We start from the raw sequence: 115176 nt of genomic DNA, 5'->3' as shown, positions 1-115176 counted from the left end.
ATATTACAACTTATTATTCCTCATTCCCCTTGTGTCAACCTAAGTTATGTCAGTTTGGTCAGAGTGGAGGGAAAGGAATCCACGACAATGTGAGCAGATTAAGGTAAAGTGTGGCATCAAGTTGATTTCGACTCCTGGAGCCCACAGAGCCCTGTGGTTTTCTTTGGTAGAATACAGGAGGGGGTTACCATTGCCATCTCCAGCACAGTCTGAGATGATGCCTTCAGCATCTTCCTATATCGCTACTGCCCGATATAGTAGCAGTGGGGAATCAAAGTGGCAACCTTCTGCTTGTTAGTCAAGCATTTCCCCACTGCCCCACTTAAGGTGTGTAATTATTACTACTACTATTATTATTTACATACTGCTTTTCAACAAAAACAAGTTCTTAAAGAGGTTTATATAGAGAAAGAATAAGAAAGAGAAGATGGTTCCCTAATTATTCTATTTCTCTGCAAATTGTTTTGAGAACTTTTTTTTTAATTGAAAATTGGCATATAAATAATAGTAACAGTAAAAGTAGTAGTAGTCTGCTCACTGTTGTAGATCTTCCCTTTATTCATGTCAGGCTTATTTATCATAATGTCCGCCTCAAAGATCCATGTCCCATTTATCTATGATAAATGGCTTCTGGGATTTTTGCAGCCTTCCCCCATAGCAACATTTAATATGATGAAATATAAGTACTCACCCCCCCCCAACCAAACAAACCCACCACCCCACAAAAAAAGCAGCAAATAGAGGGTTGTTAAAAATAAATAAATACAGGGGATGGTTAAAAAACCAGATCTACTCTTTCATTCTGATCTTCAGGGTAAAATATGTTGGTTGTTTGTGAACTGAATTAAATTATTAAGTAGTAACTTGGCACTCCACCACACAGAGAAAATGGTCAGTCAACTGATTCACAGCAGCTGCAATTCTATGTACACTTTCCTGGAAGTAATTCATCGAACACAAGAGGGGACCAGAGGCGTATCTAGGGAAAATAGCACCTAGGGCAAGCACTGAAATTGCGCCCCTTGTCCAAACATCCAACACCCATCTTTCAGATAATTATGAAAATACATTTTATTGTTGCTATTCTTTCTCCTCCTACAACACTTGTACACCCAAAATGCCATTCGAGATATGAGCTTGTAGTCTTCTGCACCCTAACTTGGGAGCAAGTTCCATTAGTGGCTGGCATGTTCTGTAGTATAATGTGGGCAGTTCTGAGTTGCTCACAAAACTGCAGGCTCCTAAGGCACACAAATACTTAAAGTTGTGTGCCTGCACTCCAAGAACACTACTTTGATTTTTTTCCAATCTAAGTAGCACTCCTGGTGTGTGTTTGCACTTTTGTGTAAAAGTGCAAGACCACTAGCTGTTCTTTAAGAGGCCACAACAGTGTGGGCAGCGTACAGAGGCATATCTAGGGAAAATAGCGCCTAGGGCAAGCACTGAAATTGCACCCCTTGTCCAAACATCCAACACCCATCTTTCAGATAACTTTACCATAATATCAGCTGAAAAATACAAGTCAAGCTCATTAATCTTTTAGTTTTTCAAAAACAATTTAGAAAACTACAAATTTCGGTATGCTGGGGCTCATGAAATACCCAAATACTATGTGGAGGTATACTTGGAAAATTAATGTCTAATTCTCTATTATGCATTGTAGCATCACTATTACATAAGTTTTTAAAAGAAATGGAGAATTTGACTTTTCCTTATTTACTCAGAAAATAATTATAAGATATGCAGAGTAAACTGTGTCACTGCTTGGAATATATTCTAGTATTTCAAAAAGACCGTTAAAATAAGAGAAAGAGAGCAAGAAACTCCCAATAGGCCTTAATACTAAGGCTAATTAATACTAATTTCACACTGATTGAAAGACAAATTCACCATTAATAGCCATATTATTAAGACATCACATTTAACTCACTTATAACAAGAAGCAAAGAGCAAATGAATACAATCCTAGCTCATAAGCTTCAGCTCATTATTCACAAGTCCTGATTCTCTGTACATAGTGCCAAACTGAATATATGTACAGTGACTTATATTAATTTTTTTTAAAAAAAAATACCTGTAGCCCCTAAAGGCTGTGGGGTGGGTCTGCAAAGGTTCCTGCTCCCCTTGCTGGCCTCTAGGGCTTTGCAGGGACCATTTGAGCATGTGTGGTGGCCATTTATATATATATGGCCGCTGAAAACAAAATGGCTGCCACACATGCTCAAATGGCCTCTGCGAGGCCTGGCATGGGGGCCTCACAGAGGCCATTTGAGCATGCACAGTGGCCATTTTGTTTTCAGTGGCCATTTTTTTTTTAAATTAATTTTTAAAAATGGCGCCCTCCCTTCAAGTGGCAACCGGGGCACGTGCCCTACCTGCCCTACCCCTAGATACGCCCCTGGAGGGGACTGAAGACACGACCAAGAGGTTCACGCAGATGAGACAGTAAATCTCTTCTGGAAAAGTTTGTATGGTTATGTGCAAAAAGACAAGAGTATCTCTTCTAAACAGCAATGGGACAAATTGTGGAAATGGACGTAGGTCGTAAACCCCCAATTACCTGATGTGCCTTGAAATCCCCCACCCCCGAGTTACAGTACTACGTGCATATACTTCATAACCTTGTGGGTTTCCAAATCCTTGTGTGTAAATCTTTGTAGATATATCATGTACAAACAACCACTTTGTATATAATTGTGCTTTGGCAACGTACTGTATGCTTTGGTAGTTTGTTGGTTCAATAAAAAAATCTTGTCCTATAAAAAATAAAAATCTTGTCCTATGGGAACAAGCAGTCCCAGATAACACACACAGTCGCCACACAGACTCTCTCCGAGTCAAGAGCACCACACTTTTCTTGTTCGAGTCTAAACTAGAGCACACTCCGTTTCACTTGGGGACTACAGTTCCCAACATGCAATGGTGCAAGGAAGACAGAAGACTTTCGAGACCGCTGTATTAGCTGGGAGTTCGAGTCCTCAGCCGGCCCGTCGTCTCTTGTGCTATGTTGATGATCCTGGTAGAGTCTGCTCTAGGGTCATTTTCCCTTCCGGTTTTCCCCGAGCACAATGGTTCCCTCCTCCTCGCTACCAGTTTGGTGCCGTCACTGCTCCGCACGCGCCGCCTTCTGGCGGCGCGTGACAAATTCCCGCTGGTCCGCGTGAGGGGGGCGGGGAAACTCGCGTCTAGCGAGCTGTCAAAATGACGCGAGAAGGAGGCGGGCAGACAGACAGGCAGGAGCTCCATATGGTAGTGTCTTAGGTGCCTTGGCTCGTGCCCGCTTTCGCGCGCTCACCTGTCTCCGGGCTGACGTGCGGGTGCTAGAAGGAGACGGCTCCAGTACCCTCGTGCCCGCGCCGGGGTTGGCTCTGATTGCAGTGCGCCTGGGGGTGGTGGTGGTGGTGTGGAGTGAGTCAGGGCCTTACAGGGGAGAGGAAGTGGAGCGGGGGAGGGCCACGCACGCGCCCCGAGTGGAGGGGAGGACACATCCGCGTCCCCCCGCCCCCCTTGAGGAAACGAAGAGGAAGAGGAGGCCGCCGTGCTGCCGCTGCTCGTCCTGGGTCCGCTTCCCCTTCCTTCCTGACCGGAGCGCCCTCCCCCTGCCCGCCCTTCTCCCGGACTGAGCGAACGTGTGAGCAGTGATGGCGGCCGCCGGGGCTCTACCCAAGCACGAGCAGATCTTGGTGCTCGATCCGCCCACCGACCTCAAATTCAAAGGTACCAGAGGCAGAACAGCGCCAGAGAAGCCGGGGGAGGGGGCGGCTAGGAAGCGGGGGCGGAGGGAGGCGTCCAGGCCTCGTCCTCCCCAACCCCTGCATGGGGCGGGGGAAGAGAGAAGGGGGGAGGCAATCAGTGGAGGCCTCTCCTTGGGCGCGGGCCGGCGCTCTCGCACTCATTCACCGGGTCTGGCCCTGTCTCTTCTCCTCCCCCTTCTCCAGAGCTTGGGGTGGGAGGCTCCAGTCGGGGGAACGGGACGAGGCGTCGCCGTCGCCATCTTGCTCTCTTCGCTTCTCTGGCTCTTTCTCACGCCACTCCGCACTCCTCCCCCCCCCCCCCGCCGGCCCCCTCTTCCTGGTCGGTGTGCTGGAAGAAGCTGCGCCGGCATCGCTTCCCTGGCGTGTTTTCTCGGGTTGCTCCTCTCGCCCAACTCGACGCTCACAAAGCCGGTGATCGCGGCCGATGAGCGAGAGAAGGAACCGCTTTGGGGTCTCTGTCTGCAGAGGCGGCCTCGGTTTTTCTTTTTCCCCTTCAGCCAGGCCCCGTGTCTTCAGCCAGGCCCCGTGGCGAAAACATGCCTCTTCTCCCTGCCTCCGGCCAGCTACGGAGCTGCCACACGGTTGGCATTAGAGGCAGAAGAGGGGCTACCGGCGCCCGCCTTGTCTCTGAGTGGCAGAGGCCCCAACTGCAGATGACCGTGTCTTGGCATGATTTTTGGGTGGGTGGGTGGGAGGGAGAAAATATAGAAACTACCCTGATCCCCTATTCTTAGTTTAGGCCTCTGCACTTTCTAGACTAATTCATCCTCTTGGTTCAGTTTTGTACCTATATATCTTGAGCTCGGCTGTACTTGTAGTTGAGTTGAGTGGTGGTATCTTGCACCAACCCCCTTTGGTTCATTTTAGGAGCTCGGTTAAGGGCGTTTTCCATAGCAGAGACATGACAGTTTAATTTTGAATGACCCGGTATTATGAGTTAACAGCTCCAAGGGCTGTTTTGGAAGATCATTAAGGTTTAAGAATGGTGTGCCACCTTTCTGTGCTTTGCTGCTTGAGTGCTGATTGTATCCTTATTTGAAATAGGTCTCTTATACAACATGCTGTCATGTATTTCTGACATAATGTTGGAGTAGTAGTGCTAGGCTGGAATTTTAATGTCTTTCAGAAAACAGCCACAAAAAGTCTGGAAGGGTAACTTGTCAAATGAAAACAAACATTCCAGCTAGTTGGAGAATTGCACCTTATTCCTCATCAACTCTAGCTTCAATCCATGGCATCCCTATCTAGGTTTCAGATACCCACTTTGAAAAGAAACACACTTTACTTTTAATCAGAACATGAGAATTAGGTGTAAGGTGGGCTATAAATTGTTGCAACTAGAAATACTGTTACCCACTTTGAGCTTTTGGTATAGGGTGAACAGTTAAATGAATAATATTTCAAAGGTGATTTTAGTGTGAAGTTCTAAAATAAATCCTCTTAAGTTATTAGGGGAGCAATTTATTACAGTCTTCTAGTACTAATTTTAAATGTGTTGTCCCTCTGCATGTTGCTCAAAGAATTAAGTTCTTAATTCAGATAGCATTTCAAAAGTGTGTCTATAATTTTATATTTCAAATAGTGAAATGCTTCAAGCTCATTTTACGCTCTACATTCACAAACCAGTTTTTTTAAAAAAAGAAGTTGCTCAGAATTGTCACTGGTTTTGTTGGAACTTCCAGACAGACTGTTCAAGGAGCAAGTTGTAAAACTACAGTGCAAGAACTTAGGCATAACTGTTGAAGTGATCTGTTTGTTTTTTGAACCTGAGTTCTTTTGAAGAGTGAAGGTCAAAACAGTCATCTTTCTATATGTTATGGAATTATCTTGGAAACAATTTGTAAGCTCATTAAAAAAACTTGTGTGAAGTCCACCCCTTTGCCTTCATTGCTGAAAAAATAGTTCTGGGTGACATACAGACTGATCCTAAATGTGTTTAATTGGAAGTAAGTCCAGTGCAGCCTTATGCATATTTACTTGGAAGTAAGTCACATTGTGTCCTGTGGGGTTTATTCCCTAGTTAGGGTTATAAATACTCAAAACATTCTTGCAACTAATTCTGTAGTTGAATCAAATTTTAGTGAGAGCTTAATTGTGCTGGAAAAAAGGACAGTCCTAGGGACGTTCTGCCAAAGTCATTTCCCAGTAGTATTTTGCATCTTTTACCAAAAATGAAGCAGCAGTCATGTGTCTTTATAATATAAACCATGTCAGAATCTTGCGTTAATGTACTGCAATGATTACATTACTGTTCAAAATAGATTATATTACAGCTCACTGTTTGTGCAGTATAGATGAGTCACATCATTGAGTTTGTATGTGACAGGTATAGAAGTATGATGAGGTAGTAAACTTGAGGAGAGTATTTTAAACAAGTTTAGAACTAATATTTTATATTAAAGCTGAAGTTGGGGAGTTAAGACACATTGCTCTGGAGCTGTGGCTTAAATAGCTTACTGCATTGCCCTAAGATACTTTATGATGTTTTTTTTTAAAAAGTTTCTCTTAAATCTAGTGGTGGTATATGAAAAACAACCATGAGTAGCATTCACAGTGGTGCTCACAGAGGAACTTCTTGTGGTTGTGGTGCTCTGCAAATTTGTGCTAGTACTAGTGGAAGAGGAACCACCTGAATGCATGTTGCATACGGAATTCCTCACATGTATACAGGGTTGTGCAAGGGGTTGCATAACAGGTTGTGTGAGGGTGTGCTAGTGCAAGAACTATTTTGGATCGGAGATTAATTTCTTTGCAGACCTAGGATGAAAGGGTTTACAGTAGTTTACAGATTAGTCTGAATGCTACCCATTGAGAGAGATCCAGTTACAACATAAGCAGCTGCATTTGCTTATGTTAAAATCAATGGAACTGATGCGATTGAACAATATCCATTTTCCAATATTTCTCATTAAATTTTTTTCAGGTAGCAGGGCTAAAAGAAACCAGAGATGTAAGATTGAGAACTTCTGCAGAAAAATGTCCAAAATGGAACATTCTCTCATACTTCATGTTTCTGTGGGAAAAATCCATTTTTAAATGTATTTCCCTATAAATTTTTGAATATACTTCAGTATAACAATTGAACCACAAGAAGTGGTTTACCACAAGAAGTGGTTTAATCCCACTTTTCCCAATGTAGTCAAACATTTTAGTTCAGGTACTTTGTGCTACTTGAAAAACTTTTTGAGATACAGCTTGGGAAATTAATGTGGTGAGGTTTTCTTACTACATACAGATATAGGCCAAATGACATGCCAAATCACTATTTCTTTAGAACATCTGAAAAAAATGTGGATTTTTAAAAGCAAGTTTATGCAAATGAGAAAAATATGCATGGGGAAACTTTCTGGAAAATTTTCCAGAAAAAGTCCCATTCAAAATTTGCTGGGAAACCCATGTCTCTGGAAGAAACCTCAGTTTGATAATTCTGGAAAATTACTGCCATTACTGTGATTTAATAGATAACATCTCATTGTAACACACTGTACTAGTCCTTGACCATTTAAGGCTAATAAATAGCCATTTTGTATTACTAGTTTACGCTTAAGTTAACAATAGTCCTGTTGAAGATCAACATTTTTTTCCTGAGTTAGCCCCATTTAAACTTTGGTTCAAAACACTTGTCTTTATATGTGTCTTCAGCATTGACAGCCCCACAATGAAGGCATAAGATCATGTGTTGTGATACTGGGCTGGCACAGCAAGTTGTTTGCTGCATCCTAATCTTTTATTGGCTACTAATGCAAGAGGAACTAAAAATTGGCTTCTTATGCCTGAAGAACTTAGAACTACTTGCTACATATTATGTGGGATACTGGTGGACAGTGTTAAATGTCTTGTTCATTACTTCGCTGCTGGTATTGCTAATGATATATACTACTGCAAATTGAGACGGTTGCACTTAAGATTAAAAATAGCTCACTATTAAACTTATCCCTCTGCTTTTAATATCAGTTGCCAAAATTGGGCAATGGTCATGTAGGCAGGGTTGGGTAATTTTAAATATGAATCTGTCATACGTTAGTACTGTATATCTTTAACTTAGTGTATATTCTCTGATTGAGATTAAGGCTCTGGAGGAAAATGTGAGCACACTTTAATAAAATGAATACAGTGTAAAGACTGCTCTTCTTGCATCACAATTCCATACACACTGGTTCTTGATTTGATTTTCAGATAAAAGTGTAGGGACAAAAATGCAGCTTGGTGGATATATGCTTCTGCATATTGTGGAGAAAATAGATCTCCATGCATGTAATATGAGAAACGGCCCTAAAATATCAATTAGACATTTGACACAGTTTTTTTGGAAGTCCATTAAGCAGTTCAAGTTGAGCAAGACTGTAAATCAGCTTCCTGTGTGCAAACACTCCTACATTACCATGTTGTGAAACATTACTGTTACAATACATTGTGCAGGCAACAGAACTGTGGGGCAGAAAAAGATCATGATGGTATGATCCACTCCCCTTTCCTATGATATATTGATTTCTCTAGCTATCTCTGCCTAACAAAGCCATTAAATGACATTTGGCTTTAATTCTTTCAATATGTATTTAATAATCCAAATTGCCTATGGTGACTGACAGCCAAACTAATTCTGTGCTGGCATTACAGGGGCAATTTTTCCTTATCTCCTCTGTAGCCCACTATACCTCCTGAAAATATGTTATGCCACTTCCATGGACTTGTTTTTGGGAGATACATTGGGAAGGGGAGACTACCAGAACACACACACACACACACTCTCTCTCTCTCTCTCTCTCTCTCTCTCTCTCTCTCTCTCTCTCTCTCTCTCTCTCTCACACACACACACACACACACACACACACACACACACACACACACACACACACCCCACCTCTAGTGCCAGCACAGCATTAGTCTGGATGTCAGCCAGCATTTCCAGAAATGATTGCTTAAGTCTTACCACAGTATTCTGCATGAAATAATTTTGTAACAATCTTCTGGTTTCCAATATGGTCTTTGCCCATGCTTACTCTTTGCAATAAAGCAGGGGTTGTTATGTCTCCAAGTAGCTCTCCAGGCCGTTGGGTCTTGCCTTGCCCTACCCTTCACTTCCAGGCAATACTGCAAATCTGATTGGCTGACTCAGTGGGGGCATAGCCATGCTGCTTTTTAAATCTCTCTCTTTGAGTGATGAGGATTGTGTTTTATGTGTGTTCTCATTCATTTCTCTCTAGTTTATTGTACCACAAAGCTCCATTTTTCCATTTTTGTCCTGCAGCAAAATTCTCATGGAATTCATGGGTTTAATGTTAAAAGAGATTTTAGTGTACATTTATGTCTCCCCAAGATACTATTCAGTGACTTGCTGCCTCCCCAAGCCACTATTTTGTGCTGGTGGCACCCCCCCAAAGAGCAGGGGGCGGGGATAGCTCCCAGAAACCTTCGAACTCCTGGATAAATGCTAGAAAGTTCTAATGGGAAAGGTAGTATCGTATTTATCTGAAGAGAAGGTGACTCTGAATTTAGGATGATATCTTAAACAACAACAACAGGTAAAATGTATTTTCCCCAAAGGAAGAGGACTGTGAATTTAAGATGAACTCTCAATTTCTAACATGAAAGAATTTGGTGGTGGTGGGGAAACTAGTCTTGGATTCAGGTAAAGATGGTATTGAAGTACACCAGCACAGTTGTAAAGGTAAAGTGTGTCTTCAAGTCGATTTCAACTCCTGGTGCCCACAGAACTCTGTGGTTTTCTTTTGGTAGAATACATGAGGGGTTTACCATTGCCATCTCCCGTGCAGTATGAGATCATGCCCTTTAGCATCTTCCTATATTGCTGATGCCCGATATAGTAGCAGTGAGGATTCAAAGTGGCAACCTTCTGTTTGTTAGTCAAGCATTTCCTCACTGCACCACTTAAGGTGTACGGAAACTTAATTACTTTGAAGAGTGCCTTTCTAGACCTGAATTAGCCCTTCACAATACACCTTAAGTGGCGCAGTGGAGAAATGCTTGACAAACAAGCAGAAGGTTGCCGGTTTGAATCCCCGCTCGTACTATATCGGGCAGCAGCAATATAGGAAGATGCTGAAAGGCATCATCTCACACTGTGTGGGAGGAGGCAATGGTACCCCCCCCTCCATGTTCTTCCCAAGAAAACCACAGGGCTCTGTGGGCTCCAGGAGTCGAAATCGACTTGATGGCACATTTTACCTTAATATTACTCTATTGTATGTAGCTGTGAACCACAAATACTGGCCAATATCCCGATTAACACTGTGCCTATGAACAACCATTTTCTGTTGTGCAAGGAGAGATGGGTAACTTTGAGCGATTGCACCCCCAACCCCCACTTCCTTCTGCAACTGCCTGGGTGGTTGTTGTTGTTTTTTGCTGAAAACCAATCGACTTGACGGCACATTTTACCTTTATATTACTCTATTGTATGTAGCTGTGAACCAGAAATACTGGCCAACATCCAGATTAACATTGTGCCTATGAACAACCATTTTCTGTTGTGCGAGGAGAGATGGGTAACTTTGAGCAATCGCACCCCCAACCCCCACTTCCTTCTGCAACTGCCTGGGTGGGTTTTTTTTTTTTGGGGGGGTTTTTTTTTTTGCTGAAAACCATTCCTTGCTCAACAGAAAACCCTGGTGTGTTGATTAAAGGGTATTCTAGATCAGCGCTGCACAACTTCAGCCTCCAGCTATCATTGGACTAAAATGCCCATCATCCCCAGCCATAGAGGCCAATAGTCAGGGATGATGGGAGTTGTAGTCAGACAGCTGAAGCTATGCAGCCCTGATCTAGATGCTGGCTACTATGTTCAGAAAACTTTGGGTGGTGAATAGCAGTTGTTGCTCCAGCCTAGGAAGCTGCCATATACTGAGTCAGACCATAGGTCCATCTAGTTCAGTATTGTCTACCCAGACTGGCAGTGGCTTCTCCAAGGTTGCAGGCATGAATCTTTCTCTTGGAGATGTCTGGGAGGGAACTTGGAACCTTCTGCTCTTCCCAGAGCGGCTCCCTCCCCTAAGGGGAATATCTTACAGTGCTCACACATCAAGTCTCTTATTCATATGCAACCAGGGCAGACCCTCCTTAACTAAGGGGACAAGTCATGCCTGCAAGTCTGCTACCACAAGACCAGCTCTTCTCTTGCAGATTTTTTGCAATGGCATTACCCTGTCCATCTGATTGTAGTTTAATATTTACAGTGTTGATTAGATTTTGCGGATAAAATCTCTCACATTCGAGCCGACCTGGACTCCATAGTCATGGCAGGGTCAACTGCAGAGGTGTCCAGTATCTCCTCTGGTTTAATTAGAATATATCAGTTTCAATTTGTAACTCTTGAGAATGTGGACAAACCCCTTGGAGGTGTTCGGCCTACCACTTGTCCTTTGGATCCATGCCCCATGTGGCTTATAACATCTAGCAGGGAGGTCGTTAGAGGTGGCCTAGTTGACATCATAAATGCCTCACTGAGGCAGGATGCCTCCAAGTTTGAGGGAGGCAATTGTGAGACATTTGCTTAAGAAGCCTGCCCTAGAGCTCTCAGTGATTGGTAATTATAGGCCAGTCTCCATCCTGGGTGGTGGCTGATCAACTCCAGACAGTTCTGGATGATATTATCTAGATCCATTTCAAACTGGATTTAGAGCAGGCTATGGGGTGGAGACAGCATTGGTTGGCCTGGTGGATGATCTCTACGAAGGAATGGACAGAGGGATTGTAAATCTGTTGGTTCTCTTGTGGCTTTCAGTACTATCAACCATGGTATCATCCTGGATTGCTTGGGGGATTTAGGAACTGGTGGCGCTGCTTTGCAGTGGTTCTGTTCTCTCTCTGGTAGATTCCAGATGGTGTCGCTCGGAGATACTTGCGCTCTGAAACAAGAGCTGTTGTATGGTATCCCTCAGGGTTCCATCCTATCCCTGATGCTTTTTAACATCTACATGAAACTGCTGGGTGGGATCATCAGGAGATTTGGAGCAGGATGCAAAATACAAAGTGCTGGTGATTACTTTTAAAGCCCTAAACGGCTTAGGTCCAGATTACCTGGGAGAGCGCCGCCTTCTGCATTATACCTAGCTGCAGCAGTTGACCAGGCTGTTCCTCACTGCCATGGCTGCTCATTCCCCTCAGGCTGCTGAAAGGCCCGGGCCTGTCCCTCACCCTTTTTTCTCTCTCTCTCCTCCATCCACTCTTCCCCCTCCCCCTTTTTTCTTTCTCTCCTTTCCTGAGTTAACAGATTTTGTTCATCGTGTATCTCATCTAATTCGCACAGTATCAGCCTCCTTCTCCTGAAGGGTCTATTTATTTATATCTTATTTATATATTATTTCTCTGTGTAAACCACCCTGAGCCATTGTAGTATAGAAATTGAAATAATAATAATAATAATAATAATAATAATAATAATAATAATAATAATTTCCTCACTCACAACCTCTCTTTTCGCAGTCCCCTGCCTACTATCCTTTATGTATGTATGTGCATATATATATTCTTCTCTCCTCTACAATCAAACACATCTTCCAACCAGTAACAGTTGCATTCCAACTGACATTAACCATCACAAGTTCCTCCCCGCTATCTGCATATGGAATCCCCATTGCCTCACCACAGTGTTTCTGCTTTGTTACCTACGATTAATAAAGCACTGTGTGTGTGGGGCTTGCCACATACATCCTTAGCTCTGTCTCTGTCTTCTCTCTGTCTTCTCTGTGTGTGTGTGTGTGTCTGTCTGTCTGTCTGTCTGTCTTTCCTTTCTTGAGTTAACAGATCGTGTTCATCTTGTTTCCTCATCTAATTTACACAACGGCAGCCTCCTCCTGAAGGGGCTCTTTCCTCCCTCACGACCCTTTTCTTCACAGACCCCTGCCCACTATCCTTTTTATATTTATAGATTTCTCTCCTCTACAATCAAGAACATCTTCTGACTGGTAACAGTTGCATTCCAACTGACCTTAACCATCACAGGCTCCTCCTCCCTATATGCATATGAAATCCTCATTGCCCAATCACCATGGTGCTTCTGCTCTCACAGGCTCCTCCTCCCTATCTGCTGCACTGCCCAATCAGGTGCTTTTGCTCACGAATTCGTGAGAGCTGCCATGCACGGGATTAGCCACGTGTGCAGGGATTCTCAATGTTGGGTCTCCAGATGTTATTGGACTTCAACTCCCATAATCCCTAGGCAAAGGCCACTGGGCCTGGGGATTATGGGAGTTGAAGTCCAATAACATCTGGGGACCCAACGTTGAGAATCCCTGCCTTAGAAAATTAAATATATAGAGGATATACTAGCTGATCCCGCACAGAGCATCTGTGTGCTAGGACTTTGTTGCTCTTCTTGCTCCTTGCCACAGCCCCTGCTTTATTGCTCACTGTCAGCCACCCACTCCCTCTTGTCCCCTCCCTGTCAGTCGCTCGCCTCCCTTCCCTATCTGCATATGGACTCTCCACTGCCCAATCACCACAGTGCTTCTTCTGTGTTATCTCCAATTGGTAAAGCACTGTGTGGGTGGGGCTTGCACATACAACCTTAGCATATTATATTTATATAATATATTATATATATAATTCAATGAAATTGATTCCGGACAGGTCATGTAGTGTTAATATTTGTCACATAAAAGTGACTGGGTAATTAAGGTTAGGTCATATTTTTCAAATTACAAACATGTTGGGCTGCTACAGTAAAAGTACTTGTACTGTGGTACTTAGGTTGCACTTACCATGGTAAATATTTACTCAAAGGTGCCACAATAGAGCAGAGTTTATGGTGAACAGTGTGTTCTGATCTTCAGTACTGCTGCTGAAGATGATCACCATTATACCATGTTGTTGAATCGGATCTTGATAATGGGATCAGTATATAAACATCCATGGCACACACAGGCAAAAGAGCAACTTGTAGCCCTTCATCAAGAGACCGTTATATTTAGAAGCGTACAGCCTTACAACAAAGAGCATAAACTCCACTGTGGGTTCCCCTGATGAAGGGGTACTTTGGGCCCAAACTTAAGATTATTTTTAAAAATCTGCTTCTCCATCCTGTTGTGCTGTACTTCATAAGCTTTCTCCCCACACCACCACATTGGACAGTCTCAGTGATAATGGACCTAGTTGAGAAAAGCTGAACATATTTACTGCAAATGTTAGTAGGTGTGCAAGAACAAAGGAAGGATAACAGTGCTTTTGCTAAGTGCTGCCATGCCCTGCCCCACCGCCTGCTATTTTTAGAGTAATATTTGAAGCACATGCGCAGTAGCTTGAACACTCTGGATGATTGAGTTTATCTCAGTAATTGAGATACTTGTGTTATAATTATTCTTAATGTATTTTTTTAAAGCCTAGCTGTTGAAATTGAAGAAAGAATCTAGAAAACGTAGATTTTCTCCAAATTTTGCCATTGCAGTGGGATGTAGCCCCTATGGCTGAGAAGGTACCATCCCATATACTCACGAAACATGTCTCAGAAGATGGTGCAAAGTCTCCTTGGTAGATCTCAGAGTGGGGTAGAGAATGCAAGAGTTTAAGTAGCTGGACCCAAATGATTTAGGGCTTTAATGTTGATAACCAACACTTTAAATTGGGCTCAGTTCAGGTACTGGGAACTACTTTAGATCAACCTACACAAAATTACATACTCTAAACATCAGCCTGGCAGTAGCATTATGTACCAACTGAAGTTTTCAAAAACCTTTCAGAAGTGCTCCCATGTAGAGTAGTTTTTATCAGGATGTAGCCAGATCATGTGTGGTGATGTCAAGGGCTAACTGCAGGGTGCAGGTGATGTACCCCCCAAAGCTAATAGTGACATTGTTGGTAGATATTGGGAATGAAGTTGGAGAGCAAGACTAGGAGAGAAACATGAGAAGCTCAGTCTTAAACATAGAGGCTATTCTCACGATGGGGGAAATCTGGGCTAGAGTTGCTAGCTGCCAAAGTAGCCCTCCCATTAAATGAGGTTAGCAGAGCGAGTGCTCCGCTAACCCAGTTTCCCCACTCATGAGTCACCCAGTGACCTGCGAGGAGACCCCTGCCCGGAGGCTAAAACAAGCCTCCTGATTTCGGGGGTCTTCCCAGGATGCCCCGTGTACCATCCTGGGACTTCCGGGGGCTGGGCGGCCCCTGATCCCTGCAGCCCCTACCGGCTCTGTGACGGAGCCGGTAGTCATGTGGGTGGCTGATCTGGCTGCCCAGCAACAAGTGACTGCTCGTCTGTGGGGGGAGCCCGGTAGGGCTCTTCACACTGCTCGTGTGGAGAGCCTCATATTGAGCTTAAGCTGGCTATAAGATATCCAGGTACAAGTATTGGGTAGCTGAAGATGTGGTACTGGGGAAAGATCTTGGAAAGAGTGAACTGTTGAAAATGATCAGCACATAGGTATTCCTGAAAACCATAAGCTTTGATGCCACCCCAAGACATGTGCAGAGAGAGAATGGAAGCTAAGAACATGACCCAAGTACTCCTCTGGAGAGGAGAACAGTGCTGTTCCCATCAGTGGATATGCTGAATTAATGAATGACAGGCAGGAGGAGAACCAGCTGAGAGGAGAGTACTAGAGATCTAAGACGTAGAGAAGAGATTCAGCTGTATAAAGGCAAGAGAAAGGTCAAGAAGAGAACTTCTCAATTGAACAGTTGTCTTTTTGGTTCTGTTAAATAAGTTTATTACTTTAGTTGGTTTTAGGAAGAGTAATCTTGTTTCCATTTACGGTTTCCTTCTTTTCAACTTTCATTGTTAGAGTTGGGAGCCAAAACCAGTTGGATTGTTCAGAATACAAAGCCATTTTGTTAACATCTTGTAGAACTGTAGGAATAATTTGAGCACAGTAATCTGTAAAGATGCTGCTTGAATAATCATGGCTCAATAAATGTCATTTGAATTTGCCATGCAGCTCTCTAGAAAAAGTTATAAATTTTATGCACTTCAGTTGCACAATTCAGAAGGACATGTACAGTATTTATCATTTGCATTAGAATAGTAAATTTTAAGCCACGTTGGCTGTATGTGCATGTATGCATGCAATGTTCTCTCTAATTTTTTTCTTCCGTGTGCAGAATGAATTTTGTTCTTGGCAGCAGTATTGAGGCAGTGTACATGCACATGCATTCAGAGTGGGGCCTTCCTGATTAAACCTGAGCGGGATCTAAAATAGAGCAGACATTTTAAAATGTGTGAACGTGCACACACCTTAGAGAGAACACTGTATGCATGTCCACAGTATTGCTGGCTCTGCTTGTTTGGCACTGTAGCACTGAACCAGATATACAAGGTATGTCCTTGGGAAAGGCAGGTTATTGTTGATGACACTTGCACTAACTGCAGGAAGTTAGTTATACAGCCAACACTGATCATCACCACAGCTGTCCCTAGTTCCTGTGCACTGGGCGGCTGAGTGACTAGGCCTGAAGGAAGCCCCTGGCATCTGTAAACTGTCGGGCTGTGTGTGCTGCAAATGATTGTGTACACTAGTAAAGTGTGCTGTTCAGTTGGTTTTGGCTCCTGGCGACCACAGAGCCCTGTGGTTGTCTTTGGTAGAATACAGGAGGGCTTTACCATTAACTCCTCCTGCACAGTATGCCTTTCAGCATCTTCCTATATTGCTCCTGCCTGATCCAGGTGTTTTCCATAGTCTGGGAAACATACCAGCAGCAACATCTGGCTTGATAATCAAGTCATTTTCACGCCGTTATTACATATGGAAAAACCTGGAGTCACAGCCCAATCAGTCTATATTGTTCTTTTACTAGGATTTTTTCTATCAGACTTGCTTAAAAAAAATAAAGTGCATAGGATTGTCGTCTCAGTTTCTTGCATTGTAACGTAGATCTGGAAATCTTGAGACTTGAAGAAAATAAAACCTTCTGACCTTTTAGAGTATATTGCTAAAAAATTCTTTAAGGTTAGAAAATAACAAAACATGCTAGATAAGATTATAACGAGCTTGTAGCTGAACAAAAATGCCACTTTCCTACCTCTGCTTTAAATTTACCTATTTATAATTTCAGAACTTAGGCTGAATAGCATGTGTGATGTGACATTTCCGTTCTTTTTTAGAGAGATGAGAAGAAAAATTGTACAGCAGTGCCCTTAATATTAAAAGTGCAGACACTGAATAAGTTTCCTAGCGAGCCTGGTGAAGATGACTGTCCTGGGGCAGAATCAAGTTAACAAGCGGCTCCCTGGAGAGGCATCCAGATCAAGGGCCTCACTGACAATTAGGCTTGCTTTGGAGAGATTAAGAAAAAAGTCTCTTGGCTAGTCTTTGTATTGACATGGTCTCTTAGCTAAATTGTTGACGATTCTAAATAATGTAGATGTATGCATAATTGCCTTATGGTTTATAATTTGTATATTAAAGATTGTCACATCAAGATAATTATCCTCACTCTTGCATTTTGATAGTCATTTATAATATGACTTTGAAATTTGATTGTAGTTGGTGTTGCTAATTTTGCATCAAGGGGGAAAAATCTGTCAGACTACTTTTTTGTTTTCTGATTTATACCAGTCATTTTCCCTTTGGGAGTGGAGGTTTTTCCTCATGGGATTAGTTTGGATATATATATATATATATATATATATATATATATATATATATATATAAATAAATATATAAATATATATATAAATATAAATATATATAATATAAAAATATTTGTCGTATTCATATACCCTTGGAAATTCAGTGGTAATCCTTTTAATTGCTTTATAGGTTTGTAGTTGGACAACACTGGTCAGTCATTATATGCATAACCAGTTCAGCTAGTGTTGTGGACAGTGATGTTTGGCTGTATAAATACTCGGGGTAGCTGCAGACTTTGAGACTCCATCATTCCCAACTTTGTCTTAACATCCAGCCTGAAGAAAGGTTTTGGAGAAATTAAGACCTTGCTCATTATTTTGTGATATTCTAGTTGGTCTGAATAGTCTTGCTTTGGATTCCCCCCCCCCCCCCCCCCGCCGGCTAGCTCATTGCTGATTAACATTGGTGGTGGCTATGCTCGGGCAACAAAATATTTATGCTGGCAGAATAGTATTGGCTCCTATTGTTCTAGGGTACACATCTTCAGAACTGGTTACCAGATGTCTGGTTTTCCTAGATATTGGCTTTGATAAATACAGGGAATCCTTCATCTTTGTATTCAGTGGATACCTGTTCGTTCTTCTTGCTTTATTATGTAATGCTTAGTAACATGTAGTAAATTAAAAACAGAGAATTCCTGGGTTAGTTTAGCTAATTGTCTAAACATAATGTATTTCCATCGTTAATTACAGACTTACCTTTAAAATTAAAGAGCCCCATGACTGTGCAAAAAATTAGAAAACTTTCTGTGCTAGAAACTGCTCTTATATAAGAACAGCCCTGCTGGATCAGGCCTAAGGCCCATCTAGTCCAGCATCCTGTTTCACACAGTGGCCCACCAGATGACACTGGGAGCCTACAGGCAGGAGTTGAGGGCATGCCCTCTCTCTTGCTGTTACTCCCATGCAACTGGTATTCAGAGGCATGCCTCTGAGGCTGGAGGTAGCCTATAGCCTTCAGACTAGTAGCCATTGATAGACCTCTCCTCCATGAAGTTATTCAAGCCCCTCTTAAAACCATCCAGGTTGTTGGCTGTCACCACATCTTGTGGCAGAGAATTCCGCAAGTTGATTATGTGTTGTGTGAAAAATTATTTCCGTTTGTTGGTCTTAAATTTCCTGACAATTTCATGGGATTACCCCTGGTTAGAATGTAATGCTGAAGAAATATTTCCTTGTTCCTATGCTGGTTAAAGACTGAAATAGACTATGCTATGTTTTCCTTGTTCCTGGGCTATTTGTCAATTTTACTGTACTGCCAAGAGTTTAAGAGTTTTTAGAGATTTTTATTCTTCTCTGTCTGCACACTGTTTATAATTTTAGAAACTTCTAAAGCATTTCCTCTTAGTCCTCCTTTTAAAAACTAAAATGTATTTAGTTATACTACTTTTTAGGTCTAGTTTCATGTACTTTCTCTCTTTGATCATTTCCATAACTAGGTGCTCAGTAGTATCTTCCTTGAGAGGGAGTGATTGTAGCTGCACAGAATTCTCTGATTCACCATAGATCTGTATACAGATATACATGCTTTTCCTTTAGCAGAATGATCACAAAATGATGGCAACTCTACAGAAATGTGGCCATAGCAGGCTGCATTTCTTCCCAGCTGGTTTTGCCCCATCTTACGTACCCTTGGCTGCTGCTTCCTTCTGCTTTGTCTCTCTGGACCCCTCTCTACTACTTCATCTGCACCATACCTCTTTCCTTCTCTTTGCTGTTATTCCTTAGTAGTCTCTCTGAGTGGCCATGTTGGTGAAATGCCCACCAAATTGTGGGAATGTGTATGGAAATTTGACCCTAGAAATTCATGGTCCTTGCCTAATGAGCAGAATCTTTTTTTGTTGACAGGCATGCAAGTAAGTTTGAGATGAAAACAGGGTTTGGTGTAATGGCTTCTAATATTGGCACAGCTTAGTTTACCTTGCCCCTGGAGCAGGTCTTACCCTGCATAGTTCCTTGGGGAAAGGGCATTTGGTAAGTTGTCTTCCAGATTAACGCCTGCTAACTGAGCCAAAGAGAGACCTTTTAAAGTGGCTGTAAACTGCCTAGAGACTTTGGTAGTGGGCGGTATACACATTTATTAAATGTGAATAAATATATTCTCTTATTAGCAGAGGGAGAGCAACTGTCCCTGTCCAAGCCCAGCACAGCATCTCTCCAGTACTGTTACTGGTGTTTGCCTTGTGTTCCTTTTTAGATGGTGGTGAGCCCTTCCCTGTGGACAGGGAAGCATCTTATTTATTTTTCTATGTAAAGCACTTTGAGAATTTGGGTTGAAAGTTATATATAAGTAGTAGCAGGTTAAAGGTTACAAGTTCCCCAGACATGTTTTTTCCTTTCCCCTTCCTTTCAGATGGTTTCTTTCTGTCTGTGTTGGCAAACTAGTTCAGGGGAAGAAGGTAGACAGAGTAGTAGCAGTGTGAGACAATATTATAGAAGATTCTTTTCTAATTATCTCTAACAGTTAGTTTGCCTTTTCCATTGCTGCAGCCTATATGCCTGGCTCCAAAATCTTTTCTGCCTAGTTCTGTCTGTTTGTTCCAGACTGACTTGTATATCAATATAAAGAGAGAATTTTTCTTCTCCTTCTCATGTGTCATTTTGGACTTGAATTGAATCTCATTCTACTGCCCGTTGATCCAGTGGATAAGAGCTTTTTTAAACTATTGCTTCTTTCCTTGTTTTCTGTGCTGCGTGAAACATCTGAGTAGACCTGGTTTCTCAGGCAGTGGGGGAAAGAGTTGGGCAACACAGGTACAGAAAACGCATTGAGGCAGGGACTTGCTAGTAAGCTTTTCTGAAGAGTAGAATACTATGAGAAGGGTGGAGAAGAGGATAGTTAGCTGTTGACCATCTTCCACTGCTTGACAGTTTGTACTGGTGCAACCACTAGTTTACTTCGAAGGATACTTTTGAAGAAAATATACCTAAAAATAGAACTTTTTAAACTTTCAGGTCCTTTCACAGATGTAGTCACTACAAATCTTAAACTACGAAATCCATCAGACAGAAAAGTATGTTTCAAAGTGAAGACTACAGCACCTCGCCGATACTGCGTGAGGCCAAACAGTGGAATTATTGACCCAGGATCATCTGTAACTGTATCAGGTAACAATGTTAGGCAGTCTGGTTAGTTTGTTCCTCTTAATATTGACTCTTTACTTGCAGAAGGTGGAACATTTTCAGGAGGAGGATCACTATTAAAAGTTATCTCAAATTCTTTGAACACACTGTTTAGATGCAGTGAAAAGGCTGATTTCCTCATCCTACCTTCATGTTTTATGATGCCTGTACCCTTTTACTGCTGAGTTCAGTAAAAAAAATATTATCATTAAATGAAACTTTTAAGTTTTGCAAAATAAGAAAGGTTTCTAGGATCGCGGACTTTTCTAAGGAAAACCTCAAGCTTACTTTTCACCACTTGTTCTCCTGAAACTTTAACATTTTAAAGATTTGTCCTATGTAATAACCATGGTGTCAGTCATGTATGATACCTGAGCTATTTTTGGAAGGGCGTTATATAAATCAATCAAATAAGTAACATAAATAAATAATAAATATGGTGTTGGCTAAACCACAGAGTGATTATGCTAACATTTGCTTCTTGACATAGGGAAAGAGAGGCAATTAAATCTTGGTCAGTGAAAAATATATAGCTTAAGTATACATCTGTTACAGCTGTTGGTCTTTTGATTTTTAGATTGAGTGAGTTTGTGTGTTTAGAGATAAGATATGTTTGCAGTCCAGCACCATTGAATTATAAAACCTTGCAGTTAAGGTGGAGTAGATCTGTTTGCATTCTGCCATTATAAAGCATGAACATTCTTTTTCTTATACAACCAATGTCTTCGCTGTATCAGTAAGAAATTTGACACTGGTAATCTATTTGTTTAGGGGTATAAGCGTAATATGTTTCAGAAAAATTGAATACAAATTATTCTGTTATGAAAATCCCTTATGGAGTTTCAAAAGTAGGAGGTTATAGAATTGCTGTGTTAGTCAGTGAGTGAAATGTCAAATTATGCATTTCTCGATAGTGAAGGCAGAATGGATGGGGAAAGTGTTGGCACTAACTTGAGTGTACGTCTCAAGTTAAAAATGTCTGCAATATCACTGTTGTATGAAGGTGACGGCAGCAAAATTTTTTGATGGGTATGTTAAATTTGCATTATGCTGTAACTGACGTTTTGGAGATGGATGCACAGCTTGCTATGGTTCTGAACTGGTCCAAAGCCACCACCCTCTCTCTAGCTCCAGTGTCTTCCAAAACCTCAGCTGCGACATGGGATTGGGGAATTTACCCTCCTGCGCTGTAGTGGGCTAACTTGAGGTTTTATGTGCACTTTTAGTCTTTGCTATGCACAGGGTAGGTTTTTGACCTCTACTCCTACCCCATGTTGTAGCCAAGGCATAGGGCTGGATCAAATCCATACTGAAGCAAACTACAGGTGAGAGTGATTAAACCCCGCTCTCTTCTTTGTTGTAGCATACTGGCTGGTGGCTAAATGTGCCATTAACTGTGCAATGCATCCAGTGCTGAAATTTCTGCTTGAGTGCTGAGGAGCTCAACTCCCCCTTCCCATACTGTAGAGCAGGCCTGCTCAACTTAGGCCCCCCAGGTGTGTTTGAACTACAACTCCCATAATCCTCAGTCAACTCCCATAATCCTCAATACCCAGGGATTATGGGAATTGTAGGCCAACATCTGCAGGAGGGCCGAAGTTGAGCAGCCCTGCTGTAGAGGCTTGCTTCAGGGCTAAATTGGATCGCGCCCAATAGAAGACATTCAGGAATTTGAAGCTGTCACTAGGCCAGTCAGATACGCACTTGCTTGCCTGTTTGTTTTGTTTGTGTATGGGAGTGACAGGTTTTTGGGTTTTTTGTCTGTGTATTGAGGGTATGAGAGTGCTCGTTGCAGTGGGTACATGTTTTCTGGAGGTCTTAATTGCTTGACCATATAATGCATATTGTAGCTTCAGTTGCAGTCTCTATATTGGTCCACTTCATGCTTAGTGTATGTTTTGGCTTGTTGATTGCTAACTGATTATCCTTGGGACTGCAGACTCTCAGCCTCATGTTTCCAGTCTATAATATTGGGAAATGTTTCCAAGAATGTCCTTTGATACTTACATACGTGGACAAATTTGTTGGTACCCTTACATTCCATTGAAAAAGTGTTTTATGCCTCCTGAAAAGCGATTAAATGAAAAGCAATTGTCCCATGTATACCTGCATGCCTTTGATACGTCATCGAGTAAAGCAAAGCAAGTGTGAAAAGAGATAAAGTATTGCTTATTGTACAAAGATACTCTAAAGTGGCCTGGGCACATTTGTTGGTACCCTTAGAAAAGATCATAAATAATTGGATTAGAATGATTTTTCAAATTAGCTGTTTTCTTTAATTAGTATCACACATCTCCAGTCGTGCAATCAGTCATTCAGCCTATTGAAATGTGTCCCACAATGAACATGGACCAGAGAAAGCAAAGGAGAGAGTTGTCTGAGGAGATCAGAAAGAAAATGATAGACAAGCATGTTAAAGGCAAAGGCTATAAGACCATCTCCGAGCAGTTTGATGTTCCTGTGACAACAGTTGCAAATATGATTAAGATGTTCAAGGTCCATGGAACTGTAGCCAACCTCCCTGGATGCGGCCGCAAGAGGAAAACTGACCCCAGAATGGGCAGAAGGATAGTGAGAATGGTAGACTAAAAGCCAAGGACAACTTCCAAAGAGATACAAGCTGAACTCCAAGGTCAAGGTCCATCAGTGTCTGATCGCACCATCCATCAGTTTTGAGTGACAGTGGGATCAATGGACGAATACCCAGGAGGACTCCACTGTTGAAATAAAAACATAAAAAATCAGACTGGAATTTGTTAAAATGCTTATTGACAAGCCACAATGCTTCTGGGACAATGTCTTTTGGACAGATGAGATAAAACTGGAGATTTTTGGCAAGTCACATCAGCTCTATGTCCACAGATGAAAAAAATGAAGCTTTCAAAGAAAACAACACCATACCTACTGTGAAACATGGAGGAGGCTCAGTTATGTTTTGGGGCTGCTTTGCTGCATCTGGCACGGGGTGCCTTGAGTGTGTGCAGGGAACAATGAAATCTCAAGACTATTAAGACATTTTGGAGCGAACTGTACTGCCCAGTGTCAGAAAGCTCTGTCTCAGTCGCAAGTCATGGATCCTCCAACTGGATAATGACCCAAAACACATAGCTAAAAGCACCCAAGAATGGCTAAGGACAAAAAAATTGGACTATTCTGGTGGCCTTTTATGAGCCCTGATTTGATTCCTATCAAACATCTATGGAAAGAACTGAAACATGCAGTCTGGAGAAGGCACCCTTCAAACCTGATACATCTGGAGCAGTTTGCTCAGGAAGAGTGGGCCAAACTACCTTTTGACAGGTGCAGAAGTCTCATTGAGAGCTACAGAAATCACTTGTTTACAGTGACTGCCTCTAAAGGTTGTGCAACAAAATATTAGGTTAAGGGTCCCATCATTTTTGTCCATGCCATTTTCATTTGTGTTATTATTTGAAATATTCTGTTGCATCAAAACTCTAAAGCAAAGTCTGATTTTTGTTAAATGCAGAATAAACTATGATGGGTGCCAATTACGTTTGTCAGTTTCAAGTGATTTCAGAGACAATTGTGGGTTCTTCTTTTTTCATGGAGGGGTACCAACACGTTTGTCCATGTGTGTAAGTCTTCCCTATATTGTGCATATGTTTGTGTAGTATGCAGCTAGGCTCGCCTGAGCTTGAGTTATGTACTCTATGCATTGTGAATCTTGTGACACAGTTGTAGTCTGGATTGTTATGTTGATCAAGAGATTTAAGGATGGTGTTGCCTGGTGGCAAAGGGCTTGCAAGCATATGCAAGTGCTGTACACATGAACAGAATGTTTTTTGCATATGTAACAAGTCAATAGGAAAGCTACATCTACTGAATGTCTGGGACATTTACTATACTTGTTCTGTGATGGTGAATGATTGACTTTTCTTGAAGTGTCAAACCAAAATTTAACTATGTATTAAGTGATTTGGAAAGCTGTACCTGTTAAATTTTGACCCAGGTTTCAGCCCACTATTGTGAGGGGGGAAATGGGGCTAAATTATAAATCATATATGTAAATGTTGATGCAAACTGATTGCCTTCTGTATATCTATATGGAGTGTTCATATCTTGTGCGATCTGCTGGAGACAGTCACAACCAGAGCTCAAACAGAACAAGCAGCATCCTGAATAGTGAGCTTCCAGTCCCTCCTCTAACACAGTAGCACTGCTTTGTTCTGCTTAGGAATGGCAGCAGCAGTCAGCCAGTCCACTGGACTAATTGCATTGCTGTTTCCAAGACTTAGAACAAAACCAAGCCTACTTGCACCCAACTACTGTATATTGCAAAGATTTCAGCAAGACTGACTTGCTCCCTCTTGCTGATGGATGACCATATGCTTCATGTTTTGAGGTGGGCTTTCTCCTGCAAGGGTTCTCTTCTTCTCTGCGCTGTTATAGTGAAACTTGATCATCTTTTTGCCTTGTCTAGGCATCTTTCGGAATGGTAACAGCAGGATGGACCTGTAACAAATTATGCCCACAATTTTCAGATGTTTCCATCTTCTCTCTGCAGCTGTTTAATTGTGTTTAAGTGAAAACTTGATGTTCATAGGAAAAAAAAGTTTAAATACATCTTCATAACTCATGTTCTGTCTGTTATGCAGTAATGTTGCAGCCTTTTGACTATGATCCAAATGAGAAGAGCAAACACAAGTTTATGGTACAGACAATCTTTGCCCCACCAAATATTACAGATATGGAGGCTGTGGTAAGTAAACTACTATTGTAAATTTCAGGTTTCAGTAGATGACCAAGGTGAATTTTTACTATAGCTCTTTGAAACAAGGCTCCATAAGCTTATTCTACATTGTCGTCTGTGAGGGCTTGGCCATGGCTGGCCCTCAGTCTAACCATTCCGCTGCCACCAAAAAGACCTCTAAACCTATGTGACTGCTTAGGCTTACAGTCATTAAACCCTCTGTCATTGAAAAACAAGACCAAAACTTAGTAATGTGGTAAAAAGGGCCGGCAGGTGGGACTAAATGACTGACAGAGACTCCAGGAAATATAGTACAAACAAGAACAGGTTTACTTAGGATAAAAAGGTTTCAGAAATGCAAAAACAGTACAAGAACAGTAGATGAAAGATGGGCTGTAACACTCTCCCTTTTATTCAGTATCAAAGGGATACATTGTCCAATCAAGCAGTTTCTTCCTTCAGGCAGCCAGAACCTTCTGTCTCTGCCTGGAGTCAACCATTGGCAACCAATAGCAATACTTTATAACTTTCCCTCCAAAACTCTGCAGCTGACAATATTTTTACCTCTGACAAAACTGTAAGAGGTTCTTGCATTTAACTCTTGCAGAGCCTGGAGTGGACAAAGAACAAGGCAAGTAAAAAACAGAAATTACAACCCATAAAACAAAGTGGGGAGGGGATAATTCCTTTATAATAATATCCAAGGCTTTTCAGGAACTCTGTCTTCCTTCTCCTCTCATACTACTTTGACAGTACAGGAAGGAGGGGTAATGTTGGAATGCTAAAGAGGGTGAGGTAAAGTAATGGAGACCCTGTCTGGAAAATCTCCAAAAGTTCTTTCCAATTAGGAACTGCATACAGGATATGGACTGGTTTCTTCAGTGAAGAAAACACCCATTCCTTTGTGTCATCAGGAATCAGTACACTACTGCTTGCCTATCCTGAATCGGATCTGTTTGTATTGACCTAGTCATTAATTCACTTCAGACTAACAAAAGGGACAAAGACTGCCATGTTCAATAGGCCCAGAAGCAAAAGTCATTGATGAGTATAAGTGTATAGAGATGAGCAGTAACATTCACAGCTACTGTCTGTAAATCCAAGTGACTGACAGTTGAAAACTTGGAGAAGCAGGAACATGTTCTCAAAGGTTTAAGTAATTTGTTGGGCATTTCACTATTATGGCCATAGGGGTCACAGCTGAAGAGGACTGAAGGGAAGGAAGAAGGTAAAGTAAGTGTGCAGATATGGTAGAGGACCCAAGGTGGGAAAGGATGGATGTGGGAGGAATCAGGACCCAAGGAAAAAGTTGGGACTGGCATGCTACCCTCTCAGCTACAGCTCCCCTCACTGGCCACATTTCCATAAACATTTTCACTATCTGGTGAGGATATCACTTGTGAATAAAGCTTTAAGCATAAATAACACGGACATGAGGATTGGTTTTTGTTGCCCTGTCTCTGAAGTGGAACTATTAGGAGTAAGAAAGTTCTTGGAGTTCTAGTTTCAGACTTTTTGGAAACTGCTCTTCTTCAAATAAGAAAAGGAGATGGCTATACAAAGGCAAGAAGTAGTATCCAGCCAAGAGTGGCCTTAGGTTTTGCTTTTAAATCCTATAAGTAGTGTGGTAAAGTGCTGCATATCTTGTTCTCTCAATTGTTGTATCACTATTACCCTTGCCCCAATGTGATGTATGGAAGACAGGGAACCTCAACCATTTGTGGTGTCTTGTCTTGCTAGTTCCGTTTTGTGACCTGTAGTTGATTTTAACTTTTGAGTTTCTAATTGTAGAAATTAAAATAAAGTCCCTCTTTATTAGAACATGTCTAGAATAAAATGGCCATCTTCATCTTTGTTCTGTTAACTTTAATTTTATTATATTTGGTATCTACCAAAACAATCCTGTGTGGGAGGTTAGACAGAAACAGTGATGTGCCTGAGGCCTTGATGAAATTCATTACCTTCATAAAATGGCATTACCTAGACTTCCACTTCAAAACCAGACATCCTTCCTATTATTCTACTTCTTAACCTGTTTATAAGTCAAGGTGTGCAAATTTTTTTATGAATTTGAAGATAATGAAAGTAAAGCAGTTACATGTTAATGTATTTTCATTGTTATAGTGGAAGGAAGCAAAACCTGATGAATTAATGGACTCCAAACTGAGATGTGTATTTGAAATGCCTAATGAAAATGATAAGCTGGTAAGTTTAAAAGAAAAACAAATAAAAATCATTACACTGTATCCGGATCGTTTAAGCTTAAAATTTGTTACTTAACGTTTTTGTTATCTGAAGCATTTATGTAATTCTTTTCAGTAAGCTTAAATTTCTATCTACATCCCTGCAGTACAGACGTGAGAAATTGGTGAAGTCAATAAGCTGGTTTCATGTCACTTAAAAGAATTGGGTGTGCTGAATGAGCACATCCAAGCTCTGGAAAAACTATGTGAACATGGCTCTAACCATTTGTTCTATGTTGTGTTTAATTGTTTGGCCTCTTACTGTTTTATTCTTTGTATCTTAATAATTGTATAGGGTGCTTTTGCTCATAAGGCGGGGAATATATAAAGGGGGATATAAATATTGGCTGTCATCCAGACTTGAGTTGCATGCACCAAAAATGCTGCATGCATGCAACAAGAGAAGAGTGATTTTTGATTATTGCCGTTTTCTCTCTGGAGCCCATTGTGCCTCCTGAAAATATGTCCTACAGGGCTCTAAACCTCAGGAACATATTATCAGGAACCACAATGAGGAAAGGGAGAACCGTGAAAATAGCCCCCCCCCCCCCCCCGTTGTGAGCATGCAGCATTTTTGGTGCGTGCAGTGTAAATCTGGATGTCAGCTATTGTACTGGTAGTTGAGGTGTGTGGAAATCTCTATAGCCTTAGTTGTACAGTGTCACACAGACTTTATACATTTAATGCAGAACCTGCTAAAGCTGCCTTCTCATGAGTCTGAGCTTTTAAAATGTGCAGTGGTTTTGCCTTTCCCTAGAGGGCTGATCCAGAAATCTTAGATTCCTTCTAGTGGAGTGAAAGGGGTGTCTGTACTTTTCCAGCAGCTCTGGGGACTGCAGGGAGGAGGGTGGGAAGAAGAAAATGGCTTTTGCTAACTCCTTGTTCTGCACATACTGCTGTGGATGCTATCCAATAGAAACAAATTTTAAATAGCAGCAAAGCTGAACAGCAAGGAGACAAAGCATCAGAATGATAAACCCATGATTCAGGGGTGATACAATCAAATCACACTGCAGACCCACTTGAACACAAGTATCTAGGAGGAAAGGGGCTTGACGGGCCTTTTGAGGGAGTATGATGGTAATACATGCTAAAGAGACAAAACCAGAAATAAACAGAACATCATATGAAGTGACTATATTTTCTTTCCAGTCTTATATGTATAACTAGCATTTGGGAAGCTGAAAAGGAGCTTGTGTACCAAAAAAAAGTGCTAAGCTACTTAAATAAAAAGACCACAGTCATGGTCCGCCCAATACATATTATTAGCAGAAACACTCACAGTTCTGTGGGTACTATGGCTTTGCAATAAGAGAGCCTTAAAAGATCCCTCTTTGCCCAGTTGACAAAGATTACATAATGTGTGTAAAAGCCCTTGTAGTAAATAGCTCCATTTTATTACTGAATACATGTAGTAGGTATGCCAGCTATGGAATACTGTAGCGGATTTAACACAGCCTTTGTCTCAAAGCAAGCTCACGGGAGGGAAAGAAAAATGCTGAATCATCCTCTCTCTTGCCTTCACCCACAAGGGCTGTTCCTTTAAGATTAAACTGTCCCTTTAGTAGCTCAATCGCTGCCACCATGCCCACTTTTTAACAGAGTTTAATCCCACCACCCCTGGTATGGGCAAAACTCCAGGGAATTCTCCTTCTCTTTACTATTGGAAATGTCCACAAAAACCTCCACGTGCAAGCCTACACGTGATAAGAAAACTTGGTAGAGTTATTGAGCAATCAAACTGAGATGTGTGTTGCACCAGAGACAACAAACTGTTCCCTGGCTAAACCCTTCCCCAAAGCCCAAGCCCTGGCTTCCTTCCTGAACTCACCAAATCTATGGTAGAGACTTCAGGCCCTTGCAGTCCTCCTTGCTGCAGCCAACAACCTGTTTGTTGCAAGCACATCCTGGCTCCAAGCAAGCTCCATCCTGGCTTCTCTTCCTGCCGCATGGCCCTCAAGGTCCCGCCCACTGTTTGCTGAGTGGCTGATCCCTAGAAGTCACTCCTGTCAGTCAGGACAGGGTTAACTCCCGGTTAACTCTTTAGGGGAAGGAGAGGCCGTTCACTACAATTAGTAGCCTACTACATTTATTAAGCTTGTCTTAGTCCCTTAGTTCTGAACAAATTGCCAGTTCTAGCATAACTTAATACTTTCATTGCCTGTGTAGCAAAATTCTTTAAAAGATTGCAGCACAGTTTTCATAGGATTTCACATTTACCATGTCAGGTTAGTGCATCAAAATACAGCCTTGACATGGTAAAAATTAAATCTGACCACGAGAGAGTGTATTTGTGCCCAAAAGATGTGGTTTTACCATGTCAAAAATTAATGTGTTGATTTGAGCCGAAGTTCATGATAATTGACTCTTTTCAGGCCTTGCCTTTAGGCTGGGATCCCAAGAACCGTGAGCATAGCTAGAACTTGACTCATTTTTGTGGCCGATGTTCTGCTGCGAGACACAGGTCGCTTCTGAAATTTGAACAGAAGTTTGTTTTCTCAGCAGTGGGAAATACTGTAGCAAAACCCATACCTGTTGCATATGTGCCCCCCCCCATAGCTTACACAATAAAATTGTGTCCTATGCCAGCTTCCTTTTTACCTGTTCCTGTGCCGTGTAAGCAGGTGCTTGACTTGTTTGTCATTACACTTACATTTTTCTGAGTAGCAGACTGGGTTTGCAGAACCTAATCCTCTAGCCATTGGTGTAGTCATTCCCCTAAGTCTTGTAGTGGGAGCTCTTCTGTGCAGAGTGCATGTCCCACCTGCCACCTCAGATTTTACTTCCATCAGGATCCATGTACATAACTGCAGTCAGTGGCATTCATGGGGTACCTACAAAATATAGCCAGAAGATTGACAGGATGGAGCCTGTCACTGAGATCAAACTCAAGATGAAACAGTTTTTTTTGGGGGGGGGGGGTTTGAGCGAGCTGACCCTTCAGGCCTCTCAGTAGTTCATTAAATCAGTTGTAGTTAGCTAAGAACACAGAAACAATTGGCATATATTAGAAGAGAGAACATAATAGCTCAAGTATGTCTTAAGTTGATTAGAATAGTTGCTGTCTTTTTTTAGGGCCTCTTTTTTACTCTGTTGTATAAACTGCCCACACTTAAAAAAAAGAAAGATTTAAACTGTCACTAGAATTTAGATGAGTGACAAAGATAGGCAGTGAAAGGCATGAGCTTCTAGGTGGCAGCGAGGTTCATTCAGCCACTAGAAGCTATGGGAGGAAGCAAAAAGCTGAAGCCCTGGCAACTGGATGTTCAGCTCAAGGTGTTCTTGTCTGGTTTCTCATGTGACAGCAAACTGCAGTTTGGCACTATGAAAACGAGCGTGATCAAGCAGGTTGTGTAACTGTTTGCTGCACTGAGCAGGGGATTGGACTGAAAACTTCCAAGGTCCTAGTGACTCTAAATTCTTTTTTCTAGGTTGTGGTCTGCTGCATACCAGGAAGTAACTAAGTACTCTAAGTAAGGGGTAGGGGAGAAGGAAGTGCTGAAGCCCAAGGCTCTTTTCAGCCCTGTTTTCATAGTATCAGAACGTGGTTTGGTGTTGTATCTGAATTGAGATCAAGACTCCTTGGACCTAGCATCCAATTGCCAGGGACGTTTTAAGCTTCTGAATCTGGGCCTCTTTGTCTTACAAACTGTTTCAGTGATCTGTACCTCTGTAGTTTCACATCTTTGCACAAAACCATGAAAAAGCTAAAACTTGCTTTTCTTTAGCCACCACCTCCCGAATTAAACCAAATGTTGCATCTGATTCAGCTTTGTATGTGTCAAATGTTTGGCATTTGCAAGTCTGTAAACTTAGCCATTTCTGAACCTACCTAGCTCTCCTTTTTCATGCTCAAATCCCTGTCTCTTCCCATTCTGACAGCTAACCATAGTTCAAAATTACATCTGCACTGATTATGCTAACCACAGTTGGTAAGCTTGGCTAGAGAGCAAAGGATCATGCAAGCCGCCCTATTATTCATTCGCCAACCATGGTTAGGAGTTCAAGAATGTGATGTCTGCATTGAATGACTATATCCATTTTAAATATTTTTCAGGATTTTCATCTTGGAAACTAGCACTTTTAAAATCAAGTTGTAGTAAAATTGAATCATGTTGAATACTCTCGTTGATTAAGGAAAATTAGGTTTTTGAAACTATGTTTAATGTTTGCAGAATGACATAGATGCAAGCAAATCTGCTCCAATACTGAATACAGCTAAACAGGATGGTCCAATGCCAAAACCACATAGTGTTTCACTTAATGACACTGAAACAAGGAAGCTAGTGGAAGAATGCAAAAGACTTCAGGCAGATGTGTTGAAAATTTCAGAGGAAAATAGACATCTGAGAGTAAGTTCCATATAATTTAGATGAGTTCTTGATCAATAAAGTTGGACTCTTGATGATAGAAGAGTTAATGAAATGCATTTTTAAAAACTAAGCTGTATGTATGTATTTATTTATTTACTTGCTTACCCTAATTATACATTTTCCTCAAGAAAAAAGAATTACTGGATTTAGCAAATTCATAGTAAATTTTCCTATCGGTATATGTTTAATTCTATAACTTTCTGTGGGGAAAAAATCCTATAGACTTTGTTTAAATCGAGCATAATTTGGTTTAAGCCTTAGTGAACTTTCCTAACTGGCAGCCCTCTTTGAACTATTAGCACATATCTGGATGCCAGACATACTGGTTGATATCCAGACTAGCACTGCAGTGGTGTGACAAGACTTTAACACTGTGTGTTAAAGGGGTGGGGTGATTTTCAACAATCTCCTCTTTTTTTCTGAAGTCCACTGTGTCTCCCAAAAGTATGACACTGAGAAAATATAATTATACAGTGTAAAGTTGTGGTGTACATAACTAAAGGTTTTAGGTTGTTCTCCTAGGTCGTTCTCCTCACCTTCAAGGTCTCTGGGGTGTTTGCTAATGGTGGGGACCTTGTGGTTTTTCTATCCCTGCCCATAACCTCCACTTCTTCAGTTCTACCATTTTTAGCTGACTGAAAGCCTCCTGCTGCCTTAAATGACTTCACCCATTTTTCTCTTTGCTCCATACATGTGGAATACTTTCCTGAAACATGTATAAGGTGCCACTTCTTCCTCTCGCTTATATCACATGACCTGTGATTTCAACTGTAACCAAATTATTATACTCACCCATTGTTTCCTTCCTACTGTCTGTCTGTCTGTCTGCCTGTCCATCCTTCCATTATAGGTTGGCTGGAATGTTTTTATTCTTCAAAGAGACTGGGGGATACACTGCAGCATCTTGTTGTAGGAACCATTGATTGCATTCATAGTTAGGGATGTGCACAAAATGCAATTCAGCATCTGAAGCGCAGCACATCCCTTTAAAATGGAGGGCTTACACGGTCCCTCTAACATGGAGGAAAGCAGTTCCATACCTGCTCCTCTGCCGCTCGCTGCCACTTGCTTAATCGCGCCACTCCGCCCCCCAGCTATTGTGCACCGGCAGTGCACAATATTCAGATAATATTCAGATGCCGAATCGCAATTTGAGCACATCCCTAGTCATGGTGCTGTATAAAATTTTGTTGCAAACTACCATGTGTTAATTAATATTGCTACCTGTTAGTGTATTAGAGTGCTGGACTGGGACCGGGGAGACCCAAGTTCAAATCCCCATTCAGTCATGATACTCGCTGGGTGACTCTGGGCCAGTCACTTAACTCTCAGCCTAACCTACTTCACAGGGTTGTTGTGAGGAGAAACTTAAGTATGTAGTACACCGCTCTGGGCTCCTTGGAGGAAGAGTGGGATATAAAATATAAAAAAACAAAACAACAACTAAAAACTAAAATTGGTCTCTTTCTTGATAGATCTACCCAAGAAGCAATTCTGTATAATTTGATAAATAATCATAGTCCATTACTTTGGACTTGATTGTCTTGAGTTCACTTTCTTGCCACTATACAGAGCCATGCAAATATTGCGATTGCCAAAAGCCTAGAAAGCCTTGTGCTCCATTGTATGTGTTAATTTGTAATCCTGAAGCTGGATCTAGCAGTGGTGATTCCAGGAAAATCACCATGCCCAGCTGAACTTTAAAAAACTTGGGCCTCTGGTTTGTAACTTTTGTAAGTACAGACTATGATAGATAACTTTGGTGTGTAAGGAAAGATTATTTTCATTTTTAGGAGGAATAAGATCTTACGGCATTTTATATGCACATACATTATATTGTAAATAGTGTGAGTGGAAGGAAGCTCATGAAAGCTTTCCTAGCCTCTCCTTGGAACAGAAGTTCCCTTCCCCACCACAAAATCCATTCATGAAGGTTGGGAAATTCTTTGATGGAGAGCTGAAGTGGGGAGGGGAGAGTGACAAAATTGCACCCCTTTGCGTAAACAGAGGTCTTTCTATGCATGCAAGAACCATTTAGAGAGAGAGTGTGTGTGTATGTGTGTGTGTGTACACATACACATGCTGCTTCTCTTAAAAATTGCCACCCTTTAAAGCCAAAAGGTTACCAGAGGTACAAAGAACTTTGTATGATATTACTTAAACATGCTTCTTTTCTGCTCTGCTTAAATTCAGATCTGATATCTTTTTTTGAAAAACCCTCTATTGATGAATTTCTTAAATGTGTTTTCAGGAAGAAGGCCTGAGGCTGAGAAAGGTGGCACACTCGGATAAATCTGGATCATCAGGCTTGGCCCTTCGAGATAATGTCTCCAATCCTCTTCCCTCACTTCTTGTTGTAATTGCAGCCATTTTCATTGGATTCTTTTTAGGGAAATTCATCTTGTAGAGAGGGAGAAAGAAAGAAGCATGCAGAACGCAGCTTCCTTTTTGTTTTTCCTTGGCCAGAAAAAGTGTATTGACCTACCACTTCATGGGTAGTATGGCCCAAGTGACCATTTTTGTGTACAGCATCATACAGGCTTTGCCTCTAATGATCTTGCACGGTTAAACATCACAATAAAACAGACAAACTGTTCGGCTGCTGGACAAAATTGTATATTAATTCATCACTAGCAGGTGTCAGTTGCACATCCAGTCCTTTATGAAAAGTCATTAGAAAAGAATTGTTCTTTCTTCTGTGGTTTTAATAAGAGCTCAAAAATTGTTCAAAGTCTTGTAAATGTTGTTTTAATAATCCTTTTAAAATTTTAATCTGTTGCTCTTGCCTCTTGGAAAATGATTATTAGAATGCTAATCCCACTTGTTCAGGAATATGAAGAGACATTCTGTGGGGAAGTTGTTCCTCTTGGAGTGTAAATTTTCTCCCTTACCTTACTTTGCTAATATCATGGCAGAACTTCTTATCCCTTGTGAGGCGGTTGTTGAAAAAGTATTTCATCCTTAACAGCCCTGTCCCATGGTATTTAACATACAAAAGAAATAAAATTGTTAACAGACTTTCTCCTTGGTAGTTTGTTTCTGTGGACTGTACTTTTAGAAAGGTTTTCTAACCAATTTTATACATAACCTGCTTCTTGCGACAGATGAATATTGTTCAGTTCACTAGCCATAGTGGCTTGGACTGGTGCCAGTGACATTTTGGAAGAAAAGTAGTGGTTTCCATATCTTTTAACAGTAGCAATGATTTCTGGCTTTTTAGCCAGACAAAAACAAAAGGCCAGAATTTGATTTGTTTGGGGACATGGGATTAATTATAAGAAGCAGATATTTTACATTTGTCTTAAAATATTGCTTGGCTTTGCAAGTATTGAGTAGGCAACTTTGTGTTGTATCACTGATGTTCCCTTATCTTTCTGGGGTCCCCAGTATTTCCTTTAATGATTAATAGTCTGTTGTTCAAATATTCCCCAGAACTACGTTTTGGGTAACAATTCCAAATCAAACAATTCCTACTTTTATGATATAGAAAATTTGATATTGGCTGAGCAACTTTGATAATTTGATTTTTGTGAGAGGAAAATAAAGCTTCATCCCACACATGTCTTGGCACAGTTGCCCATTAGCTATGCATACTTTCTGTGTTCTCGAAAATTCATTTTATTGAGTCTGAACTGTTTCTCTGCACTTGTGGCTTGTTTCATTTTTGGTCTTTGTCATTAAGTAGCTATTTTTTGAAAGCACAATAAGCTGTTTTTAATTGTTATCCATCCTAGAGAATTATTTTAAAACTGACATTTTGAAAGGCTTAATCCTGTAAGCGAAATTTTGTATATTCTTGGATATGGTGCAGCTAAGCGTGTTAGATCTTATGTAGCTGAGAAATGTTCTAGCAAAAATATCCATCATCTTGGTTGCCTTTGATTTCTAGTGCTTTTTAAATGGAAGCTGTACTTGCATCATGTATTGTCACAGCTCTTTCTATGGTAAACTTTTTTTTAAAACAAAAACCCTCTTGCAGTTTGCAAAGAAGACAATGAACAAACCACTGCTTGATGTTTCACTTAAAAGCATGCAAATACAGACATTTCCTTTTGTGTGTGTTCTGGAATCTGCATTCAAGTCTTCTCCTGCCCTAGCAACTGGAAGAAGTATGCTCACGTCTGGTTCTCACTTCATCAATTCTAAAACTAATAAGACTTTTCATACTGTGGTGCGTAATGGTACGTCAGAAGAAATCATAAATCTGCTCCTTAAAGGAAGTTGATCACTGCAAGATTACAGGGTGGGGGGGAGACTAACTTACAGGCTGTAACTTCTCTAGATAAATTTGAATATTTCTATGTGGAACAGGAAAACCCAAGATATGTTTACTGTTGAACTAGTGTTTACAGATGTTTTTAGTAATGATTACACATTTTAGGGATAGAGAACAAAGTAATCTATCAAAGCCAGACTGAACTTGGATGTACGGTATCGGGAAGTATCCCGTTGCGGGAATGATCTCATGCCACACACATAATTAATTACTAAAGTCTTCAGTCTATCATAAGTAGAGAACAAGTAATTAATAAGGTTATGAGGGTCTGTTTGGGCCATTTAGTGGTTATAAATTTTAAAGGTAAATATCAAGTGAGTCAAAGTGCATTTGGGCATCATAACCAGTATACATACAGTGAGGTGCTCCTGCTTATATGGATGCGCTTCTGGTTTCTAATAATCCCTTCACAACTGTATATAAAATGTAATGCTAAACTATTTTGCTCTCAGGAGTGATTTTGGATGATATCAACTGTATTCAGTGACATTATGTAATATGGATTAAATTGTCTGTTCCTGAAATGGTTGGAACTTTGCCTGTTTGCTTATGTACATAAATGTGAGGATAGTCTGTCCTGGATGAAAGCCATACGTCCCCCACCATTAGATTTCCTGTGTATTGTGAATTATTTGCTCCTGCAGCCTGGATGGCACAACCCTTGCATACAGAGTTCATAATATGTTTTAGTAGCTATATGTTACTTATAGAGAACACTGTTGAGTTCAAATTTATATAGGATGTCTAAGAGAACTTGCTTAAGGAACACGGATCAAAATAAAACATACTTCATTCTGTTGCCCAGTCTAAAACAACTCCATATTAACCAACTTCAAGCTCTGTTTTAATCTGTTTCAAAGTAGGAAGTCTCTGATCAGAGATTAAAACAAGTTCTCAGGTGGGTATCTCAGTGTACATACCTTTGCTGTTCAGAGCTACAAAAGGTCTGAACTTGCTGGTACACTAGGTGGCAGCCTAATACCATAAGTGGGTAAAAATAAATGCTCCTGAAAGTTAGTGACACGAAAGCTTTTAAAAACACAGTTGACAATGGTTGTGTCGCACATGGTAATTATGATAAAGTGTCAGTGTTGCTGCTTATAATGACTAAGTGGTCATAATCACATCAGCCATTAGCAATCAGGCTATTAAATCGTTCAATAGCTGAAGCAAATACATCCTGGTTTGTGGAGGTTTCCTGTGTATGCAGGGATTAAATAGTTCCCACATGTAGATCGTCTTGATTCCTTAGAAATCTCCTTTCAGAGTGTGTCGTCTTCAGTCAAGTCAGTCAGAGCTTTATTTCAGTCTTTGACCAACATGAGGCAGAAGCAATAACGTCGATACTATAAAATTAACATTAGAAGCAAGAAATTTCTTCTGTACCAAGGAACTGTGGAAACTAACTATAGAGTAAGTGGATATAAAAACTATAAACTTATAAAATTGCTGTAAGACTAAAATCTGGGGTTCTATTAAAATTGTTAAAAGCTTAGGGCAATAACTAAATTATAAAAGTAATAACGATAAACTATGTTGTCTAAAAAATTAAAAATCTAAAGCAGTAAAAGCTATATAAGGCTGAGTAACAGTATAAGGAGATCTATGAAAGGCTATGAAGTTAATTAAAATTAGGGTTGAAATTAAAGATAAGCTTTCTTTGTTGTCAGCCATGCTGATAAGGCTGCTGCAGGTGGTTTGAGGGAGAGCATAGGGAATAACCTATTCTTGTTCAGCAGCATTCCTGTAGGGTGAATTGACAGGCTCTCAACTTGCCTGTAGTTTTTGACTCTAGACTTGTGCAGCCTCTGTGATTCATCATGTGTATTTATAAACTAAAGGAGTGAAGGAAGTTCCTCGCTGGCTTTCCAAGGATATCCTAGTATACATTCCCTTGCTGTGCACAGCTTCAAACATTTTGGAATGGTACACTAGGTGGCAGCCCAACACTGAAATGAGTGTTTCTAAAAACAGGCATTCCTGCCAGAACAGGTAACTTCGATTTTGGAATCCAGTGATTCCGTACTTAGTCCACCTACAGATAACTATTTGGTACTACTAGTGCCACATAAAATACTTCTCTTTCATAGCTGTGAGTGTGCAAGATCAGAAATTAATGTCAGCCAGTAATATGTAAGGTGGCCTGATGGGGAATATGTTCATGTTTTAAGTTTCAGACCAGGCTGCAGTGTGAAGATTTTGTTTGCCCTGCTATTGATGTTTACCTGTCCATTTAAAAAAAGAAAGAAAGAAAAATGGGTTTGTACTTGGGAGTACCGAAGTTCTCTCAGGTAGTGTTACATATGTATTGTCTTATGAGCAACTTAATGGGTAGTGTGAAAAACCCGGTCATGAATTTGGTTTTGTGGAAGCAATGTTAGACTGTGGAGCCAATCGGTTAATGAAAGTAAGGAGGAAGGGAACATGACAGCAAAGGTGGAGAGGGTAGTGTTCTGGAGAGGATGCTAACTGCCTGTTTTTTCTACCCCATGGTGATTCCCTACATGTGTTGCTGCTTTTCTGTCCTGCGCTCTGTTGGCATCAGCTTTCCATTGTTATTACAACCACTTCTATAGCTCCATCAAAGTAAGTGACACTTTACCAAGTACAAAGCCAAGATGACACATTGCTGCCCTGAGGAGATGATAGTCTACATTTCACTAGTTGGGGAGATGGGAAAGAGGAAAGGACAGGTGGGCACCAATGCATTGGCACACATTTTGGTTTGAGGGAACCCAAGCTTTGTCTGCAATGGCCCTTACTGTCACCTTAATGCCCTGCTTTGCCCTCTTGCTGTTTGCTGTTAATGAAGCTTGTAAAAATGCAAGCATTGCAGTAAGAATAAATTAAGCTAATTGGGAAATACTTGCTTAAATATGCCCAATTCTCACATTTATTAAATAGCACAACTCATGTGAGTGTGTATGTGGTTTAACTATGTGCATTTCAAAGCTTTTGAAACTAACAAACTGCCATTTTATTTTCAGATAGTTGCTAACACAGATTTTGAACAAGGCCATAGATTAGTAAAAAGGCTATATTCTGTCATTGGCCCATGTATTCTTAGGCCCTTTGGTCATAGTTGCTGTGATTTCAGTGCAGTGGGTTCTTCATAGTTTGAAGCTGAGCCCTGTGGTTACTGGGGGAGGTCAATGTAATTATACTGAAAAAATTGTAAGTAATCTTACATAATTCTGTTATCCCAGGTTTTAACTTCTTTTGACTAGTTCTACATTACATCAGAGACCATCCCTGTGTTTAGAGCCTGCAAATACACATCTCCTATATCCCCTTTCCCACATTTCGGTTCAAATGCCAGGCATTCTTGGTGGCTGCCTCACAATGGAGACTGAGCATTTTCTAGACATGTTGCAAGATTATTTTGTTGTTGGCAATGCCTTGCAGTAGTCATAGTAGCTGGTGCAAAGCGGGTATTTCTGCTTTGTTTTGTTAGAATTGGTCTGTTTTCTTAAGTAGTTTTTTTTAAAATGCTGCAACCCACCTTGAGCTTTGGGGAAATCCTATAATCGTTCAAATTTTTAAAAAGCTGTGCAGTACCCAATTTGGAAACAAAAGCATTAAAGACTTCTCCAGCTCAAAAACTTGTACAAAATTATGTAACTTTCATGCTTGGTATTGGAGCCCAGCATAAACCAATACTGCACTGCACTGAAAAATGCTCTTTTTAATGTCGACATACTCAAAAAACATAATATTAGATTGGGTCAGACAGTCGGCATGATCAGCTTGTATTTCTGTTGTGCCCTCTTGGGGAACAGGTTTAAATGAAATAAACGAATACAGGGATCCCTACATAGCATTCAGAGGCCATATTAGAGGGGTCATTATTAAAGCTTGCTACCCACGGAATTGTGTTCATATTATAAAATAGCGACATTACTTAATCACTTCACACAACCAGGCTCCCATATGATAAACATGATTGTGTGACTCGGGCTTTAAATAGCAAATAAACAAACTGAATTGTTTCTTGGCTAATCTTTCCTTCAGATGCACATAACAACCAAGCTATGAACACAGCAAATGATTTCTGCTTTGCAGTGGGGAAAATTATGTCAATTAAGTGTTGCTCTGCCTGTCTGTTGTCGTGAGCTATTTGAATGAGAGCAAATACTGTTTCAGGAACATATTTTATTTGAAGTATATAGCCTTTCAAATGTTTGCAAAGTGACTTCTGAAAGCTCTTGTGGTAATCCAGAGAATAGTTCTGAACTTGATTGTTTAGCTTTTAGGACTGTGTTCTGTAAGAACTCTGACATTTTAATGTGAGGCAATAGAATGATTAAAAAAAAAAACTGTTTAAACCACTGAGAGCATATCCCTTGGATATGTAGTTTTGAAGTCCAAAGCTGTGCTTTCAGGCTTGCCTATCAGTGTTTCAGGGCAGATGAGAAGACGTCTGTGTTAATAATCTACACAGCCAAGAACTCTGCTTTGGATCCTCTTAATTGAAAGTTGGAAAGCAGTAAGTGCTGCTGCTGAGCTCTTCTTTCTGAGACCACCTGGCAATTTTTCTAATTGCCCAAGTTTGACTATCTGTGTACAAGCTTCAAAGAGGTGGGAGTCGGTGCATATTGGAGAAATGACTGTCTCCCTTTATAAAATAGTGTACTAGAATGGCTAGCAGATTTAAAATGTTTCAGTTTGAAACTAGTGGAAACTGGACAGATATGGAATCTTAAGTTACATTAACATTTTTTGGTGTAATGGAAGCTGTCCACTATCCTTGACCTTTCTATAGCACTGCATCACTAAACTGTAGGCTTGGATCAGGAAAATATTCTACTGTAAGGTAAGGGATAAATGGACATTATACTCTATTAATTTTTGGAAAGTACATGCCACGACCTGAACTGATTTATCCTACACCTTGATATCTTTAAAAACTTAATTATTTCTGTAAACACAGTTTTCTAGTGGCAATCAGTCTCATAACAATGCACATAACTAGCTCATGACATTTAAGTTAGTTTACTAGTTAGTTGTAATAATTCCTGGTCTGGAGTTTCAGTTTTCTTAGAAAACTACCATTACTTACTATAAAGGCTACTAATAAATGTCTGCTGGTGTTAATGGAAAGGCAACAAAGGTCATGTCTCTTAAGAATTTGCAGTGCTTCAGAGTTGAAGGCAAGATGTTGCCAGTAGATGGCAGTATATTATTATTAATCTATTGTGGAGGCATTGATCTTGAGGTGAAATATTTGTTTACCCAGCATGGATTGGACCTTTATTGGGGTTCTTGTCTTCCCAAGCCCTGCTATTTTCAGGGTGCATATCTATGTCGATATCCTTGTAAAAGTTTATACTTTTAAAATGGCTAGATTGCTTTTTTATTTCAATGATATTAAAAAAAGTTTGAGGGAGCTTATGCGGAAGGCTACCTCAGAAGAACTGAGTACTTGTTGGGCCTTCTACGTGTCCTAGATTGCAGTATTTACTTGTCCTCCTGGATGGCAGCCATTGCCTGCAATATTGCACTCATGTATGCCAACATGTCCTGTTTTAATATAGTGTTGCAGTTTCAGTAGGTAACATTTCATCAGGTCCAACTGCTAGTTTCCACCAAAAGATTTATGTTTAACTCTAGCTGGCATTTCTGACTGTGGAGAAGGTGTAAATTATACTAAATTGGTATATTTGTATAATCTTTTTACAAGAGGCCCACAAATAAAATGTTTCTAAATGTTGGAGTAGAACTATCCAATAGATACTGATAAGACACTGAGAAATTTGAGGTCTTTTTACCCTTTATTTAATCAACATTTGACAAGCACCCACATTTTCCAGGCAATTTAAACTAGAAAATGAAGCTGGGAAGCAAAATATTTTTTACAAGGTTACAAAAATAAAAATATATATTAAAAAACAATTCCTGGGCTTTGCGCAGATAGACAACCACCTTAAAATCTAATCCCTTTTATAGCAAGATACTATTTTGGTAATGATGATCCATCCTATGATGGCACATTAGTTGCACAATCTGCAGCCTAGAGCCAAATATGTGCAGGAAGATTCTCATTTCTAGTTATGGCAGATGTAGTTTACACATATGCACACAGGGTGCTTTTCACTGTCATTTAAAAAAATCAGAGGACTCTGCATGCACACAGCAGCATTCCAGGTTTGATTACTCTTCTCTCCCATTGCCTATATGTCTGCTACAGGTGCTGAAAATTAATACCAGAGAGAGAGCTAATTACATGATAAAGCTTTCAATTTATTTATTTCTATTTGTACGCCTCCCCAAACTTGCATCTCTGGGCAGTTTACAGCAACAGAAAACAAATGAAAACCTTAAAACAATTTAGAGCCACAAGTCTGGTTTTAAAAGCTTGGGTGAATAAAAGTGTCTTTAGCGACTTTCTAAAAGTTGCCCGAGATGGGGAGGCTCTGACAACTTTCCAAAAGTTGTCAGAGCAGGGAGCACATTCCAGAGTTTCGGGGCAGCAACTAAGAAGGCCAGCCGGGTAGCCACCAGATGAGCTGGTGGCAACTGCAGACGAATCTCTTCAGATCTCAATGGGCAAGCATCATAAATAAGACGTTCTCATAAATACCCTGGGCTTAAGCTGTTTAGGGATTTATAGGTTATAACCAGCACCATATTTTTTGTCCAGAAACTTATTGATAGCCAGGGTAATTCTTTTTATATAGGAGTAATATGGTCTCTCTTAATGTATTAGCTGGATTTTCATATGGTAATTAAAATCCATCTATTTAAAATGGCTGGTTTATTGCCGAAGGGGTGGGGAAGTTCACAATCATGCATTGGCTGTCTGTTCCTTGAATGTTAGATGAGGACCAAAATACAGTACCACATATTAAAAATGTCTTATAAAATCAGCTTTCTCTATATGGTTTAAAATGACAACAGTTCACTGCTAAGTTATGCTTGTTTCTAGCCTTGGAATTTGTAACTATTCAAGGTATGTAGATTATGTCATGAATGTTAATGGCTGGCAGACTAATGTTGCATGAGCCAAAAAAAATCTATGTGCAATGGGGTAGAGTGATATTTGCCAATCTTCCTGTCTTGTTGCAGATCATTGTGCCTCCCAATAATATGTCCCTGAAGTTTGCAGGGATCCTCTGGAATGTATTTTCAAGAGGTACAGAAGGAAGTGGGATTGGTGAAAATCACCCCTCCCACATTACACAAAACATTTAAGAACATAAGAACAGCCCTGCTGGATCAGGCCTAAGGCCCATCTAGTCCAGCATCCTGTTTCACACAGTGGCCTGCCAGATGCCGCTGGAAGCCTACAGCAGGAGTTGAGGGCATGCCCTCTCTCCTGCTGTTACTCCCCTGCAACTGGTACTCAGAGGCATCCCTATAGCCCTCTGACTAGTAGCCGTTGATAGACCTCTCCTCTATGAAGTTATCCAAAACCCCTCAACGCCATCCAGGTTGTTGTGCACAATGTTAGTTTGATTGTCAGCCAATATGCCGTGTACCATGTTATGTTGAACTGTGAAAGCAAACTTGCTCTACACTATTTCTACAAAACAGCTACATCTATATTTTTTTTCTATTTAGCAAATGATTGAGCTTCCTCAACTCACCTTATAATTAGCTCATGTTTTCTGAGCTTTTTCAGAGAACTGTTGGGGAAAATGTAGGCTTAGTTTCTAAGAAGCTTCTTCAAGAACCTGGACAGAACAAGTCTAGAGGAGCTTGTTCCCATCCTCTTATATCAGCCCCTCTCTTTCCTAAGCAACTTTCAGCCCTTGTGAAGGGGTTGAACCAGCAGCAGGAAAAGCTCTTGTATGACGTGAGTGGCTTTGTAGACATTCTTACAGCAGGATGGTTCTGACCAAGCAATGAATCTGTTCGAGAGGCATTGGAAGCCATGATTCTTGAGCAACTTGGCAGGAAAGGATGCCATCTGATTATGCTCCAGAGTATCTACGCCTTAAGGATGAAGCATGCAAAGCTTGTCCTATTACCAGCCAACCTCCCCACCAGTTCTTCCCCCTGCTCAAGGGTTTGTTTGCTTGGCAAGGTGAAGGGATTACTGGTAAGGAGGGTGACTGCTAGCAAATCCATCATGAGCCCAGCCCAAACTTCAAAGGAGCTTTGGACTTGGTTCATAAGGAAGCTGGGGTTTCAGAAGAGAGTGAGTGTGTAGGTTCTTTCTGAATCCTATCCCATATTCTGGACTTCACTGGCATGACTCCTCTTACTCAATAACAGGTAATCAATTGTTAAGCAAGTTGTTAAAAGTGTTAAGCCATTTTTATGAATTTAGTAAGTGGTTAGTAAGAAACTTCTTGTTTATAGTTGAAAGCATAATGGTTGAACACTACATTTATATTGCAAATCAACTGGACCTAAAAGAAATATACCTTACTTGCAGCATAAATGTTAGCATTAAGCCCTGACATTATTCAAATACACAGTAAGCCATTCTCTGCTCACCCCCACAGATGTGATTGGTCATTTTCAGGGTGCTGGTGGTGGGGCAACAAGACTACATTGTGTGGCAACACTCCCTTCAATGAACATTAGTGTCTCTTTAGAGTCTTTACTATAACACACAAATCCAGTAAAATGTCAGACAAACAACACTCTGTGCTTATTGTACATGTATTTTTCACTATTAAACATGAAAAAAGGAGCAACTCCCCCAATTTCTACCCACCTATGTATTTGCTCCCAATGTGAAGTGTTCCAAGGAAAGATGCACTCTTAGCGTTGGGTAGCAGTTGCACAGGATGAAAAAAAGTGGTGGAAGTCCAGACTCGAGCCCAAGTTGATTATAGAGCCTGGTCACCCCACTCATGATTCTTCCCTCCTCTAACTGCTTTATGAGAACACCTGTTTTGACTTAAGAAGATGGCCTTACTTGGTGGAATCAGGAGCACAGCTGACCTCTGGAGATGGTGGTGGTCGTCTCACAGTGATGTCTGTTCAGTAAGACCAGCAGGAGCTAAGATGATGGAGGGGAGGGAGAAGCCCTGAGTTCTAATTCCCAATTACCCATTGATAGTTTTTGTCATCCATCCATACTGCATATTCATGGGGGGTGGGGATGGGAAGGAATTATCCCTCACCCTGGCTGTTACAAATCAATCAGTTATCCATGCCTCCTAGAAACTTAGGCCCCTATCCCACATAGCACTAGATTCCCTTAAGACTAATGGGCTTTAAGCACAATTATCTCTGGGCTGGATGAGTGGCCTTAAATCCTTTTACCCAGGCTAAAATGGGTACAAGAGCAAGCAACCTTAAACAATGTGATTGGTTTAGAAACATATGATAACAGATACAGGTAGCATGTAATTAATATTCTTTTGTGTTTCAAGCACATTTCCACATTCCTAAAAATAAAAACAAACTACTCCCTCCTTGAAAAAGGGATTCTCAAGAGTTCCTTTTATAGACAGTGACATGTGAACATTAACAGGATTTTAAAGCATCCTTTCAGGACAGGAATCACTCTTATCCCTTAATGCCTTGGTCCCTGCAGAACTCTCTCCAAGAAACAATTCTCACTTAAAAACACAGCCCAAAGATATCAGCAACTGCAGACTGGATTGTAATCTTAACTTGGAGACATAATATTCTAATTGAAATCTTGACAAACTGACTAGAATTCTATCATGACTTTCCATACAGAAAATGGCATACACTTTAGAGTAATACCACTTCATTGTGAAACGTGATGGATCTTACAGTGTTACTTCATTTTTAATTACATTTTAAGTAAATGCAATTCCCATGATTCCAACAATTTGTGCACAGTGAGAAAGGTGAAAAAGATCTGAAATGTCCAAATCACATTCCCTGCAGTCCTTTAAACAGGCCATGGGACTTTAGAGTGGACTTATTGTGAATTTTTTTTAAAAAAAATCAACAATCTTGTCTTATACCAGTAAATGCAGCTGTTCACTGAATTGCCTAGTCTAATAAAACACAATTCAAGATAAGTGCACTGCATATAGCAGGCATTCCATTTGCCTGACTCTCTATGAAATATGGGGGAAGACTCATTGGCTTTATTGCTTCTGCACTTGAGAGAACCTCTCCCTCCCTCCCACTACTTTGTCTTGCTTTTTAAACGTTTGATTATAACCAGTTGGTGGACTTCAGAAAATGGTATATATAATCTCCTTTGTTGAGCAGTAGTATAAGAGAATGCTGGTTCCACATGTCCATCAAAAATCTTAGATTATTCTTAAGTTCAAAGCCTATGTATAAATGATTTAAATTATCTTTGTAGCTTTAATTTGAGATTTTCCATTCAGCATTCTTGACCCTAAGGATCACTTAATATTTTATGTACAATCTATAAAAGTGTATTTAGATACATCCTGGGTTGAGTTTCTCATATATACATATATACATTGTAGCATAAGAATGATGCAATTTACCAGTATTGACACAATACGATAACAGCATAATTCTGATAATCAAATTCTACAAATTTTCTGCGTAGGATGAACCACAACAGCAAAGCTGGCAGAGAAAAGGCCATGTAAGATATTTACGTTCATCCTGGCAGTTTTTTTAAAAGAAACTGAAGGCGGTTGGGAGGGGGACTGTAGTCTTAAAGTGCAATTACTGTTGTGCAGTCATGTCAGGCCATGAAATCAGACTGGATCAAGTACAAAGCAGAAACAAATGAGTGCTGTTGATGATTCAAGGAGGGGAAAATGAGGAAATGAACAACAGTTCTCAGGCATTCAAGTGCATCAAGAACATAAATGTCATTTTCTGCCTGGAAACATGCCTTTCCTCGCCCCCATTCCCCTGTATTCCAAGTCCTGTGCTGCCCTGATTCTTGAGTCATTTGAAAACATACAGAGTCCCAATTTCTAGCTGTAAATGCCCATGTGCAGCACAGTACAACCAACCAACGTCATAGCCAAAACAAATGCATAGGAATTCTTTGCTGTTATGCCACTGCTGTACCACCCCAGTTTGTTTTCTTCAGATGATTCACCTGGTCTTGGGGTCCATGAAGTGCACTGAATTAAGGGCATCTGATAAGAAGTGGCTCTCTTCTCAGGCCTGTCTGGGCTGGACCCATCACTAGGCCTTTGGCCATTATACAGCAAATATCTTCCCTTGGCATCCTGCTCCATTTTGAAAATCTCATACTCCGTGTGAGGCAGACGGATCCCCAAAGCAACACAGCCATTAGTATGAGTAACATCTTGCTGTATGCCAACTTGCCATGATCGCTCTGCTCCACATTCATTTCCATTGAAGACATTCAGTAGAGAGGCAGTAGCTATGTCCATGGGAGTAACCTTCATATGGTTCACTGCAAAAGGTGCAAAGAGCAAGCTGTTAGTTGTGCTTCTGAAGTAATGGGATTTTGTTGTAGCCCAGTTTCTGATCTCAACAGGGACTTGATGCTATTTGGTAAAAGATTCCAAACCCAGTAATGTTAAAAGGCATGACATTTTGTTGTCTTTGTTTTCAACTGGACCTTTATAGCACTGCTGTTAATTAAGATTAATTCAAGTGAAATGTGCAGAATGATACTAGTTTAAAACCAGAGTTAGTATAAGCAGTTGCAAGATCAGCAGGGTCCTGCTAAGTAATACCCAGAGTCCATCTACTCCAACATCAAGTATTCTATAGTGGTCTATAAGAACATGAAGGCAACAGTTCTTGAGTTTGTTTTTGCATTTAGCTATCACAGCTAATAAGCATGAATTTGTCTAATCCCCTTGTAAAGGCATCTAAATTCCTGTAGTAAATTCCATAGGTTAGAGAGGGGTGTGTGTTTGTTTGTGTATATTCTATGAGAATGCTTTCATTCTACTGGCAAACACCAGCAGCATCCACATCTTTTGCAGAGTAATGCTTAGTCAATATAAATTCCTTTCATTAATGGAAGAAGCTTAAACTGATGAACACCACTCCATGAAAGGTGTGGATGATGCCCAGCAAGTGAACATGGCTGACTTCTTATTCGCAATAATGGACTTGCAGCTCAATGATAGAACACATATTTTTCATGCAGAATGTTCCAGGTTCAATCCCTGGTATCTCTGGGAAGGGCTGGAAAAGAGAGAGCTGCTACCAGTCAGGGTAGACAATACTAAGATGATCAAATATCTGTTTTGATATTAGGTAGATCCATATGTTTAGTGTGTTCTGAGGCCTTTTTTGTTCTCATTTTCTCGTGCATTCTCCTTTGCTTGATAAAAATAAATCACTATAAACAGTTTAAAGGTGGACTTGACAGTTTACATAAGATTAAAAACAATCACATTGCTTAGCTTTTATTTTCTATGGCAAATGTTCCACCAGTTTAACTTTTCAGGCTGAAAATTTTCAGGGCATCCAAACTGTTGCCAAAGCACCTCCTTAATGACCACCCTTTGGGGCTGTGCATTGTGGTTCACTTCCCTATCTTCCCTTGCTGTTTTCTTCTTACTAGACTGGTCTCAGCCAAAGGGAATGTAGTGACATCCCTGAGGGGAAAGTGGATGGATTTAAGAGTGAAGGCAGTCTTCCTAGCTTGGTCACATGCAGGGGCGTAACTATAATAGGGCAAGGGGAGACAGTTGTCTGGGGGCCTATTGCCTTGGGGGCCCCCCAGAGGCAAGTCACATGACTGACTCCCCCAGCTGCACACCCGCCCGGGCTTCATCCTCCGAAACTGATGTGAGTGTTAAGACCTACAGCTACCAAAACAGCATGTCTTTCTCTAGTACCATTAAATGACTTGCATTGTCCACAATTACACAAAACCTTTAAAAAAATAATTGCTCTCCTTCCCTCTCTGAATGGGTGAACATTTTTCGTCCACCTCTTGCCCCTGAAAAATGGCTATAACAGAATGATTGTTTAGATGCTGACTTTTTTTAATTTACCAAAAGCTCCCCACTCTCTTAGCTTGGGCTTAGTCATTTCCCACAAACATTTCAAACTGCAATAGTTCCAGAGCATGCACAAACCTATAACATAACTTAAGTAAATGAACTGATTCTTCTGGTGTGTTTTGCTGCTGGATTGCTGCCTTGTTGCTTAATGATGTTATGGTTTTAAACATTTGTTGTAAGCCACTTTACAGTACTTTGTAAGAGAGACAGGGTATAATGATTGAAAAAATAAAATTTGTTTTATGCCTTTGATATAGGAAATTGCACAAAATGTGCAATATGCTCAAGAGAGTGAATTCAAAGAAACACATGTAGAATTCTGCTCATGTAATACAGCTTTTTTGCCACATTGTAGCTCTCTGACCCTCCCAATATGCTCCTTAGGGTTGCAAAGCTCACCTGGACAGTGTGGTATGAGGCATAGGAGGTTACAGCAGGAGGGGAGGGGACTGAAAACCCGAGGGCAGGGGCGTAACTATAATAGGGCAAGGGGAGACAGTTGTCTGGGGGCCCACTGCCTTGGGGGGCCCCCAGAGGCAAGTCACATGACTGACTCCTCCAGCCACGCACCGCCCGGGCTTCCTTCAGTTGCATTCATCCTCCGAAATTGATGTGAGTGTTAAGACCTGGAGCTACCAGAACAGCATGTCTTTCTCTAGTACCATTACATGACTTGCATCCTCCACAATTTACAAAACCTTTTAAAAAATAATTAAGGATTATGTTCTATTGTGGCACATTGTGTGTGTGTGTGTGTGTATGTAAATTTTACTATGCTTTTTGTTACCACTGTTCAGCCTCATTTAAGATTTCTTCACTTCATGAGCTGAGTGTCAGTAAGGGGGGGGCATTTTAAAATCTTGTCTCTGGGCCCACTCCAACCTTGCTACGCCCCTGCCCGAGGGTTTCCTTATGCAAGCAGAAATGCCTTCTCTTTGCACATGGTATCCTTATATACAACTCCTCTTTTTAAAAAACCAAGCTGCTAGCTAATTTCTTTGGAGTTCATACATATACGATTTCCCCCCCTGTTGACAGTCTGGATCACTGTTCTTGAAATACATGCCTACATGTTACTAAAAATAGCTTTTAAAATTAAACATGTTTACTAAATCTTAGAATTAAAGGCATAAAGCTTACTAGGTGGTAGTAGTAAGTATGTGGAGAAATATGAGTTTATCCAGAAATATGTTCCACTCTCTTCAACAGGGCTTACTCCCATGTGAATGAGCATAGGGCTGCAGTCCTATTCGTTTTGGGCAATACTTTGGCAGTATCTTGCTCTGTTAAGTAACCAGTTATTTTTTAATCTGTTAAGTGCTTAATTCTAGTTCCCATTTAAAAGAGAATGTCTAATGTTGCAAATGTGCCCAGCAAACTGACTAAGAGTAGTTTGGGGTTTACACATAATTAGTTTTTAGGAATGGGAAGAAAAGGAAAATTCCACCAAAAGCCTGATGGCTAGATAGAAAAGGCAGAGATTAAGCAGTTTCTGTTTCACAATCCCCATCTCCTAACCCCTGCCCTAGGCAAGTCTGCAAATAAAACCAAGTTCATTTTCATGAGAGAATAAAGGAGAGAGGATGCTATAAAACTGCACTCAAATTTCATTTCAGAATTGTTCAATGGCCAGGATATAAAGTCATGTCTTTTAACATATACTTGCTCACAAAGCTAATGAAATAACCAGTTCCAAATGGAAACCTAAAACCTCAGAAAGTGTCAGTTCCATTACAGTCATATATTATCCACACTTTTAAGGCTTCATGTGTGCAACATCTTGAGGAATGGATAATCTATAAACTTCAGTGCTTTAAAGAAACAACCTTGATTTATATCTTGCTCTGGATTCTCCTGATCCTGGGAAGAATGACTAGGTTTAATTTAAAAGTAATTTAAATCATTTTAGTTATGACTTCAAGCCGAACTGAACGGGCCTCCACATGGGGAATTTCAAACAAAATGAAGTTGGCCTCATTTCAAGTCTGTGTGGTATGATTTAATGAATTTGTATGAAAACATTCAACAAACTCACAAATCCAGGCACCTTTGTCAAGTCATTAGCAACTTAGATGCAATTCAATTTTAATACGCTCTTCTGCCTGGCTTGTTTGTGTATTTGTTTTACAGTCATATGTACTGTAGTTTCATTATCTCTGCTTAGAGCTGGGATACTGGTCTAAAGACAGTGAATCCAAGAATACCTTTATATAGGTGATAGCCTACATCTTAGGTTGCAGTGAGGACTCCTTGTTTTCCAGTTCTGCAGGAGTCTTTCTGGGTACCCTTCACATAGGAGCAGGCACTCACAACTCTGCCCTATAACCATTTGTCTTTTATTTCATTATTTTGAAGATCTGAAACTGGGCAATCCTTCAGATTCTGCATAAAAGCCAAGAACTGTTTGATCCCTTCAATATATCTGTAAAACACTGGCTATAAATAATTAACACTTTAAAATTTCAGTTTTATTGTTTTGCAAGTGTTAACTGACTTAGATTTTAGCACAACTTTAAAAAATAATGATGGTTCTAAGCTTTAGATACTAGCCCACTATTTGACCTTGCTGAATTGGTGTGGATGTCACATGGTGACCATTGAGCACTAGACAAAAAGCAGGCAAACCATTTGAAGTAGTTCACGGCTTTAAGGGAATACAGAGCATGGAGAAGATACTGCGTAACCCATACTACTGAGCTGGTCTCCTTTTGAGGAACGGACTATCAAGAACATGCGGGCAATCAATACACTATCAATTCCCTTGTGTGTGTGTTTTGCTTTGCACTACAAAGATCTTGCTTCATTGTGGAAGCAGTTTGTTTTCAGAATCTGGAAGAATTTCCATGCTGAAACATCTGGGCTGAAAGTCTAGAGAGGCTGGTGCCATTTATTGTGTTTGTTTTATGTACCTGTCTTGGAGACAGTGGAGCTTGCTGGACTTTCATCCATCTTGTTTGTTGTTTCTCTATGTAAACCGCTCTGGAAAATTTTGTTGAAAAGTGGTATATAAATTTTTTTCTTGTTGTTTCAGCGAAAGCTGAACCTCTGAGACCTACAGTCTCTAACTCGCAGACCCCAGCTTTCTTGTTTCCTGCTCCTCCTTTCTGCTCAGAAGAAAGACTGGATTTGACTGAAATTCCCTACACCCCTCGCTCTGCTCAACCCCTAACACTTCCCAACAGTCACTTTCTACTTTAGGCCCCATTTGCCTTGTTGAAATATCCTTGATCCTATCCATCCTCACCTTTTGGCCACCATCTTGCCTCTCCTATGGCACATCAGCAACTGTTTGCTTTTCTGCCACAACTTCCAAATGTATGGGATAAGTTTTATGAAAGGTGGTAGATAAATTGAACAATAGTTTCCCACAATCCTTCTACTTAGTCATTCAATATTCCCTCCTCTTTGTCTCAAAACTGTATGAGCCAATGCAGGACTCATTCTGTGTTTTAAATTTCTCTCTTCTAATTGCCCCCTCTCCGCCATCCCTTTCAGTCTGGTTTCAGTGCTTTCCACTGGACTGAAACATATCTTGCATTGCAGAAATTGCCAATGATCTTCCGAATGCTTGGTAAATGTCTCTATTCATTGCCTGCTTGATCTCTTTTGAAGTTTTAAACTCATTGACCATAATCTGTTACAACTCTCCACTTTACTTTCATCAATTCTGTCCTTGGCTAATTCCTCTGTATCTAGTATTTCCTTGCCTCTCTGTGTAACTTATGGCTCAGTCATCAGTGCTTCCCCTTTACTGGAAAAAATGCCTCTCTTATCCCTATCCCAATGTCCAGTTAGATCAGACATTGAGCATTGGTATCTTTCTGCTACCTCAAACTCACTTGCATCCAGACTAACATTGTGAGCACACACACAAAAAAACAAAACACCAACAACCCAGAGAGGAGAGCTGGTCTTGTGGTAGCAAGCATGACTTGTCCCCTTAGCTAAGCAGAGTCCGCCTGGTTGCATATGAATGGGAGACAAGCAGTGGCGTAACTAGGGAAAACGGCGCCCAGGGCAAGCACTGCAATTGCGCCCCCCTGCCGCCCCCCAAACATACATCTGACTGACACACATGTTTCAGAAAACTTTTATTTTAAAAATTTAAAAAATTACAAAAATTACCAATATCATACATGTGGTCAAGCTCCTATCTACCACTTCAGATTTATTTTTTAAAACTATCCAAATTGTGGGGCTATCATTAATTTGTTTTGATGGCTCAGGTTAAAATGCTGGAAAATGACAAATTTCAGTATGCTGGGGCTCATGAAATACCCAAATATTATGCGGAGGTGTACTTGGCAAAACTAAAAGAAGTGCCTGTCTAATTCTCTGCTATGCATTGTAGCATCACGATTACATAAGTTTTAAAAATAAATGGAGAATTTGACTTTTCCCAGATACTCTGAAAATAATTAAAGGATATGCAGAGTAAACTGTGTCACTGCTCGGAATATATTCTAGTATTTCAGAAAGACAGTAAAAATGAGAGAAAGAGCAAGAAACTCCCAGTGGGCCTTAATACAAAGGATTTCACATTGATTCAAAGACAAACTGACCATTAATAGCCATATTATTAAGACATCACATTTAACTCACTTATCACAAGAAGCAAAGTAAGACCAAATGGATACAATCTTAGCTCATAAACTTCAGCTCAGTATTCACAAGCCCTTATTCTCTGTACATAGTGCCAATCTGAATATCTGTACAGTGACATATTATATTAATTTTAAAAAAAATTACCTGTAGCCCCTTTGGGGGACATCTTAAAGGCTGTGGGTGGTCTGCAAAGTTTTCCCCTCCTCCCACTGGCCTCTAGGGCCTCACAGGCACCATTTGAGCATGTGTGGTGGTCATTTTTTAAAATATATATATTTTAAAAAATGGCCGCTGAAAACAAAATGGCCACTGTGCATGCTCAAATGGCCTCTGTGAGGCGTGGCATGCCCTAGGGCCTCACAGAGGCCATTTGAGCATGCCCAGTGGCCATTTTGTTATTGGTGGCCATTTTAAAAAAATTATTTAATTTTAAGAAATTGCGCCCCCCCTTCAAGTGGCGCCCGGGGCACGTGCCCCCCCTGCCCCCCCTAGATACGCCCCTGGAGACTAGAAGTGTGAGCACTGTAAGATATTCCCCTCAGGGGATGGAGCTGCTCCAGGAAGGGAAAAAGGTTTCAAGTTCTCTCCCTGGCTTCTCCAAGATAGGGTTGAGAAAAATTCTTGCCTGCAACCTTGGAGAAGCCGCTGCCAGTCTGTGAAGACAATACTGAGCTAGATAGACCAATGGTCTGACTCAGTATATGGCAGCTTCCTATGTTCCTAAAATGTTTCATGTGTGCAACAGGGGAGGGACAATTCTTACCAATCTCTCATTACCTCTGTCACCAACTTTGCCTCCTGAAAAGATATCCTTGAGGGTCCCGACTCTCAGGGACATATTTTCGAGAGGCACTGTTATGGGCTCCCATTTTTGGACTCATTGTACATTGCCAAATCTCACTTGGGTTTAAGCAACTATACCCCTCAAGGTGGACCCCCAGGCAACACAGACTGTCATCTCCTCAGGTTTCACTTTCCACGATACAACAGTTCCTTTTCATTTACGCAACTCTGCCCTGAAGCTCATCCCATAGCAGGGAAGCCATTTAACAGCCTTCCCTCAGTGGAACAAAACTGAGCCTCACCAACCTTTTCTAGCCCTTTTACCTGAGCTTATTCGAGTTTCCATGCCAACTTTGCTCTACCACCTTCTCCGGATATCTGGATGCACTTTGCACTTTATCTGCTTTATCTCCTCAAATTTGTTTGAGCTTTCCCACTCTCATCTCCAATGCTCCAGACCAACTCTATTTCTCTCCCTTTCCCCAATATTGCTTGGATCTGTCATGCTCTGTTCTCTGCTTCATCTCTGATCCTTCAGACCAACCAAAGCTGTGGGCATGCTCTCTGTCTCTGGTTTGTCTTTTGCTCTCCTTTGCTTCCTGCTATGGTCCTTTGGACCAACCTAATCCAATCTTGCTTGGCTTCATCTATTCCTGTCCTCTGCCCCCATCACCAATCCCAATTTGCTTCTTGGACCCAAACTTGTTGATGTCTCTCACCTGCTTTACTTTGATGCTCTCTGTGGATCTTTTTGATGATCTGCCTCTCCTTCTGCACCCAATCTCAGACAGACCTATCTCTTTCCTGCTCCTCCTCTCTACCCCCCTATTTATCTCTGGTCATAACTCTTCTGCCAAGATCATTTATCTTTTTGGTGATTTTGACCACATATTCAACCACTCCAATGTTTCCTACAGTATGGGTGTAACCCTGTTTATCTCTGGACTCTGTTTTCATTCAGTCCTATTCTGCAACCTCCATCTTCTATCATCCTTAGTTCCAATGTCTATTTTTATCCATTTAGCTTTTCAATACACACCCTTTCTTCCTAGATTAACTCTTTAGGAATTAATGTCGTTAGAGGCTAAACACATATTTATAACATCACATGTTCCCCTTCATTTTTCTACTGGCATCTGAGCTTAAATCATGGGTCTCTCTTCTGCTAGAGTTTTTAATTTTATGTTTGCACTGTGTCAGGCTCACTTGTGCTTTAGAAACAGTTTGAGTCCGCTTTCAAGTGTAAATGTGGCTTTAAATGTTTTCAGTAATGATTAATGACATAAAATCTTCACCAGCTTTTATGCAGCCCATGACCAGAGCATATTAAAATGAAATAATCTTACCTTTGAAGACAAATTCTGTCCCACCCATCACATTGGATGAATGCACTCCACGGCTATAACGACCCTTGGCATAGATAGTGAAGGTGGGATGCTTGCAGATTGGGTCAGAATAATGATAGTAATGACCTTCCCAGGTATTGTTGTTGTCATGGAAGATAAAATGTCTGGTGAGAAAGAGCACTTCAGGACGCACTTCGCAGCGCTGGCTCACCCATTCCCCATGTAATCCAATAGTCAAATCCGCCTTTGGGGGTAGAATTGGAGGGTGATATTCATCTGATCGATAGATGATCCTGCATGCTATGCATGAATGGTCATGATTCTGAAACAAAACCAACAAAAACCTGGTAAGAAGAGTCCATGCATATTTCCTTGCAAAGACTTTAGCATATTTCCTTATTACAGGTTCTGTAAGCATTATGCAGCTCCATAGAACTACAGTATTCATACTGCATGCCTAAGTGGGAGTTGCACTTTTCAAGCAGCAGCCCCTTAAGCTACTACTTTTGAAACTGAAGAGACTTTCAAAAGCAGTTTGTAATGTGGCTTGGAGGCCTTCTGTTTCAAAGGCGGGAAAGTGGAAGCCCCACTAGGCATGCCTGAGTCAGTGAGCACACGTAGAGGCTATTCACACAACTGCTCGAAAGAAGGCTAAGGGAGCCCAGCCCACTTTCAAGCGGTCATGATAACTGCCGGGGGCTGCCTGCTTAATCCCCTCTCCCAAGCGGAGTGAGCACTCCACTGACCCCATTTTGGTGATTGTGAGTCACTATGGCCAGTTCCACGCCATGGCAACTCACGAGGAGACCTCCAACCAGGAGGCTCCAACAAGCCTCCTGGCCTCAGGGGTCTCACAAGAATGCCTCTCACACTTGCGGCCTCCAATCCCTGACATCCCCACCAGCTCCATGACAGAGCCGGTAATCGTGTGGGCGGCTGATCCGGCCGCCGAGAGACAGCTCCCTGCTTGTGTGCAGGGAGAGTGGGCTAAGGCACCACCTCTAGGTGTTTGACTTTGATCGTGTGAAGTGCCTCCTAAAGTTGCTGTTCAAATCCCAAACTAGAGTCAGTACTTGAAAGAAGTACGGTGGGGGGAAGGGTTCACTTTTGCATAGTATGTCGACAGCAAAGGAGATAATCTGCAGTTCACTGATCATCTCCCAGATAGTACCATCATCACAAGCATGGGTGTAGAGTGTCAATAAACTAACATTCCGCAAAGGTGGACTTTATGTTGTTGGAAATATTATGCCTGATGACATTAAACACACATGGCTGATGATGTGGGTACATCTTTATCATCTGGATCCACAGGCAAAAAGCTGTTCAGTATGTATAGACAATACTGAGCTAGATGGACCTATGGTCTGACTCGGTATATGGCAGCTTCCTATGTTCCTAAATTCTTCTAGGACTTCAATAATGGTCATTAGCCATTAACCTGAGCACTCTGGATAGCAGATTCACTTTCTTAATCCGAGCATGCAGCTACCTGATAAAGCCTTTAACGGCTTGGGCCTAGGGTATTTAAGAGAGCGCCTTTTCCTTCAGGACCCCCATTGCTTATTAAGATCTTCTGGAGAGGGCTGCCTGTGGCTGCCCGCAGCTCATCTGGTGGTGATTCAGGGTTGGGCCCTTCTATAGTTGTCATGAGGCTCTGGAATGAACTCCCTGTTGTTGTAAGAATTTCCCTATCTCCAGCAGGTTTTAAAAGAGTGCTCAAGGCACACTTATTTCACCAAGCCTTTGCCAGATTTGATGTGTTCCCCTCAGCAGTACTTTTTGGCAGATATAATAAAATGCCTTATGCAAATAGGAACTGTCCTTGTGGTGAAGGAACAGCTGAGACAATACAGCACATTCTTTTATACTGCTTCATTTATAAAGACTCACGTGCCAGCTTGACTACATCGTTGCTACTGAATAAGCCAGGTAGGGATGAATCTTACTATACATGGTTTCTCCTCTCAGATAATTGTGCAGACACTACCCGAAAGGTAGCTAATTTTTTACGTGGCAGCCATTAAAATTAGACAATTTGACTAATTTGACTGCCGATGCAATATAACTTGATCTTGTATGCAAGAGGTATCATCATATTTAATTTGATCTATTATATTCAGTGTATTATATAATGCTATTGAGGGATGCTTTGGGTTTTGATTTTTATGTATCTGATCACTGATCATAAATAAAGTTTCTTCTTCTTTGTTGTTATACTAAGCCTTTGACCAGCTATAAATAGGTCTTCATTGTTGTTCTGCTATAGTAGTATGAATAATCCATTAAGCAGCTCACCATTAGGTAATTTTGTAATTTTTTCATCCTATGTGAAGTAGCTTGTTTATAACTGTAAACTGCCCAGAGACACAAGTTTTGGGTGGTATAGAAATATTCTAAATAAATAATAAAATAAATAAATATAACCCAGTTTAAAGGTTTGCATTTCCCCAAAAGAGCAAAAATGTTCACTCATTGGCTAAGGTGATTAAGACATAAATGCTGTTCAGCCTTCCTTCTGATATATGCAGGGGGATTGACTGAGCTGTATAGATTTGTTTTGCACGGATTACTGAAAATAACTGAAAAGGGATTTGTAAAAGGAAATTCAGGAAATCTGTCATTTGTAGCTTCCTTCATGATCAGAAATATCTTCACTGGCAGTGAAGATAATGTTGGAGTGGAGATGAGGGGAATGATTTTCTATTATTTAAAAAAAATTGGGGAGCAGCTGTGATAAGAAAAGGTGGTGAGGGAGGCATTGAACAGTGCCCATTTCCTGTTCTTTTTGTCTTTCGTCCTAGTAAGATCTGAGAAGAATTTCTGTCAGGGCTGGTGAAATCAGTTCCAAGGGAATGAGGAATCTCTTGAAAATAAAAGGCAACCATTATTACATTTTAATGATTTAATGTCATGTCTCTGAGGTAAATAGGGAAACAGGCTCTAGGTGTGACAGTAGCCTCTTCCTTCATTTCTTCTGACAGTGGCCTCTTCCTTTATTTTACATCAGAACTGATAGGCCTTAGTGTTCCTATTTGGCTTTTACAACCATCCAGTCTTGTACCTCATAAGCAGAAGGGGCTGCTAAGGAAGGGCCAGAGGGAACTAGACGTTTAGGCATGACAAACAGACATCCAACTGGTGCACCTCTACCTACCATATGAGGATTGAAAATGAAACAAAATGAAGGAAGAGGCCACTGTCATACAAAAACAGCACTGACTAATTATATGACTAATATTGCTAAGTATCTGAGGCCTATGTGACAGAACAGTCCCAATCTACCTTAGGGAAATGAGTTAAATTACTCAAATGCAATAATGGTTGCCCTTTATTTTCAGAGATTTCTCTTTCCTTGTGGGCTGGGTGGGCAGGTTTCACCAGCCCTGACAGAAATTCTCCTCAGTTGTTTCTAGGGCAAGAAGGAAAAAAGAGCAGGAAACAGGCACTGTTCACCCCCCTTCTCCACACAGCTGCTTCTCCCCCTTTCTTTAAAGGCAGTGAAAAATCAAAAAATTTCCCCTTATACTGACTATACTAATAATTCCCCCTTATATAAGAGAGTGATTTTGAGGGGAGGGAAGATATTTTTGAGTAATGAAGCTAGCTCTAATAACCCCCTTGTGATCTTCACTCCCTTCATCTCCATTTCTATGAAACTATTCTCACACCCTCCTTCACACAGTTGCTCCATTTTTTAAAATGGAAGAACTAAAAATACAATATTGGAGAATAAACATTTTATAATTTATTTGTACTAACACTGAAATGGGCCTGGCACATAAACAACATGGATTTCTCACTTAACACTTCTTCTCTTCTCACTGCCTCTACCCAAGCTTTCCATTGTTTCTTCCCTGTAGGTACTTGCACCATTATTATTATTATTGTGCTCTTGTACAGTGGTACATACACCATTTGTACATTCTGGATTTTTCAAAATCATGGTTTGATCAGATTGCTACAGGAAACTTCACTCTCCATACTCTGGCCAGAGCAACACAAAGGCCCAATAAATAATTAGTCAGGAAGCTGCACTTAAGGTTGATGGGCGAGGGGTGCACCACTGGCCCCACAGGCCTTACAGTGAAGAATACTGACCTACTACAATCCAGAAGAGAAACTGACAAACACCATTGGTTGTCACCTACAACGTCCAGCTGAAACCATTCCAGTCAATTAATGAACTCCAAGCTATCATGGACAATATATTTTCATCTCACAGGCCTTGGATAGTAGGCTTATCCTTGTTTACAGACAGCTGCCTAAACAGCTACTCATCACCACCACCACCACCACCAACAGACCACATTAAAAAGTCACAAATACTAATAGAAGACCCTGCAACAAATCAAGAGTCAACTCTGTCTCTACATTCACTCAGTCAACACTGCTACAAGATTCAATGATGTCACCAGAGATTTACTTATTTATTTGAAGTGTTTGTATCGAACCTTTCCACCCATAGGGGTTTTGAAAGTGGCTCACAATAAATACTAAAACAGTGACATTACTTAACCCTTCCTCTCACTGGAGGTTTTGTCAGTCAAGATATGATCACAAGATCTCATATGGTATTTTCCACCTGCAGCAGCACCTCCTCTGAAATGGCTACAGCAAAACATGAACACAGGGGGAGTGAGACTTTTCCTCCATTGGGCCACAGATCTAAAGAAACGTGCCTTCTGGAAATGCATTAGACAAAAAACCATCAGGTGTATCCATAGGAAGTTGTGGTTGGATTGGGAACTGCTGAATTTCTGGCCAGATATTTACTATACAGGTGGCACTTTGGGGAAGTACTGTACGTTTTAGAGAGACATCATGCAGAAATACATCAGGGCAGCTTTAGCAAGTGTTTGGGGCAACTGCAGCTATTGAATTTCTGCCTGGATGCATCCCTCCCCAGCACAATCTCAAGCTGAAAGATCAAGGCAAAGTGTGAGTGAATAGAACCTCATTTCTAAAGCAGCATAATATAAGGTAAAGTGTGCCATCAAGTCAATTTTGACTCCTGGCGCCCACAGAGCCCTGTGGTTTTCTTTGGTAGAATACAGGAGGGGATTACCCCTCATGAGTCATGAGGGAAGAGGAGTGGGTAGGGGGCGAGTGAGTGAGCGGCAGGGAGAGGGCAAGTAAATGAGCAAGTGGCGGGCAGGGGGTGAGCGAGCGAAGCAAGCAGGGAGGAGGTGAGTGAGTGGGTGGCATGGAGGGATCGGGTGAGTGGTGGGGAGGGGTGAATGAGAGAGCAAGCAGGGAGTGAGAGAGCAACTTGCAGTGAGTGGGCAGCAGGGAGGAGCAGGCAGGCGAGCAACAGGGAGGGGCAAGCAAACAGCGGGTGAGAGGAGGGGCAGGGAGGTGTGCGGAGGGGAGGGGACGGCACGGATGAGTGAAGAGGGGCAGGGAGGGGTGAGGCGAGCGGTGGGGAGGGGTGGGCGGTGGGGAGGGGTGGGCGGTAGGGAGGGGGCATGGAGGGGCAAGTAAGTGAGTGGGAGGGGGTGAGTGAGTGAGTGAAAGTGGGGGCGGCTGAGAGTGTGTGGCTAACACTGAGCAATAAAGCAGGGGCTATGGGGGGGGGCAAGGAGAGCAACAAAGTCCTAGCGAACAGATGCTCTGTGCAGGTTCAGCTAGTATACTATAATACATTTGTTAGTTTTTAAGGTGCCACAAGTCTTTTTGTTGTTTTTGTTGCAACAGACTAACATGTCTAATGCCTTGGAAGAGTTGGTCTCTTAATCTTTTTTGGATTGATCATAATAATGGAATAGAAGTTCTATATATATTGGCTATATATTGGCTAAGTCGTTTAATAAAATAACACATTTGTTCAGCTCCAAACCACTTTCATTCATATGTGATTTGGCTAAAGGTTAAGGAAAGCTAACATTTAGATGCTTAATGTTCAAAACTACTTTCACTATTTAGCTTGAGGTAAAGAAATTAATAATGATGTGAGAGGATGCCTTATTTACATGTGCCCCTGCCATAGCCATTGTAGTCTAAGCATGTCCATCAGATGTAATGTGTATAGCAGAATCTTAGGTCAAGCAAGCAAGCAAGCAAGCAAGCAAGCAAGCAAGCAAGCAAGCAAGCAAGCCAGCCTGGATCTGGGGCGGGGGAGGCAGTACCTCCTCCTCTAGAGGGTAAAAGCAATTTTAAAAAAAACCTCCACTGTATCTTGAATGTTGGAATATTGTGCATTACATTCCTGGCATTGATCTTCATCTTTATTCACCTTCATGTTCCCATTCCACAAGTGCAAAGAATAAAATTCTACATGCTGTGTCCATTTCAGGTGATTGATCTTTTATTTGTGATTAATCAACCAACAGACCCAAACATTCTCTTCTTTTTCTATACTTTGTTTATACAAAACACTGTTTAACTGCCAGAAATTCTTGACTGAAACCAAGAAGCCATTACAGAAAATGTAACAAGCATGAAGATGTGCACAAGACACTTCTTTTAAGGTGATGAATTAATCCCTAGCTAAAAATAAGTGCTAAGGTAAGCAGTGAAACAAATATTCTGCAAGGAAATAGAGAACAGTTTGGGGAATGTTCTCACTGCCTGATGAACTGCACATAACTCTTATGCAACTATCTGAAGCTGCAATGTGCTTAATGTAGCCTTTCCCAAATGATAAAGGCTGTGAGGTGCAATCAAGCTTTTCCTAATCAGAACAAAAAAGCAAATGTCCTTCCTTATCCTTCTGGCTAGCTTTGAGCTCTTCCTTATCCTACTCCTTCCTCTCCTCATGACGCCACAGAGAAACAAAAACCCAGCCTGAGAGCTGTTCAGAGTGATTGCATTTTTCTGTAATATCCCACTTGGGGCCCAGTTTACTTTCTATTTAAAGATAGCATACAGATAGCGCTATCATGCTCTTATTCCCTACTCCCCTGAATTTTTTGGTGGTGGTTCTTCCTCTTTATGCTGCTATTGATACTATTCTGGTGGTGGTAGTGTCTCACATGTGTCACCTGTAGTGAAACTATTTGTTTCATTCAAAATATTACTCTTACCTAAGAGTAATATTTGTTTCAGGAATTCCGTTTCTCCTGCCTCTTTCTCTTTTTAGCCTGGCACACTTCAAACTAAAATGTCCAGATTCTCATCTGGTGTAAATAATCTGCGATCCAATAACCTTAATGGAGCTGTGCTGATTTATGCCAGATGAAGTTTCTAGACCAAGAACTGGGAGTTGTTTTGATTAAAAGTAGTGAGTTAGGAACAAGCAGTTCTAGTCTAATAGAAATATTGACTAAGGGAATTGTTTCATTCAGCTGACTTTAGTTAACCTTAGAAGATGTACTTAGCAGCGAACAATTACGCCCATAAAACTGTGGAGTTATAGGCACAGCCAGCTAAAGGCAGAGAAGGGCATGTCAGGTCAGGATTATTATGCTCAGTATTTAAAGTCATATACTGAGTCTGTGTCCAAGCTTTTTGGGTAAGATTTCCAATGATGACCCAATGGAAAATGATAAAGTGTTTGATTTTTTTAAAGGACCTGAAATGCCTTAAAACAAATGGGGAAAGCTTGGCCATTGCCCTCTGCTGCTGTGGAGTTGATACCATGCAAAAACTCTTTCATGGATATTTAGCAGTTTCCCACTCCAGCGCCGCACTGCCTTGATACCTCAAGCCCAGGAGAATACTTTAATAAATGGCTAGAATCTTTCCCCCCTCAAAGTGATAACTAGCAGGCTTTCCATGACCTCATATATGAGGCCAGCATGGATAAGGTAACTCACTGGGAAAGTAGCTGTGAAAAATGCAGATATAACTCAAGCTTGCAAATGGTGCATAGACTTTACACTAGATTTAAAAGTATTGACATAAAGGGACAATGGAGGAGAATATTTTTATCAGCAGTCAAAAACCTGGGAATCTAAAGCAGCATGATGGGTGATACTACATTAAGAACTACATCCCACTTTAAGTGCTCTTTAAAACTGTTCTGCTGCAAGAAATATAACCTTAAAAAATGGAAGTACTCTGACTTGCCTGCTTCAATAGGATTTTGTGACCCTCTGAAGGCAATATATACATTTCCTTTGAATTTTATTTTCCTTTGAATTAAAAATGTTGTAGGAAACATGAGAAGTGAGGCAAAAACCTTTGTCTTTCTCAGATGTGCTATGTCTGCAACTGTCATGTAATTGTATTCTACTAAAGTGACATTAACAGCAACAACCTTGGGAGGGAAAGCATCCACAAAAGTCCTACAAAAAGGTGAATCAAGAGGCTGAACCTGAAAATGCAGAGGGATAGATTATTTAAAAACAACTCACTTTCACCATTTTTAAAAATGCATTTGACTTAGGTATCAAATTAATACATTGATGCATACTCTTAGGAACATAGGAAGCTGCCATATACTGAGTCAGATCATTGGTCTATCTAGCTCAGTATTGTCTTCACAGACTGGCAGTGGCTTCTCCAAGGTTGCAGGCAGGAATTTTTCTCAGTCCTATCTTGGAGAAGCCAGGGAGGGAACTTGAAACCTTCTGCTCTTCCCAGAGCCACTCCATCCCCTGAGAGGCATATCTTACAGTGCTCACACTTCTAGTCTACCATTCATATGCAACCAGGGCGGACCCAGCTTAGCTATGGGGACAAGTCATGCTTGCTACCACAAGACCAGCTCTCCTCTCCCAACCAGCTCTCCTCTCCTACCTACCTGCTTACCTGTGTGATGGCCCATTTTGAAACACAGCTGTCTTTACACTGAATTCTAATCAGACCTGCAAGTGCAGCCAGCAAGTGTTAAGAGTTAGATAGATTTCTTTGCACTGAGCAAAGCCCAAATCACCTCAAATCACCTCTTCCTGCCATGCTTATCCCAAACAATGAATAAATTGTGAGAAGTTGAGATAAAAAGGAATTTTCGATGAAGGAATGCCAAAGTAAGAATATCTTTGCTAAACTAACCAGCTCAGCATAGCTTCTCTCCAGTGGCTGTTGCTGGCCTCTCAATTAATCATCTGGGGACAGGGATCAACTTTCTTATGCTTTCTGCTGATTTGACAACATTTTGACGAAAGGTAGTATATAAAAATTAAATAAATAACAACAATGAATGAATGAATGAATGAATGAATAATTAAATAAAGTCACTGCATAAGGATTGCCAAGTGCCAGTTTCTGGAGATACTGGGTCGGAGCCAGACTAGTTGGTCATGACTAAGCAGCACTGGAAAAAATGAAACAAGTGAGTCATGTTTCAATCGGATGTAATCATGACTTCATCTGGATGCTGTCCACCGTTTACACCAAAGAAGGCTGTAATAGTTGCCTAAGACAGCTTGGGTGCTCCTAGATCCAGCTCTGCTCCTGGATGATCAGGTGATGACGGATTAGGGGCAATTTTAATAGCTTCAGTTGATGCCCCTGCTTGAAGAAGACAGATCTCAGAGAGATCGGAATTTAGCCCTGGCTTTAACCTGAGTTAAAGGGCATGAGCGCATCCTTTACCCCAGGTTTGAGGTCAAGAGTATGCTAAGGCTGCATGCAGCCCAAGCATACATAGAGTTGGGTGGCAGCAGTGCCCAACTCCTGGGGGAATCCCCCAATGCACCACGTTCATTGCACTGTGCTCACTGCATGGTGCATTGTGGGATTTCTGGAGGCTGGGAAAATGAGATCCACACTTCATGGAGCAGCGCGGATCGTGTGGTGTGCAAAGGCCTGCTGAACAGGACATCGCCAAACGTCTGGGGGAAAGATAGGTTCATCCCTGCTCTCCCTCCCTGCTCCTATTATGGTTGTGAGAACAAAGGTTCTGTGTGGGGCTGCTTTTGAAGAATGCTTGGAAACCACAGCTGCTGCTGTCATTGCTTACAGATGCCTGCTGCTTGGAGCATGTCACTTCATTGAACTGCACTGGCTCTTTGTTTCTGAGCTCAGTTCAAAGTGGTGGCTTTAAGTGGGGTCTTGGGAGTTCTAAACAGTTTAGGGCAATGGTATTAAAAGGACAGCTGCTCCCACGTGACTCTGCCCACCATTCTGAGATTTTTGGAGGTGGGGTGGGGTCTGCCCTGCAGCCCACTGAAGTACGGCTGGTGAGCCTTTAGGACACAGGCTGGTGGGCACACATTCCCATTATAATGCCCAGATCCTGGCACTCCCTTACTTCCAGAGATCCATCTAGCCCCTTCCTTGTTAAATCTGGATGGCCACTATGGTAAAGGCCATCTTGTATACGTTAAAGAGATTGGAGGGGAGCACTGTTCCCACTAAGGTGTGTGCACGTGTGTGCACGCACAAGTTTTTCAGTGTCCGCTCAGTTCATTTTAGATCCCACTCAGGTTGAATTAGGAAGGCCCCACTCTGAATGCATGTGCGCACTCACTGTCTGGATACTGCCGCCCAGAACAAAACTCATTCTGCAAAGAAATGAAAAAAATTAGAGGGACCACTGGAGAGGAGATGCCTTTATCTATCCCAGCTGCAGTACAAGTGCATAGGTAAGAGGAGCACTGCTAATTAATATTGTCTGGAGACACGGAGTTAAAGTTCTAAATAAGTAGTTTATTTAGGAAATCCATCATGGAGATAGATTAAGGCCTACATGCCTTGCGGCTAGCTACATACAGTAAGGTGGAAGGCAGAATAAGGAAGTCTCTCCAGGTGAGAGAATGAAACCTATCAGTCTAACAAAGGAGAAGTAGGCTAGAGAAATCCCCTCAGAGAGGGGATTCCCTTGCTCACTCTCTCTATGCCTAGTGGGTCAATAGGGTTGTTGGTGCTAAGAATCGATGCCATCAGGAGCTGCATCTCCAACACTATAGACAAGATTTAATGTTGACTAATTCTCTCCCTCCCGACCCCGCAATTTGCTGGGTTTTGTCTGCCTCTACAGACTGATTATCTATCTATCTATCTATCTTTAAATAATGTTAACTGTTGTTCAGGGACAGGCAGAAAAGCATCCTATACATTTTAATATAAATAAAACACTCTGATTAGGACTGACTTTTTCAAATTGTCTTAATGAATGTGTAGTTGGTGACCCTCATGTGATGAGAGCTGGAAATGTTTAAATTGGAGAAGAAACAACTAAGGGGAAATCGGGTAGCCATCTTCAGATATCGAAAGGGCTGTCATACAGAATAAAGAGCAGAGTTCTCTGTTGTTCCTGAGAGGAGGAATAGAACCAATGGGCTGAATATTCACCCCCAGGACAGTACCTCCAGTGACTGTTGCTGGTGTGTATCTGATGTTTCTTTTTAGATTGTGAGCCCTTTAGGGACAGGGATCCATCTTATTTATTTATTATTTATCTGTGTAAACCGCCCTGAGCCATTTTTGGAAGGGCGGTATAGAAATCGAATTAATAACAACAACAACAACAATAACTGGAATAATAGCAGATGAAGTGATGCAACACTTATTAACTAACAAAAAGCTCCCAGTTGAACAGAAAGGAAATTGCCCGAACACCAGAGGCACAAAAGACCAGCTGCTGATTGGCAAAATGATTTTAAAAAATGGCAAGAAAAACAAATCTAAGTGTTGCATGGATTGACTACAAGAAAGCCTTCGATTCATTGCCTCTCACATGGATACTAAAATGTTTAGAAACAACTGGTGTCAGCAAAAACATTCAGATATTTATTAAAAAAGCAATGAGCATGTGGAGTACACAGTTAACAATCAATGGCGAGACACTTGGACAGGTTAGCATTAGAAGAGGCATTTTCCAAAGGGACTCACTATCCCCTCTGTTGTTTGTAATCGCTGTGAACCCACTTTCACAAATACTAAACAAAACAGGCCTCGGATACCAAACATCTAAAACATCAAGTAAAATCAACCATCTGCTGTACATGGACGAACTGAAGTTGTCTGGAAAGTCCCAGTCAGAAATTGAATCACTGCTAAACACTGTCTGTATATTCAGTAGCGATATAGCAGTGGAGTTTGGACTAGACAAGTGTGCTGCATTAATAATGAACAGAGGGGAAATAACAAAAACTGAAGGAATAGAACTGCCCAATGGAAGCAACATCAAGAACCTGGAAGAGAACGAACATTACAAATACTTGGGCATTCTCCAGGCTGATAACATCGCACACACTGAAGTTCAAAGAAAAATTGGAAGTGAATACATCAGGAGAGTCAGAAAAATCCTCAGGTCCAAACTCAATGGCGGGAACACCATACAAGCCATAAACACCTGGGCTATACCTGTTATCAGATACACTGCAGGAATAATAGACTGGACCCAGGCAGAGCTAGAGACACTAGATCGTAAGACCAGGAAAATCATGACCATCAATCATGCTCTGCACCCCCGCAGTGATGTCGATAGGCTATACCTCCCTCGCAGCTCAGGTGGAAGAGGAATGCTGCAAGTCCATCAAACAGTAGAGGAGGAGAAAAGAGCCCTTGAAGAATATATCAAGGACAGTGAAGAAGATGCACTTCAAATGGTCAGGAACGAGAAACTATTCAACACCAATGAAACAAAGCAGGCCTACAAGAAAGAACAAGTCAAGAACCGAGCAGAAAAATGGAAAAATAAGCCCCTGCATGGTCAATATTTGCACAATATAACTGGAAAATCAGACATCACCAAGACTTGGCAATGGCTTAAGAATGGTTACTTAAAGAAAGAAACAGAGGGTTTAATACTGGCTGCGCAAGAACAGGTACTAAGAACAAATGCAATAAGAGCAAAAGTCGAAAAATCCACAACAAAGAGCAAGTGCCGCCTTTGTAAAGAAGCAGATGAAACAGTAGACCACCTAATCAGCTGTTGTAAAAAGATCGCACAGACTGACTACAAACAAAGACATGACAAGGTAGCAGAGATGATACACTGGAACATCTGCAAAAAATACAAGCTACCTGTAGCCAAAAATTGGTGGGACCATCAAATTGAAAAAGTGGTAGAAAATGAAGATGTAAAAATATTATGGGACTTCTGACTACAAACAGACAAACATCTGCCACACAATATACCAGATATAACTGTAGTTGAGAAGAAAGAAAAACAAGTTAAAATAATCAACATAGCAATACCAGGGGATAACAGAGTAGAAGAAAAAGAAATAGAAAAAAATCACAAAATACAAAGATCTACAAATTGAAATTGAAAGGCTGTGGCAGAAAAAGACCAAAATAATCCCAGTGGTCATTGGCGCCCTGGGTGCAATTCCGAAAGACCTTGAAGAGCACCTCAACACCATAGGGGTCACAGAAATCACCATCAGCCAATTACAAAAAGCAGCTTTACTGGGAACAGCCTATATTCTGCGGCGATATCTATAACAACAGCAACAACATTGACAATAAAATTCTGGCATCCCAGGTCCTTGGGAAGGACTCGATGTCTGGATAAAACAAACCAGTCAATAACACCTGTCTGTGTAAAATAATGAAAATAATTAATAATAATAAATATAAAAGGAAGATGATTTAGGTTAGACATTAAGAAAAATTTCCCAACTATAAGAAATGTTCAACAGTGGAACAGTCTGTCTTGGGCAGTGGTGGGCTCTGCTCCACTGAAGGTGTCAAAGAGAGGCTGGATAGCCATCTGTCAGGGATACCATAGCAAATCTCTGTAATGAACAGACTCCAAAGTCTCTTACAACTCTAAAATTCTCTCATTCTACAATACTCAATTTATGCTTTGCCTTTTGCTGAAAGGGTTCATCTACAACATGTTCTAAAAGTTGTGCCTTTTCCTGGACTATCTGTTAGTGCCTCCTAGGATTGCAGTGAAATTATTCTTTAAATAGATGAGATTTAAACAGATGAGTCAGAACTTGACTTTCTGTCCTTCGGCAAGTAAATTATTTTCTCTGGGTGGATTTATAAGACAATTTTTTAAAATGGGATGAATTCATTATCATTTGAATTTTATGATTATTTCTATACTATTACAGCTAATTTTCCAAATATTCTAGCATGCCTTTAGAGTTCAACCCGTCTCCTCTTAGAACACTTTGACATGGGGATTGATCTCTGATATGCGAAGTTTCAATCTTTGACCCTTTCACTGCACCAAAATCACCCAGTAAAATTCACAGATAGTGCAAAAACAGAAAGACAAAGACATAGATATAATTTGAAAACCTAAGGGTGCTCCATTGTCTTATCTAGAAGTGACTCATGAGTCAAGCTACATGTCCTGGTCCTATACTTACATCCATTCTGACTGAAATTCCTGGTTCTACCTATAGAAATATTTACAGGATTCTGGCAAACCTGCACTGAATGTCTATGAAGCAGGAATACAAGGAGCCAAAAACAGAATAAAAATGGAAAAAAGTGCCTGTGTGTGTGTGTGAGAGAGAGAGATTTGTATAAATCATTTATTTGCCTTTATTTACAAATTCATTCCATAAATACGAGTTTTATAGAAGCTGATTTACTTGCATTTTGTTTATAATAAAGAATAATTATCATGGTTTGACTTCACAATATTGAGGAAGCCTGGGAACATTATACTAACTTCTCTCAAAGCTCCCCCAAGGCATACTACCTTTTTCGAAAGGAAGGGAAAGGAAAGGTTGTGCTGTCGAGTTGGTGTCGAAGACAACCCTTTAACCTCTCATCACAGGACTGCCACAGGAGATCTCATCACAGGATTGCCATTTTGGGCAGCAGCCCCATTTTCCCTACAACGTAGACTTGTGCTGTATTCTCACTGCTACCTTGGCTGATTATGTATACAATGGCCCACATCTTTCACAGAATTAGGAGAGCAGGAACTGTGCCCTTGCAAGAGGCTGCTTCGGAGCTCAACCAGTACACACAAAGGGAAAAGGGGGCACAATATTTGTTAATCTTCCCTTCCTTTAAAAGTGCTATTTGGCTGCCAGAAATAGCAGCCAAACATGTCCCTCAGGTCACAAAGCTCTGTGCATGTTCAGCTGCTCAGCATCCATCTGGCTGAGCTCCAAAACAGCCATCTGAGAGAGTGCAACTTCTGCCCCACCCTTCTAATACTGCAGAACATGTGGGCCCGTATTGCCATTATAACTCAAAAGTATGTGAAGTGTAGGCAAAGTTCACATCTTATTCCAAACATATGGTGGTGCAAGTGCAATTTGAAATGACGAGGAAAAGGTGTGCCTCATACACCCAGAGATCCCCTTTCAATGTAGAGAAGCCCAAGGATATGTATGTGGCAGGGGCATAGCTGGGGGAGAGGGAGCCGTGTTCACCTCTCTCCCCGGTGGCCCTTTGGAGTGAGGGAAATAATGAAGAAAACATGGAGGGGTGGATCTGGGGGCCCTAGACACTGTTCTTTCTAAGGCGTACGCACATGTGTGCGCTCACAAGTTATTTGATGTCTGCTCAGTTTATCTCAGATCCCGCTCAGTTTGAATCAGGAAGGCCCCATTTTAAATGCACATGTGCACACACTGTCTGGATACTGCCGCCCAGAACAAAACTCATTCTGCTCACAGATGAAAAAATGTAGAGGGTCCACTGGGCCCAGGTTCTTTGAACTCATCCGCTCAATTATAGTTACACCACTGGTATGCAGAGTTAAAATTGTCTGAAGCAGTTTCATGCTTCCCTGACAATATGCCTCCCTGAAAATGTAAGTCAGGGATGCTCACTTAATCTTGTATGTTATACTTTTCTTTATTAATTTCCATGGTTCACCAATGCATGCTAAATTTATAAAGTCAAAGTCATACATAGGACTCTGAACAATTCAGGCATGACTAATTTGTGTTAAGGGATTTTGGGTGTGCCCTCTTGCTGAACAACAAAAGAAATTCGGCTTCTTTGTCTTTGTGTTAAACATGATTCTTGCTACCTTCATAGATCACTGCTACAACACCTTTATACTGCCAAGACTTATACTACTGGGCTATGAAAAACAGTCTATTAGCCTAGCAAAGCTCAATGGATGGATAAGATTTGGGAACTTATGCTTATGTACAAGTTAGCAACCAGAAATCACTATACAGTCCATCAGAAATCACATAATGGTCCACTGGTGTCTATCGTATGTCTAGTTTCTTGTTATTTGCAAAAGGAATCATTGTCCCAGGTTGTGGTTGAATGTGACCTGTATACTCTGCTGTTATTTACAGCCACCACAAAGCCAGTTATGTCAGTACAAAGCTTGGCAAATAAAATGAGATAGCAAGTGAAAGGCACATGACTTGCCCCTGCTATTTTTGCACTGGACGGCTGCTGGAGTACCACTATATCTTCATGGAGGAGAGGTCTATTGAGGGTTACTAGTCAGAGGGCTGTAGGCTACCTCCAGCCTTGTGGGCGGGGTGCCTCTGGGTACCAGTTGCGGGGGAGTAACAGCAGGAGAGAGGGCATGCCCTCAACTCCTGCCTGTGGCTTCCAGTGGCATCTGGTGGGCCACTGTGTGAAACAGGATGCTGGACTAGATGGGCCTTGGGCCTGATCCAGCAGGGCTCTTCTTATGTTCTAATGTGCTGTTCCAAAGCTATACACATCCTTAGGATAGGATAGTTAAATGAATACACTCTTTAGGATATGAATTTATGAAGAATGCAGACATTATATGTAGTGATGTTATTTAACAGCCAATAAATCTTGTTTGCTTACATTTTTTTAAAAAGTAGGGGCATGTGTGTGTGGAATCACTACTTTTTCTATGTGCTTGAGCAAACTTTGAGCCTTTGGAAATTCATTTAAAATTTCCAGCTTGGCTTATATCGGTTTAATTTTTACTTCAAGCCTTTGATTTACCATCCTCCAGCTAAACCACTGTAAAGAATTTGGAATACGTCCAAGTCTGTTTGGCTCTAGCATTCCTAACATATCCAGCAATCATTTGCTTTTAATTATCATTCAGTTCAACCACATACACATATGAATGTGGCTACCACATCCCATTTTGCAGCTTTATCAACTTAAAAAGCTTTAAGGCTCTGTATTCTTCATAGATGTCTAATTATTTTAGCCAGTTTTTATATTTTAAAATAATAATAAAGAGGAAAAGAAATGAGCCTTGCCATACAGTTTCTGTACAATACACCTGATTCACTTCAGTGGTGATTTCCTTACCCAACTTACGGTGTGACCATAAAAGCTTAAAAAAACAAGTTGATTTAATGTTTCTGTTTATGTACGGTGTCCAGTTTCCGAGTCTGAGACCAGTGGTTTTAAACTCAATTTAGTATTTAAGCTCATTTTCAGCTCTGTCCCTATGGACCAGCAATTAGAAAAAGAAAGAAGTTCAAAGGAGAAGGGTTATAACCTTGCAGTGCTATGTTTGTGTGGCCTCAGAATGAATCTTCTTACATTTAGGAAAGCTAAATTGCAGGTTGCAACCTATAACTAGGTACACACAAGCTGAAATGCTCAATCATGTGAATATTTTCCTGGGATTTAAAAAACCCCAACCCAAAGCAGTTGTGGGAAACTGCAACATGGGTGGCAGTTTGTAGAATGAGGAAGGTTTACCTCTTTCTCTGAGGTCTCTTTTCCCTATCAAAATCACACCTCCAGGGCTTTTTTGCCCTGTTGGGAAAGATACAAGAGGCTGTATCTTTTCATAGCCCCAGGAAAAAAAGCAACTTTCCCCGAGACCATTTTGATGATAAGAAATATGACCCACATGGAATGAGATGAGTGCTTCCTCCCCCCCCCCCAATTTTTTCCGTTCTAGACTGCAGCTTTCCATAGCCACTTTGGGTTAAAAAAAGACACTCAGGGAAGACATTTGTGTGACTGAGTGTCATGTGTAGTTTGACCCAAAGCCAAATAGTCAGGTCTGCATTCAGAACAGCGTTCACTCTGGCAGGCCCCTGCTAGAAACAACATGCTGTACTAGATGTACCTGAGCCTGATCCAACAAAGCAGTTCTTATGTTTTCATTGCTTTCTCATCAAAATACATTTTAAACTTTATTTTTCTATGCATAAATGTAGAACAAAGAGAGTGTCTTGTTTAAAATTTTAAAATTGCCGTATTTAAAAAACGGTGCTACAAAAATCTCAGCAAGTTTAATAAAACTCAAAAACTCTGTAGAAATGTTTATAAATACGTGCTTTATAGGTCAATTCAACAGTTTATTTTTTAAAAACCTATACGAAATGTGATACAAACATGGTCACTGCAGTGATCTTTTTCAAAGACAGCAAAGAACTCTAAACTAGAAGTGACCCTAAAGCATTATATCTGGAATTAATTGATGACAAACTGAAGTCTCAAATATGGTTCCAATTGCTATGTACATTCCTTTGAGCTGTCATCAGAAGAAGATGTACAAACAGCCCCACTGCAAAACTGTAACACGGTATTTTCTCTCTCTCTTTTTGCAGTTAGGTGAGTGGAGTACAGCACTTTCCGCTCTCACTACAGTCAAAAGCTTCTGAAGCTCTCTTAAAATGGATTAAGAGGTCCATTCATCTCTAATACTGCGGGCCTCCTCAGTTTAACATGGAATATGCATCCAATCACTGGATCACACGTGATTTAGTTTTTACTTGTTTCTCTACTCCTCCTCCCAATTCTGACTCCTAGTTGTGTCATTGGTGAAGGCTACCATGATTCTATATACTACTTTAAATTACCCCCAACCCATGCACTTCTTTCTTTTCCAACTTTCTCAGAAGCATTTTCTTTCTTTAGTAGAAATTTTCTTCCTACCCACCAAAAGTCTCCCTACTTTTGTTCTGACTTCTCATTTTGGGGGGACTTCACAGTCAAAGTTTGGTCTGCACATATCAAATACATTATTTCCAGAGTTACCAAATTAAAACAACAGGGAATGTAGCACAATAGGAAGACAAATGCAAGAGACATTCGACCCTGCTGGCAAAGGAGTGATGAACTCAACCTAACAAGTATGGTGGGTTCATTTGCACACTTGGACAGAAGACATATAGGGAGGCTCTACGCACGATCTGTGTGTAAAGCCTGGGAGGGTCCGGCTTAGGACACTCTCCCCGCAGATGAGCAACCACTTGTTGCTGGGCGGCCGGATTGGCCGCCGACATGACTACCTGTTCTGTTACAGAGCCGGTAGGGGCTGCAGGGATTGGGGGCTGCCTGGCCCCCAGAAGTCCCTGGATGCCCTGTGCGGGTGCGCGGGGCATCCTGGGGAGACCCCCGACACTGGGAGGCTTGTTTTAGCCTCCTGGTGGGGGTCTCCTTGCAAGCTGTCATGCCATGGAGACTTATGATTGGGAAAATGGGGTTAGCAGAGTGCTCATTCTGCTAATCCCATTTAAGGGGAGGGCTTCTTTGGCAGGCTAGCCGCCAGAGAACCACCAGGCTTGCTCGCGAGCCTGGTGTTTGTCACGATGGGAGAAAACTGGGCTGAGCTCCCTTAATATTGCTTACAAGTTCTCAGGGTTATATCCAAAGGTGCCTTGTGCCACTTCTAATTTGTGCGAGATGGTGCCCTGATTTTTACTGACTTTTACGATGGCCTTCGTGCCACATCTTATATTGTTCAAGGATCAACTGGACCTTGAACAAATTTTCAGGGGGCACAAGGAAAAGCACTGGGCATGAAAGCCAGGTTCTGCAAATGGAACTCCACTAGAACTTTTTGGATACAGCCATAATAATTAGAACTAGTTTAAGCCGTGCAGAGCATCTGTGCACTAGTACTTGATTGCTCCACTCACTCCCTGCCACATACCCCCCTCAGCCCAGAGATCTCTCCACCCTCACCTGGGCCGCACTCCTGCTCCTCCTCCTCCATCCCATTGCTTCCACCGCCCTCATGCCTCTTGGTCACTCCTCCATCCCTTTACTCCATCCCCCTCATTCCTCTTGGTCATGGCTGCAGCGTTGCCAGCACCTATTGGTGAAGCTGCAGCTCCCTATCCCCAGAGACCTCCCCACCCTCACCCAGGTCCCCGCTCCTCCCCACAGGAGCAGCAGCAGTGGTTGACTGGGCCCATCCTCGCTGCCACCACCGCCATGGCCATTGATTACCCTCAGGCTGCTGGCAGGCCTGGGCCCATCCCTTGCCTGCCTGCGCCAATGGCCTTGGTAATCCCAAAGAGCAGCAGGGGTTGACTGGACCCTTCCTTGCTGCTGCCGCCACCACCATGTCTGCTCATTCCCCTCAGGCCGCTGACAGGCTCAGGCCCATCCCTCACCCTTCCTCTCCCTTTTCTCTCTCTGCTCCACTTGCTCTTCCCCTCCCCCTTTTTCCTCCCCCTTCCCCCTTTTTTCTTCCCCTTCCTGAGTTAACAAATCTTGTTCCATCATCTAATTCACACAATGGCAGCCTCCTTCCCCTGAAGGGGCTCTTTCCTCCCTCATGACACCTCTCTTCGCAGACCCCTACCAACTATCTATCTATCTATCTTCCTCTCCTCTACAATCAAGAACATCTTCCGACCAGTAACAGTTGCATTCCAACTGACCTTAACCATCACAGGCTCCTCCCCCTATCTGCATATAGAATCTCCACTGCCCAGTCACCATGGTGCTTCTGCTTTCACAGGCTCCTCCTCCCTATTTGCATATGGAATCTCCCCACTGCACAACCAGGTGCTTCTGCTTGTGAACTCTCGCAAGAGTTACCACACACAGGATTAGCCACAGGTACACCTTAGAGAATTATATATAGAGAGATAGTAGGGGCTTGAAGGTGTCTGCAGATCATTTCAGCTAACCCTGTACACTGAAAGAGATCTATACCCAGCTCTTCTACCAACATATTGTGTGTGTCGGAAGCAAACAGCAGCAGGCTGCCTATAATTTAATAGAATTAGTGTATTGTTTCCATTAAGGTGGAAGATGCCAGATTGTCACTGGTGAACATTTTGCATTTAACTACTGTGAAACTGATAGCAAAAAGTATGAAAAACAAATAATTACTTTTTTTACATGTACTTAAAAAGCAATGAATTAAGAAAAACAATTTCTACTTCTTTTCTTTCGTAAGAATAATGAAAGCTTGTTGCTGACAAAATAGAACCTTGACCTTAAGCTGCTCTCACCTGCCTTGAGACACACAAAGTCTCACTTCTAATTTTTAAAAAAGGAAGGGTGGCTGGTCAGCTGGAATAGCATCCAGACAGTCAAGCAAGGACTGAATATACTCTCCTATGTTATGATCAGGAATATTTCACAGTACAGGGAATGCAGAGAAGGGGACTAAAAGTGTGTAGATTTCCTCCCAATATTATATTTGCAACAAGTGTCTAGTACGACTCTTTTTTGCATGTCCTTTATCATTTATTTCTAATCAAGGTGTTAACAAGAGTAGAACACCCCCCAACCCTCAACCACCCCCACCCCCCGCCTAAAAAAACAACAACAAACAAACTTGGAAATCTTGGCAGAAGGAAGTACAGCTTTGGAATGCAACGCAAGGAAAATCTATGATGCCAAGCAAATGGAGAAATGAAGTTTGCTGTTCAGGGAGTTGGAGGAAGGTGAAATGGAGACTTTGAGACAGGAAAGAATGACAGTGCTGTGGAGTGCAGATGGAAGGAATGGAGAAGAACCTGTGATTTTGTGAAGGTGTTAGGAAAGAAGCTGCAGGGGGGAAAGGCTGAGGCTCTTGGCCAATGAAGATTTTTGCATGAGACCCTCTGGCATCTCCTTTAATAAATGGATACTTTATCTGTGCACCTTAGAACTAAAATCTGAAATGTTTACATACCTTGGAATTTTGCAGAGGGGGTTGGTAGCTAGATGGGCGATAATACATCCTCTGAGCAGGATCCGTGTGGATGTCTCCAAGAAAGAGCTCTTCTACTAAGTGATCTAAATTGTGGTGAAGGTACTGCTTCTCAACACGGATGAGCTGAAGTTCATGCATTGCAAAGTTCAGTGCTCTGGTGCATTCATAACCATTCTCTTCTCTCCATAAATCATAACTGACATTCTGCTCCCAAGGTTTATTTTCTGGTACAAATCCAGGGCATGTACAGTTCACTAAGTGGCTTAGTCTTTCAGCTACCACCTCACTGTGGCAGATGATCTGTATGTTGTGCAGCTGGTAATCTGCTTCAGTCCCCCCTCGAATGATCCAGGATGCTTGGCGGAGGCGAACTTTGCCACGGATAACTAAAGTATAGATTGGATTTGTGCAGTGGTTACCCCCATAATAAAACTGGTAGGCCTTGAACGTGTTGTTGTGGTAGAATCTGTAAGATCTTGTGATGAATTCTGGGCCTGACCTAACTTCACAACTGTATCCAAATAATAATTTAAAGAAAGCTTAGTCAGGTATAAAATTATAGCATGTCATTCCAAGCCAACATAGTCACTAGTATTACCAGTGTAGCTGAAATACCTCATTTATACCATCATTTTCACAACAGTATTTGGTTATCACCAATGAGCGTAACTCTGTCATGTTTCCTCCCCTATAATTTAACACAAAGTTGTTGCTTAAGATGGCACCTCAAATAAATATATTTTACTTTTCTCTTTAGTTTTATATTGCATGTTTTTCTTTTTCTTTGGAGCCTCTCTCTTCTGCACATACTCAGTTACAAGTATTTATTTAGATCTGTAGCCAATTTTATTCCAAATACTCTCAAGGCAGATATAGATATTTCTTAAATAATACCATTATCTGTTCAGGTTTTCTTTTCTCTGGAGATATCATTGAGAGTCATTTAGATTTTACAAAGGCAGTGCATGTTTCCTGAATAAGCACTTTGAGACTATTTCCTCAATATTAGCTTCTTCCTTTTTCAAATTTTCTTTAATATGACTGACTGACCAGACAAGAGTTCACTTGTTTCAGGTGAGTACAGTAATAAATATATTCTAAGTTTGAGTATGTCAGAAAATAACTTGAAACTACAATGTCTGAAAAAGTTGTATAAAGATTTCAGCAGCAAGGGATGGGTGATCTATAAGCTGAGCTGTTACTGAAATGCTCTTTATCTTCAAGAAGAAAACTTCAGTGGTCTTCAGGATCCCTTCCAGGTGGTAGGGCTTCCCCACCTACTCTCTGAACTTTCCACTGATATCTATGGATGATCTGAGTAAAGATTACTGCTTATTCAAGCACAATATCTATTAACTTAAGTAGTGGTTTTTGCCTGAATAACAATTACAGGACCGGGCTTGAAGGGAATTTTATATCCCCAAACAGGCTGCTTAAGAAAATAATTGAAAGTACACAGCTGTATATTGCAAGCTGAGACTACAAAATAAATACCTCCCTCTAACTGAATGTTTGATCTCAGATAAGCACTTATGCATGCTTGGGCTGGTCAAATACAACTTCAGAATTTCATTTTGTTAATGAACTTTTATTCCTAAGACACACGACATGGCATAAATCCAAAGTCTTATTCACTAGCCCTCTCCAAACGGTTACGTCCTAACACAACAGCCTATGAATCAGAAAACAATTTTATTCCAAAGCAAGTGAGACTGAACTATACAGGATGCCTTATGGACCAGAGTTACAATTCGACATGCTTTGTTGTGTGGCCAGAAAGGCTTCTATCTTCTTCCCAACAGCAATCCTCCCTGTGCTGCAATGTAAATTGCTTTAAAGTATTCTTCCATTTAAAAAGTAGCATGCAACACAGAGAGGCTGTTCTTATGAAAGGGAAAACGATATAACCCCCCTCCGCCGGCTGCATTAAACTAGCTGAGATTTCTAAACAAAAATGGTGTGTCACAGAGCTCTTCTTGTCTATCTACATACTTGGCTCGTAAACATTTATTTTTATGGTAGCATTCAGAACTTTAGCACAGCACCACATCATCTGCAGAAGTTCCGTGAATGGAAGGAGAGTTCTGCTTGTGCAGAGATCCTTTGAATGAACACAAATCTCCTTTCATGAACAGAAGCGGCTTCCACCAAGGTCTGGATGCTGCCCAGAGTCCAACAAAGCATTTTAGCTTGTTTGATTTGTGTTTCTGTGGTTTGGTGTCTGTTCTTACCCAGTAGAGACCCAATGTCCCTCGATGGTGGGGGGCATTTGTACAGTGATTCGGGCTCCATTATGAAGATGTTTGAGCATATGAGGACACTGTGACTCTTTGAATGTTCGCCATGCACTCTTCTCTAACGATCGAGGATGGGACCTGCTGTCTGGATGAAGAAGTGCAGAACCTTCTCCCAACCCTGAGAATAGAAAACGTAAAAGAAAATTGTTGCATTTGGGCAATAAAAAATAATAATAAGTATATGACCAATTTCTCAAATAACCTTCAGAAGAATGAAATTTATACTATGTTCTTGTACTTGCACTCAGAGCTGGTCTTAAGTGGATCAGTGTACCATATGGAAATGGCCATAAAAATGGGAAGCATGCTGGGAGAAACTTCCTGACACTTTCATAAGGAGTGTGATTATTCCCACATTACAAAAATGCATGCATCTTCACACAGGTATGAGAATATATATACTTAGATATAATATGGACATTAGCTTACAAGACAGTCAACATAATTAATCAGTAAAAATCTCTTGGAGAGTTCGGACAGTGAGCCATTTCTCATGATCTGTGAAAAGGGCTTGAAGTGGTGAGGGGAGGAAGCCCCAAAAAGTTTACATCCCCCACAGACGATCCTCTCATTGTGCTGGGTGGGCAGATCGCCCACCCAGTCAATTGCCAGCTTCTGTTGGCAGCAGGGAGGTTTGGGGGTCAGGAGACCCCCAGAACTCCCATAATGCACCGCTCAAGTGCACAGTGCATTATGGGAAGTGTTCCGATGCCAGTTGGAAGGCTGCTGGCATGTGGGTGCCACACAGAGCCACGTGGCACCAACACACGATCAGTTAGCCCGGGCTAATGGCATGTTTGCACCCTTAACCCGGGCTAACAGCCCTTGCGAGTTTGCCGCTGTGCCACCACCAGGAGCCACTCAACTCCCTGAGGTTCTCATGCTCAGGCAAAATCAGGCTGGACTTTCCTAGTCCAGTTTTGCCTGCACATGAGAACAGTCTCAGTGTGGAAATTATACTGAATTCCGCTACAAATTTAGTGACTTAGTGACTGAATCAGTGTCCTACAGTAGATCACAGGTAGTTATTTAAGAGACGTTCCAGATGGTGTTGCTTGGAGATTGTTATTCTGCAAAGTGTGAGCTAAAGTGTGGAGTCCCACAACACTGAATACTGTCTCCAATGCTTTTTAAACATCTACATGAAACCACTGGAAGAAAACATCAGGAGTATGGACTAGGGTGTTATCAATATGCTGATGACACCGAGATCTATTTCTCCATACCAATTTCATCAGGAAATGGTATGACCCCCATAAATGCTTTCCTGGAGACGATAGTGGACTGGACGAAGGATAACAAGCTGAAGTTGAATCCAAACAATATGGATGTACTTTTTGTAGGGGGTTGGGACTGGAGAGATTGTTTAGATCTGTCTGTTCTGGATGGGGCTACACTCCCCGTGAAAGATCAGGTACGTAGTCTGGGACTGCTCCTGGATCCCAAACTCCCCTTAGTCTCTCAGGTTGAGGCAGTGACCAGGAGTGCTTTTTATCTTTGGCTGATATGAAAGATATGTACATTTCTGGTGGTAAATGATATTAAAATAGTGGTACATATTTATTATTATTATTTCTTGTTTACACAGTCAGGTAGGTGTTATTGACTGGTTTTTTTTATCCAGACATCGAGTCCTTCCCAAGGACCTGGGATGGCTGAATTTTGTTATCAATATTGTTCTTGTTGTTATTATAGATATCGTCACAGAATATAGGCTGTTCCCAGTAAAATTGCTTTTTGTAATTGGTTGATGGTGATTTCTGTGGCCCCTATGGTGTTGAGGTGCTCTTCACGGTGTTTTGGAATTGCACCTAGGGCGCCAATTACTACTGGGATTATTTTGGTCTTCTTCTGCCACAGCCCTTCAATTTCAATTTGTAGATCTTTGTATTTTGTTATTTTTTTCTATTTCTTTTTCTTCTATTCTGCTATCCCCTGGTATTGCTATGTCGATTATTTTGACTTGTTTTTCTTTCTTCTCGACTACAGTTATATCTGGTGTATTGTGTGGCAGATGTTTGTATCTTTGTAGTCGGAAGTCCCATAATATATTTGCATCATTATCATCTTAGCCTGGACTCAGGCTAAATAATAATAATAATAATTATTATTATTATTATTATTATTATTATTATTATTAATTCAATTTCTATACCACCCTTCCAAAAATAGCTCAGGGCAGTTTACACCGAGAAAACAAACAAATAAACAAACAAACAAACAAGATGGAACCCTGTCCCCAAAGGGCTCACAATCTAACTTCTAGGCTTGACTACTGTAATGCACTCTATGTAGGGATGCCTGTGTACATAGTTCAGAAACTACAATTGGTACTGAATGCAGCAGCCAGATTGGTCTCTGGGTAAACTCAAAGGGACCATATAACACCAATTCTGAAAGAACTGCACTGGTTGCCAATATGTTTCTGAACTAAATACAAAGTGCTGATTATTTCCTATAAAGCCCTTAATGGCTTAGGTTCAGGGTACTTAAGAGAGAGTTTTCTCTGTCATGAACCCTGTCGCCTATTAAAGTCATCTGGAGAAGTCCAGTTACGGTTGCCACTGGCTCGTTTGGTGGCGACTTGGGACTGGGCTTTCTCTGCGGCTGTCTTGGGACTCTGGAATATATTCCCGGATGAAATAAGAGCATCTCTTTCTCTGTTTGCTTTTAGGAAGAACCTCAAGACGTGCCTGTTTTCTCAGGCTTTTAATTGAAATTTTAATTTTAATATGTTTTTACTTACTGAGATTGTTTTTATCTGTTTTATTAATTTTTAATTGTTTTATATTGTGTTTATATTATGTTTTAACTTGTACACCGCCTGGAGATTACTATATCATGTGGTACAGAAGCACAATAAATAAAAATATTAATGTAGGGAAATATTTTTCTGTAGCTACAGAGTAGGGATGTACAGAAGCAGTTCGCAATCAAACCAGTCCAAGTGGTTTGACTGCAAACCGCTTCAAGCTGGTTCATCTGTTTGACCAGCCCAGCTGGTGGGTTCAGGTATATTAGAGTGAAGATCTATAGATGCAGATGTCCATTTTATGGCTGTGCAGAAACATAACTTGTTATGTTCTTTTTCCTTTACTCCTCTTCTCTAGGACTCAACTAGATCAGCAGTGTTGCTTAGTGAATAAATGTTTGTATTGAGACTTGGGTTCAACTCCTAGCACAGCCACCAACTCAATGGAAGGCCACAGGCAGGTTGCTGTATCTAGAACAAGGATTCTCAACGTTGGGTGCCCAGATGTTATTGGACTTCAACTCCCATAATCCACAACCAAAGGCCATTGGAGCTAGGGATAATGGGAGTTGAAGTCCCATAACATCTGAGGACCCAACATTGAGAATCCCTGATCTAGAACATGGCCCTCCCTGGAAGCTAAGCGATCTAGATAGATTTCTAAAATGTCCAGCAGTCCTCTGTTGCATTGATCTCACTCTGTAATGAGGAGATGAGAGCAGTCAATATGCTCACTCCTTGATACTGTTGCCCAAATCATCGAGCCTGGCCAGCCCCTTAGTAAACTGAGGAGTAGGAACTGAGAATAATTAAATAAATCATTCAACAGCTAGAGCACAAATTTGCAGTGAATCTAACTGAATGTAGGCAAGAAGGTTTACTTCTCTGCTACCATTGCATCTGTACAAGGTTATCCAGTGGTGCTTTACCAGGCAAGGGGCCTCTTTCCGGTTGATTCAGATGATTATATAGGGGAACATGCAGTGGCCTGCTGGTGCCATCCCTACAGATGCTGCAATATACTTCCTCCTGGGGGCGGGGAATCTTCCTTGGATTCAGGAGACTTAAATAGCTTCTACCTGGTTTCCAATGTACTGTTCTTGGGCAAAATACTAGAGCAAGCAATGAAACTGATGGTATGAAACTAATATGGATCCATTCCAGTCTGTATTCTGGCTAGAGTTTGTGGCAGAAACTGCCCTCCTTGCTTTGGATGCTCTGCACTGGGAGATGACCAGCAGAAGTATGATCCTGTTGATTTCCCTGGACTCCTCAGTTGTGTTTCCTTGGACTCCCCAGTGGCATTCAAGCTCTTGCCTCATACGAAATATTCTGAAACTTCCCAGACACTACCGCAGAAGTAGTGCCTTTCTGGGCCACCTTTCTGACTTGGGATTGGGGGGAGGGCACATTTTTGTGGTGGCTTCTGTTCCTTCTGTTCAGTCTCACAATATAGTGCTGAGGAACTACTGCTCCAGCCCATACATAGACTCTGGATTATAGGGAGCACCCTATAATCCAGAGTCTATGTATGGGCTGGAGCAGTAGTTCCTCAGCAAAGCTCAATCTTTTCCCCCTAACATGAAACTACTGGGAGAGATCGTCCAGAATTTTGGCTATCACTAAGTGGGTGACACACTGCTCTACCTCTAATTTCTATTTTGCAAAAATAGGGAAGCCATGGCTGTCCTGAAATAGTGTTTGGAGGCCATATTAGCTTGGATGAGACTGAACAACAGCATCTTGAATGCTTTATTATGATCCATGACCAGGAAAAACACCACCACAACATATCCATCCATTATGTCCAGCTAGTATTTTAAAAAATAAAAAGTAGATCACCATAATTAACAGATCTAATCTTACAAGCAGCCACAAAGAATTTAGCCACTTTAAAATTAGTCTCAGGATTCACTCCAGAAAGTAAATAGGTGGCACAACATAACTCTGAAAGCCTAGGAAAAGGCAATAAAAGCAGAGTTATATAAGAATTTCTTATAGGTTGATAAAATATAAATTTAAGGACATGTTGAATTGACTCAACTGCATAAGAATTACAAGGACAAACTTGTGCATCATATGGAATATTCTGAAACTTCCCAGACACTACCGCAGAAGGCAGAGTATTCCAGCGAGTTAAGGTATTACAAATTCTCTGCTTGAGAGCCTTCTTGATACTATCAAACCCAAGGATAAAAATTTAGGATCCATAAGTCAATAATTAAATTCCAATTTTGCACACTAGGGTGATCTAAAAGTATCAGCTAACTTCAAAGGTGTCAAACTACCTGGAAGGAGTTTAAGTTTTAACCACATTTTAAATATTGAAAGCCAAATTTTGGTTTCCACCTTCAAAATTCCGGCTTCAAGTCTTAAAACTACATTGGGAGTGAGTTTAGCAACTTCAAAGGTTACTCTTAAAAATTTGGATTACATAATTTCCAGAGGGGAAAAGTTTGAATATGGCTTAAGCTGAGCTCCATAAAGGAGCTGAGCTAGTACTTTGGCCTCAAAAAACCTAATGATCACAGGTATATAATTTACACCTCTGGTTTGAAAGAAATTTAAAGTGTTCATTATACTCCTTTGCTTAGTCTGAACAAGATAATTAACATGTGCATTTTTGCTGCCGGAAGCTTGGAAGACCACTCCCAGATATCTAAAACAATTTACTTGTTCGATCTCTATCCCATTTGCAACCCATTTATGTTTCTTGGGCCTCTTAGCAAAAACTAGCACTTTGGTTTTGTGACAGTTGATCATCAATTCATTTTCATTGCTCCACAGGGCCAAGGTCTGCAGTGGTCTTATCAGGCTGACTAAGGTTCTGGAGCAGATTGCTAAATCATCAACATATAATAGGGCCGAAATATGCTTGTCAGAGACTTCAGGAGGGTGATAATCCTGGCCCACTAACTGCTTTACTAACAAATTAATATAGGAATTAAGTAGTGATGGAGTCTTGCTTCGTGTGTGTGTCTGAAGAAGCTAAAACTCAATCCTGAAAAAGAGGTGATCCTGTAGATTAGGATTCCACTAATCTGTCTGGTTCAGCCAGTAGCCCTCAGGGACATATTCAAGGTCAAATAAAAGGGCTTTTGCTGGGAGGCGAGAGAAGCAAAAATAGCTTTCCACTGTACCCATGCTGTGCTGTGAACAAGCTTCACCCACAGTTAGTTTAGTGGCCCTTAGAAAGGGCTCAGAATTACCTCTGAGATACATTTGGTAGGTACCAGAGACAGGGCCTTTTTGGAGTGGCACCATATATGCGGAATTGTTTCCCCAGAGAGATACATCAAGCGCTCTCCTTTGCAGTTTTTAAACTGGAATTGTTTTCATCTGTTCTTTGGAATGTATTTTTCTTAGATCAAGTATTATTTATTTGTAATTGGTTTTATTGGTTATATTGTATCTTGCTTTTATTGGTTATACTGTATTTTGTATTTTTTCTATTGTATTAAATTTTATTGTGTTTATGTTTGTTATTGTACACTTTGTGCTTGTATTAAACAAGGAAAGGCAGGGTAGAAATCATCATTACAATAAACATTCCAGTCTCATTCAGTTTTCCAAATACAAAGTGGGAATAGTCATCGTTTGCTACATAGTTCGGAAAACAAAAAAAGTTAAAATTCTAACATTTTGCATATTTTAAGTTTTATGCTTACACTCCCATGCACACTTATCTGGGAATGATTTTCACTGAACTTAGTAGGATTTATATCTGGGTAGACATGCATATAATTGGGTTGCAAGCATAATTAACTAGGAAGATGCCTGTGTCTTATGACAGGAAGAGATGAATATGGAGGATAGGAGCCCTGGAAGGACCCCTGTGGGATTCAGTAAATCTCCGAATTGTAGCTCCTTTCAAGAGATTCTTGCCAATGGAGGTTTTATCCTTCTTGCTCTTCCAACATTTTATTTATTTATTTGATTTACATACTGCTCTTCCAAAAAAGGCTCAGGGCAGTTGCTACATCTGGGGGTAGGTAAGATTTAGCCTCTCCAGTCACAAATTATAGTCTTTGTCCCACAGAACTTAATATGGGCTCTTGAGAGTTCAAACCCTGTCTGCCCAGCTCTACCCCTTCATCTGCATTTCCCCATCAACATTTCTATTTCTTAGTCTTGCTAGTGTGTTGAATAACAGGTTTTATATGGGTATAAATAAGGAGTAATAGGGACATAGGAAGCTGCTTTATATCATTCATTGGTCCATCTAGCTCAGTTTTGTCTATACTGACTGGCAGCAGCTCTCCAAGGTTTCAGGCAGGAATATTTTCTCAGCCCTACCTGGAGATGCCAAGGATTGAACCTGGGACCTTCTGCAGGAAAAATGGATGCTCTACCACCGAGTTATGGTGGCCCCAATCCATTCTACAGTTATCTTTTATGTTGACTTGTTTTCTAGATAGTATCATCCAGTTTTTAACTTTATGGGCAAAAATAAAACATTAAGTCCCAATTCCAATACTTTTTCCTGAGTATTAACAGATAACATTTATTCTACTCTATTCTCCCTCATAGAGTGACATTTATGACATGCTAAGAAGATCCTAAATACAGTTTTCCCCCTGTAATTATTTTAAAAGACTTTTTTAGCACATCTGAGCCACTCCACTAAACTTGTAGCTTATAACTGCTGTTTGAATATTTAAGTTTCCCTGCTAACTGAGCAAAAAGGCACCTTTTAAAAGTGGTGATTCTCTTTATTTAGCAAGGGGAGAGCAACTGGCCCTATCCATCCCAGCACAGCATCCCTCCAGTGGCCACTGCTGATGTCTATCTTATGTTTATTTTTAGATTGTGAGCCCTTTAGGGACAGGGAACCATTTTGTTTATATATATCTATGTAAACTGCTTTGGGAACTTTGGGAAGTAGTATACAAATATTTGTCGTATTCATATTCATAAGTTGTTTAAAATCTAATTTTGTGTTTATATTGCAAATTAAAGCATACACGAGATCCTGAATTAAAGTTTACATTAGAATCTCTATTCTGACATGATATTTGATACCTCTGGATAGAATTCTAGATTATACACCATGAGATTGTTAGTCAATTTTCTCTTAATTTTCTCTTAATTGCACTATAACTGTCCCATTTTCATTCTATGATTAAAATATGTGAGTTCATGTGGAAACCAAATCTAATCTGTGAGCATTAAGTCTGTTATGAGAATATTAATCTGAGGATTTCTTCTTTGCAACAAACTTTAAGTGGAAACTTGTCAGAAGCTTTAAAAAGTTTCCAGCAGATAAGGCATGATTTACTTACATTAAGAATATGACTTTACTTATGTAGTCAATAGCACCAAACAATTAAACAAATATACATTACTGTTATCTTTTGATGTGGGAAACTTAGTGATAACCTCTGCCCTAGTTATCCTAATTGCACTGCAAGAAGTATAAAATTACAATGGAGAATATTATGTCTCTCTGCCAAGCAGATGTTTGGTTTAAGGTCTGCTTTAGTCACTCTGAACATCAAAAGGAGTAAGGTTTGACTAGCCATAAGTCAAGGAAGGATGAAAAGGGTAATGTGTTTATATATAACACTGGTTCAGTTAGCATCTATTGACATGCTGGAAGTTGCAGTGAAGAGCTGTAGAAGGCAAGTAGACACTGGAACCCAAGCGCAACAGAAAAAAATGTTGAAATGAGGGTACAGTTTGCTCCCTTTCTTGATGTGGGGTTCTCCTGTGTCCGGATCAAGTGGCAGGTTGTGCATCTCTTTGTCTCGGACTGAAGTCTCTTTTCTTTCTCCCAGTGGAGTCATCAGAAGCCATTAACTTTTATGAGAGAAAGATGGCTGCAATTCAGCCACTGAGTTTGCATTTCTGGTTCCTAGTGCTGGACAGGCAGCTGCGTACACAGCATGTAATACATAGCTGGCAAAGATTGGATGCAAATACTAATCCAGATTCGGATCTAATAATGCATGCATACCCCATCAGTGCTGTACAATGGGAATAAGGATGCACCTTCCCATATATTTTTGTGATTCAGATGGAAAAGCACATCCCCATCCATTATTTGGGGGCACTGCATGCTGTTATTATTATAAACATGTTGCAACAAACAACATGTACAACAATACTTTGTTGTACTCTATTCTGGACCACTGCCAGGCAGTACCATTCAGGTTCATGTATTTAATGTGATTTACATATGCCTGTGTAAGTCAATATAGGTTACTAAAAGCAGTAGAACTTATGTGAAGGTTATAAGCAAATGTAATTGAGTAAAAATTCCCTCCTGAATTCTAAATGAAATACATATGGAAACCTTTGCATTCAATTGTAAAATAATGAAAATGTGCACACTTTAGGTGCACCCAAGGGCTTTGGTATGCCCTAATAAATGTTTTGACTTCTTCTCTTTAAACAGCAGAACCTTATGCCATATTACCAACTCTCTTTGAAAGTCTTCTCAGTTACAAAAGAAATGTGTTATGTGGCATGGAAGGATGTTATGTGGCATGTTCAGTACAAACAAACCCAAAGTCCTTCTGAGCACACAGAACTAGCTATGTAGTTCTTTGGATTCTCGTCTTTATGTAGTAATAAATAAAAACAGTTTTTCAAGACCTGCATTCTGGATATGTAACTAAATATCCTATCTTACATAACAAAACAATATAAATAAGCAAGTTTACAATAGTCTAATTATCACATTTTCAAGAGGTAATTAAAATACATCTTATAACACATCTTATAATATTTATTTGTAATGAGCCTGCAATTATGTATTTTAAACTAATTTAATAGATTTTCATTTCCAAACGGATAGATGTTTGACAGTTCCACTACATAAGCTATCAGAAGTATCCTAGGTGGGTGTGAAGGTCAAGATCTTCTCAGCTGTGGTGCCAAGCATATGCAATATCCTTCCAAGTGTGGTCTCCCTGGCTCCATCTCTGCTTACCTTTTGGTAGGTGGTGACAACCCATTTAATATTCCATGACACTGTTGACACACTTCTAATCTTATCATATGCTGCCTTTTACAAACAGTGTACTAAGGCTGCTTTATCTTTAAGAATGGATTTGCTGAGTAAGAGAGGTTTTAACATTTTTATTTTAGTTTTTATATTACTTATATTGTTAACCACCAAATATTTTCTTTTAAAAGAGAAAAGTGTTTGGCCCCACATGTCGTAACAAAGCATTTTGAAATAAATAGCTAAATATGCTCTATTCTGTACATGCAATCAAATATGGATTTTGTCCGTTAGAGGGAGAAAACAAACCTCATTCTGAAATCTGTCATCACCAGTCAGTAGAATCAACTTGGCAAGTGCACACTGAACTTATTTTAGTCATTGTACCATACGGCTGCAAGCAACTTTTCAGTAATAATTGTATGATGCAGGCTGCATATAATGGTGGTAGAGAACAGCCTTGCTACAAGAATAGTCCTGCTGCTGTCTGTGGCAGTGATGAAACTCACAGAGCCATTTTAAAAGTTCTTAAAATTGTGGAGGCATGAGAGGGAAGAAAGAAGAGCTGTGGCACTTACTAACTGTGTTATAAAACAACATTCAGCAACAATATTCATTACGCTTGCAATTCTTCACCCACAAAGCAATTGCAATATTTGCTCTACAGGAGAAGAATGGCATTTTCTGCAAATTTATGTTTCATATTAAGTATTTGGAAGCCTTAGTTTGGCTACAAGTGCTAACCTGTGAAATAAATGGAAAATAATTACATTTTCCTATTCAACCCCAGTACAGCATCCAGAGGCCAAAGTCTAGGAACTCCACTGCCCCTAGGGGCCTCCAGATCCTCTTTAGTCTGGCCTGGGTGATGTGGTTGCCCAGCAGGGGAGGGGGGCCTCCAAAGGCCTTTAGGTCCAGACTTCAAAATTACCTAGGTGCACCTCTGACAGCACCCCTCCAGTGCTAGTGTCTACCTTTAGTTTCTTTTTAGATTGTGATCTCTTTGAGGACAGAGAACCACCTTATTTTTCTATGTAAATTGATTTGAGAACTTTTGTGGGAAGTGATATATTAATAACAACAACAACAACAACAACAGAACTATCTACAGAACTAACTAATAATAACTACAGAAGGCCACACACTACTCAGGACAGCACGAATACTACGACAATATCTTTAATTCTTCTTTCATTGTCCTAGACCCTTGGAAAGGGCCCGATAATTAAAGTACCAAATCCAGTCAATAACATCTAGTAGACTGTGTGTAAATAGCATAATAAATAAATAAATAATATTGCACAAGAAGCTGATCACATGGATGCTGCAAGGTTAGCATGTCTCTTCCACACATTTGCAAGTTTTGCGGGTGGTGGGTAGCATTTGAAAAATAATTAGCCAAATCATTTTGAATCAACTTTACTGCTCATCTCATTCATCGCCGTTCCTGGAGCTAAGCAATTTTAGTGTTTGACATCTGAAACTTTTGTGGCTTTTTGTATAAGCAAAGGAAACCACGATAATGGACAAGGTCCAGCTGCAAACATCCTCAACAGATTTCATTTTGACCAACAACTATAAGGGGTGTACTTTTAAGGTATAATTGAGAGAGATTCATGTTGCAATATAAGTATTAGCTTAAGTTTTGAATCATACTTCCTACTTAATTTTATATTTCCATTAGATAAGCAAGCCAAGCTTGATTCCAAAAAGGTGTGATAGCATTGCAACATTTATTTACATAAATACACATACTACACTCCTGGATTGCCAAATGAAGTCCAGCTGGCTGAGATACAGTCAGCTATGTGATCTAAAGTATCTTGTCAGCATTTCTTTTCAACTTGTTTGGCTAGCTGTTGATGGGTGCTGATAGGTGGTTAAGGGGTTAGAATGGTTAAACTGAGTAAAAGTCAATACACAGCAGTGTGGTCCCAAAAAGCCAATTTCATTTCAGCTAGCCTTAACAGAAGTAATGCATCAAAGACTGGGAAATAATGCTTTCATAATCTGCATTGGCAGGCAAAACCTTATCTGGAGTACCCTATCCAGTTGTGAGTACTGGGTACATACAAGGATGTACTGGGTACATACAAGGATGTTGATAAACAGGAAAGCAATCAGAGCATAACTGAAAATGACAGAAGTGTAGAAGAAAGTGTGTCAAAGAAGAAAAGGAAAGGGACTTATGCTAGAATCGAGAAAACATAAGAAGCTTTTCTAGACCAGACTAATATAAGGGTCCATTTAGTCCAGCATCTTCTTTCCAGCTGTAGCCAACCAACCAGAAAGCCCACATGGGGACATAGAGCGAACAGCTCTTCCTTGTGGTTTGTCTCCCGGCAACTGGCATTCAAAGCAATGCGCCTTTGAATATGGATGTTACATTTAGCCAGCATGGCTAATACTGCTGACAGACCTATGCACCATCAATGTGTCTTACTTCCTTTTAAAGCCATATAAGCTATAAAAAGGATGTGGCCATCACTACATCTTGTGACAATGCAGTCCATGAACTAGTGATATACTGTATGAAGAAGTCCTTTCTTTTTTCTGTCCTGAATCTGCTGCCAATCAATTTTATCACATTCGAGTGAACGAAAATTGAGAATAATTACATTATATCATCATCTAATTACTAATCTTTCAGCCAGTTATGTATATCTATCTAGCATATAAATATCTCAGCATAGTAATTAAAAATAAGTGAAAATCGGTCTCTTATATGAAAATTGAAGCATTTAATGTACAGAAAGATCTATTCAGGCTATAACTTAGGAAATGTTGCTGTGAATAAGAGTAGTTTTGTAATAAAATATTCTCCAAATGGAACTTCTGGAATTTCCTTTCTTGAAAACTTAAGGGAAAGTCTAATTAGACATCTCTCAGGTAAGCTTTTAAGACATGGCAAGAGAGCTGAGATAAGATAATTTAAAGGGTCTGTACCCATATTGAGATGCTATGGATATAAAGAAAAACTAGATTTTTTTTTAAAGTATGTGTAAGGTAACACTGACAGTGGAGAGTTTTCCTCAGTGATAAGGATTCTTATTCTTTAATAGGTTCCGCTGATACTTTGACAGCATTTTCATTAAGCTTGCTTCGGAATGAAAATGCACAGAAAAAAGTGTCAGAAATCTAAGCATTATAGCCAACTGTCTGTCCTTATTTGAGCCCAAGGGGGCAATAGTTTTCCACAACCAATCTTCATTCCTATGTTGTTAACAAATGGCTAGGTCCTCATCAAATTGATTCTCCCTCCTCCTCTTCTCCCCCACCCTTTTCTTTTTAAAATGCTCTCATCTGATGATATTGTAGAGCTGGGGGGGGGGGGAGACACACAAAGCTCCCCATCTCAACCTCTCTTGGCAGCGGCTGGTTTGATCTGACTATTGGCCCTGATTTGTTTCACATTTCAGCCAAAGTTTAAAACAGCTCTGTAATTCCAAGCAGATGAGCCTGAAAGTCTAACCCTATAATTATACCTTCTCTCCGTACTTAGCCTCTAACTTCAAACCTTCCATTCTGACTTTCAGACGCCCAGATCAGAGCATTTTAAAGTACACCTTGGCGTTCCTGAAGGTTTGTCTCAACGAGACATATTTATATAGTTTATATATTTTGTAGTTGAGCTGTGGAAGAAGAATAAAAACCCCTTTGATGAGCAAGCCATCATTGCCTATAAGAAGAACAAGACACACTGAAGCTAGTGCAGCATCTGTGTACTTGGTGTTGTCCAAACAAAGGGAAAGATGCAATTCCTCTGTTCCAATAATTATCATTAGCATACAGAGGACGGTTTCCGAATTTGCAGTTATTATTATTATTAATAGCACATAAGATTAGGCATGTAACTTGGTAAGGTAAAAATAAAGAATCTCATTTTCAGAGAGGTTGGCTCTACACAATTGTCACTGAAAAAAGTGCAATCACAGTGTTGAGCATCTCTGTAAATTGAATGACAATATGTGGATGGCTTGGGTCATGCCAGCCAAGTGGCTACTGCCACTTGATCACATACTAGATGTCCATCTAGACAATCCAGTACTAAATGGTAAGTGTCCCAATAAACATGTATTAAGTGTTCAAAAAGACCCCTTAAGATAAAAAGCTAAATACTTTATAGAAGCCTTGAACTGAGGATTGTTAAAGCGAGAATTATTAAGCATGTGGTAAAACAAACCCTGCAGAGGAAAATTCAGCATAGCTTCTACAAAAGGACGTTTTGCTAAACCCTTTATCATTCTCTGATAGCATCAAGAAACATGTAGAAAAGGGTGTTCTGGTGGACACTGTATAACTGAATTTCCAAAAACCTTTCAACAAGATCCCTCAGTAAACCTCTTCAAGAAACTTAGAAGTAAGGTCTTCATGTAGATCAGCAACTGGTTAAAGAACAGGAAGCAGACAGTAGGAATAAATTGACAGTTTTTACTATGGAAAGAAGTAACCATTGGGTTCCCTAAGGATCTGTTTTGGAATCAAAATTATTAATAAATGGTTTGGAGTCAGAGTGAGTGGTGAGGGAGCCAAGTCTGTGGATGAGACAAAATTACTGAGGATGATGAATTCTGAAACACACTGTGAAGAACTCCTTGGGTGAATGGGCAACAAAACGGCAAACTAAATTCAATGTAAGTGTAAAGTAATGCATTTTCAGAGCAAAAACCCACACTCACATAAAAATGATAAAAATTGAACTAGCTATAACTGTAAAGAGATGTTGGGGTAGTGGTGGATAGCTTAATGAAAACATTACTCATTATGCATTAACAGTGAAAAAAGTAGATTCTTTAGAAAAATGACTGAAAATAAAAACACTGCCCTTACAATGCCCTTATATCAATTTATATAGTGTGGCAACATTAGGGATCTTCTACACAGTATTGGTCACCCCATCTCAAAAAAGGTATCATAGAGCTGAAAAAAAATGTAGGAAAGGACAACTGCAACCAGAAAAGGCTAAAAAGTGGTTTGGATTTTTTAATTTGGGGCCGGGGGGGGGGGGACACAAAGGGCACATGATAGATTATATTATAAAATCATTAATGGTGTGGAGTAAGTGGTTAGATTATTCTCCCTTCTCTTCTCATAACTCTAGAACAGAGTTGCCTAATTAAATGGATTGGCTACAGATTCAGCACAAGCCAAATAACATATGCCTTCATGCAATACACCATTTACTTAAGAGAATTTTCTGTCACAAGATATGCATACAGCCACTGGCTTACATGGCTTCAAAAGAGGATTAAAACAAAATCATTGAGGCCAAGTGCTATTGGCCATGACAGATAAGTGGGATTTCAGAGGCAGTGTACTTCTTAATACCAGTTCCTGGGTGACAGAGGATGAATGTTGCTTTCATAGTAGGTTCCCAGGTGGCCACTTCTGGAAACAGGATGCTGGACGAGATGGACTTTTACTCTGATCCACAGCCCTTTTGTTCCTAAGAAGTCCAACAGCAGTTAACAATGGTTTGGGCCTATGGCCAGGTGACTATGTACAGAGAATCCAGTTACATTCTACATTTTGTCCATAAGTTTTACTAATACAGACAGGAAGAAAACGATACAGATCAAAGTCATTCCATGTGCTGAGCTTATGCTTTCTGGGCAGATCAAAGTTAGAATATCTACTATACTACTATGGGATCAATCAAACAACCAGTTCAAAGTAAAACAGGCAAAGCCATATCTTACCCCACAAATTATTATACATTTTAACCAACAACTGACCACAAGAAATCTAATTTGCTACTAGCCCTTCCCAAGAGTACTGTATTCTTTTAGCAAACCCTGCCTATGGATGTGCCAGTTTTTGAATCTAAAAGACATGCCAAACATACAAATTGTTCAGAATCAGCATGCTTGCAGCAATGTTTTCCAAGGAAATGATAAATTTTTATATTATTTAATCAGTAAGTGGATAATGCTAACAAATATAGCAATACTGCTGTTTGATTGAATACCCCTGGACAGGTGTTAATGAAAAGTGGGATAAGAAAAAGATATGCATACCTAATAATTTTTATCATAAATGCAGTGCTACCAACTTTCATAGTGATGTAAAAGAGAGAAAGTTAGAGACAGGTCGCCACTCTGAAGAAGGTTCCACTTAAAGCTGGCTAAGAGAGAGAAATAATGTATGTAGCACATGGTGCAATGACCACTGCCTCTAATCATCACAGTGGTGAGAGCAAAAACGGACATTACAAATCCATTCCACTTTGGGGGGGAAATCTGTAACACTCACCATGCAAGAGCAGGGCTAGGAACAGGTATCTAACCAGGCTGCAGCAGGGACAGGACATTTCCAGCTCTCCAACGCCTCCTCCACTCAGAGCCTGTCTTCCCTCCCCCTTCTCGCTTTCCTTTTATTCTCCAAGCTTTCTTCTTTTTCTCTCCTTCTGAAGCTTTCAGCGTCCTTGAAGTCCCAGTAATCCGTCACACAGAATCCTGCGGAGAGAGGACTGAGGGCGGGCTGGGGGGCGGCTGGACCCACCTGGCGGTATTAGAATCCCAAGGCGGAGCGGCAGCCCCCGTCTCTTTCTCTTGCAGAAAAGCTCTCGACCGGGGGGCGGGGGGCGGCACGAGCAGAAGGAGGCTCCAGCCCCCTCGTGCAACTGCTCAAGGCTCAGCGGCGCCCAAGAAATGCCTTCCTGCCTGAGGGCTTTTAAGTGGAGACGGTGCGCCCCATGCCGGCCACGCCGAAAGATTCAGGGCGTGCGCCGAGGCGCCCCTGCCGGCTCCGCGCCTTCTCAGTCCTCTGCCCTCTGTTCAGACCCCGCTCTGAGCGACAGCAGCCGTCCCTCTCTGCCTGGCGCTTTCTCCTCCGCTTCTGCCCCTGCTGCGGCTTCTCCTCCTCTTCACTGAGCAGCGGCGGCAGCGGCAGCAACTCCCCTTCATATTTCCCCTTTCAGCAGCTCGAGGAGGAGGGGTCAGGGAGGTGGCACGGGAGGGACTCTGATTGACGCCGGATCCCGAAACCGGACACCCTTGCCTTGACTTGAAAGGAGACTACAAAGGCCAGAGAGATCTCGAGGGGAGGATCCACGGTTCCCGCCCAGGGCGCCTTCCCGCCTCAGCCTCCCTCCCTCAGCTATGGGTACCAAACAAGTCAGATGGTCTCTAGGCTGAAGAGAAAATGTCGGCATCCATTTAAAAAAAAAAAAAAAAAAGCCTCGCAGTCCTTACAACCGGAGGGAAATGATGGTTTAGGACACGTCATCAGTTTATTGCAGGCAGAAGACATTTTGGCATGGGCTCAGACCTGTGGGCAAGCGCGCTCCTTTGGTCCCTTCCCTGTTGTCCCCAGTCTGCTCCGCACCCCTTAATCCCAAAAGTACCGCGGAGCCGAATCCCACAGGTCCATCATATCACCTCGGAATGCTCGCGGTCCTGAGTTTTATGAAACATTCCTTATTTTAAGGGGATTCGCTTAGGACCTCTTCACACATGAACTTGGAAACATGAATTTTTCCACATTGATACTCCCTGCCCCTCAGATAACCGCAGCCAACTGGGATTTCTCTGCAGTCTCTGTGCTTGTATCACGCCATCATATAAAGCAGCCCTTATTCCAGTAGACATCGAACTTATAAGACACTGAGCAGAGTTGCCCATTTTTCTACACTTCACATTGGAACATAAAGCATGTTTTTATTTCATAATCCATCGTGTCCATTGTTTCTGGACTGGAAGTGTGGTGAACTGGTGGCTCGCTAGCCCTGACAAAACTGCACAAACTTGAGCATCATCTCCCAAAAGGCTCCCAAAGGAAATGATTCCCCTCATGAGGACATTGAACTTCATCCGTCACTAAAGCCAAACACACCATCTTTTATCAGCCTACTCTCAGTCCCATGGTTATCCACACACAGAGGTGGTTACTAGGAAGGCTTGAGAGAGGGCTAACTCAAAACTCTCTAGCAGCTCCACTGAGACAAACCCCTTAAAGTGTTGAGAGCTCGAAACATTGAACCTTCACCTTATAGCCCATAAGATTTACAGCGTGCAGGCTCATAACTCCGTTGTGCTCATATGAATGGAACACAAACGCTTAGCTCCTGGTTAACTGGACAAAGAGGCACCTTTTAAAGTGATGGCTTTCTTATATTTAACAAGGGGTAAGCAACTGTCTGTTTTTTCTTATGCAGAATCCCTTCAGTGCCTGTTGGTAGTGTGTCCCTTGTGTTTCTTTTTAGATTGTGCACCCTTTTGGACTCCATCACTCAATACCTCTCTCTCCCATAGCTGATGGACCAAGCAGCCTTAAAAGTCCATCCTGCCACTGAACACTATATCCTACCTACCTAGTATCAAATACCTGATGTAGGAATATCCTCCTTGGACAAAGAAGTCATAACTTTTTAAATAGTTAGCAGGGGAATAGCAACTTCTTCAATCCAGCAAAGCATTCCTCCAGTGTCTCGCTTGTGCTTTTAGGTTGTGATCCCCTTTGGGATAGAAAACCACCTTCGAATTCCTTTTGCTATGTAAAACACTTTGCTAAACTTTTTTTTCTTTTTCTTTTTTGCTGAAAAGTACTATATAAACATTCTAAATTATGGATCAGCAACAACAACAAGATAACCAAGGACAGGTTTCACATGCTAAGGAACAAGCCACATTGGTATAGGCAGTGGATTTATTCAATGTCTGTCATCACTATAAACCACCTGTCCAGAACTGCATATGACAAAGGTTCTCAGATTTGGGTCCCAAACGTTGTCTGGAGATCAATCATCCCCAGCCTCTAGACACCACTGTGGCTGGGAATGATGGGAATTATAGTCCAACAATGTCTGGGGACCCAAATTTGAGAAGAACCTCTGCCATATGCAGTTCAGAATTATGATTGTTCTTTGTCTCACCCAGCAACTGTATCCCCCAAAGTCATCAATGCAGCTTCAGGGTGTCAATGCAATCACAACCCAATGAATTGGCTTAAATCAGGGGCATAACTATAATAGGGCAAGAGGAGACAGTTGTCTGGGGGCCCACTGCCTTGGGGGGCCCTCAGAGGCAAGTCACATGACTGACTCCCCCAGCCGCGCACCCGCGAGGGCTTTCTTCAGTTGTATTCTTCCTCGAAATTGATGTGAGTTTTAAGATCTGGAGCTACCAGAACAGCATGTTCTCTAGTACCATTAAAGGACTTGCATTGTCCACAATTTACAAAACCTTTTAAAAAATAATTGATCTTCAGTGGGGAGGGGGCATTTTAAAATCTTGTCTCTGGGCCCACTCCAACCTTGCTACGCCCCTGGCTTAAACTGTACACATCCCTCCAAAAACAACACAAGCTATGGCTTGCCTTTTATAGCCTTCATTTATGTTTTGTTATCTTAATGCTTGTCAGTTTGTTGACTGATATTCAATAGATTGGGACTCTTCCCATGTGTGGTGATCAGCCCACCCCAGCCTAAAGGGTGAACCAGAAGGGAACCCTGTCCTGTCTCAGAGGGTAACCTCTAGGGATCAGCCACTCAGCACACAGTGACCAGGACCTAGACTCCTAGAGGATCTGGTGCCAGGAAGTGAAGGGGGTCTTTGTTCTCAGAAGGAGCCAGGAGGTTGATGAGGGAAGATAGGGAGCAGGCTTCATGAGCACCAGCCATGAAGTCTGGTGGCCTCATGGCCAAGAGCCAGCCTGGAGACTTCTCTCAGGGAAGGACATCTGCAGATCCTTGAGAGACAGGATTGCAGAAAACTTGAATTATCTCCTGGAGTTTGGGGTGAGTTCAAGGAAAAAGAAAGCTGAGGGTGTTGGCTTCAGGGAAAGGTTTAGCCAGGGAACTGTGTGTTAGGAGCCTGCAATAGATTTCTTTTGTTTTTGTGCTTTTGCAAATTCTTACAATTGGTCTATAGTGTTTTTATCTGTAACGTAACTAAGAAGAACTGAACCTGAGCTCTTTTATCCAAGCAGGGCTGTAGGAGTCTCTGCTCCCTGTAAAGGTGCTTTTAAAGGTTCCTTGCAACTGTGGGTGCTTTTTGAATTATCTTTGCAACTGGGTAACCATGATTTTTAAAGTGTGCCACTCCAAACACCAGCTGGAGTGATCTTTGGAAGTAATCTTGTAAAGTACTGAGTATTCCCCCCCCCCTGTAACTTAAAGCTGAGAGAGCCTCAGACGGATGCAGTCTGTAGTATTTTGAATAAAGTTTTTCTCTTTTTATTGTTTGCATTTTACCTGTCTGAGTGGATTTTTAGCTCAGGAAAAAGGGTTTTACTCTGGTGCAAACATGCCTCAATGTTGATTGCTCAGCAACTCATACTACCAAGTTTGCTCTTCACGTATAGACTGCACATGGAAGGTTTTCTGTATTTTTCCATTGGTAAAAGGAGAGTTTCCCTGGAATTTCATCCACACCAGGGAGGGATTAAACTCTGTTAAAAAGTGGGCATGGTGGCAGTGATTGCCAAGAAACGGTTAAGTTTTAAAGGAACAGCCTTTGTTGAGCAAGCATGGAGGGAATGAATTAGCATTTTTCTTTCCCCCACATGGGCTTGCTTTGCGTCAAAAGCTGAGCTTAAATCTGCTATTTGCTGCACTATGATAATCCAAATTAACATGTTTATGCTTTAAAAAGAAATTGGGGGGGGGGGGAACTGTTGCTCCTTAATCTGAGGAATATTCTCTATCCATTATAGGGGGGAAGATAAATATCACAAGCTGAAGTGCTAGTTTCAATTGGTACAGAATATATCTTAACCTGTCTGTAAAAGGAAGATGTAATTCATATAAAGCTTGTCTACATCTACAAAATGTCATTGGTTTAGATTAATATAGAGAAGAAACAAGGACAGATATTTGCATTATGGTAGAAGTAATTTGCCCTGATCTATAGTGGGAAATGACTTGACTAGCAAGCCAGAGGTTGCCGGTTTGAATCCTCGCTGGTATGTTTCCCAGACGATGGGAAACACCTATATCGGGCAGCAGCGATATAGGAAGATGCTGAAAGGCATCACCTCATACTGCGTGGGAGGAGGCAATGGTATACCCCTCCTGTATTCTACCAAAGACAACCACAGGACTCTGTGGTCGCCAGGAGTTGACACTGACTTGACGGCACACTTTACTTTACAGAACCAAGAACATGTAAGCATGTACTTGCAGCATGCTCCTGTTCCCATGGTCCTGCTAAATTGTGACCAGTATTTTAGCTCTGAAGCATTGAGCAGCTGTGTGGCCTGATTTGTGAGCATAGCAGAAGACATGTGGCTTGCTGCTGAACTTCCAGCTCCCAGGGCTGGGGGAAACACTGTATATGAAAACCTAGGATATTCAAGGGAACCTCTCTCTTGCAGCAGACACCTTGTGGTGGCAGAAATGTATGCACAGAAGCTGGTTCTTCCAGTGGATTAGGGTTATGCAAAAATCATTATATGAATTATGGGACTGGGGGATCAAGCCATCTGTAAGAGAGAAAATATTTTTTTTCTTTTTGAAAAAACACTTCAAAAACTATTTAGCAATGGGTGTAGCCAGACCAAAAAATGGTGGAAAACTACAAATTTCAGTATGTTGGGGCTCATGAAATACCCAAATACTATGTGGAGGTATACTTGGAAAACTAAACAGAAGTGCTTGTCTAATTCTCTACTATGCATCGTAGCATCACTGTTACATTAATAGCCATAATATTAAGACATTACATTTAACTCACTTATCACAAGAAGCAAAGTAAGAGCAAATGAATACAATCCTAGCTCATAAGCTTCAGCTCAGTATCCACAAGCCCTGATTCTCTGTACATAGTGCCAAACTGAATATGTGTACAGTGACTTATATTATATTAAATTAAAAAAAAATTTTTTTTTTACCTGTAGCCCCTTCGGGGGACTTCCTAAAGGCTGTGGAGAGGGGTCTGCAAAGGTTCCCCCTCCCGCTGCTGGCCTCTTAATTCACCACCACAGTCCATCCTGGGCTGATTTTCGGGCCTGTTTGGGCCTGCAAAGATCAGCGTGGTGGCCATTTTGGAGACTGCCACACATGCTCAAATGGCCTCTGTGAGGCCTGGCAAGGCCTAGGGCCTCGCAGGGACCATTTGAGCATGTGCGGTGGCCATTTATTTTTTATTTAAATGGCCACCGAAAACAAAATGGCCACCGCGCATGCTCATGCATGGTGGCCATTTTGTTTTCAGTGGCCATTTTATAACAAATTTTCATTTTTAAAAAAATGGCACCCCCCTTCAAGTGGCGCCCGGGGCATATACCCTGCCTGCCCCACCATAGATACGCCCCTGGAGTATGGTGGCTCCCATTCATTTAAGATGTGTTGAAGAGAATTTCATGGTGGCTTGTGCCCCATGTTAACTAGTGGGAGAAAGGTGGAGTTGGATTTTCTCTATCAGGCACCAAAATGTCTTGGGCTGGCTTTGGCTGGTGCACAAAGTGAGAGGAATACTCTTGTGAAAGGCCTGTTTTTTAAACTGACAAATATAACATCTTTCTCTTTTTTACTTATCAATTTCATAAGCATCTAATGGTGAAAATGTTGCATGGAATCATTTAGAATCATCATGAAAACAGGGTTTTTAATGTTTTGAAGCTACAAGTTATTAGTACTGTGGCATTCTCAGACCAAGGTCCAGCTTCTTGAAGTCTGTAAGAAACACCTCATGTTTGATGACAGAACTGTGGCAGATTCTCCAGGGATGCTACTAAAAACACCAAGGGCAGCTTCACTTGCAAGCCAAACTGCAGTTGTGGGGAAAAGGCCACAACACAAGCAAAAGAGTTAACCCCTTTTCCCATCCACACCACCAGGAGCGTAGCTAGAGGAGAGGGGGCCCATGTTTGCCCCTCTCGCTAGTGGCCCCTCTGAGTGACGGAGATAATGAAGAAAATAGGGAGGAGTGGAGCTGGGGGCCCCTCAGGAGCTGCGGGTCCCGGTTCTTTGAACCCATTCATTCAATTATAGCTACATTCCTGCACACCATAGTCCCAACCCTGATTGCCTCCCCCACCCTCCATCACAGTGGCTATTTTAAATGGGGGAAACCCACAGACAGGGCCAGACTACATGCTTAATATAACAAGCAGTTTTGGACCGAACAATTAATTTGTGTTTTGGTGATCACAGAGTACAACAACAACAAATATTTATATACTGCTTTTCAACAAATGTTTCCAAAGAAGTTTACATAGACAAATAACAAACAAACAAGATGGATCCTTGTCCCCAAAGGGCTCATAATCTAAAAAGAAACATAAGATAGACACCAGCAACAGTCACTGGAGGTACTGTACTGAGGATGGATAAGGCCAGGTACTCTCCCCCTGCTAAATAAAGATAATCACCACCTTAAAAAGGTGCCTCTCTGCCCAATTAGCAGGAGAAAAGAGAAGGATGCTAGCAACCCTCCCTCCTCTCTACCCACCATGCACTTTGAAGTTTGCAAGGGTTGGTTTTGAAAGGGGGCTGCCCCCAACCAGAGCTCTGGGGCAATGCAGCATTTTGCATCTCACCTCAGGCACTGCAGTAACTTGGTCCTCCCCTGTCAGGAGGTGAGCTGCCACATTTTATACCAGCTTCAGCTTCTGAACCTATCTTCAAAGGTAATCCGATGTAGATAGAATACAATGCAATAACCCACACATAATAATTAAAAGCAGAGTAGTGTGTTTACTGTTTAGAACCATGTAGCATACACTGTAGAATATTTCAGTGTTGTCATTTTATTGTTTTATTGTAAAAGCTTGCAATTTTTAAAGTTAGAATCAGAGAATTATTGGCTGCTGTATGTGCCTGTATGCAAGAAAGAAGTTTTTCCACAGCAGAATGTTCCCTGACAGGGTAATTTTCATGCAAGGGAGGTGGGGATGCTTTTCATTGATCTCTGATATTCTATCAAAAGAGGAGATGAGATTAGTCTGGTATAATTTGTTCTTGACAAATCCATGCTGGCTACCAGATTATTTTCTAACTGCTTAATAATGACCTATTCTAGGATCTTGTCAGGTACTGATTTCCAATTGACAGGTCAATAGTTTCTCATTTCCCTCTACCCCACTTTTTGAAGAAAGGGGGAACATCTTCCAGCACTTCACCTTTTGTCCAGGAGTTCTCAAAAATTAAAGACAACAGTTCTCCTGAGATCATACTTGCAAGTTCCTTCAGCAGGAAACAGATGTAATCCATCTGGACCTGGAGATCTGAACTCATTTAAGGTAGCTAGGTGTTCTCTACTCCTACTATCTTTTTACCTTTCTTAATTCCCTCCTTTCTTAATTAGTGCATCTGAAGCCTGGCTGAGTCACATTTGCCTTGCAGGAGAAGACAAATGCCAAATAGGCATTAAGCAGTTTTTTTTTTGTCACCTATTCCCATTTCACCATCTTTTCCAAGGAACAAAGCTACCACTTCCTGGAAGGTGTTTCACCTTCCTCTTGTTTCTGACATATCCATAAAACCTCTTTTTCTTGTTTTTGGCATCCTCTTGGAGTACATTTCACAACCTCCGGCATTGGTGCAAATCCTCTCTTCTAGTGCCAACGCAGGCAGCCAAGCCCTAGCAAATTCTAAGTATACCTGAGAGCTGGCATATGCTATGACACAACTGCTCTGCAATTGATCAGAGTTGGCACAGCTGCTTCTGGCCAAGACTGCAACTAGTTGTAGGAAAAACAGGGTGCCATTGGCTTACAATTCCTGGCAAGAAGGAGCTATTGCACATGTTCCAACCAGTTGCACAGAATCAATGGTGGTTATCACACAGGCTCATTTGATGAGGACAGCTGAGCTCTCAGTATGCCTGGGTTTGCCAGGGCTCAGCTGCCTGCACTGGAGAAAAACTCAGCTTAGTGCAATGAGTTTTTGGCTCTTGCCTTTCCCTTCTTCTATGTCAGCGGCTCCAATAAGAGTTTTATAGTAAGTGTAGACTTTTAACGTGGGGCACATACTATAATCAATGGAAGTCCAGATACAAATAATAATAATAGTGGGTAATTTGCCATATGATTTCTCCTTCCATCATGAAAAATATATGACTTTGGTAAACAGTTGGCAATAAGAATTAGTTTTGCATGTTGAAGCTTGTGTGGCATGCCTGCCTCCAGATGTTGTTTAATCATTAGTGTACGCTTAAATTTCTGAGAGATAAGAGTGCATAACATTTGTTTCCTTGAAGGTGTATTGCCCAATTCACCCTTGGCAGGACTTCAATAGTTTGAGTCTATAAACTCAGTTATGCCAGAGGTTAATTTGTTCTGGATGATTTTTGTGGGATAATTTTGTACCTTTTCTCTCCTTTTTTCTGAATCAATACAACTTTATTTATTTATTTGTTTCAATTTACAGCCCACTCTATCCAGTAATCTGAGGGTGCTAAACAATAATGTTACTAAAAAAAAAAAAAAAAGAGGGAGAGAGAGATATTTCCCTGTAATCTAAAAGTTCACCATCTAAATGCTTAATACAAAAAGGCTGGTAGATGCAAAGGGGGGTGAGCAATAGCTGCCTGTGCATGGCCCAAAATGACATATTCCAACCTGACCCATCCCAACTGTACGTGATACTATTGGTAGGGGCCAACCAGAAAAAAATATATGAAAAATGCCAACAAGGAAATAATGATCTGCTATTACAAGTCTAGTCCAACTAGAAGAGGTTATTTTAAAAGAATGTACCAAATTTGGAAAGAGAAGCATCCAGATACAGAAATAACAGAACAAAGGCTAGCAGACCAGAGAAGATTTATAATAAGAAATAAAGTATTCACAGAAGTTGGAATACTTTAATAGAATAGCTGGAAGAACGGCAAAGAGGCTCAAGATATGGAAGAAGAATTATCACCAACTGAAGAAGTTGCTCAGGAACGGGTGGAAGAGGTGTTGGAAATAGAGGATGCCACTGTTGCTGAACTGTTTCAAAATCAAAACCAGGCAACCTCTCCTTTGCCTTCACCTCAAAAACCCAAATGCTGTTTAACAGAAAAGCAACAAGAACTAAAGCAAAAAATAACTGAGCACATGAACCAAACAACCACCAGGGTTCAACTTCCAGCTCTAAAAACAGTTGCCAAAAAACAACTTGCTCAGGCATTAAAAGATGTCAGTGCTGCACTTGCAGAAATAACAACCAATAATTTGCAAGAAACAAACCAACTAATCTACAGTGCAGCAACAATAACAACAACACAAGAGCTCGAATATAAGATCAGTGGACCTGTAAAAAAATAAAGTAGTACATCACCTAAATGGAAGATGAGATTAAAAAATAAAATCTCCAGGCTTAGATCAGATGCTAGTAAATTGAAAGATATGAAAGACAAGAAGGTGAAGAATGAAAACACCAAACAGTATCTGATCCAAAAATACCACCTAGATTCAAGGAAAATTAGAGAAGTCCTGGAAATAATAAAGCAGCAAATAACAGCAGTGTCAAAGAAGATTAGCAGATACGAAGCTAGAATTGCACAACACAGGCAGAATCTCCAATTCCAGTCAAATCAGAGACATTTCTACCAAAGCATAGAAGGAGAAACCGCAAGTAACATAGAAACACCAAATAAAGTAGAAACAGTGCAATTCTGGGGAAAATTATGGGGCAATCCAATAGATTATAATAAAAAAGCAGGCTGGGTGTAAGAGGTCAAAAATGTAACCAACAAATGCAAGATCTAATAATAACACCAGAATTAATAAGTGTTAATAAGAATTAATTAATTAATTAATAAGAATTAATTAATTTAATAAAATTAATACTTTTTAAGAAAATTAAAAATTGGACTGCAGCAGGTGATGATGAACTGCATGGCTTTTGGCTTAAACACCTAACAAGCCTTCATAAACAACTAGCAAAACAGTTCAATCACATTTTGCAAGGAGGTGATACTAAACAATGGCTAACAACTGGGAAAACTCAACTCATAATGAAAGAACCAGCAAAAGGTGCAGTTCCAAGTAATTATAGACCGATAACTTGCCCGCCAACCATGTTCAAATTATTAACTGGAATAATAGTTAATAAGTGTTGCATTATTTCAACACTTATTAACTAATAAGCAGCTTCCAGTTGAACAGAAAGGAAATTCCAGTTGAACAGAAAGGAAATCAGAGGCACAAAAGACCAGCTGCTGATTGGCAAGACCTGGCAATGGCTTAAGAATGGCAACTTGAAGAAAGAAACAGAGGGTTTAATACTGGCTGCACAAGAACAGGCACTAAGAACAAATGCAATAAGAGCATTTTTTGTCGAAAAATCCACAACAAACAGCAAGTGCCGCCTTTGTAAAGAAGCAGATGAAACAGTGGACCACCTAATCAGCTGTTGTAAAAAGATTGCACAGACTGACTACAAACAAAGGCATGACAAGGTAGCAGGGATGATATACTGGAACATCTGCAAAAAATACAAGCTACCTGTAGCCAAAAATTGGTGGGACCATAAAATTGAAAAAGTGGTAGAAAATGAAGATGTAAAAATATTATGGGACTTCCGACTACAAACAGACAAACATCTGCCACACAATATACCAGATATAACTGTAGTCGAGAAGAAAGAAAAACAAGTTAAAATAATCAACATAGCAATACCAGGGGACAGCAGAATAGAAGAAAAAGAAATAGAAAAAAATCACCAAATACAAAGATCTACAAATTGAAATTGAAAGGCTGTGGCAGAAAAAGACCAAAATAATCCCAGTGGTAATTGGTGCCCTAGGTGCAATTCCAAAACAACTTGAAGAGCACCTCAACACCATAGGGGTCACAGAAATCACCATCAGCCAATTACAAAAAGCAGCTTTACTGGGAACAGCCTATATTCTGCGATGATATCTATAATAACAGCAACAGCATTGTTCAGCCATCCCAGGTCCTTGGGAAGGACTCGATGTCTGGATAAAACAAACCAGTCAATAACACATGTCTGACTGTGTAAATAAATAAATAAATAAATAAATAATAAAGTTATAAATTAACTCAATTATACCCCCTCAGGAATAATTATGTATGCTTTTAAAAGTCTCTAATATTATAATACAGCACCTATGAAGGTGGAAGCAGCAGGGAGCAAGGTGAGGCTAGCCAATGCTCTCTGCAGGTGCTTCCACTGCTGCACTTCCTTTCTGGAAGTGGTCATGGAGGAAGGAAATAGCTGATGAAATTTGGGGTGCTGAGCAACTAATTGTGGGCCTGTGGCCCATGAGCCATCCCCTAATGATGCTCCTGGCAGGAGGGAAATGAGCTATAATAATAATGAGCTTAACCCATGCAGAGCAACTGTGTGCTAGTACTTGATTGCTCCCCTCACCCCCTACACCCTCACCTCTTGCTCTTCCTCCTCAATCCTGTTCCATCCCTCTCACGCCTCTGTTGCGGCTGTAGCGTTGTGGCAACTATTAGCCAAGCTGCAGCCCCCTATCCTCAGAGACTTCTCCACCCTCACCTGATCCCTGCTCCTGCTCCACCCCACAGGAGCAGCAGTGTTTGACCAGGCCCTTCCTCACTGCTGCCAGTGCAATGGCCGCTCGTTCCCCTCAGGCTGCTGACAGGCCCAGGCGCATCCAGTGCCTGCCTGCCTCTCTCTGCCAATGGCCTCGATAGCCCCAAACAGCAGCAGTGTTTGACTGGGCCCTTCCTTGCTGCCACCACCATGGCCACTCGTTCCCCTCAGGCTGCTGACAGGCTCGGGCCCGTCCCTTGCACTTCCTTCTTTCTCTCTTCCTCTCCCTTGTCTCTCTCTCTTTCTCCCTCCCTCCCTTCCTTCCTGAGTTAACAGATCTTGTTCATCCACGGTGCCACAGGCTCCTCCTCCCTATCTGCATATGGAATCCCCACTGCCCAATCACCATGGTGCTTCTACTCGCGAACTCTCACGAGAGCTGCCATGCATGGAATTAGCCACGGGTATGCCTTAGATAATTAAATATATAGACCATTTATTTATTTATTTATTCATTCATTTATTTATTTATTTATGTAAACTGGCTTCACCAAAGACTCTAGGCGGTGAACAACAATACCAATACCAATTAATTAAAATAACAACAACAACAACAACAACAACAACAATTATTATTATTAAAGGGCAAATGCCTGGTGAAACACTCTATGCATTCAAAATACCTCTTTTCAGTGAGGCTAGAGGTGTATCTTTTTTGTGCATCACCCAGTGAATTATGACATGCCATTTTATCTGCAGCATGATTTTAAGCCCGTACAGAAGGAGAGTAGTCTTTTTAAAAAACTACCACCATCACCATCACCATATGTTTTGGGACATGCTTATTTTAGAAATGTCATCTCCTCTACAGTGCTTCTATGGAAATTAAAATGGAGTGCTCTTGCTCATTGTGTCACATGTTTTGTAGAGTTTGAAACCAAGCATTCTGCATAGATGGAACATATTGATAGAGTTCCTTATGTCCTTGTGTCCTTTCTCTCTCATTATGTATACATTGTCTTGTTTTGCATCAAGATCTTTGGGTATTTGGTGACATTTTTAGGAATCTAAGAAATACTTCCAGTGTTTAACAGGGAAACATATTTTTGGGCTATTCCCAAGCAATGCAATGGACACTGATGAGGCTATTGTACAATAAAGGATTACTTAAAATAGCCTTGTAACCGACACAATAATTTATACATTTATCAAAAGACCCTTTCCATTGCCTCAGTATATCTAAGGGGCAAAATACATAAATGCATTTTATTTCTCAGTTCTTATCTTATTCAGCAGCAGTCACACTATGGTTTGACCAGATGAAAGCAGATTTTCTCGTAACAGCCTGTTAGAGATTTGTTTAGAATGCTTCCCTCCCTTAAACTTCTCTTCCTTTAAAAAGGCAATATACAATGCCTTTTAGAAAGTTATAATTGTATATTTTCATGTGAGAAGGACTCCTTAAGCAACTAGGGAGAGAGTCTGTGCCCTGAAAGACATAGGGCAGTGGTTCCCAACAAGGGTTCCTCCAGATGTTGCTGAACTACAACTCCCATCATCCCCAGCTACAATTTATTGTGGCTGGGGATGCTGGAAGTTGTAGTTCACAACATCTTTGGGAACCATTGGCATATGCTAGATTTGGCTTTTTTAAAGCCACATTTTGGGTTACGGCCCATTTGACTCACAAGTATACGCCTTAGGTTCTGGCCACCCTGGGTTTCAAAAAGAAGCTGAGAGGAAGAATAAGGCAAACAGTAGGGCTGCAGCTGGAGGTATTGAGAACTCTATGGAATGAAGAGATGGCACCTTTCTAATTGGACGACATAGTATGCAGTTAGTATTTTTCAAGTGCAAATTGAAAAAGAATTGAAGACTCTCATTTCACCATGTTATGTAAGCTTTAAATGTTATCTGTAAGCTTTAAATTCAGTGTCCACTTAATGGTTGTTTATGGGGACTGAAAATTCAAATCTACATGCTGCATGGCATGGATTTTTAGCATGCATTTAATCAATGAAGTTGGTAAGCTCCGTTCCACACACATTTATTGATTCATTGATTTTGCATTTATATACCACTTTTCTGGTGAACACCCCCCCCCCAAGTGCTTTACAAAAAACTTAAACAAAGAACAATATATCAAACTACACATTTACATTTCTACATGGGCCTTAGCCTCACTTCTTTCTTCTCTCCTCCCCTCAGAGCAAGATGGTCCCTGGTTACTCTGTGGTGGCAGCTGGAGGAGGCAAGGGCCACTTCAGCTGGGAGGTGGATGGTGACAGCTCCCCAGCCTGTCTCTCTCTCTTCTCTCCTCCCCTCAGAGCAAGATGGTCCTTGGTCGCTCTGGAGCGGCAGTTGGGGGTCAGAGAGCAACTACATGTTTTCCTTTGAATACCTGAAGAAAGCCCCTGTGCATACAACTTCATTGAAGTCTCTGTTCAAGTAGTTGGGAAGCCTGCCCTCTGTATGTACAGGTATGGACTCAACATTCAGGCATTCAGTGAATGGGTGCAGAAGGAGGGGTGGAATCTGACACCACAATGCTGCCTTCCCATATGTTCGCTGAATGTGTGTGTTCAACAACTAAACTCGTGACTTTCAGGACTTGCTCAGTGGGTTATGGATTAAGTTGTAATATCATCATGAGTCAGAGTGTGTATTCAGACACAGTCCTGATTTCAATCAAACTTATTTCCAAGGGCAAACTACACATACACACAAACACATGCCTTATTATTATTTCACACACACACACACACACACACACACACACACACACACACACACACCCCTCATTATTTGCCCTTATTTCCAAGGGCAAACTACGCATACACAGAAACATGCCTCATCAGAAATGCCTCATTTTTTCAGGTCAAAAACAGCCGTGTAGGGGTGGGATATAGGTGTAGGTTTCCTTCCCCCCACTCCTTGTACCCTCTTTTCCTTCCAAAAATTACCCACCAATTAAGGGGGACAATTTAAGATAGGAAAATGGGTGTGAAGGAAAGAATCTACTATAGTGCAGCTGTTTTTGAGAAAAGAAGAGGTACTTCTGGTTGGAAGAATGGCTTCATAACATGCCTTTGCATGTGTGTATTCTTTGGCCATAAGTGTATGTAGGACTTCAGCCTAAAACTAGCATTCTGAACTTGCAGGACAGAGTAGACAAATGACAAAGAAATACACAGAAAATTAAAGGAAGTTGAAATGTGGGGTTTTTTGGATACAATAAAGGGACAGTTGTTGAAACATGTTATCAATTAAAGTTTTTTCCAGGATTTATGCTAATAAGCAACATTTTATATGTAGTTTTGTAGATAAATATTTATCTGGTGATGTGTGACAGATGGTAAATTGTTTCAGCTGGAGAAAAACAATAACAAAACTGGGTGCAATTTACAGTGCCATCTAAATTATATTTTCTTTTGCATGTTTTAGGAGAAGAGACAGTTCTATATACCCTCTCTGTGTTTCCTTCTTCTCTCTCACCCCTACATATCTAAGAGCCAAATCCTTTTATGCATAAACCATAGATTGTGTCACAAGATTAGAAAGCAGGGTTTGGATTCTCCCCTCTGAAACTAAAACAAACCATCTGTTTTGAAAGGCCCTTTCAGAAACTTCCCTGGATTTAGTGAACATTTGATACACATTTTCAACATTATTTTAATTCAAAAGATGGTCTCATAAGAATTAAGATGGAGGATAAAAGAAATGTGTGTGGGGTGGATGTATGCATGTCTTAACATACCAGAAATCAAGTCAAAACACTGCCACAATACTTTGCTCTGTAACCTTTTCTCAATTTCTTTCAGAAATGTGTTGGGCAGAAATGCCCAAGTCTCTTCTATTTCTGAAGCATCACATATATGATCAAATTTACAGCTGCATATTTGCTATAACTGCTTTCATTGCTGTTGCTACACCAAGCACCAATTACCAGTGTATTGTTATTGAAATGCACTCCCTGTGTCATTCAACAGGTAGATACAGGCTAAAAGTCAAAACTGACTTGATGGCACACAAAAAAAGTGGGAGGTGCCTATTGAATAATGAATAGAAACTAAGATGTCAAGCTTGTACTGTGTGGCCAGGTATCGCCTTTGATATTAATTAAATATTGTTTTAATAGTTTCAACATTGTTTTAAAGTATTGTTTTTAAATTTTTAAATTATTGTAATGTTTTAACTTTTTCTGTTATCATTTATTTTGTTTTAACTAATGTTTTAATTTTTTCTGTTGTTTGTTTTGCTTCATTGTAAACTGCCCAAAGATGTAAGTTTTAGGCGGTATAAAAATATGTTAAATAAAATAATATGCTTCCTGTTCTTTAGAGCAAAGTCAATTCTATACTACACAGGGGTGGCCAACATGAGGCTCTCCATAATTTGTTCCCTACAGCTCCCATCATCCCTGGTCATTGGAATAACGGTCAAAAAGGGGGTGGGGTAGGGAATACAAAATCCCTCCTCTAGCTGTGAAGAGTCCTGGGTAGGCTGCCACCATCAACTTTTTTAAATGAGCAAATTTACCCTTCCAAGGGAATATGCTGAGAGAGTAAAGTGGAAAACCCCTCCCTATAAGAAAGGCTTGAGCAGTCTTAGGCCTTCAGGAGTGTGTGACTAGGGATACTAATAAGGAATAGAACTCTTTAACAACAACGATTTATTAGTAACTGGATGATAAGGAAAACTATAGAGGCATCAACAATCACTGCTTCCATTCAAGTAACCCTTCCCCAGGAAGTCTACGTTTGCCAGATTGGCTTTTATAAAGCCAAATTTTGGGTTACGGCCCATTTGACTCACGAGTATACCCCTTAGGTTCTGGCCATGCGTGCAGTCAGATCCAAGCACTTAAACAAAAATAAGTTCCCTGACACGTTTAGCTAAACTGGTCCCAATTCTTCCTACTTACTTCTAGGTAAGGAACTTCCAGTTGATTCCCAGCCCAAGGCTGTTAGTTTCCTTTTTCTTACATTAGTTGCAGATCAGACTTCACTCAGAGGCCTCCAGAGAAGATCTGAACTCTAACACACCCCTCCCCTATTTCTCCATAGGCTGTTGCTCAGTAAATTCTGTCCAGAGGTGTAGCTATAATTGAGTGGATGGGTTAAAAGAACCCAGGGCCCGCAGTTCCTGAGGGCCCCCCAGCTCTACTCCTACCTATTTTCTTCATTATCTCTCTCACTCTGAGGGGCCAGTGGGGAGAGGGGTGAACACAGACCAGGCCACCTCTTCCCTAGCTATGCCCCTGATTCTGCTCCTCACTCTGGATTGGGCTGGGGATTTAATTCTCCTGGGCTTTCTTCCTTATTTGGAGAGGCCCATCCTCCAAGCAGTTATTCTAATTGAGGCCTAGTCCTCCCTCAAGCCTGATTAGCACTACAATTGGCCATTACGTTTAGGGATCATGGGAACTGTGGTGCAAACAAATTTCTGCTTACCTATTCAAATCCAATTCAGTTGCACGCTGGAGGTTAGGGATGTGCCCGAACCGGTTCGGAGGCTATGCTGGAGGCCTCCGAACCGGTTCAGATCTGAGCCGGTCCGGCGGCTCGGCACTGAGGGGGGTTGTACCTTTAAGGGCGGGGTGGGGTTTTGTACTTAACCCCCCGCCGCTCTTTCCTCTCCGGCGCTGTGGTTTTTGGTAAAGTTTCTGGGGCGGCAGCCCGTTCTGGCCCACGTGTGCACCTGCCGCCGCCCCGCGCGCGCTCCGCATATGTCACACGTTGACGTGTGACATATGCGGAGCACACGCGCGCCAGAACGGGCGCATGCGTGTTACTTACTTAGGCTCTGGCAGGCTAACGACGGGGGCAGGGGCGGCAGGGAGGAATGCTGCCGCCCCAGAAACTTTACCAAAAACCACAGCGCTGGAGGGGCAAGAGCGGCGGGGGAGGGGAAGTACTACCCCCCTGCCCTTAAAGGTACAACCCCCTCCCCCCGTGCCAAACCGGACCGGTTTGGAGCCATGCACATCCCTACTGGAGGTCCAGAGAAATCCCTAAGGAAAATTTTGAGTTGCTGTCCATGTGGTATAGCAAAACTATTTTTCTTATCGATAGGGGCTATTTACAATCAGTGCTGTTATTCTACTGGTGGTAATTAACTCCGACCTGTCCAGCTTAGTTATTACATTACTGCAATAATTATGTTAAAAGTGCTTGCTTGACTAACTGCTCCAGCCTCCTAAAATAATATCACTGTTATTCCCTCACCACCTGTGGTATTTGGTCATAGCATAAGAAGCCCAGGGGTGACTTTTTGAAGGGTTGTTGGGTTTTTTTTTGCTTTTTAAAATTGCAAATGTTGATTTTAAAAAAAGTACAACTTAGTCATAAAACAAATCCTTGTGCCTTTTCTGTAAACAGCCCTAAAACTCTTAGCTCAGAGCTGAAAATGTTCATTTTGGGACAAAAATATCCTTAGGAGCAAAACAGTGGTTTTTCACACTCCTTAAAAACTTGATTGGATTCAGTAGAAGTAGTCACATTTGACAACAAAATTCTAAGCTACCAAAATTCTAAGCACCAGGTGTTTGACGTTCTGGGAAATTTAGCAAGCCACTGTACATGTCTTAGGAGCTCAAAGCATGCACATGGCATAGACATATTGAGACATATGTGCATGTGTATACATGCACACACCACACACACACACATACAGAAGGAGCCTACCACATGTCTTCCAAAGATAATTTTTAGGGTCTCATTATCCACAGCCTTTGGTGAAAACATTGGCCACTAGGAAAGATTCCTCCTCCTCTATCTCTCCTCTGCCTGTCCTCATTCTCCTCTACCTGAGTCTCTGTCTTCCTAGTTTCCAAGTAGCCCTCCATTAAAACTCTGTAAATTCTCCCCACCTGCTACATCTTTTCCTATAAAAGATGGAAATGATAAAGACAAAGCCCACAATGGTTAGGGCACAAGCTTGATGGAAATATATATGGCTTTACTTCCTGTCTCTCCAATGAACTTCTGGGAAACCTCCAAGTACATGGGTTAATTCCCTAACAGGCCCATTCAACTTAGGTCCCCAGCTGTTTTTGAACTACAACTTCCCATAACCCCCAGCCACAGTGGCCAATAGCCAGGGGTTATGGGAATTGTAGGCCAACATCTGCAGGAGGGCTGAAGTTGAGCAGCCCTGTAACCTAGATAGACAGGCTTCAAATATTTTCCCCATCTCTCTAGCCATTTTACTAAGCTGATGCTCCGATAGAAAACTTCTAGCTAGCCTTCTCCTTGTCATGCATGTTAGCTTTCTATGTCCAGGAAGTTTCTTTTAAATATATGTGCAAATTCTAACAATGCTCACTTGAAGAATGGGCATTCTTGGAACTCTTCTTCTTCTTCTTCTTCTTCTTCTTCTTCTTCTTCTTCTTCTTCTTCTTCTTCTTGTTGCCGGGGGGCGGGGGCTGAGTGGGTAACTGAATCCAAAGACTTGGCAGTTTTTACTGCTAGGCTTCTGTGACACCACATCTCAACCAGTTACCT

The 115176-nt window shown here is 41.1% G+C and overlaps 2 protein-coding genes and 1 long non-coding RNA gene across 3 annotated transcripts; 2 read left to right on the top strand and 1 right to left on the bottom strand.

Moving 5' to 3' along the window:
• The first annotated feature begins 3151 nt into the window (after window positions 1–3151).
• Window positions 3152–36584, top strand: VAPA (VAMP associated protein A). The gene is made up of 6 exons (XM_053246595.1): window positions 3152–3717; window positions 20290–20442; window positions 25074–25177; window positions 27293–27373; window positions 31587–31763; window positions 34036–36584. Exons 1-6 carry the CDS (start codon window positions 3642–3644, stop codon window positions 34189–34191), a joined length of 747 nt encoding a protein of 248 aa, XP_053102570.1. The 5' UTR covers window positions 3152–3641; the 3' UTR covers window positions 34192–36584.
• A 5234-nt stretch (window positions 36585–41818) lies between these two features.
• APCDD1 (APC down-regulated 1) lies at window positions 41819–96351 on the bottom strand. Its single transcript, XM_053248935.1, has 5 exons — window positions 95527–96351; window positions 79508–79691; window positions 77256–77787; window positions 55661–55982; window positions 41819–47353 (listed from the first exon to the last, which is right to left on the bottom strand). The coding sequence occupies exons 1-5, from the start codon at window positions 95582–95584 to the stop codon at window positions 46902–46904; spliced, it is 1548 nt and encodes a 515-aa protein (XP_053104910.1). The 5' UTR covers window positions 95585–96351; the 3' UTR covers window positions 41819–46901.
• LOC128324406 (uncharacterized) lies at window positions 96160–111941 on the top strand. The gene is made up of 3 exons (XR_008306838.1): window positions 96160–97399; window positions 109880–110151; window positions 111493–111941. It is a non-coding gene; the product is annotated as an uncharacterized LOC128324406 (long non-coding RNA).
• The last annotated feature ends 3235 nt before the right edge of the window (window positions 111942–115176 follow it).

The sequence above is a fragment of the Hemicordylus capensis genome, chromosome 4, assembly GCF_027244095.1.
Source record: "Hemicordylus capensis ecotype Gifberg chromosome 4, rHemCap1.1.pri, whole genome shotgun sequence".
NCBI lineage: Eukaryota > Metazoa > Chordata > Lepidosauria > Squamata > Cordylidae > Hemicordylus > Hemicordylus capensis.
Note: the sequence above shows the minus strand (reverse complement) of the source record. Positions and strands in the feature narration are given on the sequence as shown.

Excerpts from the sequence above, each read along its gene's own strand:
- APCDD1 (XM_053248935.1), bottom strand. The coding sequence starts at position 95,584 with ATGTCCTGTCCCTGCTGCAGCCTGGTTAGATACCTGTTCCTAGCCCTG. Across the intron at positions 79,692-95,526 it reads CCTAGCCCTGCTCTTGCATG|GGTTGGGAGAAGGTTCTGCA; the intron begins GTGAGTGTTACA and ends TTCTATTCTCAG. Across the intron at positions 47,354-55,660 it reads GACAGAATTTGTCTTCAAAG|TGAACCATATGAAGGTTACT; the intron begins GTAAGATTATTT and ends CACCTTTTGCAG.
- VAPA (XM_053246595.1), top strand. The coding sequence starts at position 3,642 with ATGGCGGCCGCCGGGGCTCTACCCAAGCACGAGCAGATCTTGGTGCTC. Across the intron at positions 20,443-25,073 it reads ATCATCTGTAACTGTATCAG|TAATGTTGCAGCCTTTTGAC; the intron begins GTAACAATGTTA and ends TCTGTTATGCAG. Across the intron at positions 25,178-27,292 it reads TTACAGATATGGAGGCTGTG|TGGAAGGAAGCAAAACCTGA; the intron begins GTAAGTAAACTA and ends TCATTGTTATAG.